The sequence below is a fragment of the Plectropomus leopardus genome, chromosome 18 (assembly GCF_008729295.1).
Source record: "Plectropomus leopardus isolate mb chromosome 18, YSFRI_Pleo_2.0, whole genome shotgun sequence".
In the NCBI taxonomy this organism is placed as follows: Eukaryota; Metazoa; Chordata; class Actinopteri; order Perciformes; family Serranidae; genus Plectropomus; species Plectropomus leopardus.
Genome location: NC_056480.1, coordinates 10,310,630 through 10,430,579, shown reverse-complemented (window position 1 = coordinate 10,430,579; position 119,950 = coordinate 10,310,630). Strand labels below are relative to the sequence as shown.

The 119,950-nt window shown below is 39.3% G+C and overlaps 6 protein-coding genes and 2 long non-coding RNA genes across 12 annotated transcripts; 1 reads left to right on the top strand and 7 right to left on the bottom strand.

Moving 5' to 3' along the window:
- Window positions 1–4,988: 4,988 nt before the first annotated feature.
- Window positions 4,989–39,206, bottom strand: LOC121957564. The gene is made up of 6 exons (XR_006106792.1): window positions 39,138–39,206; window positions 38,468–38,543; window positions 31,475–31,523; window positions 17,547–17,626; window positions 5,864–5,946; window positions 4,989–5,138 (listed from the first exon to the last, which is right to left on the bottom strand). It is a non-coding gene; the product is annotated as an uncharacterized LOC121957564 (long non-coding RNA).
- On the top strand, window positions 38,841–45,949 carry LOC121957562 (40S ribosomal protein S19). The gene is made up of 6 exons (XM_042506192.1): window positions 38,841–38,946; window positions 39,163–39,233; window positions 42,735–42,835; window positions 44,135–44,318; window positions 44,410–44,464; window positions 45,565–45,949. The coding sequence occupies exons 2-6, from the start codon at window positions 39,163–39,165 to the stop codon at window positions 45,610–45,612; spliced, it is 459 nt and encodes a 152-aa protein (XP_042362126.1). The 5' UTR covers window positions 38,841–38,946; the 3' UTR covers window positions 45,613–45,949.
- On the bottom strand, window positions 44,221–44,992 carry LOC121957563. Of its 2 annotated transcripts, none has more exons than XR_006106791.1 (3): window positions 44,722–44,992; window positions 44,425–44,487; window positions 44,221–44,280 (listed from the first exon to the last, which is right to left on the bottom strand). It is a non-coding gene; the product is annotated as an uncharacterized LOC121957563 (long non-coding RNA). The 2 variants fall into 2 exon arrangements; XR_006106790.1 differs by having other exon boundaries at window positions 44,273–44,344.
- Window positions 45,950–46,023: 74 nt separating the features above from the next.
- LOC121957561 (trypsin-3-like) lies at window positions 46,024–50,265 on the bottom strand. Its single transcript, XM_042506191.1, has 5 exons — window positions 50,226–50,265; window positions 49,929–50,079; window positions 48,404–48,657; window positions 47,412–47,548; window positions 46,024–46,262 (listed from the first exon to the last, which is right to left on the bottom strand). Exons 1-5 carry the CDS (start codon window positions 50,263–50,265, stop codon window positions 46,113–46,115), a joined length of 732 nt encoding a protein of 243 aa, XP_042362125.1. The 3' UTR covers window positions 46,024–46,112.
- Window positions 50,266–53,335: 3,070 nt separating this feature from the next.
- Window positions 53,336–88,890, bottom strand: kmt2ba (lysine (K)-specific methyltransferase 2Ba). Of its 3 annotated transcripts, none has more exons than XM_042505979.1 (36): window positions 88,533–88,890; window positions 82,861–84,292; window positions 82,236–82,402; window positions 80,886–80,975; window positions 80,308–80,464; window positions 77,677–77,959; window positions 76,770–76,831; window positions 76,444–76,686; window positions 76,037–76,146; window positions 72,040–72,144; window positions 71,668–71,781; window positions 71,365–71,511; window positions 70,505–70,597; window positions 70,151–70,268; window positions 69,040–69,153; window positions 68,618–68,808; window positions 68,314–68,415; window positions 67,747–67,857; window positions 67,436–67,512; window positions 66,857–67,038; window positions 65,694–65,773; window positions 65,146–65,280; window positions 64,178–64,336; window positions 63,933–64,050; window positions 63,718–63,796; window positions 62,142–62,302; window positions 61,685–61,846; window positions 58,501–60,874; window positions 57,250–57,384; window positions 56,774–56,892; window positions 56,378–56,503; window positions 55,928–56,180; window positions 55,701–55,811; window positions 55,472–55,555; window positions 55,257–55,386; window positions 53,336–54,703 (listed from the first exon to the last, which is right to left on the bottom strand). In XM_042505979.1, exons 1-36 carry the CDS (start codon window positions 88,833–88,835, stop codon window positions 54,428–54,430), a joined length of 8,703 nt encoding a protein of 2,900 aa, XP_042361913.1. In that variant the 5' UTR covers window positions 88,836–88,890; the 3' UTR covers window positions 53,336–54,427. The 3 variants fall into 3 exon arrangements, with proteins under 3 accessions (XP_042361913.1, XP_042361914.1, XP_042361915.1); XM_042505980.1 differs by having other exon boundaries at window positions 57,250–57,381; XM_042505981.1 differs by having other exon boundaries at window positions 76,037–76,140.
- A 1,813-nt stretch (window positions 88,891–90,703) lies between these two features.
- LOC121957998 (zinc finger protein 34-like) lies at window positions 90,704–94,189 on the bottom strand. 2 transcript variants are annotated; one of them, XM_042506837.1, is made up of 5 exons: window positions 94,139–94,189; window positions 93,526–93,659; window positions 93,238–93,353; window positions 91,996–92,139; window positions 90,704–91,907 (listed from the first exon to the last, which is right to left on the bottom strand). In XM_042506837.1, exons 2-5 carry the CDS (start codon window positions 93,623–93,625, stop codon window positions 91,245–91,247), a joined length of 1,023 nt encoding a protein of 340 aa, XP_042362771.1. In that variant the 5' UTR covers window positions 93,626–93,659; window positions 94,139–94,189; the 3' UTR covers window positions 90,704–91,244. The 2 variants fall into 2 exon arrangements, with proteins under 2 accessions (XP_042362771.1, XP_042362770.1); XM_042506836.1 differs by having other exon boundaries at window positions 93,840–94,147.
- Window positions 94,190–95,007: 818 nt separating this feature from the next.
- Window positions 95,008–103,036, bottom strand: LOC121957783 (NADH dehydrogenase [ubiquinone] flavoprotein 1, mitochondrial-like). The gene is given in 12 exon segments (XM_042506561.1): window positions 95,008–95,260; window positions 95,762–95,907; window positions 97,491–97,572; window positions 97,662–97,828; window positions 98,495–98,707; window positions 98,893–99,082; window positions 99,296–99,479; window positions 100,505–100,554; window positions 100,556–100,676; window positions 100,800–100,882; window positions 100,971–101,077; window positions 102,985–103,036. Coding segments are annotated over 11 exon segments (1,413 nt in total). The 5' UTR covers window positions 101,073–101,077; window positions 102,985–103,036; the 3' UTR covers window positions 95,008–95,185.
- Window positions 103,037–105,108: 2,072 nt separating this feature from the next.
- Window positions 105,109–118,931, bottom strand: LOC121958088 (potassium/sodium hyperpolarization-activated cyclic nucleotide-gated channel 2-like). Its single transcript, XM_042506955.1, has 8 exons — window positions 118,903–118,931; window positions 117,369–117,906; window positions 109,844–110,273; window positions 109,588–109,749; window positions 108,061–108,279; window positions 107,363–107,509; window positions 106,324–106,564; window positions 105,109–105,447 (listed from the first exon to the last, which is right to left on the bottom strand). Exons 2-8 carry the CDS (start codon window positions 117,830–117,832, stop codon window positions 105,245–105,247), a joined length of 1,866 nt encoding a protein of 621 aa, XP_042362889.1. The 5' UTR covers window positions 117,833–117,906; window positions 118,903–118,931; the 3' UTR covers window positions 105,109–105,244.
- Between the last annotated feature and the right edge of the window lie 1,019 nt (window positions 118,932–119,950).

Below are 119,950 nucleotides of genomic sequence, written 5' to 3'. Positions count from 1 at the left end.
TAAATAATGTTTAGACTGAAGATGGAAAAACAGTTCAATGTGGCTACATATTCATGTTAAGATTGGTGGAATCTAACTAAGTACAATTATTCAAGTACAATCTGCTGATTTTTTTTTTTTTTACGCTCAATCAATTAATCATTTTGTCTATAAAATGTCAAAAAATTGTGAAAATTATCATTACAGTTTCCCAGAGCCCAAAGTGACATCTTCAGATGAATTCTTTTGTTTTTCCAACAGTCCGAAATCCGAAGACTTTCCAGAAAAGCAGAAAAAAATTGAACATTTAAGAAGCTGGAACCGATATTTTTGATGACACCGTTAAGAAAAAGAAAATACAGGACTATCTGCAGTAAGACTAAAATTAAGGAGAATGGACAATTTCACTACGAAAGTTCTGATTTTGTGGCAAAAAATATCTAATTTCTTTAATACTTGCTCAGTTAAAGTATTTTTGTGTCAAATACTGTTGCACCATGCTTCATGTTGGTGTTTGTTAAAATAAAAATATTTTAAATGTCCATGTAATCAACATTTGACAGAGTACATCACATTTTATATGCCGTGTTGTTACTAACCGAGGATGTAAAATAGTTCTCTATTCTTTTTAGTCCTTTTCCTGAATTACAGCATGTTGAATCCTCTCAAATGTGTAAAAGATAGATGTTTACAACATATTTTGACAAATCTATCACAACTAAGCGTGTGCTCCTCTACGCTCATTGTGAGCTTTCACTGTGAAATAACTGTAAAACAGTGCATTTTCACACTCAGCATCTAAGCAGAGACAAAGAAATTATTAACACACTGAAAGTATTTCAATGCTGATGTTCCGAAAACTCTCACAACATATTGTTTTGGAAGCAAACTCAATCCAAAAACAATATCTGTATTTGAAATGTACATGGACACTAGAGTGAGTATCGCACAGTGTATATACTCAGATTAAGTAATTAAAATATATTTATTATTTATAGTGTTGTTCAGTAAAGTTCAGTGTTTGACATCAGTGTTAGTGCTGCCACCTCAACCTACTGGACTGCAGCTCAGCACTGCCCCCTACAGACTTACATGCTCTGTGCAAATATTTATTAGACAGTAAAAATATGATTATACACGGTGTACTTATTGTCAAAACACAACAATGGAGCAAAGAAACAAAACTTCAGAAATACAGTGATTGAACTCTATAGACACCCTCCATGTTTAAAAATTTAAAAATACTACACTTAAGAATACCTATTTACATACATAATTATTTAGGTTAGGTATTGTAATAATAAAATAACAGAAAATATAATATAAGGGAAGATGGTCTGTTGAACTTTTGAACAAACCCTAAATATTACACTTATTGTTTTTTCGGAACACATAAATACAAATTAAATGAAGTCATAAGAAATGTCTGTGTAGTAGAAACTTATATCGGCTTATATTAAAACACACACACGCATGCACACATGCACAGCCAAGGGACTTTCAAAAGATAAAACGTAAACATACAAAATCACCAGAACTCACATGAAAAATAGTTTAAAACCTTATATAAAGAAAAATGCGACTGATACTCACATCAAAGTGCAGAAGTATCATAGCTATAAAAAAAAGTTAACTTAAACAGAAACAAAAGCTTGTTGGAGGTGTAATTTCAGCAAAACTGAAGACAAAGTATGTTTTAAGTTTAATTGCTCATTATGTGATCATTTAGAGATTTATTTTTCAGAAAAACAAAAGCATAAAACACTTGATATAATGCACCCTGGTTAATTTTCTTTGCATGTGTGTCTTTCGTGATGTAAATGTCTTTAATTTTGTAAAAATATAAATCCTCCTACTTTCAAGTAAATGCACAAGATCTAAATAATCCCATCTTCACCTACGCAACAAGTCATAGTGATAGCAGCTCAGCAGGAGTTCCCTAGTTACACTTCAAGTGTAAAAAAAACAAGTTTTATTGTATATGCAAAACAATTTAATTGCAATTAAATCAATGCCACAAAGGACATTTTAAGCTGCTGTCTTCACTCTGAAAATGGTTTGAGGTGTGAATGTGCCTCTTGAGTGGGCTTTACCTGGCCTCACCTGTGAACAGCCCTTTCTGCATATTCAGTAAAAAGGAGTTCCCCTCCCACTGACAACTCTTTGTCCCAAAACAATAGGACAAATATTTTTAGATAGCTATTTAATTACCCAAATCACTGAAGCAGATGAGTTTCATACATTCCTAAGACCCTTTGTAACCTGGAACAACATCACTTTTCTTGTGCTGCTTTCAGACGACTTTCACACGTATTCAAACCTTTGAAACCTCAGCACATTAGGCCGATTTTTTTCAAATAACATGGGAAAAACTTCAGTGACCAGCTTGGTTGTTCCCAATATTTCAAAATTTTAAGCACATTTTTAACTCCTTTTTCTTTCTTTGGTCTTTTTTGCAAAATCTCATCTCAGGTAATTTTCTTACTTTTTATAGACGTCTTGCTATTTTTTGGCCTCCCTCCTTGCTGATTGCCTTTGTCACATGTTTTTCAGAAAAATCAAGTCAATTTTCAGCTTCTCTCACATTTAAAATACTCAAAGTATATTAAGGACTAAGTGAAAACACATGCAGTGGCCATCTTCAGTGGTGGAAGAAGTATTTGGATCCTTTACTTAAGTATAAGTACTAATACAATACTTTGAAAATATTCTGTTACCAGTAAAAGACCTGCATTGAAAATGTTACTTAAGTAAAACTAAGTATGAACAGGAAAATTTACAGAGACAGAAAACAGTACAAAACACAAATAAACTTAAAATTATATATATAAATAGGATGAAGCATAAAAAAGAAAATTATTGAGAAAAAAATCCCCAAAACTCAAAATTATGCAAAAAAAAAAAAAAAACAAAAAAAAAAAACCCACAAGGAAACACACCCCCAAAACCTAATGACAACAATAATAATAATATTTGTTATTATTATTATTAATAGAAAAGGCTTTAAATGCTTATGTAACTAGTTGACAATTCATTTTCTATTTATTGATCTGATTTGTCAACTAATCATTGCAGTTTTACTTATATAAACGGTTGTTTGATAAATTAATTAAATAAAATTAAATGCATTTAATTTATTACAAAACATCATATTTTATAAACTCCTCTTATGTACGTTTTTCATGCAAACATCTCAACTTGTAAAGTAACTTAAGCATTCAGATACATGTCATGAAGTCAAAAGTACAATATTTCTCTCTGAGATGTAGTGGAGTAGAAGTGTAAAGTGGCAGGAAAAGAAAATACTCAAGTTAAGTACAAGTATGTCCAATTCATACGTAAGTACAGTACTTGAGTAAATGTTCTTGGTTGAATTGCACCTGTGGTTATCTAAGATGCCCTTAATAAGAATATCAAAATACTCACAAAACATTCACAGATTTATAAGGTAAGATACACTTTGTGGATTGCACACGGGGAAAAGAGTCACAGCAGCATAAATACAACATAAATGACTATCTTTGGAAAACTAGAATTGGCCTACCATTTTATATGTATTATCCTTTATATATATACACATCATATTACGGTTGTGTAAAGCTCATTTGTCCTCCCTCAGTGTCAGTTTTAACTGAATTTATTCCACATTGTTTTAGCTCCCTCTCTTGTCTTTGCTGTGCCTCTCCACAGAGGGGAACCATATTGACAACGAAAGAAAGAAACATCGAGGGGAAAACGCTAGAAAAAAAGAAGGCAAATTAGAGAGAGGCAGATTATGTTGCACAGGGCCGTTGGATAAGGGGGTGGAGTATGAGGTAAGGGCAGACTGATGAGGTCAGCGTCAATAAGAATGCAAGAAAAGAGAAAGAAAAATGCAAATTGTGTTTATATGAGGAGAAGAGAGGAGAGGAGAGAGAGAGAGAGGCTGTCAGTTCAAAAGAGGGAGAGAGAGACTGAGAGAAAATGACAGACGTGGCCGGAGGAAAGGAAAGGAGCGTTTGAGAAAGACAACCCCTGAGAGACTGCACGCTGAACCCGCTGCCCCGTCTCAACCCTCCTCCTTCCCCTCCCTCCCCCCGTGTGCTTTGCCATGGTTACCAGACAGGGCTCCCAATGCAGCCAGTTAATGTGTTTTTCAGCGGCAGGAGCGAGCTGGGTACTAATGTGTCTCAGTCTGTCTCCTGCACAATCAATGTCAACTGTCCTGGGATGCACAAACACATGGAGGGGCTGAGAGCCAGGGAACACTGAGCCACCCTGGCTGAACGTCAGGGCGAGAGTCTGAAAGAGGACCACGTCACTCTCATTTATTCACCTGAAAATGCAGACTCGGGTGCTTTGTTAAGTAGTCAGAAAAATGTGAGTTTTATTTATGTTCTCTGCAGGAGCCCGATATCACATGCTGATCATTACTACATTCATCTAGAATGTTTATCTCACATTAAATCTCCGATTGGGCGTTAAAAAATGTATCCTGTGCTGCTTACATGCCACAAAACACAAGCAAGGCCAATAAGAGAAAACAGCTGATGACGTTTTTAAAAACTCCTTCTCAGTGCCTTTTTCAGTATTTATTAGATCTACATAGTATTTGACAAAAAACACACACATTTTCAACCTTTATTACATTTTTATTGTCACATTTTCACCTAGTAAAAAAGAAAAATCCGGAACAAGGTGCAAATCATTAATCCATAAAAATTATGAAAACATGGAGCTGCAACAAACAGTTGATTAATCACTTGGTCGAGTGACGGAGAATACATCTGCGATCGTTTTTGCTGAATAATTTGGTTATTTTTAAAACCTTCTGAGCTTTTATTTTCTTTATCTGATAGTAAACTAAATATATTTAAGTTTTGGATCGTTAGTTGCACAAAACAATTTATGAATATGTCACTTTTAGCTCTGATAAATTGTGATTTTTCACTATTTTTTGACATTTTATGGAGTAAATGATTAATCAATTAAGAAAATTATAAGCAGATTAAAAAATAGTTAGTTGCAGCCCTATGATAATGCACATCTTTTTCATAAAAATTAATACTTTCAGTTGCTGCGAGGAGCTTTGAAATGTCTAGAAATGAATCAGCACGGAGGGGATGACAGTATCAAACTGTCCCTCGACGACAGGTCTTGTATTTTGTCATTTTCAGTCTCTGTGAACACATTCAAAAATCCTGTGTGAATCACACATTGGGGTCACGAACCTTGGCTGTCTTTTTATTGAACCGTGTTAAGTGTTCAGCGCACAAAGCCGGCCAAAAGGCACTGCCCCCTCCAGAGCACCACGCTGTCTCTTCTTGGCTTTCCATGATGTCTGGAAAGTTCGGTGAATTTTCTCCAGATGAGTTCATGCAGTCAAAACTACTCTGCAGATTTATTCCGATCTGTGATTCATTTCTGATAATCTCGTGATTAAAAAAGGTGCATAACAAGTTTTAATGAAAGGAAATGTCGTGGCCTCCAGATGCAGCTGCATGTAACTTTGTTCCCAAGGACCTCACCTGTGACCTTTCATATCATCACAGGTTAAGGGTCTCAGGGACAATGAAGCACACCGACAGACACTGCTGGTCTGAAGAGGCAGCAGCAGACAATCAGCTGTTACATCAGCCTCGTCCGCAGGTAAAAGCCAACACGACGCATTACTATGATATTAGTGTCGGCCTTAAAAATCAACATAAAATAATATTCTTGTGACGTATGTGCATGTGCAAAGTATGTTTCATTATGAATAATTGTTTTTTTAAACTCAGTTTATATTAACTTTTGTCATTAAATCTTCATTCTAACTACTCACACACAAATAGCATTTCATTTTCTTACAACAATAGACTCTAAAATGAGAAAATCAGTTTATACGTCATATATGGATGGTTACCGTTGTTTTTTATCGATGCCGATGCAGTCCGACATGAAACGTTTCGTCTTGACACGTCTGCACAAAATGGACCGGATCACACCCTGCAAGAAAGACAAAGATTTAGTTAAAGAACATTGTAAAACATGTAAAAATCAATTCTCGTTATTTTTCCGTTTCATTTTCGAGGCCCTTCTACTGTCTGTCCTCCTGACATAGCCAGCGCCTGTTATTCAATGCAGGTCTGTGCAGTAAGACGTTCAAACAAAATGCCCCCTGCTGGCAGACAGATAGACAAAGACACACGCGCAGAGGAAAATCCTCAAATTTAATGTATAAATCGGGATTTGCATACGGGATGAGCATACGGCCTGTATGAACGTTAAGCTCCGACAGAGCGGTCATACAGTTCATAGACACACACTCGACTCTTTGCTTGTGCACATGCATGAAACATCCACAGACAGCTGTGCCTGGAGCCGCAGACAACACTGTCGTCTTATATTTCCTACAGGCCTTGTGATCTCACAGGATTATGCAATCACTCCCCCATGACAAAGATGTTCAGCCTTGAGGGAGTAACACTGATTTACTCTTCCCCAGACAAAATAAATGTCACACAAGCCTGACACTGCAGATGCCACATGAAGGATACGAGCCGGGGTCCAGACGACCGGTGCACGGCTGAGAAGCTCGGTTTACATCACATGTGCAGACGGCAGCCTCGTCGTCTGCCAACAATCCCGACTGACTTACTAAAATCTGTCTGTGGCCAGGTGCACACACATGCAGACAAACATACGACTCCACAAAGGCACACAGAAGCTGCCAGTGTGAGAAATTACACTGCCTCTCTCTGTTTCCTCTTTGTCTCTGTGCTGTGAGATGTTTTCCTCTGTCCCAGTTTCATGAGCTCCTCTGCTGCTCTCGAAAAGCACGAGAGACAAAGACCGGAGGATGAAAACCAAAAAGCTAGAGGGAGAATGAAGAGAAATATTCTCATGTAAAAAATGTCTGTATGAAAATAATGCATGACGGTGGACATAAATGAAGGAAAGATGGCGGGTGGACGTGGTCAGTCGAATTGCTTGTCTCCATTTGTTAGCCGGCCGGTTTAAGTCATTCTGAACTCACCATTTGCCCTTTCCTCGTGTTCCTTACATGAACACACACATTTGTACTCATGTCCAAGTGCACATGCATACAACAAGTGCATATACATCAAACGTTACACACACACACACACACATACACATAAAACACTCTTACGATGAGTTATTGATCCGTTTTCCCCATGAGAGGAAAGAAAAAGCAACAATTAATCCAGTGGTAAAGAAAATAACGCTTGATAAAACCTATCCTGCCCCATCTTCAGTCTTCCTTTTTCTCTTAGCGCTGTACGCAGCGGCGAACAGAAAAGCTATTCCCCTCTCGCTACCCCTCCATCTCTCGCTCTCCTCTTTTTGTCTCTCCTCTTCTTCTATCCCTCTCTCAGGCGCTGTCCCTGGCTCTGTTTTGTGCCTGTTTCCCTCTGCCAAGTCACATCACTAATTCTCCAGGCGATTAGAGTCCGAGCAGGCAATGTCTATGAGGCAGGTACGCTACACACACACACACACACACACACACAAACACGCACACGCACACACACACAGAGTAAAACACACACAGACAATTGCATTGATTCCATTATCTGGTGCTGTACCAACACCCCCACTTCCCCCAACCCCCAACAACCACCAACAGCGCCTCCATCTATGACCTCTCCTTTCATAAATCTGTGTCACCTACATACATCACACACAAACACATGCATGCACACACACACACACACACTCAGACACTTATGCAAGCATGCAGTATCTCCAGTTATCGCTCTTTCTTCTTCTCTTGCCTGAACACTCTCTATCACTCTGTCCCCGCCTCCCCCCGCTGTCTCAGCCCTTCCCCTCATTTTCATCCTCCCCTCCTCGTCTCCCCATCTCTCTCTCTCTCTCTCTCTCCCACTCTAACCCCTTACATTTTTTCCAGGCGTGACGTCCCTTCTTGCCCATCTTGCAGTCTACGTTCACACGATGCCGTGTCTTTGAACGGGTGTCTGTTACACTGTGTTTGTTTGTGTGTGTTTGAACGAAGAGAGAGAGTCAATGTGATCGGAGGGAGGTGCAAGTGTGTGTGAAGTGCGTGCGTGCATGTCCTTGTGCACCGCTGTGCACCTATGCATCTGTGTGAGAGGGAGTGTGTGTGTGTGTGAGGAAGGGAGGGAACGCAGGGGGGAGAGGAGGAGGTGGAGGGAGCTCACAGACGGAGGCTGTGGATTTTACACAGCATGAGGATCAAAGCCACAGCAAGCCCAAAGGTGATTAACCTCCCAGCCATTCTGACCACAACACTGCTGCTCTTCTTCCATATTTCATTAACACAACAGGCTGCTTTCTGCACGACTCATCGCATATCAATCTATCCGACGTTGTTGCAAAAAATCTCAAATATCCTGTCACATGGTAAGCGATAAGCGAGCTGTCAGAAATTGTGAAATCACAAGCTGAACTTTTGCATATTTGACAGAAAAACTCCTCAAATCACACTTAAGGTGTGTTAGAATAGAATGCGTGAGAGTAAATAAAAAATTAGATGTGATAAATTTAAATTAAAATAAAGAAAGAAATATTTTAAATTTCATGCAGGCGTGAGGTGACGAAAGAGAATTTAATAAAATAAGCTTACGAGAATTTACAAAAAAAAAGAGGTGCTAATAAAGAAAAAATAATAGTCAATGTCATTTATCAAATGTCAGTATTAAATGTTAAAAAACAAATGCAGGAACTGGACAAGTTTTATAAAATAGCAAGTGGCAAGTGGCTCTATTGTGACTGTTGTATTTCCTCTTGAGTTGGAACATGCCGGGGAGTCGTTTCTTTGTGTGCGTACAGAAAAGAGCAGCGCTCGGCAGAGATTGCTGATATATGCTCTTTTTTCCCCTCCTAGCTGGAGCACTGCAACGCAATGCGGATACTGAGTGTCTGAGCCACTAGCCAGACACACTGGGGGACAGAGAGGGGTGGGGTGGGGGTGGTGGGGAGCGAGGAGAGGAGGAGGGGGGGGGGGGGTGTTGGGGCGCAGGGAGGAGAAGGAGGAAAAGGAGGCGGAGGCGGTAAGCAAGTTCACATACAGCCTCGTGCTTCAGGACACACTGATACTAACGTCTGGGCACACTGTCATTATCTACCATGACTACAGAGATGTGAGCGTGTACAGATAGTTAACTCTGGAGTCAACTTAACCCACACAGAGGATTACTTCAAAATTAAACAAAAACTAGAAACCTACAGAACATTTGTGTAATATGTAATTAAACTATTAAAAGTCCAATTGAGTTCTCTTAATGCTTTTTCCCTTGTTTTGCTGGTTTTAAGGTTCCTGATCACATTCCGGCGTAGTGTCGCCTGAAGAGATGTTCAGTGTTTTTGTGCACGGCATGCTAAGAAAGCACAGAGGCAAACAGCTATTGATAGTTGGCTCTATACCCCATTGGACTGCACCAAATAACAAATCAAAGAGCACTGCAGAGCAAGGTGGGTATATTGATGTCTGGATTAGCTGGATCTCAACAGCAAAACCTGGTTAGTATTTTCAGACGTTTTAGATTTAAAGTCAGAGTAGGAACAGATTTGTAGCCTGTTTTCATGTTGCTATAATTAAAGGCTTGAAATCAAATTTGTTGGAGGAGAAATGTTGAATTATGGTAGTGCATCTCATTTGTGCCTCACTGCAAAAGACCAGAGCTTTAGTGAAACAGACCTTGAAAAAGCAAAAGGTAAAAAAAAAAAAATACTGTATCAAACCTAAATAAAATTGTATTACTGAGCTACAGCCCTAAAAACTATTTGGCATGATTAATATGGATTGTACTTGTCAAAAATGATTTCATTTCACTTCATTTCATTCACAAAAAAGCAGTCAGTTTTACAACTTTCTATCCTTTTCCAGGTCAGTCTTCGTACTTACCACTTCAGGAGGCATAAAGGGTAATGTCCGTGTGACGTCTGGGTGACACCGCAGGGAAAGCTAGAAGGTTGTACAGTTATCTCCAGGCTGTTTATGATGCGAAACCATACAACCAACTACCTCACACTGCAGAGCACCGGAGCAGGGTCAGCGCCGGAGTCTCTTCTTCTCATGCAGACACTTCTCGTCTTTGTCTGTTTCTGTCATCTGTCCCTGCCTTATCGTGTAATTCCTAATCTCATATGTTTATGATGAATCTATGATCCCGATTAACATGTTATTAAAAAAATAAAACTTGGCCTGTGGCTACAACATAAAGTTTAATATTGTGCTACTGTTGGAATTGAGAGGAATAATAGCTGAGACTGGCTAACTAACTGCACTTTTGTGGACTTGTCTCCCTCTTGTGGGTAGACGCAGTACACAGCCCACCCCCACCCCCCACCAGAGGCCAAGGCAGACCTTCGCTGTCTCTGAATACAAAGACAAGCACTTAACCTGCAGTTGCTTACTGTAGGCGTCTGCCTGACCTACTTCTGCAAGTGGAGCTGGTGGAATCTTCCTTATTCTCAAAGACTCGATTCAGCACAACTGAGAACACTTCATTGTCATTCTGAGGTTAAAGTCGAATACTCCTCTTCTGTTTTCATTTCACTGAACCGAGAGTTAGATTCCAGTCCTGTCATTGCGCCTGAAGAGGGCTGTTATCTGATACCACACCTTCAGCTGCTTGAAGAAACCTTTTTTTTGTTGTGTGGATTCTTTACTGGTCTAACCAAAAATGTCTGACCACAAATATTCTTACGATTCGATGACACATTAATGCTGCAGTTCCTTTCTCATTATCTCAAGGTTAAATCTTCAAACTGTTTTTTCGTACGACTGGCACCAACTCTCAAAAACCCAAAGACATTTAGTTTGCTATCATATTATATCTATAAACAGACACCTGCATATCTATACACAATCCATAAGCAATGGGACATGGTTTTGGTATTGGAAGTGTTCTGGTCTGAGTAGTATTGGCCAATCACATTTGAGTGACAGGTAAATAGTCCATGTGGAGAGGCAGATCACCTTGGCTGAAATGTGATCTTTGAATCCATCCATAAAAATTAATCCCAATGTGAATTAATTGATTTTCATTGTGAATTAGAAAACGGGCGGTCGGCCACACAGCTTTCTATCGCAGATGGGCCATAAGATAACCGTCACTGGACTAATCCATCGTTTCAGCTCTGAATATCATACGTTTATGCTTGCTACAACTTATCTTGAACATAATTGATCCATTTTGATGGTCCATAGTATCCAATAAAAAAGATTGAAGTTTAAAGGATATTAACTTTTCTGTTTTCCACTGCCCTTTAAATTATATGTGATTTGAAAAAAAAATGTTTTTTTTTTCTGCAATTCAACTGCAATATGTTTTTTTTTTGTTAGAATTTTGTGCTTTGTGATTTTTATATGTGTCCATCTATAGCACCTTGTGTTGCTTTTATATCTTGTCTAAGCGCATTTTTATGTCTTACAGAGGGCACTTTTAATTGCCATGTTGTTTAAATGTGCTATACAAATAAATATGCCCGTCCTTGCCTCTGCTTCAAATTAAGCAATGGTCGAAGTGTCTGAAACACAATTTCTGTTGCATCAAAAATATTTTAATTGTCATTTTCCAATCCTACAATCCAGTCATCAGAACTATGTGTCCTTGTATGCAGAGTTATAAATGTAAATTAAACTTCTCTCTAAAGCCTTTTTATTCAATCTTTACGTGTAACTGAGAAAAACACATGGATGACTTCCAGAAGAGAAGGACCCAAGGGGTTCTTCATTATCCCCATTTGTACAGTTGTGGTACCTCACCGGGGGTGGTCATTTGGATCAGGTATAAACACTTAAGTATGTCATACGACTTTGGGCCTATTACACCAAATCTACAACCAGTAATCTGCAATTTAAACAAGAAATAACTTTTTTCAGGTTCCTCTGAATTACTCGGAGGCCTTTACCTTGAACCCTTTGTGCATGTTCTCTCCCTCGCTGCCTCTCTTCACTGAGTGTGACGATCTCACACAAAGGTAAATAGACATAAATAGGCCAAAAATAAGTGAGTGCATGAATACTTGGAAGAATAAATGAATGTGACACAATTTCTGCACTTGAAACTTTGTATTTTCTAACTGTAAATATAAATACCATAAAACTTAAGTCCCCTTTACTAGCAGGTTAAGGCTACAAATTTTGACAAATAAACATAAGTCGCAATTAGATGCCAGGTTTGTTTGCCATTGAGGCAACGAAGCAGTAAATTTGTACAGAAGTTTGGATGTATACAACCTTTAAAGCCAAGCAGGTTATTGGCTGACCTCTTGAGCCACTTCTGAGTCAGAGTTAAGATCGTGCAAACAAATATAAAGGTTTAAACTTTTGTCAATATGGAAATGCGACATACCATTAGCTTGGTTAGATTATCAGCAAATCAATCATTTGGTTCATTTTACTGAACAGGAGAAACAAATTTAATTCATTAGGATTCACTGATGTGCGGGATGTTTGTCAGAGTTAGATCGAATGATTCCTGATTTATATGTTATTCAATAACCTAACCTCTCTAGTATCTTTTTTATATTACTGTGAAAACAACCATATTTATTCAAATTTCTCATAACAAATTAATTTTACAAGATAACATTTAAATCATAATATGGTTTTAATATACCTTTGCCCCATACCTATGTTTTCTTAAGAGGTTTTTAACGCATCATATTGTATCTCAATGCCATCTCCGCATTGAAATTGAGTTTCCTGCACCATTTCGCCCTAAAGTTTTCTTGGTGAAGATCTTTTTCTGTCTCAAAGACATCTTCTATTGTCCCTGAGACTTTGGGACATTTTGAGGCCTGCATTTTTACCTGCATAAAATCGATTTGACCCAACAGAAAAACATCGTCCACTGCCAGTGGGGAACATCATCTTATTTGCAGAGAGGCCGATGGCAGTTACCAAGGCACATATCAGCCGATATGTTCGGCCAATAAATCGGTGCATCCTGAGGTATTTTACCCAGATTGTGTCCAATTACTGTTTGCAGGTGTGTTTATCTGCTTTTGCACTCATCTGAATCTCAGGATTGGTGTCAGACATCTTGACACATTAAAACATTATAATCTGATTTGCACTGTTTATTTAACGAGGTACGTTCTGGGTAATGTGTAAATTGGTGCATTGTAGAGCAGTTTTCAGTATAACAAATAGGATCTAATGGGTGAGTAATTGGATGACAATTTGGAGCAACAGCACTATCCAGTCAATCTCTCTCATACTCCATAAATAATGAGGCGCACCCACACATTCGACATCTAGCTGAGGTGATCTCCTGCAAAAAGCAGCAAATTGGCTGTTGTTAGCAGTCAATGGCTGTGTTTTGACACTCCTCCTGTGTGCCTCAAGGACTCATTGATTACTTGATAGCGGCTGTGCAGCAGAGTTGCTTGGCCTCCTATTCAGCTTGGTCTATGCACCAAAAATACAACCTTGAAGTCTTGGACGACGGGGGCCTCACTCACAAAGCTGGATTCAAACACAAAAGTGGTAGTTCCTTTATTCCTCAAAAGGTAACTCACTCTATTGCCTGCCACGGTGATAACTACATTTTGATATGCATTGTATAGCACTGGACCTGTGTATAAGATGATAAATGGCTTTGTTGGGTCTCGTTCAATTACATTACGGGATAAGAGCTATTTGTAATCAGTATCAATGTGTTTAAGTGCTAAAGATTCAACATTTAACAATAATTAAAGGAAAAATTAGCCAACTAACGGTGAACCTCAAAAGGTAAGGCAGTGCCATATGCTTAATAGAGTCATAGACTGTTTTTTTTTATTGGCCAGTTTCCAAACACAAACCCATTCACCTCGCCTCTCACCACTGCCCTCTGCCATGCTAAAAGCCCACCCTCCGCCTACCCTTCATTTTCTTTCTTTGGCCGTCCTCCCGCCTCTGTAAGTGCCTCTTATTTGTCCTCCATCACCGTACATTTCAGGCTTTAAAATCTTTTACAACTTTTTTTCTCAGACAATCTCTCTGTTCATACCAACTAATTCTCCCCCCTTGATCCCCTTGATTCTGCTCCTCCCCATTTTAAACCTCTCTCACCGTCTCATTCGCAGTCGGATCACGCATGAATGCGGCATGGTTGTGCCAATGCCAGCTCTTTGCCAATCTGCCTGGGTGTGTTTGTGTGCCAGTGTGAGTCTGGTGGGAAGCCCCTGCACTGGAGGCCAGGCTGGTGCATTAAGCCCGAACCCCGGCTGGTGTTGGGTCAGGTGAAGCTTTGTGGCGATTACAGTTCGGCCTCTTGAGAGCGCAAAAACAAAAAATGTTGAGCCAAAAGTAAATTCTGAGGTACGCCTAAATCACCAAAATATTAATGAACCTGAAAAATGCAAGACACATATTGTGCTACTGGTGCACTACTATAACCACGAAAAATACTTAAACAAAGACATTATTTTAACCAAAATCTAACAGAAGTAAGCATTCATTAGCAATTCAGTATTATCTAATGTAATCACCCATGCCAAAACTGTATTAGTGTACAAAGTTTTGACAACATAAAACTTTGGAATAATAGCATTCCAGAACTAACTGGCAAATAACAACATGGCCATGGTAGAGTAAGAGAATACTGAAGAGGCATTTGATGCTTTGCAGAACTACATATCAGTCAAAACTAAATTTAAATATCTAATTTAATTACAGACAGTTTTTACAACAGGATTTAAACGAAGATTTATCTCTCATTTCAAGTTGTTGTTATCTCTTCCACTGACTCTGGGGATCTGGATTATCACGCACATGATCATCATGTTTTCATCATGCATAACAACAGCTGAGGCAATACGGAGCTATAAAACATTGTTTGTCAGTCATTGCTGCTAAAATAATTAAACACTTATGTTGATGGAATATCCACTGCATACGTTTTAGGTTGTGTATGAAAACAGGCAGCGAGGCCTTTTAATTGAGATGGAAACATGTACAAATCTTCAGGTTGTATGCTTCTTGCATAAGAAGATTTAAGATTTTGATTAATTTATTGAACAGTTACAGCACATAATTTATAGAAATAGTTAATTTCTTTGTTGAATATAAGCAGAATTTTTTTAAATTTATTTTTTTACATAGTGGCAATTCTTCAAAAATACTACACATTATTAGTCAGAAAAATAACTAATAATGAGGTGAGAAGTAAAAATTTCTGAAATCTGAATACATGTAAAATGTACTGCTATGCTGAATAACTTTTTTACAAAATTAACCTCAAGATTTGGATAGAATTTGTGACATTGAAACAATAACTATTCTGTGCTTCAATCTTCAAAACAGTCTCAGAGAGAAAAGCCCCGAAAGGCAACAACCTCATGGTATTTCACGAAAAACGTGACCAAAAAAAACCCACTGTCTAACTGGAGAGATAATAAATGAGAGAAGATGAAATCAAGCGCACATCTGCCTGGCAACAGGACATTCCTGTTAATTAAAAGAAAAAACAACACAAAAAAACGTTTAAGCTCTGCAGTCAAAGACAAAACAAAGACTTCAGGTGACTCTCCACCACTCATCGTCTTTGAGAAGTGACGCACAAAGACTACGGCGCCACCCAAACAATGTAGGGGCACGGAGGAGCAAAATCTGCCCAGTGACAGCAAATAAACTGTTAACCGCAGCTATGAATCGCCTGGCAAGTAGCAGCTCAACAGGAATGCAGGCCTCAGACAACGGTTCTCAAACTCGGGGCGAAGGACCACTTCTGGCGTGCAAAAAGGCACGCAATCGTTTCTCAATTATTGGAGGAAAAATAAGGAAAATATATGTAAAACGAACTTAAACTTATGGAAAAAAACATATTGATATACAAAGAATAAAATCACAAATGAATTTCTAAATGACAAATTCTCAGAAAACTTCACCAGAGCTGACAGAGTGTGATCATTACTTTCCAAATTATATTTTTAAGAAAAGTCATTTAAAAATCAGAGAGGAAGACTAAGATAACATGCTTCTCTCCTGTCCCCCTAAAAACTAGATCTGACTCTGTGCAGCTAGGACTCAGACCTGAGATCCCCGTCGATGCTAAATGCACCTCTTCAGTCAGACGACAGCTTGGTGCAGGGCCAGCATAAGTATCCGCTACTCACAAACCATAAATTATTAGTTCTCTCAAGACAGAATGAGATGCTGCGGTGCAATTTCTCCCAAACCCCCCTATTTCGCTCTCCTCGTACCTTATTTACAAAGGCAGAAAACGTTGCCATGGGAACACACTACCAGGCAACCTCAGCGGCTTGGCATGATGCCCAGTGGTTGCTAGGGCACTGTTGTCAATGGCTATTGGGTAGTGTTGGCCAGTATGTGTGTGTACGTGCGTGCATATCCTGGATATGTATGAGCGGACGAGGATGGAGTGTGTGTGCGTATTTGTGTGTTCACAAATGTGCAAAATTCACACAGCAAGCTTTAAAAAAAGTACGCTAACAATTTAATGTTCTTATTCCATAATGAGGGCTTTTATATGCGTAGAGCATATAATTATTTTAAATAATGTGTACCACTTTGAATTGGTTTCCTTATTGCTAGTTTGACTCTGTGGGTGACAAATGATTGGAGGCAGCGTTTGCTGGCATACACACGGTAATATAATATTTTTTCTCCTGGTAGTGTGTGCTTGTCAAAGAGAGAAAAAGAGAGAGAGAAAAAGAGAGGGCACTGCTAATTATGCAAGCAGTTATGTGAGGTCCCATATGCAATTGCGTTGAATAACATATATGATGTCTCTCTGATTTTGTCGTCTTTCAATAGGTTTAATTATGTAATAGCTAACAGTTGGGAAGTAGTTTGTTTACAGAGGCGGGGATATAACTAGGGCTGTTCTCAACTCAGAATTTAGTAAGTTGAATCGGATTTGTCTGTTTGATACAAATAGTAGACTATTTGTTCCCTTTTTTTCATATAGAGTTTGAACAGCTTTCGGCTGGACGTTCAAGATGACAGCAGTGTTCATGTAATACAGTGAAACAAGCCAAGTTAGCCCAAGCTAATGCCAACACTAGATATTAAACAAAAGCAAGAGACAGTTTTGTTTTAAGTTGCTGTTAGTTGTGAATTCACCACTTCTAAGCAGAAGTCAGAAAATAAAGACATTTTTCAAAGCAGTTAGCAGCAGTTAGCAGCAATTTAAAATGAAAACAGCATCCGAAAATGTCCACAAATTGGGAAAACAATAAAGTGCGTGATGAGATCAGCTGACATATAAGAGTTGTGTAATACGTTACGCCTCTTGCGTCTAAGATGCTGTCTAAAATCACACAGAGGAGCAGCCTCTGATTCAATTCTTCAGCTTTCAGGGGGAGCCCTAGATATATCAATTTTACTTTTATATGGGTTGTCAATTAGAAGAATATTGTGTTCTATGAGAATGAAAATTAAAGCGACAGAAAGAGACAGAAAGAGGCTGTCAGAGAAGAAAAAGAACATTGAAATGTTATCGTCTCTCTGTATACTTGGAGCTGACGGTCTCCATCACTAGCTGTGATCTCTCAAGAGCTTTGCTGTCGCTTTCATTTCAGTCAAATTCAAAGGGTCTTTGTTGGTATAAACGGGAAGAAATAGATGTTGCCAAAGCTTTTACCTCACAACCAGGGTCTAGTTTGAGGCTTTTCCCATGGCTCTCTTCTCACTGGGGAGCTTCTATGGTTGACCGGGGCATTCCTGAAATCAGCAGAGCATCATGCAGATTATTAGCATACCACAGGATAGGAAGGGGAACATCAATAAACACTTAGAGCCATGAAGTTGGGATAAGTAAATAAATAAAGTCAGCCACCCAGACACGACCATATCTGGGCTTTTATCGAGGCCACACAGTCTCAAAGTGCCGTTTTCAGCAAAAAAAAACAAAACACCCTGGACTCAATCATGAAAGAATACTCAGAGATAATTAAATCATAATGGACCAATCCCTGATTAGAGATGAAGCGCTCGGCAGCTCAGAGAATAGAAACGCGAGCATTTATGACGGGGGAAGCATCAAACGTCGTCTGCAGAGTATGAAATGGATTAACAAAGTGGGAGATAATGGTGAGAATGAATACGGTGCCATCAACAAAGCATGAATGAGATGGTGGTACAAAAATACATGTATAGCAGAGACGGTTAAAGTCAATGGTGATGAATAATACATTAATAATGTTGGAAAAGACAATCAGACATTATAAATTAAACAGCAGTGAACCAAACAAATGCAATAATTATGATGCTGCAACACAAAGACAACAGAGATGGAGATGTGCGGCTTTTGTGTCAGTACACACTCAATAATTCCCACATGTGTACGTATATATGCATGCACTTAGGGAGAGCGAGTATAGCCTGCGGTGGATCTTATCTAATATTATCGAGAGGAAGCACAGACTCTCCCCCTTGCCTCCTTTCCCCCCGGGCCCTTTGAACTCAAGCCGCTGCTGGAGATGCAGACTGACTGAGCACAGCATGTCCTGAAACGAGGTCAGAGGGCAGGAAAAACAGTCTGGTGTCATGGCAACTTGATGCCACCGACTAAAAATTTGGAGTGGCTGGTGGGGCCGCAGAAAGGCTGGTCAACCTGTCACAGCTTACTGAAGGCAGAAGCTGGTGACACTCTTTATTTTATCAATAAATTCTTATGAAGAAAGCAGACGAAAAACAACTATAAACTAAACCTCATGACTATAAGCAGTAGATGATTTGAGCAGAGACGTGGGGAAACCTTTCCCCTTTTTAGCAAAATGACAGAAACTCGTCACCCTTGTTAGCCTATCATCTTTCTCCATGCCCTGGGTCTGGGCCCCAGACAACGTGCTATCCGCACCCATAGAACCGATAAATTAATGGGAAAGACCACGTTTTGATAGATTGCTTCTAACCAGTGCAGCATTTACAGCACTGATTTAAAAACCAGGAAACTCACAGAGCAATTGCATGCACTAAATCATCTCACATGATGCTACTCGGCCAGTCAAGTCTAGGCATACCGATAAGCATTGCAACCAAAGTGAGATGCGCACATGGGCATAGGTAGTTTCAGGGAGGGTGAGGGAACACACCCCTGTCAATATTAGAACATGTGCATTTGTCTCCGCCAATAAAATCATTTCAGCAGTATTGGACTTTTATTTTGACAGGCAAGAAAATAAATTGAAAAGGAACAAATTGGTGCAGGAAAATTCACCTTTCGTACAGTGTTTTTTAATCAAGAATGGACAGACTTTTACAAGTTCATTCTTTCCACAGGCAGGTCAAAATCAGTATGTCTCATCATATATATATCAATACCCTGGCAATTATTAAAGTAGAAAACACTGCCACTGGCAATGTCACTTATTTAATATGGGCAAAAAGGAAAAGACATGGATGTGTTTCAACTAAAGGTCACACTGATGATGGCTCATGTGCTGAAATGCATCTGTGTCTACTCATTTTTGGCCATATTAAATAAGTGAAATTTCCTCTGAGTGCAAGTGTTTGTTTTGTAATTTTTTCCACAACCATGCACCTTTTATACATTTTTGGACATCTGCACACTGCTGTTTTCAACCATATTCAAAGCAGCAATTTGAAGCACCACTACAAGAAGAAAACAGTGTCCGAAATTAAATTTCTGAGTCAGCAGCCAAGGGAACTGATGAAAAGATCCAGCAGTTGAGCATATTATAGACAAAAAGATACTAGATACTAAGGTATTATGTTGAATACAAACTTAAAGAGGGTGGAGCAAAGTTTGAAGCATTTTTTTTTAACTATATTGAGTATTTGCAATTAAATACACTTATACATCATCATCAATCATTTTAATCAACTTAAACCTCCACATGAGACCTCTCACTCTCTTCCATAATCACTTTCTTCTTCGCAGACTGCTGGCAAGTGATAAATTAGCAGAATAGCTGCTGTCTCGCTTCGTAACCAGTGCCAAGAAACTACAGGAGCACTAGAGATGGTCAGTTTTGTGGCACTGTTTAGACGTATGCATGCATGTGTTAAACTCTGACACTTTACGGCAGAGGACAGAAGCAGTGCGCCCACAAACAACACTGAAACTGTTTTTTCCTGCATGAAAATTTAGGTACCTGCCAGTGTGGGGGATAGCCTTCTGCGATTTACTCGTCAAACGGAAAATCTACCTGCCTTTGGCACTTGGTTGGTGCTCATTTTGGACCCCGAAAAAGCACCAAGCATCTTCAGAGCAAACAATTGAAATTCTGAACTGAGGACACAGAAAGGTAACATTTCAGTGAAATGGCACTGAATCACTCAATGATAACGCAAATTAGACATCAGACGCCTGCTGACTATAATTATTTTTGTTTTAGCATAAGTCTGATAGATTTAATTCTTCTGTGTCACAGAGCTTGACTGTGGTCCCAAAACTATTAATACACACCAATGAGCCAGGCAGTTGCACTTTGTGATAATGTTCCTTCATTACCATGAACATGACCACTGTGGTTCATTATGAGTTATCCGCACATACAGCGTCATGGTGGCGCAAATACTTAATAGCAATTTTCAGGTATATTTCTTCCTTTTTTTTTTTTTTTTTTTTTTTGCTAATTTTTAGGTCATTTCTCTCAAAGTCGCTCCTTGCCTTCTTTCCATGTTTTTGTAAGAAATCAAGCCAAGGGGTTAAACACATGCTCATATATTACATTTTAGTTATGAATAACTGAATTTTTTACATTTTGCCCTGGGCTTTTAAGACACTACATCCCATTCTTACTTTCTTCTTTATTTCTTATGAAGCAGTTTTGGGAAAGCCCATCAATGAATACAACGCAGCCTTAAACATGATTGACTTATTTGCATTTTTTTTCTGAAGACTATGAAGGGTTTTCAAGAAACACACAATTACTGCCACAAATGACAGCTCGCACACCTCCCTGAACAATTGCCACCGAGCTGAATTCATTTCATCTGTTGAACTAATGACTCTGAGTATGATTCAAAAAAACCTGAGAAATGAACTGCAGCCGAAATTGCACCGCCCGGCGGTGCCAGCCTTGGACTGCCTGTGTTTTCATCTCACTCCTGAGGTGTTGGATCAATATGGAATCCAGATTCCTTTGTATGTCATTAGCTTGTCTGATGCTCGAGCTGAGACCTCTCCAAACCTTCGTGTTTTCAGCCTCTGAAATCTCTCAGACAAAGAGTGTGCTATTGCGGGTTTGTCAGTATGCAGTGTGTTTGTGTGCATATTAACCTTCAAGTCAGTTCACGTACAACAGGTTAGTAAATGAGCATTTTCAGCCTTTTTTTTCTTTGCGTATACGTGTGTGCGCATGAGTAAGGTTAGTAAGAGACGCACATGAGCTGCATCGGCACGGTTGCGTGTATGAGGCTTGTGTGCGCATGGTGTGTGTCCTTGTGTTTGTTCAATGCGGCAGAGGGTGGAGTGGCAGATCAATAGGAAACAAATGAATTCAGATCAATATTAAGCCAGGGAGTGAAGGAGAGAGAAGGAGACTGAAAGCGAGTGAGTGGGGTGATGCACCGCAGGAGGAGGAGGAGAAGGAGGAGGGTTGGATGGGTGATGTGTTACCAGCAGCACAGCGACTAACTGTACACTTGGGAAAGACCACTCATTTCTACAACCCAAACCTCAGTGATTTGAGGTCATTGACGGTTAAAATGGATGGTTAAGCGAGGTAGAGAGGAAACAGAGAGAGAGAGAGAGGCAGGAGAGCGGCGGTGCATCAGAGATACGCCTCACTGGTGGTGCTCTGGTTTAGTCCACACGTACATTTTTTTTTTTAAATGTAGTTTTGCTATCCCTTTTGGCCTTCCGTCCACACACGAATTGCCTTTTAGGTCGATGAAAATGCATGAAAACTTCTTCCAGGATGAAGATGTTCAGAGTTTTTGGCTCATAATGTTAAAGTGTGCGCCATTATCTCCTTCGTGAGGCATCACAAATGAGGCGACATTTTGTGCAATTGCAGACGTGACCAAAATAGTGCTGGTTTCAACCTCGATAACTTTAGTTTTTACATGTTAACACATAAATGTACAGCTACTCTCCCACTACACTCAGGCATCAAAATGCGCTACTGAGGTCACTGCTACATAATCTAACACTACCACGGCACAGATCCCGCAGCCAGTTTCGGTTTCTGATTAGCTAACACCTTCTTCTTCAGGGGATTTCACATCACGGACCCAGGCACAGATATGAGTACACTTCACCCCAAAGCCCAGTTTGTTTCTCTACTGTGAACACTGTGTAATGTACCTGGGCATGGTACGCCTATCGGTGCCCACATCCAATTGAGAAGGCGGTTTCGAGCATGGTTCATGTGCACATACCGAGCAAGGCCTCGCCTCGCTGCTCCGCCGATCCCTGTTGATGACGGCCATTGGAGCAGCAGTTTCTGTTTGCAGCGGCCTTTTCTACACTGTAGCATAACAAAAATGTCATGTAGATAATAACACCACTGTACCCGCATACAGAACAACATTACTAATGTGAAAGCTGAGTGTTGGGGGTGGTGGAGGGGGCGGCCAATCAGACTCGGGCACGGTGCAAATCAATTGCACCTAATGTGAAAAAGCACTTCCTCTTGCATGATTGCCAGTTGTTGGTTTGGTATGCCATGACAGTGCTTCTATTCTGCATTTTGGAATTTATTTTTCAATAGTGCTTCTGTGGACAGGATTTAAAAAAAAAAATCTAAATCCTATTTTCAAAAAAAAATACCTATGTGCGTGTGGAATAGGTTATAGCGAACAGTATAAGTGAGATGAGACTGCCAGTGCTTCTTTTTCCATCATATCTCTACAGACTCTATCCTGATTCAATACAATATTACATATTTGTCCTCTTTATTCACTTTGTTGATTTTTTTTTTACTGAAAGCCTTTAAGAAACGCTCTAACGCTTATTTTCTTTTTTCAATCCTCTCTTACAAATATTTTTCATTGGTAATGTACTATGTAGCTGGCAATATTCAACTTTTTTTTTCTCGAAATATCAGAATACATAAATATTTCACACTGTTAAGACGCCGATCTGCTGATGACTGAGGTGAGAGGATCATGGCTGTGAATAAAAAAAACCTTGATCTCATATCTTACAACAGCAACATCTGCTCTTTGAGCCTTTTATTTCTATTTCATGCCTAGATGATACATTCATTTCACAATGGGTTTCTACACATTTCCATTTCAAAATTCCATTCTTTTCCAGACTCAAATTTCCAGACTCTTGGGTAGATTTTTCAGACCATATTAGACATCTGAGTACAAATACCAAGGTTTTTAATATGTCAGTAGATAGCTTTAAAAGACGACTGTGAGGATCCATGTTTATATTCTGACAATTTATGCTATTATGTTGCCAAAAAGTTGCCAGACAATTGTAGCTAGGTAATGAAGCTAATGCAAATCAATAAACAACATATTGAACAAACAATATTATAATATTGTTATCCAACATATTATGTAGTCTCTTTTAAAATCAAGGACTAAAAATGTGTCAGAAATATCAATAATCAATAATTACATTTTCTGGTTTATTTTTGCTGTGCTCACTCACACAGTGTTTAACATTTGGCTGCGCTGGCTACCTGAGACAAACACCATGAAAAACACTCTGCGTGTGTGATCAATTTATTTCTAAAAATTCAGAATTTGATACTTGAAAATATGTCTTGAAAAAAAGTTTCCATATTTTATTTTATTTTTTCCATACTTATCAGGACCTCCATGCCATACTCCAATTCAATACTCCATATTGCGCTAGAATCCTGTTATCACCAAAGATGATGAGATTAAAAATCTTGCAAGGATTTAAGTATGACCTTTCCACTCAAACTCCCTGTTGGAGCATGACATTTACAGCTAAAACCTGTAGGGAGCATTCAGATAGAAGTGGACTGAACCTCTCATTGTTTTACTGCAAGAAGGTTTGAAAAATACGACAAACACGACAAATTAACGGTTATTTTCATTGTGGATTAATTTGCAGATTATTTTTTCCATGGGTAGATTTTTTTTTTTTTTTTTTTTTATAAAATGTCAGAAAATAGCACTTAAAAGTAAAAGAAATACCACTTAAAATTTCCGTGAGCTGACTTTTAATAACTTTTTTGATAGATTCAGTTTATAATTATATGATACAGTGAAAAGCCTAAAATCGTCACATCTTGAATGTGTGGAATTTCGAAAATGACTGAAATGATTAATCGATTATCATAGGTGCAAATAGTTGCATTCGATCAATTAACTTGTAAATCAAGTAATAGCTTCAGCTATAAATGTTAGAGGTTTTAGTCTGAGTTCTTGTCTTGAGTCTGCTCACAAAAAAAACTTCAATAACTGGATTCGGCCAAAGACTTCTGGTCTGAAATGCCTGATTAAAGCCGTATTCTTGTCTGACAGCATGTGTAAGGTCTTTTGCTGAAATATGATATACCGGTCGACTATATTCGTCTAGACTGTGATAGAGAAATCACCAGGGATTTGATTGAGTATCATATTTCTACTTTTGAGAATATTATTTTGAGCTGAGCAATACACAAGCGATGGATGCAGCCGTATCCATGTCATCCTCTTCAAAATCATAAGTGTCAGAAAGTATGTGTTTATATTTATACCATTTACATGAATTTACAATTTTTACTGCATTTACTGTTTTACTTTTCATTCATTTGCTGCATTTACTGTTTTACTTTTCATTTATTTCCTCAGTTACATGTATCAAAATGTGTGAATTGGTGATATATACCATACCAGAGCTATGATTTCCACCTATACAGAAAAACATATTTGAGATTCTTTTGCCTCTGAGTGTCTCCTTGAAATTACAAACAGGATTGCTCGCCTTTGAGTATCTGCTCATCTCAGCAATGAGATCAAAGAATCAAGAGCCATTTGGGAGTCGGAACTGAATGAGACTTTGAAGTGATAGTGGCGAAAACAAACACATGGGTGCTGAGTGCTTGTAAATGGGCACTCTCCACTTCCAGCTCAAGGTTCCTTGGCTCTTGAGATGAAATTCAATGATAAATACCTCTGTTAGCTTTAAGTGCAGTAGCTCAGTTGCCGTAGAGAAAACACTGTACGCCGTAAGCGATATTGTATAATTGAGAGGATAGCTATAGCAATCCCTTGACAGAGAAGCATGGATGGCCGTGGGAGAACTGAATACTATCACTACATTGTAAAGTGACAGTTAATGTTACTTGTACAATGTATATATTTGGAGAGAATCAGGTTAAATATAACCGCCACCTTCATTTCACCCAAGCAGCAACCTCGAGGGTTAAACATCATAGACCCTCCGAGTTAAAATGTCCAACTTTACAGCAGAAATACACAAGTTTACAGCCTGGTACAAAGAACAATTTTGGTCTCTCTAGCTAATTTGAACATTTCTGACAACTGTACGTGGGATGAATTTCATATACCTAAACCATTTACATTTTATTAAAAACGGGAGGCCACAAGCAAATAGATGATGTCACAGTAGTGAAGTCCATTATATATTTTTACAGTCTATGATTTCACCCTGTAAACGACTATTTGATTTGGTTTTATTTAATGGATTACGGTATGATTGGCTGTGCACAGTTGTTATTTTTAACATTAGGGTTGAAACTTTGGACGCACTGATCTACGTATGCTGTAAAATAACACAAAAACCATATGAGAGATGGCTGAAGGTAAATTATGATGGTGGAAATTTAACTCTCACAACTAAAACCCCCTTGAATATTGGCATTATAACACATAAAACACTGACTGTATTCACATTATGTCTATGTTCTCTTATTACAAATGCATGAACGTTGACATAAGTTGCAATTATTATAATCATCAGGGTTTTATCTGTGATTAGTTTAACTACTGTAGGGCTGCAACTAATGGTTGTTTTCATTGTGAATTAGTCGTTTGGTCCTGGAAATGTCAGAAAATAGTGAGAATTGCTGATTGCAATTTCCCAAAACGCAAGATGATGATTTGAAATAGCCTGTTTTTTCCTAGTGGTTCAAAATTCTGGAGTTATTTAATTTACTCATAGGGGACCAAGAAAACCCATTTGAGGAGCAGGACACAGTGATTTCTTCGCATTTTTCATTAAAAATGACAAACATTAGAATAAATTTCTTTCGCCTGACTAAACAACTAGTTGTGTGAGCTAAAAAGTATAACACCAAGTATAATACCATCTATAACTATACAATGTGGATTTTGTCTGTAGCCATGACTGTATCAAATACCGTAAATTTCTCACTTCATATGCATCAAGGCAACAATTTCTGTATCAGCCAGGTTTTAGACTGTACATCATATTTTCTTTCAATATGTTTCTCTGTGCTACATAAATGCATCTATCACTTCATATGAATCATCATGAATTGCATATTTTGTGGCACCCAATGGACCCACTGGAGCAAAGGAGAGACTCGGTGAGAGGAGTTGCAGCCAGCGACAGCTGCCTTTTGAAGCAATCTATCAGATGTCTAAAGAAGCCAGCCCAGCAGTCTTTCAACTACATCAATGTCGCTCATTTCATCCTTGTTGAACTCACTTGAAAATTTTCACCTTTTGCACCGTGAGTCAAGTTGAGAGACAGTGACCGTGAATACAAAGAAGAAAGATGCTGAAGATAAAATGTGAAATGTGTGCGTCTTTTATCCAAAAGCAGGAAGACATTAGAGAGACAAGGAATAGATTATATGTAGGACTGCAGTTAATTTTGATTGTTGACAACTCGGTTATCTTTTTTGAAGATTCACTCATTTGTTTAGTCTGTAATTCGTCAGAAAATAGTTGACAAATGCCCATCACAAGCTCAAGCTGACATCTTCAAATATCTTGTTTTGTCCGACCAACTGTGCAAATCTAGAGATTCCAGTGACAATGATATCAGAAACAGAGAAGCTGAGATTCCTCGCGTCTGATAAGCTGAAGCCAGAAAATGGTTGGCATTTTTTCTTGATAAATGACTTCAAAATTGTTGTCTATTTGTTTTCTAACCGTCTATCAGGGTTCTTTTTTCTTTTCGTGCAAAGACTCATTTTGTTTGATAGAGGAAGCAAAGCCGACAGAGAGACAGACAGGGAGAGACAGTGAGAGATACCTGAGGCAATGATGTAGAACATCAACTCCAACCAGACAGTCTGCTAAAAAAAAGCATGGAGAGGCAAACATCGCCATGTCTCTCAGCTTTTCTTCCTGCCCCCCTTCTTTAATCTGCCAGCCCCCCCCCCCTTCTCTCTCTTTCTATCTCTCTCTGTCTCTCTTTGTCTCTCTGTCTCTCTCTCTGTCCCCCTGAGCTGTGTTCTGTGTGCTCCATCCCCGCCTCTCTCCATCTCCCTGCCTCTAATGTGCTTTGGCGTGTGTTACCCACGGGTGCTTGCGCGCTGCTGCCGCCATCCTAAAGCCGGGTCAGGGGGGCAGCTGAAGCGGCGCAATGCTGTCTGTGACATCATCAGTCACTGCTATTACTCACGTCTCACCTCCCCTCACTGTCTGAAACTGCCAGGGCTTTAGGTGCTGGGTGGCGGGCCTGAGCCGACACACACACACGAACAGACACGCATGCAGAGTTACACACGTTTTGAGATGATTAAAATAGCATTTATAGAGATGTATCCCAAAATTCTCTGTGAGTCCAATTTGGAGATTTTTGTTACCTAACTTAGTTCGGCCTCACATATAGTTGAGAATGAAATCAATTTAGTGTAGCATGTGTAAATATTAATGCTTCATTACAAGCTACTTTGTCATAGTTTCCCTAATACTGAATATCTTTCATGGAATTACACTCTTCACTTAATAATTTAGTTTGAACCAAAATGGGATACAAGACTGGCATGACATTACAGTTAATAATTGAACACAATAGTTACTATGGTACGCTGTCAATCACAGTGTTTAAAACTTTTTTTTGTATACATGTGTCTATTAGGGTTGCAACTTGCAATCATTTTCATTACTGACTAATTTGTCTTTTTAAATAAATTTACAATTCAGCCATTCAAAAAAAAGAAATGGTGGAAAAAAACATATTTTTTTCCCACAGCCCAATTGAGTTGCAACGATTGGACAATTAATCTGTAAGTTGTTAACTATTAATTCAATTGATAACTTATTTTGATTAATTTTCTTAAATTATAAAACAAAAGGCAAAATTATCTGATTCCAACTTCTTGGCTAAATATTTAAATAAAGTAAATATGTTCTTGTTTCTTCACTTCCTCTATGACAGTAATCTGAATAACAAGACACTTAAAAATGTCATATTGGCCTCTGGGAAACACTTAAACATTTTTTTTTACCATTTTCTGATACTTTAAAGACCAAACTATGAACGGTGAATTGATAAAATAATTGACATTGGTTTTAACCTAAATGTACTACAAGATGGGGACGACAGAGCAGTCAATAATACAGCGTGAAAGAATTGTTCACATAGGAAAAGGAAATAGTTCAGATGTTGAGGCGTGTTGTCAATCACAGAAAAATGTTCTAAAATACTTTTTAATACTGTTTTTTAAACTTCTAACAATTGTTATGTTAATGTGGCAAACCACTTCACCAAAATAAAATGAAACAATGAATCATGAAACATTTACGCCAGGTATTTCACAAGTAATTCACATGTTTCCGGATGTAGAGCACGCAAGAACAAGAGAATCTCCTGGTGTGGCTGCAGATATCCCTCTGCATGAGGTCTACGACTGTGCACAGCCTACATCTGTGTAAAAAGAGAAACGTGTTTCCATTCAGAGAGCATGTGTGCGAGGTTCAGACTGTGTCAAATCGCCACATCTGCCATCAGCGGAAACACTCCGGTACCTGGGGGTCTGTCTGTCACCCCCGCTGTCAGCCAATGAAAAGGTGAGACTCTTCAAACTTCTTCACTCAGGAATACAGATAGCTGGTATGAAAGCCCTCGGCCTGTGAACGCACCGTATAAATCATATACGACCAGCACCACCAGGCACCATATGTATCCTACAGCACTGCATTAATAACGAGCACGCCAGTGTCATTTCACAAGCATAGAGAATGTATATGTCTATGTGTTTTGTCTCACTCCCCTGCACTCCCGCTGTGTCCTCTTGAAAGCACCTGCAGCACTGAGCTCAGTAGAGTGCTGCATTAATGAGTCCTAAAGCCTGGAAATGAGTTAGCATTTTTGCTGTGCTGGATTCCTCGTCTCTAAGTCAGAGGTTTTTGAATGACTTTTTGATTAGATGAGTGAAATAAGGTCAGTGGTTAACACAAGCTAAAGATATTTTCTCCTGTTGTTCTATGGCATAAAATACATCAGTAAATAGTTCATTTTCAATCTTTTAAGTGTCTTAAAAAAAGGCAGTTGCAAACAACTGGCTAAACTAGACTAGACAACAGAGGTTGTTGGCAATATTATACATCATCAAATGCCGAACATGGTTACAAGTTGGAAACTTTGTGGGGATGATGTTGACATGATGCAACATCAAGTTTAACTGCACCATTGTCATAGTTTAACTTTCCACTAACTGCAAAATAACTTCTGTTTACAGGAAGCTTCAACTTCACAGCAAAAATATCAACACCTCCGGCCTGAGACGAGCCGAGAAAAATAAAAGCACCATGTGGATCTGCTTTGATTTATTTTATTGTAACAATAATTTTTTTAACTCTAATATAACAGTGCTTAATTTGATTTTATATGACAGTAGCTACTTTATTTAATTTTATTGTAACTCTAGTTTATTTCATTATTTTGTATTTTAGTAGTCTACAGTAGTTTAGAGGAGATTTAAGAATATCAAGAAATATATCATGCATCGCTTTTTTTTTAAAAATCATAGTGGTGTTAATCTGTGAGATTATCTCATAAACTTTTATTTGCCAGTGAGTTTATTTCCTGCAGTTGTCCAAAATCCAATGGAAAATCCTATTGGCTTTTTGTCGAGGGAACCAGAGTGAAGCTAACTTCTGGGCTGGCCTACAAATAAAAATGTCCTCCCTGCAGCACTCTGTGTGCCCAGAAAAAGGACAGAGAGGGAGAGACAGACTTGATACAAAAAAGAAAGAAGGAATGGTTGGAATGGATAAACCAGATGACAATGACAAAATAATGACGCTGGAGTAGAAACACCTTGAGGCATGAATATATGAAGACGAAAAACACCAGCAAAAAGTGCATGGGGACAAATACGAGACAGAATGAAGAGTGGAAAAAAACATGAGGCAAACTAGGACAGCAAAATAGACGGCGTGACTGAAAGACAGACTGACAGATTAACTAAAAGAGACACAAGAAAGAGACGGGGACAAACAAAGAGCGAGCAAGAAGAACAAAGGATGAAATGATGTAAAGGAAGAGAGTGGAAGGGGAGAAACAAGGACAGACTTGGTGCCAGACAGAGGAGAACGAGGGGAGAGGGAGAGAAAGACAGGGAGGCAGAATTAGAAAAAGATAGAGGAAGGCAGTGCGCATGCTAAAATAGGTGGCAGACTCTCGTCAGTGCAGTGACCTAGTCGCGCAAGACTGAGGAATTCTCCCTGTCGACCCGAACACATTCCTCCGGTCCTCAGACATTAACCCATGCCACACCACCGTACTGTACTGCAGTGGCTCACATGGCGTCTCTGTCACTGACCCACGAAAAACATCACTAACAGTCTCAAATACACACATGCTGCTGAGTCACCATTTATGAAGCAGCATTAACATTTCCCACTTTGAGTAGGTGCTGCGAATTAATCTGGAAATCGAATAAATGACCTGCAGTGTATTTACAAAGCTCGTGCTGACAGTGGAGGCAAACTGCTTCAAATCTCTGAGCAAACAACTTCGACAAGAATGGAAATATCAGGTAAAGTGCACAGCTCAACTAGCTCTGAATCAACGGTCTTTGTGTGCAAAGGGCCCTGCAAAAACACATTGTGAAAATATCAGGGCAAGAAGGGCTCTATTGTGTCGCAGAGGCAGAATGTAGCTCTTATTCTCCTGCTGCTGGACCGGGGGCACAGGGGTGACATCAGCACAAAGACAAAAATGTAATGTGAGGCATCTCCAAAGCTAGCTTCTAGGCGAGACCACAGGCCGCTCTTTATCCCCGCACTCTCTCACTTTTCAGCAACATCTGATAATCGGGACGTGACCAACAGATGACCCTTCCACTTGTTGCTTACTAAGATAAGTCACAGCCAACAGTGTTACACCAAACTGACTCAAAAAGGCGTGTCAGTGAAATGAGAGATTGCCTGCGAGCTGCTTTAACAACGGCCAAGTTAGCAAATATCTGTGAGGTTGATCACGACAGAATGACTCAGGGAAGAGTAATTCAATTATTCTGATGGTGCATTGACGTTTCGATCGGGCCATAGACTAAAATGGCTGACCAAGTGTTCCTGAGTGCTGAGTGCCATTAAACAAAACTCTACTCAGTAAAGCACTTGATTTTAAACAAACCTATACATACGCTCAGTCTAAACATAGATGTACACAAGCGTTAAGGATTTGTTGTTCATTCTGGACTCTTTTTGAGTTAAATAAATGTACAATAAAACTGTCCTTACCTTAGAAAAATCTTCGGTTAAAAAGTTTGGGTTGTCTCAGAGGCTGAACCTGAAAAACAGACATAAATATACATTATTTGCATCGTAATTAGTCCGGGGATTTTAGGTATTCTGTAAAACATGATGTCCTTGATATTATTTATGAGCTAATTCTGTATTATCTGTCTTTTATTTGTCTGTAAGCAAGCCTGAATCCAGCCCCATTCTTCACTTAAAGTCATGTCACCCTTGTGGTATTTAATTTATGATATATCAAGATCTTTTTAATGCTCCATTTTATACAACACTTCTAAATGTTGCAGGCATTTTATTGTACTAGTTGTATTTCACACCAGGCCTGCTAGGCTGTTGTACTAGCACTTGTCAGTTTCCAGCTGGGAAAACACAAATTCAGCAGCACAAATTCAAACCTGCTACACACAATGGCAGCTTGCATGGGAATTCCTGAGGTCTGTTCGATCCATTAATGTATGCTGCGGTTGAATGTCATCAATTATGAATGAGAAACACATGAGATTCACAGAGAACTGGTGGAGAATCATGCATCACGACTGCGAACTGTGGTACCTCGAATATTATGGGAAAATATGCCGTAGTTTTGGGCAGGCTATCTTTAGAAGTTTGCTCATTTTTTAAGCAAAGACATGAAATTCAATCAGAGTAAATGGTTTAAAGTTAATTAAGGACATAGAAGTCTTAAGTTTAAACAGGACGAGGTCTGTCGAATTTCACAGAAACGTAAAGACAGCCTGCAGCAAACTGTTCCTACTATAGGTGAGGTTATTCTGTTTCCTCAGCCTTTAGGTGTCAGGCACTTACGTCCATATGTGTGAATACTGCAGTATCTTTATGCAGCCGGGGCCTCTTCCCCTTTAAGGCCCAGAGTGTGTTGACCCTGCCAGTGAGTTCATACCATAAGCAGACCCATATAGCTTCTCCTCCAGAGCCTCTGATCACGACCCTGCTGAGCTGCCGCCTCAGTTATGTAAGATTACATAACGCCAGGTCTGTCTGAGTAATATTTCATAACCTGGGGGTCCCACTACACTGACATTACCATCAAATCCCCTCAGGAGTGGAATCAAAGTTGCTAGGCAGGTTTGCTGAAAGTCAAATTTGAAAACAAAAAAGCACGAGCTGGTGGTTCTGGAGGGGGGATTTGTCTCTGTTAACCATCTTGTATCTTAGCTGAAAAAAAAAAGGTAGGACGTTTAGGTCCTGCAAAATTTTGACATCAAATAATTTCCCTTCATTTTATTGAGAGCTACAGTGGAGGTCACAGAAAGGTCGAGCCCGGGACGCCACTACACAAAAGCGTCCTCCCTGCTTGGTTCATCACAGAATGCAGTGATTCCTTTCGGCCCATAAATGTTGTATTATTGTGTATTAATCAAGTCACTGCATATGAATTAATTTAGCACACATGTAGACGCTGAATATTATTACAAAACTAGGCCAATAGCTGTTATCTAACAGCCTCGGCTATGCAATTAGCTTCTGTTTTTCCCCATATGTATTTTTTAAAAGGTCTGAGCTATTTTTAATCCAAACTTTTTTTTTTTGACGATGTCCTCACATAACTTTAATAAGCGTGCTTCACACGCAAACAGGTGATACACAAAGACAAAACACAAACGACCAGCGCAAACAATCAAAGGGTTTTTGAGCTCTTATAGAAACACACATGTAAACACACACACACACACACACACACACACACACACTCCCCTCAGAACGATACCAGTGGACAATCTTGGATTCAGATAACAACTGTGACAAGTAATCGAGAAAATGCGGACAGAGATAACAGGAGGCTATGTAAATATAAAACACAGAGCAGACGGATATATAACACAGGAGAGGAAAAAAGGGAAGGGAAAGAGATGCCAGGAGATATCTGAGGCTGATACCACGGGAGAAAAAGGTATACTCGATGGAGGTTACAGCAGATGGACTGCAAATGGACGAACATTTTATGCCTCTTTTCAGGCCCATTGTACTTACAGTACAATAACGCGTTCATGTAAGCCACTATTGTCGACATCTTTACATAGCAGACATGCAATAATTTGCATCAAAGCCTCCGTCTTTACCTGCAACTTCACCGCATCAAACAAAAGTAATCTCGTCCAAATGTGCACGCTATTGAAAAGAAAAAAACTTGCTGACTCCAGTTTATTACTTAGCTTACGCCCTGAATCCACCTTTATCTTTGGCTGATACCGAACCACATCTTGGACCGTGGGTTTTGTCTTTACAGGCGGACCAACAGATAGATTGGGGATACCCGGATGAACGGATGGAAGATGGGATAGAAAAAGGGGGAGAAGCATGGGAGGAGTGAAATATGCAATGAGAGAAGAAGAAGAAATCTCGCAGTACTTACAGCATTTTCAACTCTCTGTTTCGGCTAGGTCCGACGTCTCGCCTTTCATTTTTTGCTTATTTCATTACTAACAACATCACACAATCATTTTATGGATATGAAACATGAAACGTGATTGTGCGACTCCGCGCATGCGTGAGCAGGAGTGACCATCCACCACTGCCGGCTCCGTTAACTCTAAATCACACCCCGACATACTAACACACACATGCACGGACACACGGATACACATGACTAACACAGATAGATACACACAGAAAATGCACACACCCTGCCTCCTTCATATGCTAGCCTCCCATGCATGGGCCCCCCGAAACCGGGTGACTCCTCAGTGATCCCTTTCCAAAGCCCTCATCTAAATGTGAGCAGAGGTAATCCTTCAAGGAGAGGCAAAGAGAACAGCGATAACCCGCGATAAAGAGGAGCTGAAGGAGGAAAGAGAGAAAGACAGTGAAAGAGGGGAGAGAGGTGGAGCGCGAGATGGGATAGACGAACAGGATGGGGGGATTAGCAACCAAGGGAACACATTTCTCAAACAAGGAAAAAAAAAAGAAGTTGAAAAATGAAGTGAAGGCGAGGCGGGGGAGAGGAGAATGCTTTAAAGGAAAAAAAGGAAAGGCAGAGAGGATGCATGTATGGGAAAGGAAAAGGACGTACAGTATACTCACAGATGAATGAGAGGGTGACCCGAGAAGTGATGAAAAAATATGGCAAAAAGCAAAAATCAAAGGCGACCACGGAGCGCGAGCCTGAGTTTTCTCGAGAAGTCCAGTTTCTTCTCATTCTGGAGTTTTGTTTTTTCTCCTTTTTCCCGCGATTTTTGCCAATTCCTGACCGGCCGTCCCTCCTTCCTAAGTCTATCCCCTACTGGTCCCCCTTCTCTTCTCTTCCCCCTCCTGTTTTTCTTGCCAGTGCCGGTACTCTTTCTCCTACCTCTCTCTTTCTCTTTCTCCCGCAGACCATGCTCTCCATTTTCCCCTCATTCTTTGCCTCTGTCCCCTTCATCTATCCTTTCATCAGACACTCTTTTCCTTTTCTTCCACCCTCAGCTCCCGCTTCAGAATACAGATACGATCTCTAAACTGAGGTCGAGTTCTTATAAAACTTGTTTAAAAAATACTGCAGAGGAGTAGAAAAAGCTGTTAACAGGAGAGGACAAGCGATTTGTGGCATTCAGTCTAACGTAGGCACAATCCACGGCCTGAGTTTTTCAGGGGCGCCACGCATAGGAGGGGTGACGGTGCGTCCGTACATGAGGGCTTAACTAAAAGCAAAGAATGACAAGCAAAAACATTTTTTTTTAAATGAAGAAGTAAAACAGAGCTCGTTGTGGTCGGTCTCCAGTGAAAGTGGATAGTAAGCGCGCGTGAGGGGAAGGAGTGGGAAGGACTCCGGGGTGTGTGTGTGTGTGTGTGTGTGTGTGTGAAGAGGTGGGAGGAGAGAGAAAGGAGAGCCAGCGAGAAGACAGAGAGAGAGAGAGAGAGAGAGAGAGACTGGGGGTTCATGGAGAAATATCCAAGAGGGAGGGATGGAGGAGGAGTTGGTTTGTGGGGAGAGAAAAGAGGAGGGGGCAGGAATAGGAATACATTTTTTTGGTCTTTTTTTTTTTTTACGCTCACGGTATTTGAATTTTGTCCTTTTCAGATTTTGTCCCCCCCTATTTCACGACTAATACCTCATCTTTCCTTGAGAAGGAAATAGAGAGGAAGAAAGAAGAAGAGAAAACGCTACTGTGTGCTTTGTCTCCCGCCCCTGCCGTTCCTTTCCTGGTTTCCTTTTTGCTCCGACTCTCCTCTATTCAGCCTATTTTCTGCACGTGCACTTGAACTCTAAATCCTGTTTGCTTTCCCCTCCCTCTCGCTCTCTCGCTCTCTCTCTCTCTCTCTCTCTAACTGCGCATCTGTGTGTCTCTGCCTCTCTCTCTCTCTCTCTCTCTCTCCTCGGCAGAGGCTTGAAATAGTGCTAGCAGGCAGGAGAGAGCGAGCGGGAGGGAAAAGGAGAGGGCGAGGGGGACAAAAAGGGGAGAGAGATGTTGAGAGGGGGGAGGGGAAGAAGCTTAGACGGGCTGACATAGAGAGCACAGGGCTGCTGTGAGTGTGTGTGTGTGTGTGTGTGTGTGTGTGTGTGCGTATGAACATGTCTGCACATTTGTAAACTCACATTCATCTACCTCGGCTTTAGATGCAGTGTTTCAACACACTGCTGGTAATCTGCATATCGTGTTAGCCTACATAGCAGAGAAGAAATACATGATTTTTTGGGGTTCAGAGAAAGAAATAATTAAAATGGTAAGATTTTCTGTATTTTCTGCAGTTTTAAGTGTCAAACTACACCTATAACAAACGCCTGAAAATTACGCAATGCTTTGGAGACAATATAATTAAAGCTGCAAGGGATGACTGGATGTTCATTATTAATTAATCCAACTATTATTATTTCCTTGGTTAATCATTCAGTCACAAAATGTGACAAATAATGAAAAAAATCTTATCTCAAGCTACCAGAGCCAAGAAGTGATGCCTTCAACCTGCGTATGTGTTTGAACTGACAATCAAAACCCTGAAGGGATTCTTGCTACAATGAAATGAGACAGAGAAAAGCAGAAAATAATCATATTTAAGAAGCTCTTATCAAAGGTTTCAAATAAAACAATAAAAAAGACTTTTTTTTTTGTCTACTGACTAATCAGTTAAACAACTCGACACATGTTTCTGTGATATTTATTTTAGACTTCAGTGCTAGCCTGCAATCATGACATGCACACATCAGACTTGGCTCAGACTGTATTTGTAAATGATTGTTGGTATTTTCCCAAATAAAATGTTGATTAATTGATAAGTGCATCCACTTAAAATAAAACATTACAATTCTGATTTTAAAAAAGAATCATCTCATTCAATTATTGAATGTATTGATTTAAAAATGTTTGCTTTTTGTGTTTCACATCACTATAGAAAGACTACTCTCCGGGTTAATTGGCTATATGACAGAATACGCATCTGATTATTGGCATTTGACGTTATTTTTACACATTATACACAAAATAATTAACTACTTTCAAGTTTTTTGAAACTACAGCTCCTGTAAAAACTTTTTTTTTCTGCAGTTGTGCTGAATTTAAACTCAGTTCACAGGTCACCTGCAGATACTGTTGCAGGTCAACAGTGGGTGGCTTGAATAATTACTTTTAATATGATTTCAGGAATTAAGGCAAAGACTGGAGAACGGGGAAGGATGGCAGATCACTGGAGGTCAAAAGAGGAATTTGCTACAAAGCTAGTCACCTTGATTAGGAAGCTTTCTTGCTTTGCTGAGTTTAGACATTATTGCATAGGTGCCATGAATGAGTGATTTTATTAATTAAATACTGACAGTAGTCATGGTCACCTTGGAGGCCTGGCACTGACCTGAATCTAAAAAGATGGCATGTCATTCCAGCTATGCATCAGTGATGAAAAAGCTATTATATTCAATGAAAAGTGTGGTCATCTCATGGTCATCCTTTAAAGCATATCATAATTTACATGAATTTCTGAATTCATTTTGATCCATAAGCTTATTTTATACATGTACTGTGTCAGTCTAAGTCAAGGGCCTGATACAGGTTATTTAAAAAATCATATACAAATGACACAAACACAACATTTTAATCTTTAAGTGTAAAGACTATTCAACTTTCCACCATTCCTGAAACAGGCAGCCCTCAATGCACTGTAAAAAAAATTCCCGTAAAATTACATTACACTACTGGCAGCTGTAATTGCCAGCATACTACCATAATTTTACAGTGTCACTACTGTAAATTACATCAACAGTATATTGCAGTAACAATTATTACAGTATTTTCCAGTAGATTTTGAGGTTTGCAGTGCAATATTGGCTCCAAATGGCATCAACATTTACAAAGTTTGACTGGACTCTATTATGGGTAATCTGTGTAGAGTTTGGTCGTATTAACAGCAGTTTTCACAGTAACAATTTTCCCATAAAATTACTGGCAGCTGTAGTTTCTTGCATGCTACCGTTATTTTACAGTGTCACTGTGAAATAACTATTTCAACATAATATTAACATTAAATCTATTACAATATTCTACAGTAGAATGTAAAGTTTGAAGTGTAATACTGGCTGCAAAAAGCATTACAATTTACAATGTTTTACTATATTTTTCCACACACTGGACATTACTGTAAGAATTTTGCTGTAGTTTTACAGCAATTTGTTACAGTGTGTCCACTTTATGCCTCTTTTCTAGCCATATGTGCTACCTTGCAGAAAATATCTAGTGTTAGGTAACCGGTTGTTTGCTTATTTGCCGTCTGTTTATGAGAAAACATCACCTGCATGGCTCCTTCTTAATGCATGTCTACAAACAGTATGATAGCCCTGCCATTGTGTGAAATGAAAATAAATGCAAAGTGATCTTGCTTGATTAACCAATAATGTGTTAATCATGCAGTATATTTTGAAAGGCAAGTCGAGGGCTTAAAATCAGTCTGAGGGCCACAACTTTGTGCAGCATCAAAGAGACAAGCAACATGAATAACGATATCTGCAGGCAGCAAAAGCTTTTTGCTGATAAAAACAACAACTATGAGGTTACTAACCATCCACTGATGGTGTCTTCTGGTTGCTCTCTCCTCCTCGCCTGCTGACTGCAGCACACTTCTTGAAAAGCCTTTGCTGAAACAGAGAAATGACCAGACATGTTTCACAGCACCACCCTCTGCTGGGATTCAAGAGGAACAGCTCACATCGAGCATCACAGTGAAAAGGCTCATTTTAACATTGTTTAGCCATTAATTTGATACACACACCAAGCATACGGTATGTTAAAATATTAAAAGTGAATATTATCGTCACTGTTAGAGTTAATGTGGTTTAAGGGCTGGGGTATGGAGGAATTTAGAGCTGCTGGTGAGGTTAATTCAGGCTACTGTATCATCCTTTCCAAATGAGGGCAGCCTCCCCCTCCATCACTCCTCAGCATCCTTCCCTCAGCCGCATTAGCTAACATCGGCTAAACTTCATCCCAAACGGGACCTGCCACCTGGCTGTCGGCTTTACACGTTAGGATATACAAAAAGTAAGATATTTGCTATCACTGTTTAGTTTATAACTAGAGCTTTATGTGTGGGTAACTGTCAGAGACGTGATGAGTGCTGTCAGGGTTTAGCTAGCTAGTTAGCAGCTAATGTTAGCAAAGAGTTCAAACGGCGTTTTTGGCAGCTAAATAAAGCCATTATGTGAAGATTTAGCGTTTAGTTTTCAGCTCACCCTGGTCTCCGTTTTGCTTTTTCAGATGCCCAGCGTCACGGTGAAAGATGTCAACCAGCAGGACTTTGTGAGGGCTCTGTCAGCTTTCCTCAAAAAGTAAGTAAATCTCGCAAACCAGCCTACACGACATGACTGGCTGATATCCAGCTGTCAGTCAAGCAGGCTGATTGTGAATGTAAATGAGGAACAACGGCTCAAAAATAGCAGCTGACCTTAATGTAGTGAGAAAATATGTTTTGTTTGTATTTATTTAAAGCCGGAGTTAATGATTTCAAGTGTCAATTTAATAAAATAATGTCATTAATTGTTTATTTATTGAAACAAGATGGGAGGGTTCTTTAGAAATGCACCTTGGGCCCACTGATTGATTTAGTTACACTGTAAAAAAAAAAAATAATAATAATAATAATAATAATAGTAATAATAATAATAAATAAAAAAAGAAAGAAATCTGTTGTTTTTATTGGAAAAACTGGTTGCCAGAATAATTATGTAAAAAGAAAATACAGTGACGATGTAAACAACTTTACAGAAATACTTGAAAATGTAGTTTAAAACTCTGTAATTACAACATTTTTAAACTGTAAAATTTACACCATCTATTTGGAAGAAAAAATAAAAATGTCTGCAATTCCATCACTAGTCACCTTATGTGTAAAAATCTTCAAATCAAATTAATTGAAAATCTACACGTTAGAAAACCATCATTTCTTTTTCTTTTTGTCAGTGTTCTTATATTCATGCTAAACACATTTTGTTATTTATCTTTTTAGAATGAACATCAAAAGGGAAATTCAAGTTTTAAGGAATATTCAAATATAACACTCAAATTTTTTAAAATCCATTGTAAAATCCATTTATACACAGTTAAATCTGTAAAACATAACATATGAATTTGTAAAATGTAACATGGTTTCTCATTGTAAAGAAAAAAAATGTACCTGTAAATTCTACTGAGAAATATAATTATATCAGGATATTCCTACCTTAAAATTAAGTTTTATTTGGTTCAGTGCTTTACAAAAAAAACACTGAATTTTTTTCCATTTACAGTTTTATGATGTCATGATTTGACGGCTCTCAGTATTTGGCCAAAAAAATATATGAATTATGATACACACAGAACAAACATTAGGACCAAAGAAACAACCGATCTCTTTTTTTGTGAAATAAAACATATTGAGAAAAATGGCCTGTTTAAAAAACAGACCTTACATCCTTAGTAACTTGTAAAAGCACATGACATATGCAGTGTCAGATGTTACTTCAGTGCATTTTCAAGTATGTTTTTATTAAAGAAAAGAGTGTTGACCACAAACACACTCATCCAATGATGAATGATGATAATATCTATGCAAATTGCGTAGTAAAATAAAATGAACACATAGATACAATAAAATTAAATAAAACATGTACATTTCCATAAACTGTACTCACACATCAGCAGTTATGCAATGGAGACGTTTTCAACAGAAACCAAGCCAAATCCTATATTGTGCTGATTAGTCTTGTAGTGCAACAGCAGTATAAAGTTTAAAAATACTTTCTTAGTGCAAATATTGAGGATATGTGATCCACAAAAATTTGGCTGTGAAATTGTCCATTTTTCTCATTCCTTTTTTTCTTTAAACGTGTGAGCATAGGACCAAATCGAGCATTGACTGATCACGATTATCTTTCATGAGTTTTAGTCATATTTTTAGTTACATTTTTCTTTTAGTAAGGGCGTCATCCTCCTCGATGTAGCCCAGACCTGCACATAATGTTTGCAGGTATGATTTGCAGCATTGTATCAAATTACTTAAACCTGCAATTGAGATCACACAGGCATGCTCCTAATTCAGATTTAATTTTAAGGACTATATTTGGTTCACTATCTTTTAACATAAGTGTCAAATCGATCTCCTTTTTATGCTTCTAGAAATGAGAAGTTAAACTTAATTGATAATACGCAGGGGAATAGACTGTCACAGCAGCAGAAGTACAGAATCCAAACGTACAGCATAGAGACAGTATATGTATCTCATTAAAATTACTATAAACAAAAGGAAAGGTACTAATTACACCAAGATAAATAACTTTAAAGTACTGATAAAAATAACAACAATGTGAGGAAACAAGGACTTTGCAATGAAATATACAAAAATTGTACTTGGGGAAATGAAATTGGATGAAGTGTAAAGTATCTTGGGTCTGCAGTCAGCAGTGTGAAATGATTAAAGAAGTGAATGTGGGTATAAATATTGTATGTGGGCTACAGTGTATGTGATAAATCACAGTAACAGCCTGGGAGTCAGCGGGGATGCTGAAGCAGAACTGAAACTCAGTGCCGCAGTTTCCTTCAGAGCCTCCTAAACATCACAGACGGCAAGCTGCAGTGAGACAGACCTGACTGCAGACAAGATGGCAGACGTCAGCCACGATGGTCATTCCTATACAGGATATATATGTAAGAGGAGGAAGAAGAAGACAGTGCCAGCGTCTTTAACAATAACAAGATTTTTTTTTTTTTAAACAAGAACAGGTTAATTATCTTCAACTTTTAATAACTGAAAGTAGGTTTTAAAACTATCATTCTCTGTTGCTGTATTTAATCATATTAAAAAAAATGAACCAAAGATGATGATCAGTATCTATACCAGTGGTACTCAAGTTACGGCTCGCAGGCCAAATCTGGCCCTTGATAGGGTGCTAGGTGGCACCTGAACCTTTTTCTAATTCACAGTAAAATAAAGTAATTTATACTGGGACATGTTTTGTACTTTTAGTATACATATGGTGCCAGAGTACATAAAACGGCATCAAAATAAAGCTTAATTATCATAAATGTGTAAGTGGAGGATCCCCTGCAACCCCCGATAGAGGTCCTCGCTAATCCCCTAATGTTCTAAAATCCTGGCTCCGTCCTTGCTGCGTGTCATTCCCCCTCTCTCTGCCACATTTCCTGTTATTCTACAGCTATCTTATCCATAAAGGGAAAAAAAATCCCCATAAAAATAATCTTAAAGAAAAAAAGAAATGTCCTAAAATCCTAGAAACGTCCCAAAATCCTAGAAACGTCCCAAAATCCTAGAAATGTCCCAAAATTTCAGTAACATGTATGTGGCTGCTGCGACAGACCCCTGGCCTCCTGTCATTTTGCCCCTAAGTGCCCCCTAAGCAAAGCAAGTTGAGTATCCCTGATCTATAATTTTTATCTGTTGTTGTACTTTCTCTAGTGTGACAGTTTTCCTTAAATAAATACAGTTTATCTTATCATGAAGATCAGTCACAACCTCTTTAAAAAAGAATTATGCCTGTGGGTATATTGATATTATTTTCACGGAAGTTTCCAACACTTATGCAGGCCTCCTTTATGAAAAAGACAAACAGTAATGCTAACTGTGAAACAGCATGGCTATGTCTATGTACTGGCACTCCCCCACAGACACACACTGGGAGAGCTGCAATATAATTACTCTCACAGTAATAAATACAAATTAGTACATAAGACATACTGTATGTGCTGAAAGAATCCCATTCTCCCGTACCTTATGTTGTTTGAGAAAACAGCCCAGTCAGTTGATTCATCACGTCCACTGATAATTGATTTTTCAGGTCTGGCAAACTGAAGGTCCCAGAATGGGTTGACACTGTGAAGCTTGCCAGGCACAAAGAGCTGGCTCCCTGCGATGACAACTGGTTTTACACCAGAGCAGGTTGGTTATACTGGAAATGTTTCCCCATACGTCAATTCATCTGCAACGGCTAAAATGACTAATCGATTCTTTTTTCTCTTTTTAAGTATTTTACAAAATATAAATACCAAAAATCTGATCTGTGGGTGTTTTAACTGTTGCTGATACACAATTAGGAATTAAATGGTAACAGCTTGGGCTCCGGGCATGTGTCTTTTCTTGCATTTTATTGGCTAAACAAAACAAATAATTGCTTTATTTAAAAAAATGAGAATACCGCTATTCATTACTTAAAGCCTTAGTTAAATGAATATAATGTTTATGAGCATTTCCATTGTGTCAGTTATAATATAAGATATGTTGTGCTCGGTACCACTGGTTGTTAAATCTTCACATGTCAAAGATTGTATGTAGATCTCTTCTATAAAATTTGGTTTCAGGAAGCCCCATCTAATTTTGTTTTTGTTTTTAAAGGAACACTTAACTTCTCAAATGGTCACTTTTATATCAATTACTCATGAAGAAAACATTGTTTTCGTCACATGCCACCGCAGTGAACAAAGAGCCCAAAAACTGGAAACTTCTTGATGAAATTAAATTAGGAGATCACGTTTAACAACAGCAAAACTATATCAACACATTTGTTTACAAACTCACACAGCTTGTGCAGTATAATCCAGGTCTCGTTCATCGAGTCGTATGCTCAGTCATGTGCATTATTGCAAAAAATGTTAGTATTTTAAGTAAATTTGCATGAGCAGTCTTTTGCCAGGACAAGTGCTGTGCTGTTTACACAGGAGCGTTTTAAAGGTTATGATGCAACATTCAAAGTAATAAAGCAGCAAACAACTATTCACTATGCCAATTGTTCCTTTAAGTATGACTTCACTGTACATTAAACAGTCCTGTATTGTGAAATTAACAGTAACGTTGACTTAACCAACATCAAAGCAATGAAATACTTAAAAAGAGAAATACATAAAATGATCTATATTTTCCTGGACACAGTCTCTGGAGCCTGGATCCCATTTTAGGTTACAGCTGTGTAATATTTGTCAGTTATATCATGTGTAGATTTTCTATTACTTGTGCAATCTATACAATGCAAGCATATGCACACAATCCTCTCACAGCTGCTGTGTGTGTTATCTATGTGATATATTGGGCCCACATAACATATGAGTCTGCAGGGAAAAAATGTCACACATTGGATAAGCTGGAATGTTTGATTTCATGTCTTTCGGCTGAACAAGTACGAGTGTTTCAGGTGATAAAATGAGGATACATTGCAACATATATACTGTTTGCACTTCTCACCAGCATCCACAGCTCGTCACCTGTACCTGCGAGGAGGGGTCGGCGTGGGCTCCATGATCAAGATCTACGGAGGGCGTCAGAGGAACGGTGTGTGCCCCGCCCACTTCAGCGTGGGCTCCAGGAACGTGGCGAGGAAGGTCCTCCAGGCTCTGGAGGGCCTCAAGATGGTGGAGAAGGACCCAAATGGGTGAGAGAGACAGAGAGAAAGGAAAGCTGTGTTAAAAAAGATATTGTGGTGATTTAAACATGTGACGTGTTATTTTGACATGTGATTACAGTGGACGGAGACTTACCCCTCAGGGCCAGAGAGATCTGGACAGGATTGCTGGTCAGGTGGGCTGCTGAAATTTTATTACCTACATGAGACAAATACTGTATAACTCCAGATAAGTTATTAGAATTTTTTTTTTGTTTGTTTGTTGGTTTTTTGGCAAATTTTCTGGTAATTTTCTTGTACTTTTCACAAACAAACCGAAATGTAAGGCAGAAGACTTAACCACTGGACTATGACACAAAATATATAATAAACAGCATATACATAGACAAATATACATTTAAACTGAACACAAAACACAACAATAATTTCATACCTGAAAAATTAGTCTTGGCAGAAAACCTTTTACAAGTATGAGACATCAGTTTGTCCTTTTGCAGGCAGAGAGGGATCATCACCGAGCAGGTGAAAAATGAGTTGAATTGTCCCGTCTCATTTCCGATTACTGCAGTTAAAGATGGTACAATATCTACATGTTGCAGGACAACCACAGCTCTCCCTGGCTTAGTCTTGGCAAGGTGCTGGAAACGTTCATAAGTCCAAACTTGCAGCAAAGACTTCAGCACACTCTGCAGTCGCTTTATTCTGCGCTGTCAGTCAATCAGATCTGACATACACACACACACACACACACACATGAATTAACAGGTAAAAGTCACCAATCCCAGTCTAATCACTGGCAGCATGCAGCACATCTGTGCCCAGTCCTGGTGGTAGAAGCTCCACCTCTTGGGAATTGTAGTTTTTAAGTACTGAATGGAGTACTGTGATGCATACGAATGGAAGCCATACTTAATTTAATTACCAAAATACAAAAAAGTGATAGGACACAGTGAATACAGAAACATATACAATTAGGAAGCACCTCATAATAGTACCAAACATTTTCATTACATAGTAAATGGGGTTTTGAGAAGGATCGGGCTGAAGCCATCAATTATCAGACATATGTTGCATACTGCCAGTGATTAGACTGGGATTGGTTACTTTCACCTGCCTGTCCATCCTTGTCCCTTTTTACAATTACCCGTGGTCTCTCCTATTTATTGTCACAACATCCGTAAATCATTTTTATGACCAGTTGCACGCATTTCCCTCTTTAATATGGCTGCATCTTTATCCCCCTGCTCTCTCTCTGTCTTTTCCTCTGTATGTTTAGGTTGCCTCAGCAAACAAGAAACAGCGAAGTTTACAAAGCGCCATCTGAGCCATCTGAGGGATGCATGTAAAGAATCCAGACACATAATGCAGTTATGCCTCACTGCTTATTTACTCGAGTTTGCTTGTCTCCCACATCGCTCCAGTGACGTCCAGAGTACAAAAGGCATTTCATAGAGATGCATGTGTCTGTAGTACAATAAATTAAATATTACACATGGATGTTTTGCACAAGTTTTAGGGTTGTCTTTGTTTGAATTTCAAGACAGCAGTGGCCTTGTGACAGCACAGAATGAATACAGAATATTACCAAGCAAGAGCATGCTAATATTGTTTTAAAACTGTGAAACTTATTGTAGAAAAAAAACAAAGTCAGTGGATGCTGATGTATATTTTATTAATTTATCCTCTGAGTATTATGTCTAAATATGTTATTTATGAAATGTATATGACTGAATACATGGGGTGTTCCAAATAAACTGAGGATGAACACTGAGTATGATTTTGAAATGCCAGCGTGCACATGGGGATGTATGGGTGTGTGTGTGTTTAGTTGTTGCGCATGGTGTTGCTGATCCAGCTGTTGAAGCGGCACACGCGGGCGTAGACGCTGGGGTGTCCCTTCATGGCGCAGTCGTAACCCCAGGACACGACTCCCTGCAGCTGACCGTTACACACCAGAGGACCACCAGAGTCTCCCTGCAAACACACACGGAGGAAGAATAACCAGTTTAAATGTTACCGTAAGCGGTCATAATAAATACATAAACACATACACACTCTGTCATCATGGTGAAGAGCAATAGGTAACAGTCACAGTTTGCATTAAAGAATAACTTAACACCAGTGTTTTGCTGCCCTCTCTGTCTGAAAGTTTTAACCCTGTTTCACCTTTGGGTGTGGTTAGAAGAGTGTAAAAATCTATATCAGCGCTTTAGTGATCCCCGGGGGGAAATGAAGACACACAACAGTTGCTCTTATGATGTATATAGACACAGAGAAATTGTAATAATAGAGAGAAATGAATGTATTATGCTACAATATATAACACAATATAATATAAATATAATATAACAAAGACATATGTTGTAAGAAAGAGAAATATAGGAAAACGTACAAATATGTGCAAACGACACATGCACAAAAATGTGCACAAGAAATATAAGAAATATGTACAAATCTGTGCATTGTACTACAAGTGTGCTAAATATAAATGCAACAGTAGAATAGGTAAGAAATATGACAGTATTTTAGAGTTGAAATATTGCATAGTGTTACAAATAAAATCTATTATAATTATTGCCATTTTTTAAAACATTTTTCTAATTGTTTTTTGATCAGTGTTGGGAAATTGTGTGTACTGATCGATGGTTTTTCCTGCATGTCTCTCTTTTGTTTAAAAAAAAATGGCATTTTTTGTCATTTTTCAAAATCAAATACACTCAAATCAAGTTTTTTTTAAGGACAATTCTATATAGTGTATGTTTAAGATGAATTAAAATTGCATCAATCACAGACATGAAAGAACACAAGAGGAGGAAGCATGTTCAGAGGGTTAAGATGTGTCTCTTGCAATACTGTTTCATCATCTTCCTGCAGTCAGTGATACAGACACAGCAGTGGCTGTGGTGTAATCTAAAAAGTGGGTGCCCTTAAAATGTATTATTCTGTTAAATTAATATGTATTAAAGTGGATATGTGCATCATTTGCATTTCGGGAGAAAAGTGTCAGTGAAAAAATAACTGCTGTGGTGTGAACTTCTGTGTGCTGTTTATGCTGCTGGAAGAGATGCACACTCATGCACCACCTGACTCCCCATGTGTTCACAGTGGTTCAGTCCAACTCACTTGGCAGCTGCTGGCACCCCCATGCATGAATCCGGAGCAGACCATGTTCTCGGTGAAGAGGTGGGGGTAGGCGTTCCTGCAGATCCTGTCATCGATGATGGGCTGCCTCAGACACTGCAGCCTGTCTGGGAAGTTGTCTGCGGAGAAAGAAGGCAAGTCTCAGTTACTGCACCTACCACTCTGTATGACACGGAAATAATGGGGTTTTTAGGAGTATAAATCGACTTCTATTTTCAGATTAATTCTTTGAAAAATGCTAAATGTTTGGTGGTAGCCACCTTTCCAGTGGTAAGATATGTAGCTTTTCCCGTTTTCATATCATTGAAAACTGAATACCATAAAACTTCAATTAATAACCTGGCTATTATTTGCTTAAATCATTGAATTATATATGGGACAGGCTTTTAGTTCCTTTCACACAAAACTGTTGCTCGGCAAAGATGGAAAATACAATCAATTTTTTTTTAACACTTTGAAACTTGGGCAAATTTTATTAATCTATTAATTTATTTTTTTATAAATTCCAAAAAAATAGGTAAAGAAGGTAATGAGCAACAAAAGAGGAAACAACAGAAGAGCAAAAAGAAAATTATCTGAAAATCTACAATAAATAAATAAAAAGATAGTAAAAAAAAAAATTAACTGAATGATTGAATTTTGGAGAACCTTCCCAAGCTCACACTGTGTGGCATGTTCATATTGACAAAAGCTTAAACATATATACATTTTTGTGTGAGTGAACATTTTCTCTAGCTGGTAGCCAACAAACCAGTTTTATACATCCAAAGAATTTCTTTAAAAATGAACTGCATAATAACCAGACCGAGCCTCTAATTGAGAAAGAGGCTATTTAAATGACATCTTATCACAATTTTCACTATTATCTGACCTTTATAACAAATAAAGTCTGGTTGCAGCTGTTTATATTCCTTTGACTGAGTAATTATTACACTATGAGTCAGCCTACATCATCACTTCTTCTCCACACTCACTTCCATTGGCGGAGGTGTTGCCCCACCCGGACACCAGGCAGTTCTCGTCAGCCTGTGGGCAGCGAGAGGGCAGAGCCACGGTCTGGACGTAGTTGTTGAGGGCTGCAGGGCGGCTCAGTTTGATCAGCATGATGTCGTTGTCGAGGTTGTGGCTGTTGTACTGTGGGTGCTTGATCATCCTGACGCCATCGATCCACTGCTCGGTGCCCTCATTCACAGCAATGTTGTGCTCGCCAAGACGGACCTGGATACGACTGAGAGAGGAATGAAAGTTAGGACAGCTCAAAGGTCTGTATTCTTAAAAATGATCTCTGCATGCTGTGTAAGTTCCTGTTATGATGCAACATTTCAGCCTCATAACCTTTTTTTTATAAGAGGGAATTATCATGTTTTGTATTATGTTGTAATACCATATTTAACTGTTGGGAAAACATATTGACCAGGTACACAAATATTAATGCATATGGGTGAATTGGTTTACATTGGTCTATAGACCTAACAGGGTTGAACATTTTGAGCTAAGTTTGCAACAGAACATTTATAACTTTATCAAATAGTTAGTAGTTTACATCCCATAGACCAACTTTCTTCCTAATTTAGGCTGAGTGGAACTTTAAGTGTGTGATTAATACCATGAAACCTGAGAAAAAGGGCATGGATCAAAGCTCAGGCTCACCTTACTTTCCTTTGAGTTCTCTCCAAAAAATGATGTTGCAACAGCTAATGTGTCTCTTTTTTAGATTTTGTGTTTGTGTTTACTTTATTAACTCAGGGTTCCTTCAGCTTAAAGAAAAATGGATTTCAGACTTTTTTAAGACCTTTTAAATGCCAACTGTAATGAAGTTGAAGAACAATTTTACAGGAGCCATAATTGAAGGAAGAGAAATCATGAACTGACATTAATTACTTTAATTTAATTTTGCCTAAAATCTATTGTGACATAATACATGACATTTTGGTAGTTTTAATGCAGGAGGCATTCTGTAAATTCTTTTTATTTTTATTTTTTTCAAAGTTATCAATTATTTTAAGCTTTTACAATGCATAATCAGAAAAACAATTCCTAAAGCACATTTAAGACTTTTGAAAGCTTGATTTAAGACATTTTAATTCAATTTAAGGCTTTATTTCTAGATAAATAAATGCAATGCCTTTTAAGACTTTTAAAGGTCTTAAGGTTTCATTGGTGAATCTTATGTTGTTTCTTCATTTGAGTTCATGATACTGCACTAACTTGTTTCACTTAAACTCGTTTAACGTTTAAGGTATGTCAACTTTATCACAATTCTACAATTACAGTAAAAACTTAAAAGTTTATCTCTTGTTCTCAACTTAAACTGACGTGTTCATGTTGGTGTATGGCTGTATGACTACAGAGGGCAAAAGACCAATAAAACCCTGGTGCTGATGCACGATCACTATTTATCTTTGCTTTGCTTGCTTTGATATTCAGAAATGTCCCATGTATTAAAGTCAAAACCTTCAATAAAACTTGCAGGGCTCCCAAAAAGAAATTGTGACTCACGACTTGTAGCAGTGAGCAGCAGACAGCACCCACTGGCTGGAGATGAGGGATCCACCGCAGAAATGGTATCCAGCGTTCAGAGACACCTGGTAGGGAACAGAGTGTCTGGGACACTCGTACCCACCAACAATCTTATCATCAGCTGCAGCATCTGAAATGTGACATACATAATATGAAATACGGCCCAAAAACACAACCATTGCCATGAATAACACAAATATGCAAAATCCATAAACATTTTAGCAGTTAAAACCATTTCAAAGACAAAAAATAATAATAATTTGGTTGTTCTCTTACATGCCGCTCCAAGCAAAGCCAGGAAAATCAGGGCCTTCATGGTGACGATCCTCTGAGTGTAAGAGAAAGTTCACACTGTAACTCTTTATATACACCTGTCTCGCCCTTACGTTCACAAATTTCTCAAGGCCGCAAAGGCATAACGTAAAACTCTGGGAAAGAGCCATGTGGCTGATTTCAACAAGAAGTCCTTGAATAACATTAAACCTAAAGGATAAAACTCCCACGCCCCTCTGATTGAACTCTGATTGATCAGTGCTCTTGTTATGTAATCAGAAATTATATAACTTCAAATCTGTCTGGATGCATTACATTAACAGACATCTGTGGGACTACATCTCTGCACCGCTCACACATTCAATTTATATTTCATACTGTGAACTTCTGCAATTTTTTTGACAAATTTGCACATTTTTACACTTAAGGCCTCTAAAAACTGCAACGCTCTTGTACATATTTTTGTAGGTTTTTTTTACAAATATATTTTAATGCGTTTTTCTTCTCCATTTTCTATTTTTCTTAGCTGTTTTCTTTACATTATGTACTAATCATCCAAATCCAATTCCTCAAATGTTACAATCTACTTGGCAGTAAACTGGATTCTGATTCTTATTATTTTATCAAACTCCTGTTAAGTGGAGGAGCAGTCTAATTTTAGACGGTGCTGTGTCATGGAAGAAGTGTCACATTTCAAAAAGTATGAATATTTGCCCAGAAATACAGCAGCTTACTTAGTCTGTCCATATGCATGATGCCAGTTTGCAGGTGTTGCTGGTCTCAACTCAGCAGTGCGGGGACATTCACTAAGTTTCTCAGTAATCCATAGAAACCTGATAAGACTGTTTCAAAAATTGCAACACGAACACTGCAGCAAAAGACAAGGTAATGGAAACAGCACTGTGTATATCTGAAGTTACCCAAACAATAGGCACCAGGCCAGATCCAGAATTTCTCAATGATATAGAAAAGACAAAGTAGAGAGAGAGAAAAAAGTATAGATCTGCTTCTGGCCCTTTTACACTCTTTATTTTTCTCTACTAGCTTTGACAACATCGTGCCGGCTGCTATTGTTTTCACCTTGTGAGTCTCTGTGTCATCACGGTAAAATGTGATCCTAATGACACCAAATGAGCAGCAGGAAATACCAGATTAGCTGTTTTGAGTATTCTGCCGGGTGTTAATTTGTCTGTGGATGGATTTTGTCAACGCAATAATGTCACAACAGTGCAAGATGTAGTCACAAAACTGCACACGTGTGCAGTTGAGATCAAAATAAAGACCAAGTTCAAAGATGGATGCGATCCGCACAAGAGGGCCGGAAATCCGAGTAAAGGATGTCGTGTCGGCCCCCCCGCTATATGCTGCTGGCTCAGGAAACTTTACAGGTGAGTAGTGCTGGACGGTATGGACTGAAAATTCGATTGTGATATTTTTGGGCTCTATGTCAATATACAATATATATATTGATATTTTTAAATCTCCTTCGTTAATGCTAGAACTGGGAGACAGAATTTTTTAATCAAATTCCCTCTTGGATGTGACATTACTGTAGTAATGGCTATTAATACTATGAGAAAATATGAACACACTACCATTTTTGATCAATAATCCTTAGTAATGTGGACATAATGACTGAGTGGGTAAAGGCAATTATTAAAACAAATACAATCATCTGATAAGTTGAGAATAGCACATTTAAAATCAGGAAAAAACACACCATTTATTCCATTGCACGATACATCAATATCCAATATCTAAGACGACAAATTGTTTCATATCTTGATAAAACATAATATTCTTTATTATATTGCCCAGACCTGCAGGTGAGCGGTGGGTTGCAGGTAAAGTTTAACCAGTAGACCCTTTTTTTATTTGCCAATTTCTCAGAGGACTCTGGCTAACCAGCTAACCTGGCTGAAGTTTTCAAATGGAAACATCGAGGAAAAGTGTGATGTGTGTGCAGAAACGTGAGGTGCTTCCGGTCCAGCTGTGGATAACTGCCACGATGTTTCACCAAGCGAAGCTGACTGCAAAGTGGCGCTGCAGAGTTCAGGAATAGTGACCTACGATCACGCATGACGGTCATATCCTGTTAGGGCTGTGTGTGGCCAAAACACGTTGGCTTAATTTTATATGTTTAACCACGAAATAGCTTTAAATTTGAAGCTTTTCATCCTAAGAAGTGACGGCATGGTTTAGTCCTTTTTTTCAACTATTTTTACATTTTTTTAACCAAAGAGCACCTTGTTGCTTTGTTGCTTCACCTGCCTTGAAAACACTAAAAGCCTCCTTCTTTGTCTCAATTTGACTCTTTATGTGTGAAAACCATGTTTAACAGGATTTTATTCATAGAAGAGCATTTTTACATACTTTAAAATATATCAAAAGTATTTTTTACATACTTCAAAATGTATCATATAAGTGATATACTGAATTCAGTCATTTAATATTTACTCATTGTTAAAAACACTCGCAAATACATGGCAAATTTTGAACATTTCAAATGTTTATTGAACATAAATTAAAAAAAAATTGTAGGTAAAAAAATATTTAACAGGTTTAGAAATTCTTTATACAACTATGTACAGGGAAAAATCCATCCATAATGAGCTGAGAAAGTAACAAAGCGTTGCGTGTCAATTATTAATCCTAAAAAACAAAACTTACTTGCACAGCATTCAGCCTTTAACCTAAACTGTAGAACCCTATCTACATCCATCAGCTGGGTGAGGCTGCACACAGGGGGCTACCTGTTATTTCAAAATAATGGCAGGCATAATATCAATTCAGTGTTTTTAAAGTATTGATGTTTTTTGTTTACATATTATTAGGAAGTAATGATTAGAAAGATTGAACAATGAGGAAATGAGGAAGCTGTTTTTCAGTGTCTAATTAATTTAAATCATGCTTCATAATAACACAGTTGAGGTAGTACACCTGTGAAAGACAAGAAACAAGAGGAGGAGGGTGCAAAACAGCTGCAACAAAACAGAAAAAAAAGGTCAAACTTAGATTAACTTATTACTACTCTGCAACAGCTGCAGTTCTGTTAGTCAGCCTTCACTTACAAATAGAAAGTTAAAAGCTCAAACACATTTATTTCCATCCGCTTGTTGAATATACATTTATTGTTCAAATATACAAAAATACAAAAAGATTTATAAGGGAGTGTGCAGAGCAAGATCACTATATTCAGTATGTTTGAACCCTGCACCACAGAAATTCCCTCATATACCTTAAAATACAGAAAACTGCACAAATTAACAAATAAAGAACAGACTGTAATTGTGGGATAAAAGATCACAGCATCTCTGCCGTCACAAATAAAAACAGGAAATTTGAACTGACTGAATGAGGGGGGGTGGGGGGTGGGAAGAAGGTTTGGGTGACTATATATTAAAACTACCTTTTGGGGTAAACGTCACCAGCACCTAAAATATTGGAGTCCCAGCTCGTAGTATCCAGAGTGAGGTTAAAATGTAGCTGCACTACAATGTGCACGAGGACTCAAATGTGTTTATTTTGAAATTTGTCCCGTCTGCTGTGACAGCAGTGCAGCCACAGAAGGCTGCGTCAAAGTAAGGTGCTGAATAAATTCTCCTCATTCTTCTCTGTGACCTTGTATTTACAAAAAAAACACAGTCATCAGCAATATAATAGATCCCGTTTTTACATCGTAATAGCTGCAATCAGGATATGTTATTTTGCCATGTTTGTAGCTGGTTGTATTTGTGTGGCAGCTGTTGTCTGGCCCGAGTTCCAGCAGAGGCTACTGACGAATTCAAAAAAAAAACTGAAAAAGTGTGAAAAGTGTGTGTGCATATGAGATGGTGAAACAGTACACAAATCCCCAAAAATGTACAGTTTCCCTAGTTAAACTGCACTTCCTAACGGACCAATGATCCAGCGGTCTGAAATCATATAAATAGCTTTCACCCCAAGCTTCGACATATGGCTCTAATCTGGTTTGTGACTGTTGACAGCAGTTCAGAGGACAGAAATGAACACACGCCGTCCATCATCAAACTCACAAAGCATTCAGCAGACGCAGGTGTGCATCAGCGACCTCACACTCATGGCTACGTCACAACAGTCGCCTTCATCAGTTCATCGAAATCCTCCTGACTTCAAGTGCATTAAACAAGATGGCTATTGGTACGCTGTGTGTGTGTGAGTGTGTGTGTGTGTGTGTGGGGTTGGTACTAGTTCAGGAAGCGGCGACAGCGTCTCATCCCGCAGTTGCAGCGCAGCTTGCTGTTCTCGTCCTCGATGGGGAACTTGTAGTCGTAGGTCAGCTCCTCGCCCCGGTAGATCTTCCTCAGGGCGAAGATGACGATGTGCTTGCGGCCGTCCACGTTGATGACACGAGAGTAGCAGTTGGGCTCGCACGAGTGGTTGATGAAACGGGCGGCGTTGCCTTGCATCGTCGCGTCCACCACGTCAAAGTCGTCGATGCGGAACATGTAGCAGCCGATGCCCTGATGGAGGGAGGTTTAACAGCCGAGTTTGTGATTGTTTTTTTACATTCAGAAGAATCTAAAAGCTTAAAGCTGAGGTATGGCCTTTCAGGAGAAAAAAAACCTTTATTTAACCGGAAAGGTCCCATTGAGTTTAATAGACATACAGTATCTTTATAAATGAAAAGTGTGTGTGGTTTTTCCATTATTTCTTCTGTTTGTAGTATTTTTTTTTATCATATTTAGCACTTTATTTCTATTGCTCCCAACTCTAGAGTTGCTGTACTATGTGAATTTCTCTTATGTGGGATTAATAATTCTTATTTTAAGAATTTCTTTTTCAAGGGAGACCTGGGCAAGGGAAGCAGCAGCATAAATAAAAACACAATTACAGACAGAAAACACAAAATAGACGTTATAGAGTATAACCAAGCAAAAGAGTCTCACAACTCAAAAGAAAAAAAATGAAAGAGTAGAAGAGAAATCTCCTTCTAATTCGTCCTTTGAAAAGCATTTAATGAGATCAAATTTTAAATCACTCTGCAACACTGTCTGTGCTGAAAGGTTTACTTACCTTACTGTCATAATATTTCTCCCGTTTATCAGTCAGGACAGAGCGAATGACGGTGCCGGCATATTCAACCACCATCTCGCCAGCCTCGATGTTTCTTTTGCAGAAAAGGCCACGACCGTGAATATCAGATCTACGAGAATAACAAAACAGGAAGCAATTAAATACACTGGACATTATAAAATATCATTTCTTTCAGCTGATTTTGTTGCCATCACCTGTAAACCCCTACTGCTTCTTTGGAGATCTTTTCCAGGTGTCTGAATCTCATCGCCATGGGAAGCTCACTGCTGGTGGCTCGCCTGTCAGTGAGACGCAGAGAAGGTGCCGTCAACATGAGCATCTGCTGAGCTGTCTTTTAACAAACATAAATCCTGCACTGCGGCTCGCAGTGGGTTTAAAGCTAAAAGATCAAGTTTAGGATCAGAAAAGCGGCACAAATTTAACCTGGAAGATTTCAGTGGGAATTCATCCTCCTCTTCGTCAAAGGGGCCTACGATCTCTGGGAGCTTTCTGTGCTGCGATGCCAGGAAGTTGAACATATCAAAAGTGGCTTTCCTAATTAAAGAGAAAAAGTCAGGAAACACAATTAATCAGAAAAGTGTTTAAAAAACAAGAAACAAAAATGAGAAACCCACAAAACCAGTTATGACAAACAGTAACGTTGTCTGTACCGCGAGTAGACTTCAGTGCGAGCACAGCCGCTCGGATTGAGGGGAAGCTCTTCCTCGATGTCCTCACAGCGGTGGAAGCGGAAGCGGTGGCGGTGGCAGTTTGCAGCTCCCTCCAGTTGCTCCAGCAGGAAGATGACGGCATCGTGGACGATGCCGAGCACCCGCGGCCCGCTCATCCCGCCCAGAGGCAGCTGCTTCAGGTGGAAGCCCGCTCGAGCTTCCAGGACGCCTTCGATCACCGCTCGCCAGGCAACTAAGGAGAGAGACGAAGAAGGTGTGAGAGCGCTGCAAGGCTGCAAAAATGCTGACAATATTCTCAAAGCAGAACAACGTTTATTCCTCCGTTAGCAAAGACTTCTCTAATCTGGTGCACAGGTGGTTTGACTGAGATGAAACTTTTACAGATTTCAAATTTGTCACAAAAAATAAAACGTAACAGGCAGCTCTTACCCTCTATGCTGTTAGCTTTCACACTGAATCCATCATCACTGGTGATTTCAAAACGCAGGTGGGGCTGATTCATGTACGTCCTCTTTCTCTGATTGGGAGCAGGTGCTTCTTCTTCCGAGCTAAAACCTGCTGAATGAATTGTGTCTTAATTGCAATTCTATATGTTATATAGAATAATAATACCAATAACAGAACAAAAATCACCTCAATATGTCAAAATATAAATGGTTATTCTCTGAATGCCTTTTGAAAATGAGAAAAGACCGTGTTTTAAGAATAAGATTCAGACGGAAAAATAAACGATTTTAATGAAGAGTAGCTGTTTTGCTGGTGTTGAATTATGAAGATCCAAAAAAAAAAAAAACCCAAAACAAAACATAATGTTTGGTTACAAACCTGAATAAGGGCCCCATTCGCAGAGGTCTCCATGGCGAGCGCTGACCCACGTGTGTGTTTTACCCAGAATGTGACTGTTTGTTTGTGCGTGTGATGTCGGACTGTCAACCCGAGGATGCCTGAGCAGAAAGTAAAGATCAGATAAATAAAAGTATAACCAAAAAATGTGAGCAACACAACAGGAAAAAAAATCAAACACATTTTAATAATTTATGGGCATGTTCAGAAAATGTCTCCAAATAAAGCCCGTTTTGGCAAGAAAAACGACTCGTTTGAGGAACTATATTGTAAAAAAAAATGTACTTAAATCAATGTCTATGCAGAATTTTCTTGTTTTAAATTAAGTTGCATTTGTATCTCTCAAACATGGAGGTAGGAAAAAATTATCTTTAAATTTATGTAACCTGAAAATAACTATTTGCCTCTTTGTTACTTTAGGTAATGATTGAATGAAGACACCGATGAGATGAACTAACCTGGAGGGTGTGGGAGGTGGCGGAGCAGTTATTCTCAACGGCTCGGCGTCGGGCTCAGGCTCGTACTTATTCTCCTGGTCCATATCAAGGATGTCCTTCATCGTTGGAGCTTTCATTCTCACACCACTCGGTCTGCTGGAGCAAAACAAGAAACCTTTTGGTAAATCATTAAAGTGATTCCTGAGACAAAACATGTCACAGTGAGCGCAGCGCTGCTGCTGCTGCTGACTTCATTGGGGTTGTCAAAATGTACTCGCTAATGCACTGCGACGATAAACAGGCTTGCTGAATGAACCTACCAGGAATATTACAGATGACACAGCATGAAAATAATATAGGTGAAGTTCCTCTTTTAAAGGGACAGTTCACCCCAAAAACAAAAATACATATTTCTCCTCTTACCTGTGATGCCATTTATGGAGCTAGACTGAGTTGTGAGTGTTGGAGATATCGGCCTTCTCTTCAATATAACAGAACTAGACGGCACTCGGCTTGTTGTGCCCAAAACACCAAAATAATAAGTCAAAAATCTCAACAGCGATGTCTCTCAACAGAAATCATGACCGGGTTACTCAAGATAATCAACAAACCTTTTTTTGAGCAGTTTCATGTAGGAACTATTTTCTGTCTACCGCACTACACCCCCAGCCGTATCACAGTGCAGAAGGAAGCGTGCATTCATTCATGGACGAGTTGCTCGTGTCATGAGACGTTAAAATTATCGGCGTCCTCCTCGGTTAAGCTGTGACATTAGCTAGCTCAGTGGTGCTACGTAAGCTGGCAGTGGGTGCACACGCTGCTCACGACGAGGCCTGTGGATTCCCTTGATTACCTGAGTCAAGTTTTTAGGAAAGAGACATCGCTGTCGAGTTTTTCACATGTACTTGGAGCACCACAAGCCCAGTGCCATCTAGATATATAACACTACAGGGAAGAGGAAAATATATGTACTTCTGATTTGGAGTTTAATTGTCCCTTAAAAATTTTAAATTATGCAAAAGAAAGATAATGGTCATGCAGCAAATATACCTTCAGTTTATCATTTTAGAACCAATCAAACAATGAAAATAGAAACTAGCTGCAGCTCTAATAACAGTTTATACTTAGTGGAAATGTAAACATGTATTGCAGCGCTGTTAGTTTTTGGACAACATGTAATAAACCTGCAGTCCATTAATTATAATAGCTTATTATAATCTTATACACTTGTTCACTGCAGTGAAGGAAACTGGAAATAAAATCTTTGAATACCTGGCTTCATTCATGTCCTCCTGCTCACTTGTGGGATCCCTTAAAAAGTCCATCTTGGATTTCTTCCTGGACGGCCGTTCAGTCACCGACGACACTCTCTTGACTCTCACCTGGGGGCGTGCTGACGCAGGTGTTGGCTGCAGGCTGAAATCTGTTTCATTGCTGGGCAACTCTGAAGGTGCAGCTGGTGACCGATATGAAACCGTTGCGTCCTCAATCACGGCCGATCTCCGATGTTTTACCTTCTGCCGCCGAGCATTACGGAGGATGTTAGGTTGTGTGTTTGGCTCGCTGCGGTGTGTAGCCATGGCTCTGTCAATTATGGCCTGGGCTGTGCTTCCCGTGTTGGCGAAACCTGCTTCAGGGACAGTCTGGACAACGACGGGAGCTGTGGGAGCACTGGGAGCTGTGGGAGCACTGGGAGCTGTGGGTGCCGGTGTCCCGATGGTTTTCACAGGCACCATTCTGACAATGAATTTTCTCTCGGTTGCTGCTGTTGTGTGATTACTGGGAGGAGGGACGCTTGTGGCGGCGACGCTTGAACGAGGCCTTATGATGACACGCGGGACTGATCGCTGCAAGGTGTTACCGCTGTGGAGAATCTTGGCAATCTGGCTTATTCTATTGTAGGTAGGAGAGTTTGTACTGAGCGACTGATACGTGTTTGATCTCGGGTCTTTGATCAGAATCTGACCTTGTCTGTTGACCAGGAGGACCTGAGGGGTCGGAGCCAGGATTGATGGTGCGCTAGCGGATTCAGCTTGACTCTGAATCCCGACTTGCTGCTGACTTCCTGGCCTCGAGTTGTCCAAGCGGATGGCGATGGCTCTGCCCCTTGAAGCGCTGGGCTGAATGGGTACGTTTAAGCCGTTGATCACGATGGGGGAGGTGACTGCGCGTGGAACGGAACAAACAGAGGCAGGGGGGGAACCTGACGCATTATTTACTATCTGTGCAGGTCGAGGTGGCAGCAACAGTTTGAGTCTGCGCTGCTGTGGAAGACACGGTTTTGGCGACAAACGTTTGAAGTTCGATGGCGGACGTTTTGCCTTTACAAACAGGTTTTTCATCTGCGCTGTGGGAGATCTTTTTGTTTTACGCTCTGGACCCTGCTCACGCTCTGGAGAGTAGTCAGGGTCGTTCAAATCGTCTTTAAATCCTTCAATGGAGTCGGCCGACGAGCTACTCTCATCTTTATCATCGGCTTGGATGTTATTTGGGCAAACTATGGTCCCGTCTTCACTAGAAACTAAATGTCCTGTAGTTGAATCCAAGTACACATCATTTTGAGATGTTTCAGAGCTCATCGGGACTTCCTCCTCGTGAACGGACATGTCGTCGTTTGCATAACTTGCTCCAAGAACGTCAGATGGTTGAGGATGTTCCTGAAACTCTGGGTCAGCTGTCGACTGCGACACGGTGTAGATGGACTCCAGCCTCTTTAGAGCGACCGTCAGCTGTTTAGTCGGTGTATTATGATTGGTGTGAATGTCACTCTCTCCATCTTCTCCTTCTGTGTCCTGAGCTTCATCATCCCCCGTCTCACTCTCATCACTCTCTGACCCGCCGTCCGCGCCGTCCAACTGTGAGATAGACTGAGTTGAAGTGACCTGACCTGAGGCGTCTGAGCTGCTAGCTGCGTCGCACACCACTGTGCGTGAAAATTTAAAGTAATGGCTTGAATCCTCAACTTCTGAGTCCAAATTATCTACTTGCATTTCCCCGTCTTGCACGATGCCTTCCACCTCTCCTCTCCCACCCTGTGCACCGCAGTGAAGCGTCACATTCTCAGTGAGCAACGCCTCGTCAAACTCAAGCTTTGCATTCAGCATGGAGGCCACCGCTACCTCGGTGTCGGTGTCAAACACAGTGTACGGCAGCTCCTGGGACATCAGGTGGGCGACCTCCTCCTCCAGGTTCTCCGGGGCGAGTGAGATCCCGTTAGTCGTGGCCACTGCTGCATCTTCTGCCTCAGACGATGCCAGGAAGTCTTGGGGAACCTCTGCAGAAACTGGAGTAGTGATTTTAAAGTTTTGTCTCCCTCTGGGCGAGTGAGTGATGGCTCCTTGTCGAGGTGACAGCCCCGCAGAGATGCTGGAGTTGGATCGAGGCGGGGAGCTCCAGACTGGTGATGCTGAGTTTTGTCGCGACAAAGGAGGCGAGGCTGCTCCCAAGTTTGAGGACCTCGGAGGGGAGCTGAATAGGGAACATCTGGAGTGAACAGTGCCGCCAGAGCGGAGGGTCATCGGTACAGATGGGTCGCTCTCTGTTGGCGAGGAACTGCAGCGGCTTCTTGATGAGAGCCTGCGAGGCCGACGGGTGTCCTCCAGGTCCCTCAGTGTCAGGATGTGATGTGATTTGGGAGGAGCGGACCCTGAGAGCATCAAATAACAAAGAGTGAGGAGGAGGTTGTACATGTGTAGCCAGCTGGGCAAGCTGGTAAACATCACTAGAGGTCGACAGATCATCAGTCTCGCCGGTTATCAGGGCCGATATTTGGCATTTTGCAGATTATCCGTATCTGCCTTTCATTTTAATGGTCGCCAATAAAATGAGTATTACACTCAACTACCATCACAGGAGGAACTTCAGGAACCTCAGGAAGCTATTTTTATTCACTTGTTTTTTATTTAAATTTTCACAGAACTTTATTAAAAAAAAGTTGCCGTATATGCTGTTGACACTTTCAGTTTTGATTAAGCATTTGCTAAAAGCATTTAAACAAAGCTTGTGTTGAGTTTGTTGTATTCCAAACTTTAAATATTGACAAAAAGATTTTCATTTACTCAGTTCCAAATATTTGGTTATCGGTTTTATTAAGTACTAATAATCGGTCTCAGCCCTGAAGGACCAATATCGGTCGACCCCTAAACATCATTATTTCAATGGATTATCAAAAACACTACAAAAACAAATGGTAAATCCTACTAACAATACATACAAAATTAACTGTGGAAAGTAAAGTCACAGACTGGAAGATGAAAAATAACACAATGAAGCAAAGGCAACATTATTGAAGAGCTGACAGGAAGTGAAAAGAGGTGAAGTTTTTCAAATGGACGCACGTCACTCTGTGAGTAACATGTTCCACTTTTCACACCCAAAACGCAGAGAAAATGTGTTTACAAAAAGAAAAAGTCAAAATATATAAATCATTTTTCATCATTTCATCTTAACTAGTTACCCGGGGAGGGAAGAGGTCGAGATGATCCTCCTGCTGGTCTCCTGGTCTGTGTGTAACCAGGACTTTTGGATCCGGGTGTGTTGTGCTGTTTAGAGTTTGGCGATGGGGTAGTGGACTTTATCGGGCTGGATGGGCAGCTTACACGATCCGGAGACTCGGCTTCTGTCAAAGAAAAAAAAAAAGGCGTTGTGGAAAATGGCCCGACAGCAGTGCAAATAGTCATAAAATATGACAACATTTAATATTTTTGTTGCAAAAGAAACATTTCAGACAGCAGAAAAGAACAGCTGAATCTGTTTCATTGACCCAATCATTTTATTTGCTTGGTACCTTTTTTAAATTTACACATTAGCTCCGTATCTTCAGCAAAAACATTTCTGTTACTGTCAGATTACGTGAATAACTGTAAGCCAGGGTTTCGATGGTAATTTTAAAAAATAAATACGTTTCTGCTGACCTCTGCGGTGGTTGGGGCTGTGGACTATCGTGTGATTCTCCTCTTTGTCCCACCTTGGATCTTGTTCCTCACCAGGGAGAGGAGTACTCGCTTCTGTCACCTTACACGTGTACTTGCAGCGTCTGCGAGGGTCCACGGTGCTCCAATACAACCGAGAACATCTGGAGAAGGAGGAGAGGAAGAATGCCTTCATGCAGATAAACATATTTCATACCCAACCTTAAGAAACATTGAGAGCAATCATGATGATGCAGTCAGCAAGTTCCCAAATCACAGAGTTTTCAGTAAAAACTATCAGTTAGATTTGGGTACTGTTCACGTTTGAACTAGTTCGGTGACTAATATTCAGTACCAGTACCATATTGTACCTTTATTTGGCTTTTTCTCTTTAATAACAAATATGTAATTCCAGTTGTAAAAAAACAAAACTCACAATTTCAACACTGTTGTTTGTTTAGAATATCTCACCCACCACAGAAAATAAAAACGCTCCCTCTCCACTCCTTAACCCGTCCCTACGCCCTCGAGCCTGTCACAGTCCATCTGCAGCTTGTTTAAGTCACAATCACTGACATAAACTGCAGGGGTGACGTAGTCTCACTCGCACTCGTGTCAGGATCACAAGTGAATCACATTTGTTTTCACTCACGTCACGCAACAGATATGCTCCCATTTTCATTATGCAGCTGTCTACCGCAGCTCCGAAATACTTCCAAATAACAGATTTTGATGGTTTATGAACTGGTGATTTTCGTTTTGCTCGTCTGTAGTTTCGACAGACAGGAACATTTTTCACAGGCTGCAGCTGCAGGGTGCACACGTGGCGGCATGAGGGCTCCTCGTAAATGGAGGCTGGCTCTTCGTTTAGGTTGGATTTGACATGCACAGGGCTCCTGCAGCTTAAGGCAAGGTGGCCTTAAGACTTTTAAAGACTTTTTTTTTTACTGCCACTCAGAATAAGGTTTAAGACCAATTTTCTCATTTAATTTCATTTCATTTCATTTTGCCCAAATGTTTATTGTAACATAAAACACGACTTTGTTTTGTCCAGTGAAAAACAAAACAACCATTTTTAGAGTGGAACACATGAAGGACAATGAACATTAAATATATATGTGTTATCATAAAGGTATCTATTAGGTTTAACAAAAGATGTGTGAAATATTTGGCATTTCTGGACGGTTTTCTGAGCAATTTTGTGTTTCTCACTCTGCATGTGAATTTATACTGCTTAGATGCCCATCATGACAATTGTAAGAAAAGGAATTTATTGAATAATTTGACAAAAATGGCCCATGTCTGAGAATTTTAAGACTTTGAAAGATTTTTTTTTAGATTCAATTTAATACTAATTATCAATCCGTTTACATAAATGAATTCAATGACTTTTAAGACTTGCATACAGCAGAGCTTTCTAGTGGAGCAAGAATTTAAAATGTCAATATCGCAGATGATCATGTTCATTTAATCATGGGACACCAAAATCTTGATTGTGATTCATTGATTAATTGTGATCTGAGTACCCTTGAAAGTCCTGCGTTCTGTACGCAGCTGTATAAAGACAATGATCACTTACTGATAGCCGACAGGAAACAGCATCCTCCCAGATGACGACAACTCTGACAACACACCAAGTTTCTGAATCTGCAGAGAGCCTGGAGAAGTGAGAAAGCAAAGACAGTATGTTTCAATACACTAAAGAATATCCGTCTAATGTATTTGATCCTTTTATGGAGACAAATACTCTGTACAGGATTTAAGAGGCTCAAACCAGCAGACAGAGATTCTTACCTATAGTCATGTTTATGGATTCTGGCTCCAGGCCTGTGAGGAACTTCCTTCTGAGATTGATCCCCTCAAAGTCCACGTATATCCGCCGAGTCACTTCAAACCCTTTCCCAGACACCACCTGGACAAGGTCAGTAAAAAATAAATCAATACAATGTAGACAAAAATCACAGGGTGTAAAGTGTTTACTGGCAACTGTAATGAAATTAAAAATGAGACAGCAGCTTGGGAAAAAACTGTGTCCATACCTTCTCACTGACAAGATCTCTGTGTTTGAAACAGAACATCTTCCTGTCCAGCTGAAACACACAGTTCTGGGCGCGAGCACACATGAAGTGGAAATTACTCTGGCAGGTGGAGAGACAGCAGCCCACAGTGGCTCCAGACTGCCCACAACGATCACAACGCTGCCGAACGAGAAACAAAAAATCACGTTAATGTTTTTGTTTAAAGTGTGGCGGGATGAAGCTGCACATTGACGATTACTAGCTGTGATCAGTTTTGGTTTTATTTTATTTTATTTATTTTTTAGCATTTGTAAAGGTTTTATTCAGCCTTTTTTTTTTTATCAATTTTGAATCCATCGATTTTTGCTTTTTTTATTGCAGTATACAAATATATATCTCATGATCTGTGCTTACATTTAAATCATTAATATATAAACGAATTGGCAATTTCTCTGCTAATCATATAGCTCCTCATCATATATTCCCTGGATTCTCCTGGTTTTATTCAGTCTTATCATAATTTGTCCACAGCAGTGTCTGAAATGATCTTAATGACTTGTTGACCAAAGTTTGTTGAAATACAAGTTAAATGCCAACTTGTCATTGATTTTCTTTAAATTTACAACATCCTTTGTGTTCTGTGCTGTTCATTTATATTCATTTATTTTACATTTGTTCCCTTGATTTGCTTCATTTCTATGTATTCAATTATTTATTTATTCTTATTTCTCATGGGCTTGTATATTGATGTTATATATTTTTTTATGTTTCCCGATAATGTAATAAATTGAGTGTAAAACAAGATAACCATTTAAGTGTGTCATTTATTTTTCTTATTTTATTTCTATGCAAGACATAATTTCCAGTCCATGTCATAATTTTGCTTCATCAGAGTTATGCAACTTTTGCCAATCCAACAACGCTTAAAGCCAGAGACAAGTAAACATCTAGCTACCAAAACAAGAGTTTATTTCCTGCTAATATCTTACCAGGTGGCGCCCTCTTGAGACAGCACTGTGCACTTGCAAAAGAGCGCTTTTCTCCTCGTACACTTCTGCAGACCAAAGGCAGCAGTTAATGTGGGCCCACTCGTTCTGTCCCAAATACAACAGCCGTCCTGCATCCTGTCAGGGGAAAACACAATCATTTCCCTAAGAATGCAGTAGAGAGTCGCCAGTTTGTAACGTAAGATGACATGCAAGGAAACACATAATGCATCCTGCTTCTGTGTTCAAGTATTTTACTTTTCATGTGAATTACAGTGAGTGGAGTCGCAACAACTGCTCAATTAATCTGCTACTATTTCAAAAAATGACAACTTATGTTTAGCATTAAGCGTATTTATCTTAAGGTTTACTAAAACTGCTGAATATATCTGGGTGTTAGACTGCTGAAAATAATGTATTTGTTACTATATACACAATGTGTACAGACCAAATGATTAATGTAGAAAATAATCTCAAGATTTATCAATGAGGGAAGCATTAAATTAGTTGCAGGCCTTGCAGTAGAAACACAGCAGGACAGCCTAACTCACCCTGGGAGCGCAGTCTCCATAATGCTGGCACAGGGCACACTGCCTCATATCTTCAGTCTTGGTTGTTTCATTCTTTACGCCTGTGAGGAAGAACAGGACTAAATGAACACATACTATAACAATGGAAGCACTCAGAAGCACTTTTTTTGTCCTTGGGGGGGAAATTGTTGTTTGCTCTATATGATAACAGATAATACTACTGCAATAAATGCAAAAATTCCCCAGATTTCATTGCTAAAGGTTGACAGATGTCACTATGCGTCCTAAATGTAACCCTTAAAGACTCCAACCACCTGCTACACCAGCTTCCATTCTCAAATGTATCATGTTAAAGTTTCTTTAAAGTTTGCTTAAATACCTATTAGTTACTTCTCTTAATATTTATGAGCTCACAATTTACATGAACCACTCTTCAATTCAGCAATAATGAGGTGCGACGCATAGAAATGATTTAATAATGACTTTTTTAAAGAAAATGAATCACTTTTAAAGCTGGTTGGCCTATTACTACATTATTCCCTTTAAAAATTAGGACAAAATAGCACCAGAGATCTGTTTTAACCAATTTTTTTCTGGTCTAGCTCTGCTGAAAATACAAAAACACCAAAATCCTTCACTGCCAGGCCTGTTTGTCACAGGTAGTCTACAGACGTGATCTTGTTCATCTTTTTTTATCAATTTTTAACTGACTTCAACTGCAGTCTGCATAACAGACAAACTAATCATACACACTTGCCTCATTCATAGACTCACAGAGATGCACTGAAGTTCATGAATGTAGAAACTCTAGTATTGATATCGTATCATTATTGCTCTTATAACAAAGGGAAAGTTACTGTTATTTTGCCTGCCAGGGGCTCCAAAAAGCCTCGCAACCTCTCAGGCTTGTTGAGTTAAAGAAACCCTGAACACCAGTATTTAGAGAACCTTAACCCTCCCTGGAATAAATAACACATTTATTTTTATTAAACTTGTTATCACCTTAATTTATTTTCTCAATATGTAGACCAGAGTACTACGAAACACCACGTTCTTCACAAATGTGAAATCTGTAAAGATTCGATTCCTCCTCTACAAACTGACAGCAGTCAGATGTCAGAAGGTTCGGACAAAAATCACATTCCTCAGCAATCAACAGTTACGGGCTACAGCAGTTTCCATACCACGTGAAGACAGAGGGAGGCCGTGCGTTACACCAGACTGCTGTGTGGAGACTGAGTTCAGCACAAAGTCAGTTTTCCCCGCCTGTGGGCCCCTGGACTCTCTTGGCTGGTATGTCCTCTCCAGCCACTGTGCATAACTGTGCTCCTTAGATGGTGGGAGGACCGCCTCAGGGAGCATACCACTACAGAGACAAGGAGGACAGAAGGGAGGGTCGGACTTTTACTCTCAGTAACACTCACCTGAAGCTTTAACTGAACCATAAAGCTTAAACATGCACACAGTGACATAAGAATGAACAGAATAGACACCTTTCAATACATTTCTTTAAAAAAAAGAAAAAACGGAGTGCATATATTAAGTCCAAAATCCCATTTTTTCTGTTTTTATTTTAAAGATAATTTTTTGCCTTTTCCATTTATAAATTAAATTATATTGCTGCTGTTTACACATTTTTTCATTCCAATATATCTTTACTCACTGCACTTGCTTTTTCTCAAAGCTCCTTTGAATTCAAATAATGAATAATGAAAGTGTAGATATTGAGGGAATAACTACATTGACTATACTTTATTAATTACCTTGGTAATTCCTCAGAGAGAGAGTTCCACTTCTTCAGATGGCTTGCTGGAAACCAGCTAAAAACCTGCTCAATCACCTGCAAAAAACAAGTAAGGTCAAAGGTTAGAATATGGTGAAGGACAGTGTCTATTTTTGGATATTCGTATATATATATCGTATTTTAATAGTCTATAAGTTTAATGACTCAGCTCCACATTCCAGAAGAAATCACCATGAAAACAGAAACTGAGCAAAAAGTAGATTTTCACTAGAAATCAGTGAGTGTCTAAAAATAATTTAAAACCGTGGGAGAGTTGAGAGGGAGGCTTACTTTGACATAGCGTGCCCTGGCCTGACTGGTTGGTCTCTGATCCTCAGGGAGAAGCTCCTCTTCCTTCAACCACTTCCTCATCACAGAGACGACACCCACATGAAACGCTTTCTGAGGGAGCGAGAAGGAAAAGAAAAACGTTAGGGCTTCAATCATGAGCATCGCACAACAGAGGGTGTCAGAAAAAGAAACGCAACTGATTTTTGTGCCATTATTATTCATTTTTTCGAAGCTGAATTTGAAAATATACGGCACCTGTCTTGTGCAGCTGAGAGGGCACCATCCTGGACGCACCAATTTTCCTTCTCATTTGCATTTTTGTTTGATTTGTTTTGTCTTTCTCTATTTAATTTCAATCACTTTTATCTATTCTTAGCGATTCAGTTTTACATTGTTTTTTTGTGTGTGTTGAATGTTCACTGTGGTTGGAATCATTCTCATAAAGTATAAGTCATTAAAAAAGACATGGCACTTGTTTTATTCTATTTATCACTGACTTACAAACATCTAAAGCACAAAGAGCTGTGCTGATTTCTATAGTCAGATTATCAGGAAGAATATACTCACTATTGAGGTGTAACCCCCCTCTTTAAACTTCTTCTCCACGGCTTGTAGATCACACACCGGTTGCTGTTCCCTGACAAGCTGTGTGTTGTTTGTTTCCCGACACTGAAACACAAAAACAACAGTTAAAATAAGAGGACTAATTCTGCAACCTGTTACAGACGATCATAAACAATAGTACACTTACAATTTAAGATAAAACATGAGGGAGATTTTAAGCAAAAGCTTAAAAACATGCATTTTTTTTAATTATTATTGCCGTAAGTCAAATGTGCTGCTTTAGGGACATCTGTGCAAGTCCTCTTACCATTTTACAGACAAGGAGGTGCTGTGTGGCGTCGCTGGAGAGCAGGTCAACGAGCACCTCCTCCAGCCCGGCCATCAGCCTGCTCTGCAGAGCCGCCTTTAAACTGCGGACCTCAGTTTGCTGCTGGCTGCAGGATGAGCAGGTGAAACACACTTCCTCTGTTTGACTTGACAGCAACCCAAACAGCTCATCTGTAAAGACAGACAGAGATTTAGAGGATATAATGTTGATTAAGATAAGATGATGAACGATATTATGCGCAGCATAATATTATATGTTCATGTTCTATAAATCATGCACTGACACTGTAATCTAATTTTTTCACTCATCTTACTAAAAACTAAGCCCGGTTTTCCTCAGTGTTTTGTTGTCTGGATGAGTTTGACATTTCATTAATGAATAAACAGAGTGTTATTCCTCACCCGAAAGTCCTTCACATGTGTAGTGAATCCAGTGGCTGCACTTTAAACACTGAATCATCTGTGTGTGTTGGTTGCTGTCGTCGTAGCACTTGTGGCAGATCGTGCAGAAATTACCTGATGAAGATACAGATTACATATCAGTTGCATTATCCATCTCTAGAGCCAAACAATTTAACTCCAAACACACACACAATACATACAAGTCCAGGTCATCCTGAATAACATTAAGGCCTTTATACACTGGGGGCGTGACGAATAAATGTCACTAAAATCACAACTACTCATACTGATAACAATACAAAATTGCAATAGCTGCAATACTTTTCTGATTAAAGACACACTCTTACGAGAGTCTCACTTTCTTTAACCTGCGCAGCCACACTACATCAAGTAACTTGTCTTAAAGGGGCAGACTTGACTGGTATTAGCCCTGTAAAATGAGAACTCGGTGAAACGTCCTTTAGTATCAAGCAGCAAATAAGCTGTTTGAGTTCATTTGCCTTATTTGCAGGTCCTTCAATGTGACTTTTGCACACCGCAATGCTGAAATGATATTATATATTATTATATTGTGCAGCCCTTATCGACATATATTAGAGCTACATTACATCAGCAGCTAACTTATAGAAAGTAAATTTGTGTTTGTGTTACATTACCCGGAAGGTTATCGCCATAAGATTACTGTAACAATTAATTTAATTACACAGAACAAAAAGTTCTCCAAAAGTTTTAATGATTTTTTTTAATCACATGATTTCCAAGGCCTGGAAAATGAGATGACTGTGGGAACCCTGAATAAAGATTGCACTCTTGGTTCAGACTCCGGAGCGATTGTGTTGTTGTTTTGCACAACGTGATTGATTAATGCCTTCAGTAAAGATGCTGACGCTCAGAAAAATATGGGTCTTTTTTCATGCATAATATTATTTGTGTTTTGTGTGGCAGAACCTACAACAAAAACAAAAACAAGAATTCCCACTAGAAATGTGCGCCCAGTGTGTAAAGAACCATCTATTTACTGAGCATTTACAAATATGGCTGCAAGGATATAGATGCAAGTAACTGACTGACTGAGCCATTAGAAAAAGCTGTTGAGTTGACTGATCGTTACCTTTTTTGTGGAGAGAAGTGCAGTCGGGACAGAGATCCTGCTCGTGGTTCCAGGCTAAATCCCAGGTCTTTCCAGGAGTCACACCGCAGCTTTTACACCGAATGCACGTCATGCACACCTACAAAAACACATCAGTGTCACAAAATAGAAAGTATGAGGCCCTTGGTGAGTTTACAATGCAAACAAAACTCATTAATTGTCAATGACGTACAGTGTGAGGGCAATCTTGACACTTCTGAGGATTATATTCAATTTTAGGCAGATTCTTTAAAGCCCCTCTGAAAAAATATTTTCCATTTTATGATGATCTAGGATTTCTTTTCTGATATCAACTAAGACAGGGCAAGCAGTTACCCAGGGCATGGAGCAGTTCAGAGGCTTAGGGTACGTTGGTCCCAAGCAGGAAGGGTGGTACGAGGTTTGGCATCTTCTGCACTGCAAAACAGGCTGAGGGGAAAAAAACAGAAGGATACATTTATTATGAGTTAATTACTGGTCATGGTCATCACTTTCTCAAATTCACAAGTATGGAAATAAAACAAAACCTTAATAAAGAAATATGATCCTTATTATTATCATGTTCATATTCCACAATGAGTCTGAAAAATGTAGTATTCAGGATTTTAAATCCTGATTTTAAATTAAATTCAGGATTTTATAAATTAATAAAAAGAATTCAAATTAGGTATGAAGGTGAAAACTGAAAATGAAAAACAATTGAAACATGTCTCAGTGTCCAAAAAATAAATAAATAAAAATCATGTACCACAAAGACACTTTCCATCTATCTATTCCTCAAAAAAAATGGTGTATGTATCATTTGCAACTAAATGAAGTGTTTTGTATTCATATTTGTGGTGTGGTCGTGAATATAACAGCAGGCAAACATCTTTTGAATGTGTTCATTATCTGCAATAATTGTCACAATCAATCAATGATTTGCCTTTGAAACTTTTCCTTGAATTGGAGTAGAAAATAACTGCTTCTCTGTTACTTGAAGTTATATTTTATTTCACACACAACAAGGACTGTGGATTTGGTCTCCAATCAGCCACATTGGGGATGGAAGAACAATCACAGCAAGTAAATGTTTCAATGTTTCAACTCTCATATCAGTGAACAACCATTGTTTGAGGACACATAGTAAACCTAACCTTTAACCCATTAAGGAGACTTTTTTCACTTTACATAAAAAGCGATTCTGGATTTCATACCTTGGTGCTCTTGCTTCGACGGCCACACACGTGACAGAATTTGCAGCGCCTGCAGCACCAATTCTCCTTGTTCTCCTTCTGGGGGCGCTCCTCTGATGAGAGGCAGAAACTGTGGAAAGGCTCACAGCAGATCTGGCAGAATATCATCTGAAGTGGGAAACAAAAGGTATTACTGACGGCACTACAGAGCACCAAAACACAAAATCTTGCAACATAAGCTTGGAGATATGACGTGCACAATGTTAACTTAAGAAACTGCAGTGCTTCTCAGAATCACACAATTTAGGTTAGAGTAAAAATTACCTCATGTCGTCCTTTACTTGCACAGAGGAGGCAGACAGGTTGTGGTGTGGTGGGGACAGACGTGAGGACGCTGAGGCCACCCATGAGCCACACATTCTGGACAGCACAGTCCTCCTGGTGGACACAAGAAAAAGACAGCAAAAGCAAAATAACCAGTTTTTTCTTGGTTTTCTGAGGATGCATCAGGTCATTAACATTAATCAAACCTATTAAAATAAAAAAAAAAAACAGCTACATGATTCTATAACATGGCTGGTTCTCAGAAAGTCATAAAAATAAAAATGCAATTTGCTCAAGTCTTGTGTATTTCTAAGAACCGAGATGAATTCATATGATTCATACAAATTACACCCAACACGAGCAAAAACTCACCTTGAAGTCCACACGAATCTTGTACTTGTCCTGCAATACGCCCTTTTGGGGAAATCCATTAGATAACCCAGTCAGGGTGTTCACTGACGCACACTCTGCAGGATTCTGGGAACGAAGGACATAGTGTTTGTCAGTTGCTGGACAGTTTTGCGGCACCGTCTCTTTTACAGAAGCGGCCTCCTCCTCTTCGGGGCGATCCTCTTGTCTGTCCTCCCGCTCCTCCTCTTGCGTGCGCTCCTGTAAGTCTGTGTGTGGATCGACAGTCTGAGGCAGCACTTGCTCAGTTTTATCTTTGTTAGCTGTGTGTGTCTCAGCCAAAACGTCTGGGTGCTGCACCTCAGACTCTGGACGTCCCTGTGAACACAACTTTGATGAGACGTTTGTCAGAGCTGAGTCCTGTATGGACCGGGACTGCTGCTGAGATGATGATGATGTACATTTGTGTGAATACAAGGCCGACGGCACCACAGTCTGGGGCAAACGGTGCAAACATACCAGCATCATTTTCTGTTTGCAGTCTTTTATGGGACTCGGTGAAGGTGGAGAAGCGGGATGCGTTACAGGCTGGGACAGCTCCAGAGGAGACTGTGTTGTGGGATGTGATGAATGTGAACTAGCAGGCTGTGTTACAAGCTGGGACAACAATGGAGGCGACTGTGCAACAGACTGATCCAGACACAGCTTTGGCAAAGACAGAGCAGACTGCAGGACAGAATCAGGTAGACGGTGTAAGTGTATTTGTAGCTGCCGCTTCAGCACTGGGCTTCTGGGTGGGCTGGTGTCTGGTAAACTTTCTCGGGGCTCCGTCTCCGCGGTGTTCTCCTGTTCCTGTGGAGGAGGGGACTGCCTAAGCCAACCAGCACGACAGGTTCCAAAGTGACACGAATACTAGTGACATGCAGAGGCGGCGACCGGCAGCAGCCAAAGTGACGGAGAAGGAGAGGAGTGCTATGACTTTGAGAATATGTGTCAGGAATAAGTAGTAAGAAAAGGTACAGAAGAGTTAGCAAATGCATTCAGCAGCAGTGCAGATACACACAGGTGCAGCTTAGAGTAGATTTGCACATCACTAAAGTGAGCATGAATCCAATTCAAAAACAGCTACATAACCACAAAAACAAGCAATTGTTAAAAGGGTTCAACTGCCACTACACTAAAACACTAATACATGCTAATCGCATATTTAGTAGGGCTGTAATGGTTTGTGCATTGGTGCTAAGCCATCATAGTACGGGGTTCGCAGTTTGGTGCACGCAAAATACATGATATCTAGGTTTATGCATGTAATGTAGAACCAAAGTTCATAAGCACAAGTACCACCTAGAAACTTTAAGCCATACCGTGTTAGCAACATAGGTTAAGGTTACAAGCGGACTGCAGTGCACGCCAGTCACACTATGGTGAGCGTGAATGAAACTGCAGAGCTGGAGGACCTGCTTGTGACTTCTCTATCAGCTACAACAGCCCTGTGTTTTAAAGTCTTAAACACTCTGAAACATGTTTAAGTGTTTAGAAATGTTCCTTATTTTTATTATGAAAATAGCTGCTGCCAATATGCAAACTGTTACATCTGCCCCCCGCAGGAGGATTGCATCACTTGCGCAACTCCTTGCACGTGCTCAGTCTTGCCTTTCCCCAGAGCTAATGGTGCATGTCAGTAACAATGCACAGCAGCCAGTCTCCTCCTCATTTTGTTATTCTCATTCAGACAGGAGACAGTACGAGGCGTTCATTACTGATTATTCAATGAATGCATTCACTCAAAAAAGGTCTGCAGACCATTTATCTTAATTGCCAGTTATTTATTTATATTGTGATTCAGTGAAATAAGGACACCAGTGAATGATCTGCCACAGTTATTATACTGGAGCAAGGGACCTGTAATTGTGCCCCCTTTTCTGTTCACTGAATCAAGATTTGATTTTGAATTGAACACTAAAAAAAACCTTCAATCAAATTGAATTATGATGTTCCCAAAGTCTCCCGCCCCCTAAAATCCACAAATCCATGACAAAACCAGGAAAAGCTGCTTATTAATAAGTCACATGTACAGATCACATCGCTTGTTTCCTCTTTATTCTCATATTCAAAATATGACAGCTGTCTTTGGTGCTGCTGTGTTTTGAAAGGGGGAGAAAGATGGAGCACACTCCCACTGTAAACTCTGCAATTTACATTTTTTTTTGGGTGTATGCAAGTGTATGTGACAATTTTACAAAACCTGCAGTATCAATATGCAGCCAACAAACACAGATGGAGATACATTCAGCACTTGGAGGCAGCAGTGCAGATTAAATAAAGCAGAAATATGAGCGTTGGCACTAACAAACAATTCTTTCATGGCAGAGCTATGAGATTCCACAGATGACGAGCAAATCATTCCTACTTCACGAGTTTGCTTCATTAAATCGGTGGCGTGCAATTTTAAGTCTAATGTACATGCCAGTCAGAACAAGCAGAAGCAAACACTCAGGCAGCACAGCCAAAATTTATGCTTAATTTTAGCTCAAGCTGTGACGCAGTGCGACAGCCCTTTTAACATTAAAATTAGGGGTGTTAAAAAAGCGATGTTGGATTTTACAGTTATACTGATCATCAGGGTTGAAAATTAGCACCAGTCAAATGATGGTAAAATATGAAAGTGGTTATTAGATTTGCTTCACACACTAGCGAAAAAACGTATTTTATTGAGCGTGCTTGCAGATTTTGAAATGCACCTGCCACGGTGGCATTTGGACAGAAAGTTAATTTCCAGTCCTGCTGATGATCAATGTTTTCACAAAATACGTGTGTTACAAGCTTAAACTATTATCATTAGTTAGGATTTTAAATTACTGTAATGCATGATTGGACCTCACTTGAAATAAAACTTAACACATGATCACCAAATTTTTTTGTGTGTTTATTGTCACCAATTTTAATTTCATTTTTTAAGTGTCTAGTTATTGTGGTTGTTATTGTGCTTATTAAATGCTCACACATGGGCTGGGAGGTCATTTTTTTTAACACGCTGAACCCTGAATGTAAACCATGTGTGCATGATGCTGTACTGTAAATGTATTATCACAGAGGAAAATAAAAACTAGTGTGGGCAAGATGTGCGGCGCATAAATATCTGTTTTAAATGACGCAAGGTTTTCATTCTAGTTAAAGGGCCTGGGCTCTAATTTTTTTTTTTTTTTAATTTAAGTTTTTATTAGAGTCAAATTAATACACATCATATAGCACAGCATACTGACATTTTATGTATTTTTTTTGGTTTTGTTTTGGACAACAAAATTCATTTTAAGGTCTTTAAGGGCTTAGAAAAAAAACAATACCAAGTCTATGTTGCAAAATCATTTGGACCCTATTTTCAGCAATGCAAACTTGCCCTGAATGGTTAAATTACAGCTTGTTTTGTGGCTGCCAGCTGCAGCACTCTCGCTCAATACTGCACCAACAAAAAAATGTTGTCCCAGTTAGTCACTAAAGCACTAAAACATGGGATAATAGGGTCCAGGTTGGAAAACACCAAACTAAAACCTTGAGTCTTGGTTAAATATTAGGCTGCATTTTATTATGAGCACAGCTTAACTCATCTAGAATTTATAAAATAGGAGGTTAAGCACATGCAAGGTGTTTAATATGAAGGGGAAATTTAAAGTCAGAAACAAGAAGATTAGCAGGGCTGCATTAGAAAGATTCCTCATTCATCCCAAAACAGATTATTAAATTCAAAATAGAAAAAAAAACTGAAAATGAGATGCAGACCTGGGCAAAGCGTAACGTGGAAATATTTCTTTGTTGTCTAAATCTGGAGTATTCAGACTTTCAGTTAATCACTTGATTAAAATGCCTAATTTGTCTAAGAAATGCTTGATTTTACCAGTGATTTGGTATAATTCATTTAAAGCAGACTAACAGAATCAAAAAATATTTTCCAAAAATACAGTTTGCCAGGTTTGATCAGGTGGAACACTGCAGGTGAGGAAAGAAATCTGCTGGATGTTTTTACCTTGTAAGCTCTGGGTCTGTTCCCAGCTCCTCTGGAGAACGGCCGGCGAGACCTCACCGCTTCAGTTGGAGGGTCATCCGGCAGCGATCCGCCTTCTTGAGAAGCTAAATCTCCAAAGGAAGATAAACAGATCTAAGATTCAATTCTGACTCTCCTGGAGGGTTTCAGAAAGAAGAACTACTTTGATGGGAACAATGGTGAACTAACTGGACACTAACGAGACTAACTGAGACGGTTTGGGTGAGGTTTTTTTGTTTCTGTGAAGTTTAAGTGCGTTGTGTTTTCGGATGAGTTAACAAGGCAAAAAACAGATACCGCCAAAGTCAACTTCAAACCACTATCTGCAAAAGCAATACGGTGATAAGTGAAGACAACCTGAGATTTGAGTCAAACAAAGCCTTAGTTACCTTGATTACTGGCAGCAGGAACTGTCGCCTTCACTTGCGATTTGTCTGTTTTTTTCTCTTCTTCCTCCTCTTCATCCTCAGATTCAGACTTCAGCAGGCTGCTGTAGGAGCGCGGCGTGATGTTACGCAGGGACTGTTTCCTGACTCCAGGCACCATCGAGGACGATCCCTCGTCTGCATTTTCAAACCCCCAGTTTGCATCGTCACTGCTTGACACGGAGCCCGCCGGCCTCCTCGCCTGGACTGAGAGAAAAGAGCCCAGTGATTCATTTTGTAGATATACTTAATATTTGCGTATGTTGCTCATCATCTGATTAGAGACATACGTTTCAATGGTCTGACGAAGCGTTCGCTCCTCGCTCTCTCAATCCGCTCGCACTTCTTATATCTGCAGGCAAAAGAAACAGTCAAATGACATTACATATCCAATGTTAAGCGTGTTAAGCATCTATGAATGAGATTAACAATTAAAGCCGACTTGCCCTTTTTCAACTAAAATTATCGGGATAGAAAGTGAAAGACTCGTTTCCCATTGCCAGTACACTAATCTGCAACGGATGAGTATGCTTTCTTGCGTCCGTGTGCGTGTGTGTGTGTGTGTGTATTTTTATTGGTATGTCACATTTGATGTCACTGACGGGCTGGAAAAGTGAAGTGAAGTGAAAATTTCATGGTGGTTACTTCTTTTTTTTTTTAATCTCGTACTTATTGTATACTTAAACTCTGTGATAACTAATTTGGAAAAACATTCGAGTACCGCTTATTTTCTGGCTGCATTGCGCCAGTGTTGTATTAAAATGTGTTCACCCATCAAATGGTGTTTCTTCCCTGTTTATGTGTAGCGCCCTCCTCGATGGTTAGAGTTTGGGAAACACGTCAACCAAAAAAAAAAAACAGTCTTCAACACCCTCTTCACAAACCTCCTGGTGCTGGGTTGCTCACATGGCACATCATCAAAACAACACACCTGTCCCGCCTTGCTGGCTCACACTTTTTACAGACATCGATTTGACGCCGTTACTACCTTACTGCCGGCTTAAAGGAGGGACAACTCTGCCCCCCATTCTGTGTCTGTACCTTTTAGAAAAAATCTTGGAAGACACCGACACAGAGACGAAATAACAGCGCAACATTCCTGCGTTGAACAGGCTTTACAAAAAACGACTGCAGAAATCCTGCACTGTAAAATTAGCCTTGATCCACAAACGCAATCATTTAGTTAGTTTAACTTACATGCAACACTGCCGCTTTGTGTTGGGCCCCCCGAACTTGGGCTTATCGAGGCAGTTGCCGCACTTCGCGCAGTCCTCCTCTACCAAACAGCCTGGGCAGCGTCCACAACGCCGAGATCGGACTCCCCCGGGTATATACTGACTCAGGGGCTTCCTTTTCCTGAACTTGATGCCCTTCTCCCTCCCCCTCCTCCTCCGACGGATTTGCTCCTGAGAGACAACCCACTGAGTCCTTCCCTGATCAGAAACGTCATCGTCGTCATCATCATCATCATCTGCCACATCTGCAAGCGGGAGACAGACAGGATGAGTTAAAGAGCCACAATATGCACTTTAAATATTATTAGGTACATGTGATGGATGTGGGGGGCGACATCTTTGGATGCCAAAAACTTATAATCCAGTCTGCAGGAGACGTTACAGGTCTGACTGCTGTGCCTGGAGGTGCTTATATGATCATTTACTCGTATTTTGTTCTGTTTCTAAAGCTACATGTCACTGCTGGCTGCCTCAAGTGTTGGAAATCTGAAAGTCACTCCAGAATAAAGGTGACTGAACGAACACATCAAGAGTCTCTCCTCCTACCTGTGCTTTTTAGATTTGATCAATATTAGAAATATATTAGAGACTAACTCCTTTGGAAGCTCTGGCATCCCCCAGTGGTCGTATTTTAATAGCAACTTCAGACAGAAAGAAATTACTGTCAGAATTTTAAATGAATAAATGTAGCTGGAGTAACATTGTGTAAGGATCATGTTTCCCAATAAAACTAAATGTGTTCATTAGGAGACAAAATTCAGAGCTACTTGTCAAACGGCACTTCCTCACCTCATACTGAGTGATGCTCACTTGACCAGTGTTGGGTAAAGCTTTCCAACAGCGGTGGCTAATCTGTGTGTGACAAAAGATATTTTTGCTGGAAAATATCTTAGTTACAACTACATTGAGCTAACAAAGCATTTTTTTTTTAAATTTTGCGCTCAGCAGGTTTGCCAAAAACTATCAAAATTGTGCTCTTTTACATTTTATTTAGGTTGTGTGTTAATAAGTGCAGAAGCTTGAAAGAATATTTTAGCTGGTGAATATTTTCATTATAATACAATATTAGCAGAGCAGCTTTGCCAAACAGAAACTGGAAGAAATGCATTTAAGTTTGGACAATTTTGGAGAAACTGGATTGAAAAGTAGTTAACCTACCTGAGAGAATGGCTATAAACAAGTCGATCTACATTTTACAAACAGTCTGTGAACGATGCCTGTAATCCTGACTATTCCGAGGCTGTAGTAACTCCAACTACGCTGTTGCAACAACTGATGCTTCACACCGTGAAATATGCAGCGGGGACGTTAAGCTCCTGAACTTGTCTGTGAGGAGTTCAGCAACTCTGACGAGCAACATCAGCCTCAGGCCTGAACGTTACTCCACCCACTGTATAATTTTGACAAAATGCTGAAAAGTGGACAAGAGGCTGCAAAGTGAGGCGGGGCGGGTGGACGTGTGAGGCGGGAGCTGATTAGAGGGTGGAACAGTCTTAAATTTCAGGACATAGATAAGTCCCAACTGGTGGACTCTGTCAGCTTTGGCCACTCTACCCATGACATGCAGATTTTATCAATAAATTTTCAATTAGAAATGTAAATATAAACACCTGCTAAGACTCCTCTGCTCTGACATTCATTTGCAGTAAAGCCATTAGAAGCGCTACGAGGCAATACAGTAGAGATTTTTTTTTAAAACAGATAAACACAGTCAGTGCTGTGTGAATATAGTGACAGTTTCAGCAAATATGACACAGTTTTTGGGTTTTTTTTAAAAAATAAAAGTTACCAACTATACAGCTTTGATAAGAAGTATGTTACAAAAACAATGCGGGACAATATGGCCTTGAAAGCTTTGTTTTTAATTATCTTAAAGCATTATATAAAAATATTTTCTACTTATATAATGAATGAAATTAATGTGACCTGTATTTAGGCGGGCTACATAAAATGGATGGATGGATTAAACACTGAAAAACAAAAAAATTTCATTACGTTTTTGCTAACATCAGAAAATGCTCATTATGAGTTGATGAGCTGCTGTAGCTTCGGTCTGATGGTGCTGACTGAAACCAAAAAGGACTCCTGCGTGCAACGTCTACTATTGCAAAAATCTTACACAGTTTGCAATCTGATACAAAACCATCGTATAACTAACATTACTGTCTACAGCAGGCAACAAGTATTTAAGACTTTTTTATACTTTCTACAGCTGCTGTTTTGTGAGGAAACTGAATTAATTGCTTTTGAAGGTTTTTTTGAGTACCAAAGTACCTGAACTAAACTGAGTAATTAAGTCTTCCTACTTCAGTCTTCCTACTACTTCCTACTTCAGAGTGTCAGTTCTTGACTTTTCAACCAGATCTTCTTAATCAGGAAGAATGACTTTAACCCTGTTGAGCCTCCCATCATTATAAACCACGACAGCAGCGATGTAAAACGTCAGCTCATTGTTGATGAACCTCAGTTCAAATCACTGCACACAGACAGTGCAATGCAAAATGCACTGATATGTTCACTTTTTTCTGGTAAAGCCAAATTGAAGTTAATAACTGCATTTTGCCTAAAAACAACACATGTCGATGGACTGTACCTTCTGCTGCAGGAGAGAAGGTGATGCCCTCTCTCTCATGAAGTGGCAGGGCGCTGAGTCTGGGGATATCATCTGGCACCATGGCACGGGGCTGCCCTAAAGCCACTGCTGCTGCCCGACACACATGTTTGATCCTCGGACCACCCAGCGGCTGCTCCTGCACACACACAAAAAAACAAAGTAAACTGTGAAATGTAGAAAAATTTGGTTCCAAATGAATTATGGTAACATCAGCTGTGACGTAATTAAACCTCACAATGAAATGTATCCTCACATCACACCAACAGTGCCAGACATTGCCCGTTTTTAATTGCAAAGGACAAAAACAGATTTTTAAATAATGAGAAAACAAACAGACAATTTAAATATTTCATGCATAATTTGCCTCCACCACTGAGGTGCTGTTACTGTCTTGTATCTTTCTTTAATGACTATTGTGGGGATCATCTCCAGCACGTGATCAAGATGAGAACCAAATCACAGGTGATTGCAAAACAAAACAAATGCAGTTGACTGATGTTGCTTAATTCAAATCCAAACAACATAAAAATGCACATTTTTAAGTTTTAAAGTATTACCTGAGGACCAATATCTTTGGGAGATACGCCAGCTCTCCTCCTCCTCCGCCTCCTTCCACTCACTGGCACTCGAGATTCTCTGGAGCCGAGCTGTCGGACCAGACAACGAAGGAAACAAGGTTTTATGTAATAGATGCTATAACATCATTATGCTACCATACCTTCCTAAACAGATAGCAAAGTTACCTGCAATATGACTCGTATGGTTCAGACTTAAATAAGATTACACATCAAATGTTTCATGTACAATTCTCATTTGTTTTCTGGATGCCATTATTGAAGGTGGTCCCCTGGCCCGATTATATTTTTCACAATTCCCAAGAGCCTGGTTGACGATATTTAATGACTTGTTTAGTCTGATTAACAGTTTAAGACAAAACATTTTTAACTCAAAGATATATTAAACACACGCGAGCAGTAAATTCTCATTTTAAGAGACTGAAAATAGCAAATCTCAAAAGTTGGGTTTCCATCCAAATGAAACACAATTTGAAGGGATTTTCCAGAAAATCGGCACAAAGGATGCAAATTTATGCTCTCCTCTGTCCGCTACTGTTGTGTGAATATTGGGAGTTGATTAATAAGCAGCAGGTGGTACTAATTTTCCAGTCAGGTGACCTCACACCACTGCAGAATGAAGAGCCATTTAAAACATCAATCGCATTAAAACAATGAGTGTATAATAACAGAGAGCACACTGCACAATTGAAATAAATGATTTTGAATGACTAACATCACGGCTCTGTGCTCTTGGAAGAGTTCTGGTAACAGCGCTGAGTGCATCAGCGTGTTAAAAACATCTAAACATGATGTTAAGAGCTTTCAGTGGCCTTTACAATAATGGTACGTTTTTTTTTTAAAGGTATGTTTTTTGGCTTTTGCCTTTATTAGAGATAGGACAGCTGTGGTACAGGCCGTGGCCGGAATCGAACCCACGGCCGCTGCAGTGAGGACACAGCCTCTGTACATGGGGTGCCAGCTCTACCAACTGAACCACTGGGCGACCCACGTCAACATTAATTTGCTGAATTTGTTTGCATTGTGCTTAGTTTCATTGACTTTTTATCTGTACTCCAATTTTTCCACCTCCCTAAAGCATAAACACTTTTTTGAATATTTTCTGATTTTTTTCAAATCTTGGGCAATGCCATTTATTTATGTGCAAATTCAAAATTGACAAAAAAAGAAGTAGATGGAAACGCAAATATTGAGTGGAACCATCTACACTCGTATACCCGGCTGAAGAACACTGATTTAATTGCCCTTTATTTCTTTTCAATATTTTTTTCTATTTTTAAGATCAAAAAGCTTCTTTTCTACGTCTGCACAGATTTGATCTTCGACTCTCACCTGTGACAACTTAAGCTGCTTCTGCTGATCAATCTTGATGAGCTGAACTTTGGCTTTCTTCAGCAGGTGAAGCATCGTCTTATTAGCTCCACTGAGACCGATTCGATGGCTGGGCCCGCTGACCTCCAACGCCTCATGACTGTCCCCGGCCACGCCTCCTGCTTCATCTGTACCAAAGAGCGTGAATAAAGCAACTCTGGTTAGAAGATGTACAACCAGACACCTCGTAAGTATTCAGAAAACACCTCTGAAGTGAGCAGCGCAGCAATAACTCTAACTTGTTTAATTATCTCTTTGCAAATCCTAAAATAATAAAAAGTTGTTTGATTGATGCTTTAAGGCCAAAAGGTTTGTTGCATTCTCCTGAAAATCTTACTTATCTTTTTCTAATTGGCACTAAAACAACAAATGACACTAAAACATCTTTATAATTGCATTTTTCTGTTCAACTATGAAGTCATATCAAGATTACAAACATATCACAATTCCAGTAGAAATTTGGTACAGGAAGCCACACAACAACAGAGATTTGTAAAAAAAAATAAATAAATAAAAATAAATACAGCTACAATTAGATATCAAGACCTTCATAAACAATAACATAAAAAGAAGAAAGGATTCTTACTATTGTTGTCTTTATCTCCTGAAGCCAAATGTGAGGGCGCTTCAGCGTTCACCACCACGGCTAGTTTCCTCACAACACCCGGAGAGTCCATCTCCTCCATCGTGAGCTGTGACCGCCGCCTCTTCTTCAAACCGTCGCCATGTTGCGTATAATCCCCCTCAGTGTTGGAGTGGCTTTTCTTTTTCTCTGCCAGCTTCAAGGTCAGTTTTTTGAGGTTCTTGTAGATCTCCAGGTGGCTCGTGCCCGGACTGGGTTTTGATGAGAACTTTGTCACCGCAGACGGACTCTCGGCCACAGATACACAGTCCGTGTCTGACTGCAGCGAGTTGCCGTCATAGCTTGACTTGTGACTTGATGAACTTGGTTTTCCCTCCTCTCTCTGTTGACTTTTCCGCCGAGAACCCGTTGGAAAAGGAATCATTTCCTCATCCAAGAACCTCTTTGGAGTTTTAATGACTCGGGAGGACCGTGCGCTCATCACGGGAGCGGAGGAGTTGTTTGAGGTCTGCTGGCCGTGTTCGGGAAGCGAGCTCGGCGCTCCCTCAGGTGGATTCTGACTTGGCAGCTGCTGTTTGTTCCCGCCTGGCGTCTGTGTGGCCGGAAGGGGCTCTGGTACATAGGTGTAAAAAACATGCCTAATGCGATTATGACTTATTTTTGGACTACTGATGGCTGGAGTGGTGTTTGGTCGCTTTCGCCTGCACCCAAACACAGACTTTCTCCTGTGTGGTTTTTTTTCAGGGGTATCTGTGGCTTTACACTCCAGGGGCATCGCTGCCTCCTCTCCACTCTGGGCGCCGGCCTCGGCTCCGGCCTCCGGAGACGCACCCATACTCTTAGCCATTCTCTTCTTCCGCCGTTTGTGAAATGATGTGAACGATGGAGAGATTGCTGTAGATGTGCGTCCGGTGTGCCCAATTCGAAACCCCCTCATGCGCTTCATAGGTCTCTGCGGCTGGGATTGGTCCGTGTCTGAGTCCTCCGACACCTCGCCTCGTTCTTTGACCTTGTCAGCTTTCTTGGCGCCACCAGCTGAGGTATCGGCTGTTTGGTTTTGCGTCCTGCCTGAAACTGCTGATTGTCCTGCTTTCCTGATAAAGACAGCTGATCTTGTACTGCTCTGTGGACCAGAGGCCTCCTCGTCTGCATGTTTGGCTTTTGCAGTGAGAGCTACCTGTTTGCTGTGCAGTTTAATTACCACCTTGGGAATTTCTTTGTCTTTTTCTGGGCTGTCTTCGACGTCCTGGTCTTCTTTAGGGAACCTCGGTACAATTTTCCCAATTAGAGAGTGTTTTGGGGTCTTGGGTATAATCTTTCCAATGATAGGCTTTGTTCCCAGGTCTGAAGCTTGGGGAGGTTTTTCTTGGCTTCGTAATGACGACTGAGGGGCTTTCTGAACTGTTGTGGTCCCAAATCCAGTGAAAATTTCCTCCTGAGGAAAAACATAGAAAGAAAACAAGCTTTAAGTGGCTATAATATCTTTGAACATGTTCAAATTAAAACAGGTTTGCTGTTCACCACTCTGCTGCAGGCAAAAAACAGAAATCATCATCATAATATAGCTTAAAGCTGACAATTATCAAGGTGCTCCTACTAGAGTAGGTTTGAATATGAGCGCAAAATAATAACAAACATAAGAATATCTCCAGCATCTAGAATTCCTGTAACATAGAGAGCTGATGTGAAAGTGGTAGTGAAGATGGCGAAACAATTACTTCTTTGTTGGTACAGTATTGTGATAAAAAAAGATGACGATGACTGGGTTCAACAGGTGCTCAGTTTTCTGTGTCTGTGTGTGTGTGACAGAGTTTCTCGCACATTCATTTATTTACATCGGCCCAGCGTGATCAAAACATCTGCAGTCACCGTTCATTGGATGCACGGCTGAAATACATATATCAGTTCGGTTGTTCTTTGCACCAGTTTCGGAGCACAGGCGCACACACGCACACACAGACACTAAAAAAAGGAACGTTTGTGGAAGATTAAAAATCTGTGTTAATGCCTTTTTCTTTTTTGACATTTTAAAGTTTAAGGGCAAAAAAAACCCCAAAATTTGCATTAAACAGGAGGGAAACACAGTCACTCCAAAAGTGTGTAACAAATGTGAAAAATGAATTGGAATTGCATTAAAAAACCCTTATTGTAGTGGCTAAATCATAAAAAAGCTGACCTGTTTCGACGACTACCGGTCTTTGTCGGGGCTTCAAATACATTTTTTTCACATTTGTCACACTTTTGGTGTGCTTGGATTTCCCTCCTGTTAATTCCTGTTGGTTCCAATTTTCCATGAGCACCTGATACAAGTTTGTGACCTAAATTTGACTGCTACAGAGCAACCAGTCACCGCTCTCTTTTTCCCCAAAATTTTTCACATTTATTTATTTTGTACCAAAAGTACTGAATCTGTGGATAACTTCATTTGTCAGCTTTCCAATAATCAATGAATGTAATATTATTTTTGAAGAATATATCTGAGTCTGTAGGAGTGGTGGTGGTTGATGTCTCCTGAATGGCCCGTCATTCTGGTTAATCAAAGCTCGTGCTGACACTCATATAGGTTAAAATGTTGGGAAAATGTCTTTAAATTGAAAAGGGTGGGGTCAGACATTGACTGATTTTTAACTAAATGCCTGTCTAATAATTTTTCACACACTTCTGAGTTCGGCGTTTGATTATCAGGTATCAGCCCTGCAGAAGATATTGCTCAGCAGCATCTGCGCTGCTCTCCCGTCTTACTCCAGAGTTGCATCAGTGCACTGCTGAGGCACCAAATGAAGCAGCTTTTGCTTTCAGTCTGTGAGTCAACTATAAGAAATAACTCAGCAGATTCTCTGCCTGTGCACCATCTCTCTGCACGTGTGTAGTTATTAATAAAATATGTGGCAATAATTTTTCTAATAAATCAGGTATAGCACTTTAGCTGCTGTAGATTAAAAAAAAACATTTAATTCTACCCTAAATTAGATATTTTAACATAGCTGAGTTCTGGAAATTTACAAACTCCATCTTTAAAAAGTTTAAATGCATCCTTTGGTATGCAGCTGGCAGCCTGCAGCATCCTCTCATTCAGGCACCTGTCTTCTTCACATTCGAAGATGACAAACTACATCAGATCAAAAGCACACTTTAACTCAACTTCCAATTACTCACATCCATCCTTATGTGCAAAATTACGACTCCACAGATGTGTCAGTGCTGAAACCCCCTGCTGATGTCTATCCAAACCACTGCAGAGCACACGAGTGTGTGGCACTACGTGACGTGTGGTACTCCAGTTGAGCAGCACCCAAAAGCTTTAGCAGGAGCCATGTGATGCTGTTACAGTCCACTCTAAAGGGATTGCATCAGTGAAGTCCGTGTGATGTCAGACACTAAAGCCCTCGGTGTGGAGATTAAACAATATGATTAGATCCAATTTGGCATTATATCATTATCACCGTCCTATTCGGATGGAGCTACGAGGAGAGCACCTTTAAATAAATGACCTGCTTCTATTGACACTGAAAATACAAGCACAGTGTGCAAGACTCAAGTCCCCTCTTGTTTGTCTTACAATATTTGTGTCTTGTTATGAATGACTCCAGCTCAGTGAGGAAGCAAAGCCGTGCAAAGAGCATCCTCACTTCTGTTTTTCTGATGAGTGTGTTTACATGAACATCATTAACCCGTTTATGATAGGATGGGTTTTTCCAAGTATCTCGTTTATGTGTTTAGGTATGTAAAACACTGTAATCCCTTCACGAGAAACCCAAATATGCAAGCTGGAGTGCTGTAAAATAACGTGGGATGTATATGGGTAATTTGCATAACCTGATTTCTCTACGCTCATGTAAACACCTGAATATGATCACAGCTGCGATAAGCCTCAAAAATAGGTTATTCATGTCCATTTAATTGGACTCAATGCATGTGAAAAATACATTTAATACTGTAGGCCAACCCACAATACCATTTTTGTCGATGTTAAATATGCAACTGAAAGTGAAATAAATAATTAAATTGCTAAATTATACAACTGACTGCTAGACTTCTTTCCTTCACCAGCCAAAAACACGACTGTAATCTTATCTAGTTATTGACTAGAAGATTTTCAAGTTGATCAGCCACAGTGGCAGGTGGACAAAAAAGTTAATTCCCAACCCCGACTACAGAGCATCATAGCTTGCCACCTCTGACTATATCTCTGCAACAGCGATAAGATTTTATACACGTGGATCACCAAGACTTGATTTCAGCATTTGGAAAAACATGCAGTACGTCATTATTTGTGTCAAAGCCTATATAACGTGATCATGCCTCGGTTGCTGCATGCAGACTATTAACAGAGCCGGTGCTCTTACATATTATACCATAAAAAGATGTGACAGGGAGGGGGGTTGTATTGAGAATTTAAATTTAAAAAACAATGTGTTCATACAACTAAAAAGATTATGTGTATGTCAGTGTATGGGGTGGACTTATGGAATGGGTTGAAACAAAGCACAAACATAAATCAGCTTTACAAAAAGACATTTTTGGCAGGTATATGAATGAGGAAAGGTTGTGTTGGGGGTGTTTCTATTCATTTCGTAACATATTTGGATAGTAAATAAACTTGGGAGAGGTATTTATTTATTCATTTGGGTGGTAAGTACACTGGGGATGGTTGTTTGTACACTAGTTGGGAATTTGTTGACATAATGTATGAGTTAAATAAGAAAGTAAGAAAGGGGTAGGGATATATATGTTTTACTTCTACCTACTCCTTTTTCAGACACTGTTATTTTGTTTTGTTTGCTTGTTATTTGCTTGTAATATGTTTTTGGTTTGAAATGAAGACATTCATTCATGCCTTATCCATCTTAAAACCTTGGGAAAAGCTTTTGACACCTCGTTGATTTCCCCTTAACATCAAACACAATAATGAAAGGGAGGGATGCACGGTGGGTGTGATGAGTTTTTGTAAACACAGACCATGAAAATGTAGGTTCATGAGACGCAGAGTGCAAAATTTATCATTGTTTGGCCTAGATTCAGCTTTTGGAAAATTATAAACGTAAAGGTAGCGTTTCTGTTTTCTTCCCCGGTGCATCACAGAGAGCAATCAGCTGACAGCTCCAACGTGGAGATAGTGATCCCCACGTTAGCAGCACCGACGTTTTAACAGCGACACTTTTAGCATCCTTTGTGTGTCAGCACAGTGAGGGAAGTTCAACTCAACCAAAGGTACTAGGGGGTGAATAAACAAAGAGATCGACCGGTTTCCACAACAAAACGCGTCCACGATCGCTATCGTACCGCCAAAGTTTCCGCCTAATGGTCATGCAAACAAACTCAGCTGGAGGGACGCTGGTCTCTGTGTGAGTTTGTAGCTGAAAGCATTGCTATGGCATTTTCAAAACAGACAATGAACTATTGATGAATGCAGAAGCAATCATACAAAACTGCCTTTTGTATGATAAATCTAATAAATCTTATGCACACCCTGCAGGAAAACGGTTAGCTACAATGCCTATTTGGGGTTAGTGTTTTCAAGCTATGGCTAACTAGCATCAGGTTAGCTTGAATAGTTTTTGTAAGTAACAAACAAATTCATTAAAATGTCGTTACTTTTTAACAAACTGGCGTTATGTGATCTATTAGGCGTCTTATTCACTATCTAGCTGACATGCTACAGTTAGCTTATTCACCTCTTCGCTGTTGCTGGAGTCGAAGCCCGCATCTCGCTGCCTCCTGTGCTTCTCCGCCACCCCCAGCAGGCGCAGCAGCGACGGGTCCTCGCTCAACGCCAGGCCGATGTTGACGGGCCTCGGCCCTTCGGCAGCCAGATCCCCGTCGCCCGAGCCCAACCTTCCGCGTTTGGTGCGTTTCTCCGACCGCAGCCTGCTGCGAGCCGTGCACGGCCGACCCGGGAAGCGAGCCCGGGCCGGCAGTTGGGCGCTCAAGCCCGCCACGGTAGCGGGAGGTGATAATCCGCCTCCCGATGCCGCCATTATTTACTACAACAACACGGACAGCGCGTGAGGCTGACAGCAGCGATGTGAGAGGCAAGATGGACTGCGCGAGGCAAAGGCGCGAGATAGAAAGGAAACACCGGTGCATCATGGGAAAACGACTTTCTCCGGCCGAGGTCGACCCCTGTTCGACACACCGGGCGAAGTGTCGACCAGTTTTCTTTAGGTAGCGTGGCGAAAGATGCATTAGGATGCTTGAATGAAAGTAACAGTATTACAGTTTAAAAATACTATGTAACAATTGTAGTTCAAAATGTTGCTTAGACCTAAACAAAATATTCTTAAAATACCTAAATATTTATGTTTATGTGTGTATGTATATATGTAATAATAATAATTGACATGGTTTCATGAACAGATATGTTTAAATGTAAATTCTTAAACTGTATAACTGTAAATAATAACTAAAATAAATTTAGTGGAGTAAATAATACATTTCCCTCAGAATGAAAATGTGTTGGACATATAAAGCAGACTAATATGGAAATACTCAAGTAAAGCAGTATCTGAGAATTGTCATTCTTGAGTAAATGTACATTATTATTTTTTACCAATGGATAGTACAGACAAAAATAACTTAATGTTTTCTCAATAATAAAAATAGCCAGACCTTGAGTTTTTGTGTGCAAGTATAAATGTAGCTTTGGAAGCAAAAATTCACATCAATCTTATAATTATTTTTTGTAATAGTATCAAAAGAAATGCAGGTTAAAATCTATACAATATTCTAATGATGTAATCTACAAAACCATTTCAATCTAGCATATTTGGTAATTTAAAATCAAATAATGTTGAATCTACAGTATATTTATTCATTAGAGGACAAAAACATCAATAAAATAATAGATTAAAAATGTAAACATCCTCGAATTGCTAGTCCTGCTCACTGCTACTATTTTCCTCATGGTGAGTTCCTCTAAATCATAGGAATGACGTACTTAAAGGCCTAAATATATACAGCAGTGATCTTGTCACAGAAGCAGGATGCTACTTCATGCATCTTATAGTTATTCCATAACTATAGTAGTGTTATTGTCACTTTGTCATAATTGTTTTCAGTGCAAAAGTTTCCCAAAATTTTAAGCGCAGAATCTCATTTGATGATTACAGGAAGGAACACGTGTCAGAAATAGGTCTAAAAAATAATTTATTTGTAACATCCACAGTTAACACAAAAATTGGAAACTACTCCTCGACCAGGGTTCCTATAGTTTAAGGTGAATTGAATTTAATACTTTTTAAGACTTTTTTAATGCCACTCGGGATGAAATTTAGACAGAAAATCCCATGAAAAATGAACCAGTACTTTTTACGTAGATTTAGGGACAATTTGCCCAAATATTTATTGTAACATAAAACATTTTTGGTGCAGTAAAAAAAGTTAGATCTGGTTAGAATTGTGAAATACTAAGCATTTATTGGTGAGTTTTACTGTTTTTTTCTCACTCTGCGTGTTTGATTCCACTGCTTTAATTGGCATCATGAAGAGTTTAAGAAAATAGATTCAGTTTTGTTTTTTTTTAATCTACGAATTATTTTGAGATTCCACAATGCAATGCCAGGAAAAAAAAATCCAACTTTTCACATCTGCATTTTCAAGACTTTTGAAAGGTTGGTTTAAGACAATTTAATAACAATTAAGCCTTTATTTTTAGATTAATGAATTATGTGCCTTTTAAGGAACTCTGCTTTAGACTCCATCCATCAACAGGTAAACATGAATATACTGCACCTCATTAGGGCTTTACATTTGGCCTCTCATTCTCACACACACACACACACACACACACACACACACACACACACACTGATCACAGAGACGTAAGTCTTGTTTAATGCAGCAATTATTAACTTTAGGAAAAAGAGGAATAAGACCCGCAGATTACTTTATTGCAGTCCCTTAATACAGAATCCTATACAGTGGCCCATTTATCAGATGTTTGATTTTATCATATTTAGGACTTACATTCATCCTTTTATTTTCCTGAAAACAGTACAGCTCAGTAGAAAACATCCCCACACTTGAGTGAGAATGAGCTAGTCAGTCTGCATGATTAAAAAACATTTCAGGTACAATAGAGGTAACACGGACAGCAAAAATGGGCCTCGTGACATGAGCTTACAGTGGACATAAATCATAATTATGTACAGATCGGTACAGAGTTTTATTCACAGGTGTAGGATGTCTTTCTAAAAGCAATCGAAAAACGGCATTCCAGATATAACCTCCATAATTCGTGTGTTGCGTAACCTTGCTTCAAAAACTCTCGACCTAAAATATTCACATAGAAATCTTCTACCTACACGACACAGAGTTATGGTGGGAAACACTCTGACAATCATTTAACTGAAGGATGTAGGATGAAGTTACAGTCTTTTCCCCGTGTATTATCTTTTCTCTGCTGCCTCCTCTCCCTCTGTGTGGGTGTTCTGGTGACTCTTTAGGGTGCTTTCTCGTGCAAAGCACTTTCCACAGGTGGGGCAGAGGTATCCAGAGCTGTGCACCTTGGCCATGTGTTCTTTGAGCTGTTCGAGCCGGCCGTAGCTCTCTTCACACTCTGTGCATGCGTGACCTTTGTGAGCCGAAGGCCCGTGTTTCTCCCTCTTGTGTGCTCGCAGCGCTGCGACAGAGGGGAATATGAGGTCACAATCTGCTTCAGAACAAGGAATCTGGAGCTCCCGTTCCTGCTTATCGGAGGGGTTTGCCTTTGAGTCATTGTATTCCCCTGCGTCCTCCTCTTGTTTGATCTTCTTGTTCTCAACTTGTGCTGCGTGTTTGGGTTTGCGGCCTCGTTTTTTGCCCTGCGGCTTAACGTCACAGTTTACAGCATTGGCAAATTTCTCCTGGTGCTCCAGGAGCTCCTCTTCAGTCTGGAAACCACGACTACATTTGCAGCACTGGTAGGTGTTGACGTCTTCAGCCACGATGGGGCGCTGGGGGTGCGCTGAGATGCGATGGCGGCGAAGGCGGGAGGGACTGGGGAACAGGGCGCCACAGTCCCTGCAGGGACACCGTCGCTCTACGCATTCGTGTCGTCTGTGTTTGTTCAGCTGCAAGACATTTAACATTCATCACTGACAAGAAATTATTTTCAGATCCCAACAAAACAGGTTCTCGTGTAGCGTGTGGCGTTCTCACCTCAGTGAAGGTGAAAAAGTTTTTCCGGCAGTAAAGACAGTGGAAGGGCTTCTCTTCTGTGCTGTGGGAGGCCTGGTGCTGGCTGAGCTCATCAGAGAATGAGAAGCTCTTATCGCACTTGTAGCAAATGAAGAGCGTATCATTCTGCAAAATGATGAGCAGAAAAATGGTTAAAAATAGAAGATGATCATCCACTCGATCTACGAAGATACACCTAGAACATAATTTCCACCAAGTTTACATTGAACTACTCATGTTTTAACTGTCCATTGTTTTTTTTTTGTTATTCTATTGTTCTTTTTTTCTTAGGAGTACTTTTATGCAGCCACACCTTCTGGCAAAAGGCTATGTCCTTACCGCAGGGTCCGAGGGTTCGATTCCAACCCACAGCCCTTTGCTGTATGTGTCCTATCTCTCTCTCCCCCTTTCATGCTGAAACTGTCCAATCCAATAAAGGCAAAAGCCAAGAAATAATTTCATAAAAAAATTTCAAATTTATAAGCCGACTATAATAATATAATAGTATAATTCCTTATCAATTTCCAAATATTCATTCATCTGAACCATAAAACTCCAGTAAAAGAACAAATATAATCCAGCATCACACTTACTGTAATAGCAATTTACAGAAAGTTATAACGAGAGTTTAGACGACTTGTCGATTAATTTAGTCAATCAACAAAAGAAAAATGATTTACTGCTGTTGTCTATGATGTTTGGACTGTTGGTCAGACAAAGCAAGCTAGTGCATATGTCAGTCTGCTTTATAGGAAAGTGTAACAATTATTCTCACAATTTTCTCATAGACCAAAAGCTAAATGCACAAAACAATTTATTTCTCCTGCACGTCTCCTCACTTTTTGTTTTAAATTTTTTTGTTTTGTTACATCTATATACAGTAGAAATACCACACACATACACATACACAAAACAAAATGTTCTTGCTCTTTTTATTTATGCAATGATTTTTTTTATCCAATGGATTGCTGTTGATTTGAATATGATTAAATATTATTAAATTATTGCTTTTTAAAAAAAAAATCTTGCATTTATTTATATAAATATTTAATTGTTTCTGAGGCTTTGGCAATATTTTTTTTACAATCATTCATGCCAATAAAGCAAACTGAATTGAAGTAAGTGCCTTTAAGACTCTTTAAAGATCAGCAGGAACCCTGGATTTACTATCTCTTCTTGAATCCTGGCTGGGTATTTTTTTATTTTCAGTCAACTTTTTCCTACCTGCTGCAGCTGCTGCGTGTACTGCTCCCGATGACTCTTCCTCATGTGTCTCTCCTTGGCTTTGGAGTTACAGAAGGTGATGAAGCACTGAAAACACTGCAGACTCTCGTGCTGATCTGCATCACAATGAGATGGGAAGTTGTTGATGATCAGTTACAACGCAATAATAGGAATATATACATATAACAACATGCTATACAGTGATTATTATGAAAAGGGACTCTGGGAGACAGAAACAGGTTAACAGCATCACATCTACTTGCACTATGCATATAAATGTGATCTTACAGGGCTGCAGAGGAGCGACCCCGGGCTCGGTCTTGATCTCCGCTGTAGTGGATCTCCGCTCACTCCCAACAACAACCTGCTCTATCTTCATCATTTCCATGCTGATGCTTCAGACACCACTCAGCTACATGGAGCTGTAACACACGAGCACACTGCTGCAGACACATTGAATATGCATTATGTATTTTATTGTAGCGGACAAAGCTAAACCGACTGCAGCTCAGGACTGCAGAGGCAACGTAGAGCTAACGGTAAGATAATGAGAAAACCTGCGCAGGAGCGTCGGGAGGAAAATATCCAAAATAAATACATACCTGATGGTGAAATGTGTTTCTCTATTGACTTTAGGGGCACTAGTAATTGAAAATAGACGAAATAAAACAGCTAACTTTGGGTTAAGCTAACAGTTGCTAAGGATGGAGGAGCGCGCGGGCACTGGTCAAGCGCAGCTACAGCAGAAAGCGACACGCTCGTGCACATGTATTTCCACATTTTACATCGTGTTGTCGTGTTCTCACTTTCTTCTGCGTTTTGGGTGAATATGTTTCAGAAAGCACGACTAATTTTGACTCGGGTCACTGTAAACAATTCAAAAAGGGCATCCATTTCTTACCGTACGAAACGTCCACCGAAATGGGGTGAATATTCTGCCCACGTCACGTGACAGGGGAAAGACTGCGGACCACGGCGCTATCGCGAGATTAATGAATTTGGGTTATTTTCTGGAGGGGAATGAAGTGGTTTTTTTATATTAACATTAACCCTTCAAAACCTGAGCACATTAGCTTGATTTCTGTCAAAAAAAAGCACGAGAAGAAGGTACAAGTTAAAAGAAAATTATCTGACATTTAGTATCACAAAAAAAGAAGAAAGGTATTATTATTATTATTATTATTATTATTATTATTATTATTATTATTTCTACTACAAGATTATTGAGGCCAAAAGAGTTTACAATTACAATAATATCACAGTATGCTTAGAAATTTAGGGAAAGAAATGTATTAGTAAAACTGCCAAAAAATTAGTAAAATACATCTTAACCATTTATTGTGGCTCTTGTTTGCACATTAATTATACTCAAAATACGAGTGTAGGGAGGCAAACAGTCTGTAATCATGACCGTCCAAAGGTATTAAAAAAAAAACACAACACTTCATGGATAGTAAAAAGACTGGAAAAAGGGAAATTTATGCATTTGTATTATATGTGTATTATTAAAATGATATGAAATGTTTAATTTTTTAAACCTTATGGTTATCATCGATAGCTTATTGTCGCAACACCTCGTCAGAAATCTGCATAATTATATAATTTTTTTTCATTAATACATTTTTTCCCCAATGCTGACCCCTGGGAGCAGTGTTCTTTCTGCTTGTTAATATCTACTGCGCAGTATTAAATTGCTAAACATTGTACAATTAAAAAAGGGGGGGGAAGTCATTATTGTTGGATATTTCTTTCCAAACAAAAACAAAAGTATTAGGTTCATAGAATTTTATTGGTTCTTTAATCAGACAAGGCAGGCACATCAATGTAAAACTTGATGATGAGGTGATAAGACGGCACATTATCGCTTTAAATAATTTGTCAATGACATAAGCACAAGGTTAAGGTAAAATGAGGCAAAAGAACAAGTTCAAGGAGTCAGAGGAGCCGTTTAAGCCCTGGCCTGCTGCTGCTGGTGTTCAGCAATTCGACTTTCCATCACAGGCCTGAAGTGCCTGATCAGTCCCTGAGAACACAGAAAAAACATTGGGTGCATTAATTAAGTAGAAAAAGAACAAAGGCTTTACTACAAAACAGTATGACAGTATATTTTACACAAAAAACAAGGAAGATGTTAATATCTGGAAGTGGTTATGGTTTAAAGTTCAGATTATGAATGAAAGATGTGGGAGAGAAGATCTTCAGTATTTTTTGATGTTTTAGTTTGTGGTTGGAAATGTAATCTTCATTCAAACACCAATCTAGCAATCTAATACAACAGCCCTGATTTTCTTTCTTCTTCTTTGTGAACCTTATTTCATTCAGTTTTTGTTACTCGGCTGGAGCACTTCTGATACAATTCTACAATAATCTTTGTGCACAAAATATTGGAAACTTCTTTAAATGTTATGCTATACGATATAACAGCACCACAAACTGCAGCCTGTAAAATGACTTATAACTCGTTCATTTCTCATTCATTCTTTTATCATCCTGTTAATATGTAAGTGAATAAACGTGTGTTTACCTGCACTGGCCATGCTGCACCGTCTCCCAGGGCACAGATAGTGTGTCCCTCAATCTGCTTACTGAGCTCCCAGATCATGTCGATCTCCGATGGCCGTGCATCGCCTTTCACAAAACGCCACATCATCTTATTCATCCAGTCCACTCCTGCAGAAACAGACAAAAGGGAAATTCAACTGTTAGAAGCATTAGAAGAAACCGAAATACCTGATTCGTGAGGTGTTGAATGAATACTTTATCTGCAAAATTACCATTTTTATATCATTTAATGTGACTTAACTTGAATTTAAGAACAAAACTGCCTCAGAGGTGATCAGAGAATCCAAAAAACGCGAACACATGATTGCGTTTAACAACAGCAAAACTATATTGAAACATCTTTTTACAAACTCTCACACAATTTGTGCGGTATAATCCTAGTCTCATTTATCAAGTCGTATGCTCAGTATCTCCCACATGCATGCATTTTCACTAAAACATTAGGAATTTAAAACATGTCAGTAAACTGTCTCATGCAGGGTTGAGTGGGGCGCCTGGGCATGCACATGCATTTTTATCTCTGCTCAGGCAGAGCTCATACACTCGAGCACGCTCTGAGAAAAAGCACTGAGCATTCGACTGGATAAACGAGACTTGGATTATACTGCAGGATTTGTGTGAGAGCCTGTAAACCGATGGTTTGATATAGTTTTGCTGCTGTTAGATGAATTCAGTGCAACACATGGTGAGTAATTCATGGACAAACGGTCCTTTTGCAGGTGAAGAATTATTTTAAGGTCAGCGCAGTTGACAATAATAAAAACAATAACGATCACAATAATAATACATTTTATTTGTAGAGTGCTTTTCAAGAAACTCAGATACTTTGCAGAAGTCACAAAAAAAATCATTAAAAAAGACTACATTAAAATACATAATAAAGTACACACAGCCTTACAATTCTTATGACATTAATTGTATTTAAGAAGTATTTCACCAATATGAAGAGCCTCACATAAAACTAGCCCATCTATGCAGTAGAAAGACACAAACACTTTTGAAGTTCGTGCTACATGACTAGATTAAAAAAAAAAAAAAGACTTTGGTGTTCGATTTTTCCCAAAAGGTAGAAAACCTACAACTACCAGAATGCATTGGACCAAAAAAATGCTCCTGCTGGTTGGTAGAATCATATGTGCCACTCAGTAAAAGTATCTTGGTTTATATTCAATCTTCGATGCTTAAATTAACTGTTTGATCTCTGTTTTTTCAGCATCAATTTTTCACTTTGCAGGAATCAGTGTGGCGCCCACTTCCTGTTTACTAATTCTCGCCATCACGGTGAAACGGGCCATTAAAATCATGTCTGAAAACATTTTAGGTGAGAAATGGGCAGTGCAGTGCCATTATCTTGATTTATATTTGATCAGCGCTGCCGAGTTTCACAGCTTGATCCAATTTCTTTCTTTGTTTGAGAGACAGAGCGAGGGGGTGTGTCTCTTGATCAGCTGTAAACTATTTGTATCTGTGGTGCGGTGGCATGGGTGGTGGGTAATACCAAAATGCAGAGGTACAGCCTGTAGTTTGAGCAACAGCCCCGAGAGCCAGTGAAACTCCGCCAAATGATGCAATTTATGTCATTTGTAGGAGTTTCGCCAGCTGCAAAGGGATATCTAGGCACTGGTTAGACGGAGGAAAGTTTACCACAGTTCATCTATACGTACTATCCACAGTGCTAAAGTAGCACTCACCTTCTCTGCAGGGCGTGCACTGGCCGCAGCTCTCATGTTTGTAGAACTCGATCAGGCGGGCGATGGCTCTAATAATGTCAGTCTGCAAGACACAAAGCATCAACAAATGAACCAGGTGCTTGATGAATTCTTCATGCGTGACGAATTATGCAGAAGAGTTGACAAACTTACAGATTTGTCCATGACGATGAGTGCAGCTGTGCCGAGGCCAGTCTGAGCCTGGATGAGGCCGTCAAAGTCCATCAGCACTTCCTCACATACATGTTTGGGGATGAGGGGTGTCGAGGAGCCACCGGGGATTACAGCCAGCAGGTTATCCCAACCGCCACGCACTCCACCTACCAGACGCATGTTTGTTTGAATTAAGTAAAAAAAAAAAAACGGCATCACTTAGTGTGTGCTTATGTTAAGCCATCTTCATCTTTTCTGTCCGTGCCCCCCGCCCCAACTTTTTCACGGCTTTATTAATTTACAAGAAAAGGGACTCTTGATACATATATTTTTAAAAGTCCCCTAAATCATGCCATAAAATAATCACAAACAGATAACTCTTTCCTTCACCTTAAGACCCAGTTTTTTATTAACTCAAAAACATTATCTTAATGATATGAGCGAAGCAGGATGTACATTTTGCTACACCAGGGTGATCCTTAAAAAACTGTAAGAGACATTAAATTAATTCATCTTCAAAAAAAGGTCTTATTGGTATTAAAATGTCTTAAATCAACCTTTCAAATGTCTTCTCAAACTTCATGATGGGAATTAAAGCAGTGGAATCCTACTTTTCACCGGACCAAAAATATCATATTTTATGTTACAATAAACATTTGGGCAAATTTACGTAAAAAAAAATGTTGGTTCATTGTTCAATTTTTTTTCCAGTTTTGGTTATTGCAAAATAGGTCTTAAATTTCATCCTGAGTGGCTTTAAAAAGTCTTAAAAGTATTCATTTAATTTGCCTTAAACTGTAGGAACCCTGTACACGTCTTGGCGTGATGCGTACCTGCGTGCCTCTCGATCAGGTCTTTCAGGGGGATAGACATCTCCTCCTCCACAGTGCAGGGGTGATTAACATGGCCCGAGATGTTGAAGAGCTTCGTGCCGGAGTTTCTCTCTCTGCCGAAGCCCAGGAACCACGAGCCGCCACGACGACAGATGGTGGGCGCCACGGATACGGTCTCCACATTAGCAACAGTTGTCGGGCAACCAAACACTCCTATAGGACAACATGAATGATCTTATATCCATATTCCATTTTTTATATGACAAAGTTACCCTTTGATTTTGATGTTTATTTTTGCAGGGACAGCGTATAATAAAGTAAAAATAAGTTGTTTTTTTTTTTTTAAAATCATCCCGTTAATCCAATCATGTAATCCCCCTCTGTACGCCAGAACTCACCCACATCAGCTGGAAATGGGGGCTTCAGGCGGGGCTTCCCCTGCTTCCCCTCCAGCGACTCGATAAGAGCAGTCTCCTCTCCACAGATGTACGCTCCAGCACCACGCATCACGAACACATCAAAGTCATAACCGGATCCACAGGCGTTCCTTCCGATGAGCCCAGCAGCGTAGGCCTCATTAATAGCCACCTGAGAGCAGATATTGGAAATATGTTGCTTTAACAAGATGAATTATTACATAGTCGTGTACAACGATGCCTTGTATTGTACTTAAAATACAACGTTAAACTCATGAGTGGCCTGCGCTATCCCAAAAATAACAAATTTAAGACAACACAGCAAATGAGAAGTAAACAATCATCAAAAAGTGTGCATGTCAGGTTTCATTCTGTCCGTTTTCACCTGCAGGTTGGACGACTCGTTGTAGAACTCTCCTCTGATATAAATATAAGCAGCGCGCGCCCCCATGGCCCTCCCAGCAACCAGGCAGCCCTCCACCAGCTTGTGGGGGTCGTTCCTCATGATCTCCCTGTCCTTACAGGTGCCGGGCTCTCCCTCGTCTGCGTTCACCACCAGATACTTTGGCCTGAAGCAAGAAAGAAGAACTGTGTTACATAAGGTCGAGTAAATGTCTTCACATTAATCAAAATATAGATATATAATGGTGCAAAATGGATACATAAAGAGGTTACAAGAACACTGATCTAATTTAAACTTTGCAGAGTGCAAGATTTGTTACTTTTTTAATAATCAATATACTGACTATGAAAAAGGGATCGACAGATTATTGGCCTAACCAATTATTGGGACTGATATTTGGCTTATCTGTATCTGTGTTTTATTTTAATAATTACTGATAAATTAATTATTTAAAAAGTGCAAAGTGTCAGCATGGGAGGAACTTTCACTTTGTAAAACCTCAGGTAGCTATTTTAGTTTATTCCTTTTTTATTAAAATTTTCACTTTTCACTTCATGTTAAACGTTTCAGTTTTGATAAAATATTGCAAAAGGCTTTTAAACAAAGTTTTGTGTTGGAGTTGGTTATATTTCAAATTCTAAATATTGAGAGAAAGATTTACATTTTTAATGTAAATGCATATCAGTTCCAAATATGTTGTTGGTCTCATCGACTACTTATAATCATTATTGGCCCTGAAAAACCAATATTGGTAGACCCCTAAAAATAAGTGCCATTTACATCTATAAATACTTAATTTTGGATTTATTACTTCCACTGTGCTAAGATTTCTCAAATAATTATTTAAAGCACCAAAAATTATTTTGAGAAACCAATGCAAATGCTTAGATAAATTAAAGAAGATGGGCATTGTACGCTGTTGGTTTTGACTGTTTACAACATATTTGTCTATTCATAAAAGTCTGTTAAAGGACATACAAGGTAGATTTTTTAAATGAGTTTAAAAAAATAAAATTACAGTTTGTTCTTGATCCTGCTACATCTTTAGAGTTGAAGGATGAGTTGATTAAAATGATCAGCTACTATGAAAATATCATCCGGTTACTCGGGCATGTTGCTGCTGAATGGCATCGTGTAATGCCTGCAGGGCAAGACTCGTGTGTGTACGTGTGTGTCTCCTCACTCACTGACCTGCCATCGCTGGGCTTGTTCATGAAGCTCCACTTCATGCCTGTAGGGAAAACCAGCGCCGCCCCGACCACGCAGGCCAGACACCTTGATCTCATTGAGGATCCAGTCGACTCCCTTCAAAAGGATCTCCTTAGTTTTGTACCAGTCGCCGCGCTTCAACGCCCCCTTCAGCCTGAAACACAAAACAGGTCTCTTTTATTTTACCGCTCAGCGCTTTAACTTGTACGGTGTTAGAGATTCAATCATATCAATTTATGTTTTTGATTTGGCATTAGAATAAAATCAGGGGTGTTACCTCCACTCATGACGGCCATAAAGGTTTGTGAAAATTCTGTCCTCATCTGCCAGAGGCCCAAATGTTGTTTTCTTAGGAGCACTCTGGGAAAAAAAAAAGATAAATACATAAGATGTTAAGGTCATGATTTTTTTTTTTTAAGTTTGTTTTAATAAAATAGAGGTCAGGTACCTGTGTGCTGTTAAATCGGGTGATAGCAGTCACTCCACCCTGACTGACAGCAGCTGGAGCGCGGGCCACGCCACACACCACTGCTCGGGACAGGGACAGCATCCTTCCTGCACAGAGGAGAGACCACAACAGGACAAATGAGACGGATAGTATGATTTTTTTTAGTCTAACAAGAAATGAAGGACAATCACAATTAGAGCTGCAACTAACATAATGTTATTGCAACTATTTAAAAAAAATTAAAATCCATTATTGCTGTTTTGTTAATCAATTGTTCAATAAAATATCTACAAAAAAAGTCCAAGGGGACATCTTCAAATGTTTTGCTTTGTCCAATCGACAGCCTGAATATTAATGTAAACAAAGAAAAGAAGCAACTCCTCACATTCAAAAGGCTGTAACAGGAGAATGTTTGGCATTGCTGCCTTAACATTATGAATGATTAACTGATATCAAAAAAGCCGAAAAAATAGCCTATGAAGTCAGCAATTACTCCACAAATTGTTGCAGCTCTAGCCTCAGTTTACGTTTCAACAACAGCATAGTAGTAGTAGTAGTAGTAATTATTAAAAACAGATTTCTCAGAGAGAGAGATGAGGACAAGGTACTGAACCTCAGCACTTAAAAAAAAATCCTTATCAATGCACATTGCAAGCTGTTGAATACAGAAAGCTGATATCAAATTGTATTGGCTAATTATTACTTTTTTTTAAAAAATTCTTTTATCAGAAAGTTCCTGATTGAAGTTAAAATGTGACTCATTTTAGGCTATATTTTTTGCAGGCATAAGTTTCATACTGTTTTTTATAGATCTGTGTACTATTTATTGCTTGCACTGTACGGCACCTTGTAACTCTGGTTTTAAAAAGCATTTTATAAATGCAGTTTATTTACTTACTCAAAAAAAAAATCAGAATAACTTTATTTATATCGCACCTTTAAAAACAGCATTGACACACAAAGCACAACAGAGACAAGAAACCCCAGAGACCATGTTAGGACAATACAATGGCAAAATAAAGGCAATAAACATTAATAATAAAAAAACAACAACAAAAAAAAGCAGAATTGAGACAGAGTAAAAAAGTTAAAGGGAAAAATTAAAAGACAAATAAAAACAAAGACAAATTAAAAAGAGACGACAATACTTAAAACGAAGTGATTTCAAAGAAGTCTCTGATTCTGCCAGCCTCCTCCTCAGGCAGTACTTACACAACTGCTTATGTATAGACAGATTTTACTGGATACTTTTTAAGTTACATCGCTTTTAAACACATGTTTAGAACATGTTCATATTTGTTGAATAAGGCGTGAGAAAAAATACGAGTCAAGTTGGTATGTATGTATATATACATGCATATAAATTATCCTATAAAGTAACAAAAATGATTCAGAAGTTGTACTATTTGAGGTAAAAACAAACGTTTATATCTCATGCAGCTGCATCAAAACAAAAGCAATAAAAAGTGAAATCAGACTGGTTCTAACACTATAAACGTACCACACATCACATTAACTGTCATGTTTTTTGGTGGCGGCTATTAATTACTTTAATGAAATATTGTACACAGAGATCTTGTGTAACTCGTTATGTGATGTTGTTTGTTATGTCAGGGCTGCTGTGAGTTAGCTAACGAAGGTGAGGGCGACTGAAAGCAGTGCTATCAACCCCTTTATTCACTTTCAGCTGTAATGTTTTAGGTCAACAAACCTGCAAAGAAAGAGAATAATAATTTACAGATATAAACTCCTTTTGACTCTCTTCGGTGTCATGTAAAGAGGACTCACTGACCCCCATGCTCACGTAGCTAGCTGCTGTTAGCCTGGCGCTAAGCTAAGTTAGCTCGCGGTTAACCTTGCAATGTCAGAATAAAAGCAGCGGATTCACGACGTTACGTCCAAATCTCGACATGTGAATGAATTAATTATTGTGCGCTGTAATAACAGTTGCATTAACATTAACCGCATGATTAATAGTTTCGATGTAAGTTAGCAAACAGTCAGTCCTTCTTACCTTCTTTTCGTCCCGAGTTTATGAAACCTGTCCGGAAGTGGAACTGCAAACAGCCGGAAGCTGTCATCAAAAACAGCTGCAGCAGCGCCGTGGAGGAGAATTTAAATGTTTTGGTTGCACAACATGCTGATTAAAAATGTTTCATAACAACAGTCTGTCCTCACTTAAGGACAATGTGTGCGTGTTTGGAGGTACTTTTAAACTGTACCTGCGTGTTTGCATGTTGTGCCAAACAAAAAGTGTAAGGTTACGAGATTTCTGAGAAAGAATTTGTTTGTTTTTTCTTCAGCTATAATTACTACTTTTTGTGCTGAAACAAGATTTTAAAGATGCAAAATATGTGATCACATTCAAATGCATGTAATAAAATATAATGCTTTGTTATGTAGATCATACTCAAGTTAAAACCATACTTGTACAATAGTTAAAATTAGCTCCCCCTCAACCAGCTTTAATATTAAATTATCACTGCACCAACAATAATATAATATAATGTAATGTGATATAATATAATATAATATAATAAAGCCACATACTGACAACTTCTGCTTACAGACATTCATATGATATTGGTAACACATGAATGTCTGTACTTTTACTTAAAGTAATAATCTCAAAAATTTTCTTTTAAATTAATTTCTTTCTTTCTTCTTAATCACAAGTGTTGCATAGTCACTAATAACTTGCCCTTACACACACACACACACACACACACACACACACACACACACACACACAGCCACCCTGCTGTCTTTAGTCAAACTCACTGCAATTTTGTAACACTTATCGTAAGGAACGAAATGGAGATCTTCAATGCTGTAATTTTAATATAGAAACAATTAATAATATTTTATTAATTGTTATTATCTTCTCTCTTGGAAGTAAAAGAGGGTATTTTTTACATTGTGGTATTCCTTTTATCTGAGTGTGTCTGTCATCAGTGGTGTGTGTGTGTGTGTGTGTGTGTGTGTATGTGTGCACACTAATCAGCAGTTATAAATGACATATTTGAAACACGCCATAGGCAAAAATACATTTTTATATTCATTTTAAAGGGTAGAAATATTTGTATTTACATGACATCATCAGTTGAAGGATTGTTCGTCAGAGAGTTGAAGTAAAAAGGACAGGCTAAACACTGTAGTAAATATTAAACAAATTCAGATGATAATATAATACTTACTGTATTATATGTATATCAATATATTTACATACTGGACAATGGATTATATTTAATAATTTCGGACTTTTTTCTATGCATCATTTTACCTGATACACTTTATCAATCAATAAAGATGTAATAAGTCAGATACATGAGAATATTGTGTCATTTGCCAATAATCAGTTCAAATGAATCATAGTTGTGTTTTGTTTTTTTTTACATATTAAAATACTACACTAATATCAGCTTATTAACCTACCTTATCTACATTAACCTTTTTTTTAAAATGCCAAATGATGTTTGCAAATTAATTGCCCTCAGAAAATGAAAACCAATTAAGGTGAAATTTAAAAAGAAAGCGAGTAATTTAATACATTTGTGGGGGAAAAAAACACAGCTTATAATATTTGATATAAAACTGCACAGATGCAAAAATGGATTTTTCAGATTATCTCGTCAAATGTGAATATTGTGAAATGTGGCAATTTAAAAAGTGATGTATAACTGTGTACAATCATATCCTGTACGGTTATTACATCACAGCAGCTTATCCGCAGTGAACATTGGTATTAAAACGTGATATGATGCGACCTACAGAACTGAGGGGTCATTAGATACATACAGCTGTGTGACGCCCAGCTGATGATCTTATGAGCTGCTGATATCTCGTATGAAACTGCAGACAGAGAAATCAAACTAATAATGATTATTTACATTTGGAAAAGATAGTGTTGCCATCGGTAAAACGCACATGTATCGCCAAAAACTGTAATTTGCTGAAGAAACAAAATAATAGTTATTATTTGCTCATCAATTTGTAAATTACACGATGGATTTAACATAAAATGCGTACAAAGATCTAACACAAATGTGATCATAAAGCTTACTGAAATCCAAAATGAAATGATTTTTTTTTTCCAACAAAGTCCAGCAAGTTAATAAATAAAAAGGAGGGTCTCCATCAGGCTGATCACTGAGCACTAAAGTGAACAGCAATTACTAAAATTTACTCTGTTTGTGTTTTCAAGTTCCGTCGAAGTGTGACAAATGTCCTCCACGTCTCTGGCAGGAGTCTCTTTCTGATGTTCACTGAGGACGTCACTCAGCTGCAGGAGGCTGATAACTGGGTCTGCGAGCGACGCGGCCCAGTCTGTCCACAGCCACACTCTCAAACGCCCTCCTCATCAAAGGATGCTCCTCCAGGACCTCGTTGAAACTGTCCACACTCAGGGAGTAAAGGCGACAGTAGGTGTCCGCTCTCACAGTGGCTGTGCGTCGTCCCTGGGTTAACAGGCAGATCTCTGAACCAAAAAGGAGAGAGTCAGTTTAATCCTTCGAGCAACAAGGATTTGTTTGTGTATACCGGAAAATTTCAAGTAATTGCTATTTTTTGCTTAAATCGCTGAAGTCAGCGGGCTTACATTTAGGACAGGCTTTTAATTCCTTTCACACAAAACTGTTTCTCAGCAAAGAGGGATATTCAATCAAATTATTTATTCAACCCTTTGCAACATAGTGAAATTACTTTTTTTTTTTCAAAACATGGGAAGAAGGTAATGAGCAACAAAAGAAGAAATGACCCAGAAGTTAGCAAAAAATATGTGAAAAGTACAAGAAAATTAACTGAACATTTGCCAAGAAAAAAAAAACGCTCGTATGAGGTGGTATTTCAGACGATTCAAAAAAGCCATATTTCTGAAAACTGCAATGAAAACATTTGTTTCACATGATGCTATGGCTATGTGCTTGTCAGTAGAAACTGTATCCCTCGGGCATGATGCAGAAGGTGCTACAAGAGGTGTTACTGCATCGCATAACTCTTCAAAAGTTGAGCTGTGAAATCGTGGACTATCACCTCCCAGAAACCCCTCATATATCGCAGCTATGAGGGCCTTGCCTTTGTATTATTGCTCACATACAAACATCACCTTCGACTGGACTGACAGGTGGTGCGGTGGTTGCAATAGAAATATACCTGCTGAGGTTCTGAACATCCATCACCATTATCGTGAGAGGAGAAGTCGCATTACATTATTCAATGGAAACGCAGTCATCCCGCGATTGTGTTAAATCGAAAATATTGCTTAATTCTTGCACCAATCTGTGATGGAAACCCGCCTAGTGTCGCTCATAAATTTGACTGGAAACATTTTGAGGGTTCAACTCAAATGTTTTACCTCCAAAATATGCTCCATCGTTGAGCGTAATCTCCTTGCTGCCGCGCGGGATGACGGTGACAGTGCCATGCTGGATGAAGTACATTTTGCGTCCCAGCGTCCCCTCTCGTATAATGAAGTCTGAAGGTTGGAAGACTTCGAAGCGCAGTTTGGTCAGGATCACCGTCACAAAATGAGGGTCAGTGTTGGCGAACAGGGGCATGTTGGCTACGAGCCCTCGGCAGTTATAACTGACAATCTCCTGCAGGGTTGGGAGAGAGAGAAGAGAGAGGACATTAAGAAATTGTTTTGGAGCTCATAGATTTTGTAGACCTGAAATATTTAGTTTATCAACTAGTCGAACAGAAAATTAATTAGCAACTTTTTTTGACAATTTATTATTTGTAATGATTAAAAAATGTCAAATATCTTGGTTTAACTTGTCAGTTGTGAGGATTAGCCTTGACCAATTGCATTACTCTTTCGGGTTGTCCATATGTCTGCCTGTACATTGGTCCCATCTATACTGATATCTAAAAAACACCTCGAGGGAATTTCTTTCTTTCACTTGGACTCAGCAATGAACAGATTTTATATTGGTGGTCAAAGGTCAAGGTCATTGTGACCGTGCATCAATTATAATAAAACTCTTCTCTGGCAGTTTCTAAACTTTATAACTCAGGAACAGAGGGGGAGACGATTATTCAGATACTGAACTGGTGACACTAATCTTGAAATGATTGTTGATTGTACTGAACTTCTGAGGAAGATGTGTATGAAGCATCCATGTTTTCACAGAAATGTATGTAAAACTGATTTATGGAGGCATACAGCTGCACGGTGGTAATTCTACTTTCAGTATTTTGATTTTTCATAGACTAAACAATTGATTGAAATCAATTAATCCAAAAAAACAACCAGCAGATTGCTTGACAAGTCGACTTAAAACTTATTTTTCAGGCTTAAATTTGCATCTGTGTAGGCCTGTTTCAATAAAAGATAGAAATAAAGCGAAAGCCTGAAACAGGAAGTCAGATGGATGGTTTAATGATGAACACACCTCCTTCAGTGGATCACTGAGCTCTCCGAGGATGCTGTCCTCATCGAACATCTTGCCTTGGAATCGCTGCTCGTAATAATCATGGATCCTCTGTCTCACGTCCGCCGGCAGTTTGTGGAACGACATGTACTGCTCCACTTGCTTATACTGAAAACATTTGCACAAACCACATGGAGATTTGACCTTCATGAGGATACAATTGAAATTCCACAGAGCTCATGTCAGATGTCACAGTCAGTCACATTTTCCACCATGTGTTGGCTGAATTATTCCAAAGTACAATAATTACACATTTATTCTATTTGTATTGCAGTTTTTCCCCCCAGTTTTAAGTGGATTACAAACTCATTTATAATGGGCATTAGCTAACAGTGATCCAAAACAAAGGTGACGCCATTTGTCTATCATGCGAGCTGCTTTATCTTGCGAAAATCCCCTGGAAAGGGTCACAGTAAGGCCACAAAATCCATTAGATAATACACATATTCTCTAGGCATTTGGCACAATTTCCACGAATAAAGTACGAGTAGTAAGCAAGCCCGTGATTTAAAACATGGCTGTGATATTAAACCTTGCAGCCAGAATCACATTAGCATCCACGTGAAGCTCCAGGGGCATATTGTGCACAAAGCAACTGAAGCTGTAGGTCAAAATGTTTCGGTCTGTTAATCTTTTCCAGTCAGTGCAGAAGTGATTACCTTCTCCTGATACTGGCGATGTGATGCATCCAGCGACTGCACCAGGTTAGTTGCGTGACCGAGGAACATGGCGTAGCAGGTGGCGCCCACGACCATACTGATCATGGTGAGCCAAACGTCGCTCATGCCTTCTGGAGGGTGGGCACCGTAGCCTATACACAACATGTGACTCATGGCCATAAACAGGGCGTAGGAGTACTGAAGGTGCCAGGTGGAATTCTGGGAAAGATAGAGTATAAACAAAAGGAGTGCTGACATGAGAAAATATAATTTACAGGCTATTATCATGACTACAATGGCTGAGAGAGGCCAAATGAATGCAGCATAAGGAGAAGAAGGTAGAAGGTAGATTTATCTGTCATTTTGTCTTAAACGTAGCTTGAAAAAAAGAAAGAAATTATAGTTAGTCCCTAAATCCTGCTGAGGCAGAGTTTTTGAAAATAATGTAATTTATAATAAATTATAGGTAAAATAAAAAACAGTTGGTGCACTTGCAATTAAAGAAGCACTTTTTGGAAATACAATTATTCCCTAGATTGTGAAGAGATTAGGGATGGGACAATAAACAACTTTATGGGAGATCGCAACAAAGTACAAAAAGGATTTTGCAACTTGGCACTGTCTGAATGTCTGTCTGTCTTTCTATCTATCTGTCCATCTAATGCAAAAGATCTTAATCAAACATTAGCAGATATTAAAAATTTCAAAAGAGATGAAGACATTTCAAATAGTTAAAAGGCTGCCTTTTTAGGATGATTTGATTATTTGTTTTTCCACAAAAAGTATGTTAACTTAAAAAAAAACATGTGCCCTATCTGTGACGTAAAAAAAAAAGTTCTTAAAGACATTCAATGCAGAATTTTCCAAATGTCTATACAGACCCATACAGAATGGATTCCTCTTAATTATCACTTATGACACACTAGAAGTGTGTGGAGCAAATTCTGCAGAGACTCTGCGCTCCGACCTTCTCTCTTATTTCCTCGTTATTTTCTGTGTTCTGGATGTTTATGGGTGTATATTCTCACAGCACGCAGGAGAGGTTGTAAAAATGTAAAATGTAAGTTAAAGTGATTCCAGTATCTTTCAGGCCATTTTAAGAGTTTAAGCATATTTTGATAATTATTGGGATAATATTGTGAATTGCAATTATTTTGGCAAGGATGTCCATGATATGGAATTTTAATACAGTGTTAAACCTACAAGAGTTACAGGAGTAAGATTTGAAAGTGGACTCAATCTTGTCATTTAACTCTTGGCAAGAAAGCAAAGAGTCGTATTTCCAAAAATCATTAACTCAAATGGACTGCCAATGTAACCTAAAGAGTCTTTTGGTTGTAACTGTAAAATGCGGGTAAACAATTCAACATGTAGTTTACTAAGCATAAAGTCTTAGATTTTGATGAAGTAATGAATGAATATTTACTTTAAAATAAAAATGTCCCTATTATTATGATTTTTTTCTTGGTTTTCATGTTAATATGTATCATAAATCATGCACGTATGAATTAATGAACATGTGCTTACCACCATGTTGTTTTTGGACACCCAGCAGTCCGGGGGGAACTCTTGCAGCATCGGCACCATGAAGGTGAGGCAGCCGTCCCAGTGGCACAACAGCAGCATCATGCCGATCAAGTTGACGATGCGCACCACAGCGCTGGCCAGGTCATAGGTCATGTGGAAAATCTGAGTGAAAGAAAATTTTATGGAGGACAGAGACATTTAAATGGACAAGTGTTGATTTCCGATGTTCTGTTTGCCATGTGTATCCTTCCTTTACCTCCTCCCACTGGTGAATGTAGCGGATGAGGCGAGACAGTCTGAGAAGACGCAGCAGACTGAGGATCTTCGTGAAGCGCACGATGCGGAGGGCGCGGGCCGTGCGGTACACGTCTGACGACTCGTGCCGGGACTCCAGGTCCACGATGAGGAAGATGTAGTCGACGGGGATGGAGGAGACGAAGTCCACCATGAACCAGGTGCGCAGGTAATGCATGCGGATCTCTTTGGGGTCCAGGATGATGTGGCTGTCCTCTCCCGGGATGCCCGTCCGGAAATTGAAAACCAGGTCCATGAGGAAGAGAGTGTCAGAGAGGACGTTGAAGGTGATCCACGGCATGGTGTTCTGGTCTTCAAAGAAGGTGATTCCCCACGGCAAAATGACCAGATTACTCATCATCAACAGCAGCATCACGATGTCCCAGTAAAACCTGGACAGAACAGGAGAGGCCGAAGGTTGAGGTTGTGCGGATGTAAAGCTGTGAGCTTTTTGATTTGATTTATTTCAAACATGTAAAAAAGGAAAAAGAGAAATTATTATACGAAAACAGACAAACAAAAAAAGTAATAGTTGCAGACAATAAAAAAATATAAAGCAAAAGACATGGTCACGCATGATGACTTGGTTTACATATTCGAAAAGGAGTGAGAAGAAGTAAAAATGTATTTAATCCCATTACTCAAGATCAAAATATTTACAATTTTTCATAATTACTTACGCAAAAAAGACGAATATAAACTAGGAAAAAAAGAAATGACCCCTGTAAACACCTGGTGACTGTCAAACCACCTCTTCATCCCTGTACCTTGTGAAAATCATGTTTTTATACATTATTTTAAAATGGTTTTTCTCTGGACATTATTTTAGCTTCACATTAAAACTGTTCCATAGTTTAACCCCACATATTAATAAACAAAATCCTTTTCTGGTGGTCCAATCAACATACGTTTTGAAATTTAATTTTCCCCTTAAATTGTAACCACCCTCTCGACCACTGAACTATTTTTAGGTTTTAACTTATTTTAAGTTTTGACTGTAAGAATAATGAGTTCGTGTGATCCAAATATTCGACACTGTGAATGATCCAAATTGCTCTTTTTTGGAAAATAGAAACTGAATGTAATGAACTTTTGTAGTTTTTGCCCCAAATCACAGGACAGTAATCTAACTATGGGAAAACTACTGAACAGTAGAGAATGTGGAGTGGTTTCTGATCCAGGACCTGTTTTGCTTTGTTTAACACTGGAATGCATCTTGACAGTTTATTTTATTTATTTTATGTACAACTAAACCTTTTTCGACTGTTGCTACACAGAGATCCATAATCTGTGCTGCTGACTGGACAGAATATAACACCAGAGATGAGGTCTCTCCAGTGCTCAAACAACAACTCTTTGCTGAAGACTTTGGATAAACGTGCACTTCTGAGAAATGAGCGAATCCTGGTAATGAAGCTGGTTGCCAAGTTAATCGTGTGATTTGAACTTCTTTGGGTTTAGACTTCAGGAAGCGGCCCTGGGAGCTTTGCCGAGGTTAAAGGTCTTATCCCAGCTGGCAGCATAAGGCTTATAGTGAGGATCTACTCACATAATGAATGAATGAATGAATTATTATGGTGTTTATTGTTTTTACGGCAACCGCTCCAGTGCACCTCTAGTATATATCATACAACAGTGACACTCAACTTGGGTCAAATGTGGCCCCACTGTACGTTCTGGGTGGCCCACGAATTATTTTGTAATTCACAATGAATATAAATTGACTTATGGCAAGAATTCTTTTTTTTGTAATGTGAATTTAAATAGGTGCCAGTGTGCATAGAATTAAAAAAAAGACATATCGACAGAGGTTCAGGCTATCGTTTATATATTAATTATTAATGCTTATTAATTTACTGACCCTGGCATCCTGTAATTTTGTAAAAGTGGGCGCCCAGGCAAAGCAAGTAGAGTGTTCCTGTCATACAGTATTTACTAGATCAGAGTTAGAGGCCATGTTTTTTGCATATAAAAGGAATTTGGCAATTTTTAATTTCTTTTTTTTTTTGCTCTCAGTGTACATGCACAGAATATTAGAATATATCAGAATGGAAATAACCCACAACAGCAAGGAGTCCCTAATGCAGGAGAAGACAGTGTTCATCTGTGAAAGTGAAAGCAAGCTTTTGTTGTTGTTTTTGCGGTGTACACTGTTGTTGGCAGCACAAGTAGTGACTGACAGTTGCATTAGAGACTCCTCCTAGCTCTGATTGGTTGTTTTCTTTCAGGAGATGTGGATTCTTGCAAAAGCCAGAGGAGCCTAATTTTTTTTTCAGTTTATCTGTTTCCTGTGCTACTGTCAGTATAGAGTGACAGTTTTAGTAAATATGACTGAGAGCTAACTTAATAAAAGTTATCTACTGTAGCTTTAAAGGTCCAGTGTGTGATTAAGGGGCATCTATTGTCAGAAACTATGTATAACATTCATGACTATTCATTCATGACAAGTTTATAATCATCTGAAAATAATAATTGTGTTTCTGTTTCCTCAGAATGAGCCATCTATATCTCTTCAACTTTGCCTTTACAGTAGCCCAGAGCAGACTTATGAAACACGGGCTTTACATAGGTCCATTTGCATTTTCTTGTTTTTGCGTCAGCCACCATAGTTGTCTTACATGCTTGGCGCATGGGACAAGTTTCAGTTTGTGCAGGGCCCAGGACAGGAAGGCTCTACATCGGGTGATAAAAACTGCCCAGGACATCACTGGTACCCATCTGCAGAGCATCAGTGACCTCAGTGAAGTGAGGTGTCTGCACAGAGCCCAAAGGTACTGAAAGACAGCAGCCAGCCCAGCCACAGTCTGTTCACCCTGCTGCCATCTGGGAAAAGATACAGACGTATCTGCTGCTGAACCACCAGACTACAGAGCAGCTTCTTTCCCCAGCCTGTGAGACTCCTAAACTCCTCCTCCAACTCCAAAAGATGTAGCAGGATCAAGGACAAATTTTAATTTCATTTTTTAAACTATGTTTAAATAATGACTGATAAATCTACCTTGTACCTTGTAACAAATCTACATTCTGCAACCTCACCACTAGATGCTACTTCACATTAGATCTTTTAATGTGTCCACTTTTACTTCAATTCATCAATTTCCTCATTTTTGTCTGCAAAATATTCCTGTAAGTTACACAATGTGAAACAGCCATCGAGGTCAGGTGAAGTCATCCAGTCAGGGGGACAGCGTGTCATCCAGAGAGTGACCCATTTCAGGGTGACCCGTACTCTCATAACGAGCTCCTGTCACAGGAAGAACCCCCTCTCATTAAAAATAAATGCTGTTTATCTCATCAGACTCAATATGAGGACAATGAGGAAAAAGACAAACGTGACTATTGCTTCAAATGATTGACAGTTTGCTGCTTTCAGGATGCTGAAGCCCAGACGTCTGCGCCGCACTCGTCACTGTCTGCCTCATGTCATACAAGTTTCCTATAAGTCTCCAGTGTCTCGCTATACACCACGGGTACACGGGTTGAGTTTCCTTACAGATTGTTTCCATCAAGTGTCAATCACTTTGTGTCTCTTTCTCTCTCAGTCTTTTTCTTACCGAGTCGCAGTAACAGAATATGAACCAGTTTATTTTTGATTACCGTCAACCTTCAGTGACCGCAACATGACCCCTGTGAGAAAACAACCGTCTTCTTAAGCCAGTCAGAGAAGAGATACAGGAACAGTTAGATTAGTTCCTCGTTCTCTTTCACGTTTATCCCTCCATCAATCACTCGCGCACATGTCATCTGTGTCTACATGCTGTTTTACATGAAGACTTATCATCTCCTCTCATGTCGCAGCAGATTAGTGGTTGCTTCCTGCTAATAACTCCATTAAAGACTCTGGACGCCATTATGGCTGTTTACATGAAGTGTGTGTGTGTGTGTGTGTGTGTGTGTGTGTGTGTGTGTGTGTGTGTGTGTGTGTGTGTGTGTGTGTGTGTGTGTGTGTGTGTGTGTTGAGAAGCAGAGTTAATTCTACTGAATGAAAACCTTTCAGACATTTTAGCTATTAGTAACAGCCGGAGTGGAATAAGAAAATGAGGGTGGTTTTATAACATTTTATGTTGAATCTGAATCCGGGATTGAATACGCTTATGACGTTCGTTTAGTTCGTCTTTTAAAGCAACAAAAGTTATAAATAGTTTCCTGTATGTGCCGTTAGGATTAACGACAATCTGTCTGACCTTTTCAGCCATGCTATTGGCAATGATGGTACAGATTGAAATATCGTATCTTAACAACTAAAATGTCGACTGCCATGAAAATATTGACAGATATTTATGTTCCTCAGAGAATAAATCCTAAAGACTTTCATGATATTCTGGATGGGGGCGAAGTGCGCTGTGGCTTCTGAGGCTCCAGCCAGGATGTTTTCTCAAATCTGTAGAAATCTAATATTCACTGAACAAAACTTCTCCTTGGTGTATCAAGATGCTGAAAAGAGTAAGTGCTCTACAACATGGATTTTAACAAATTTGCGAGCAAAATTTGAAAGAAATACTATAGTACTATCTATTGAATACTTTAAAAAGTCACAGATCATAAACTTAAACCTGTCAAAAATGGGAGCAAAAACAAATGTGTTAATTAAAATGTTTGTTCCTTAATACTGAGTAAAACTTCTGTTGGCTTAATATTCAGTTCAGAGTATTAAAGACCACATTTACTTTGCATCGTTGGGGATATTTGACGATACCATCATAGTGCAGCAAAACTAGGTGCCACCATCAGTTCCCCAACACTTTGATTTATGAGCAAAAACCAAGCGGCAACCACCAGCGCTGACTAATGCAGCCAATGTGTATGTGCCAAAAACCGCAGAAGCAAACCTGCAAAAGCAACTCAGTCATTGTAGACCCCCATGTTAAAATATCCAGCTTTAAAGCAGAAATAAACATGTTTACAGCCTGATCCAAAAAACAAACAAAATGGTTTTGGTCTCTATAACTAATTTATCCCTACTGTACATGACAACTGTACAGGCGGGTATTTTTTTTATTAAGGCTTAAATTTATACATAATTAAGGATGGGGCTGCTCTGGGAGACAAACTGTCTGCCAACAGTGTCCTCAGGCCCTCAGTCAGATCCACCACTCGCTCCTCCACAGCTCACTTCTTAATCCAAAAAACTAAGGTGGTGGCCAGATTGCCAAACTTGACACTTAAAAACTAGGCCCCCTGGAAGTGCGCCTGACTTTGAAGCCAATTTAACACAGTGGCAAAACACAGTAACTACAACTTCCAGGTCCACCATGTGATGCCATGTGGCCCCATTAGACTTTTCCATAGATTATTTTTATCATCTTTTACTGCATTTATTCTTAGTTTTTCTGAAATGTTATTAATTTAGTACTTGAACTGCCTTTTGAAATCTGGCTGCTTTATTGCTTTTATTCCTTTTATTTGCTGTATTCGCGTTGACCTTTTGTATACGCATTCTGTTCTTACCTTTTCGTTAGACTTTTTACTCTGTGTGGCATGTTTTTTAATGTTTATTTTATTATTCCCTGAGTTCCTGCCTTGTCTGTCTCTTCGTAGCACTTTCTTATCAGTTATTTTTAAAGGTGCTATATAAATAAAGTTTTTATTATTTTTATTATATTGTTCTCAAAACAATTGAAGTTTGAACATCTGCAGCTTTGTGAAAACTGAACAAATTCTGCTGCTGAAAATGTTGAGACACTGTCGACACCTTCAGAGCCAGCGTGTAAATTAACATTATTGTGTTGACAACTTAAAATTTGGATATTAATCTTCACTAAATCCAAGTGGTGAAAACCTCTACCATAGAAGCCTTATGTGATTGCAACGCCCCCTATTGGATTCCTGTGAGGAACTTTTTTTGCATCTCATTTTCCCCTCTTTCTCCTGTCATTTTGTGTGACTTTTCTGTCATCCACCTCTGAATAAAAGCCAAAAAATGCCGCCCCCCCCCCCTCTTTCCAAACAGAAGTTAGACAAGATGTTGATTTGACTCTGAGATTAACAAATGTGCTTTTCTGCCAATTTTAAATTAGATTCAAAATGCTAAACAAAACCAGCTATCCAACCTTAACCACTACACAGGACAGCTGAGTACCCAAAACATGCTATTCCAACTCATCCAGTTTAAAGGGAAAGTTGGAGCATAAGGTTTAAGGAGAGCAGGCCTCCGGTAATCCCCCTCTCAGCTGTCTGTGTATTATTGCATAATAGAGCAAGATTGGAATTATAGGGATTCTTCTGGGCAATAATCCCTCTGCATGGGGTTATCCTCTCTGTCTGGCATAGGCCTGATGTTTAAAAATTGTTTAAATTTGATGGCAGCTATTATTAGTCACCACACGGACAGATTGCTTGGCGCATCACTGCTAAGACGTTGCTCAGCCCCAAAAGCTGAATGATCTGATAAATCCATTAAAAAGTGAGGCCAAACTGGCACAAAAAAATATTTTTTTTATACATTTGATGACTTAAATTAACAGGATCAATGAATGGAGTTCACCCTCCTCCTGAACAGGGAGAGAGGGAGTCACCAGTGCTATTATTAATCCAGATGATCTTGTCCTATATACTGTATTACTAATCAAATCCCTTCATCGCCTTATCATGTGCGAGGGACCATGACATCAGCTGCTGCGCTGAAGTCTGCCCTTGGAAAAATCGGATCTGAGCACCGTCACCGGCTGTTTCATTGGATGAAAACTGGATGCTTTCAAGGGAAGTTTATGAAATATCATTGATGACTTAAAGAATCGTGTGTTGGGTGATGGTTAGTGACTTGTGTTTAAACAATTCAACATAAAATAATGCGGACAAACTTCCCCATAATCAGCACTGACATTAAAAAAAAAAATTCTCTCCTGGAAAGATCATCTTTTCATAAACTTGGGCCGTCTATGCAGCAGAGAGATGCAAATACTTTTTAGTACTACATGACCAAAAAAAAACAAAAAACAAAAACAAAACAGTGGACAGAGGTTGTGACATTCACCTTTGCTCAAGAGCTGGAAAACCTACAACAACCAGAATGCACAGCACTACACCAATAAACGCTCCTGCCCGTGGGTGATGTAATGCAGCTTGGCTGTTTTGACCATAGACTGTGTATAATAATGGACATAGCTGCCGTGATGTCACCCAATGGTTTGTGGACTCCCATTGTGATGCCTCAAGTTTGGCATTTTGACCATCACCATCTTGTTTCTTTGGAGCCAGAAGAGACTATTATTGGATTAGAGGTTGGAGATGTGTTGCAGCGACGGGAGGATCTGAGAAAATTCTTAAGAGACTTTGGTGACGCCTCGTGGACAGCCTGTCACTCAAGCAGCCCTGCCCTTAAATATGCATAACTTTAAGCCTTAATAAAATGTAAACAGATGAGTTGTATAAAAACTGTCCACTTGTTAAAAAAAATACTATTTCATTTCTGACAATATATTCCCCTAAATCGTACACATTGGAACTTTAAGAGGAGGTTATGAAACAGAGGAGGACCTCATTGTTACCTGAAGTCACTGTAAGGGTGGATGATCCACACGCCAAAGCTCTTCACTCTGGCCTGCTCAGCAGCAACACCCTTGTGGCTGCCAAACATGCGCAAGGAGAACTTGTTGACCCCGGGCTGCAGCATGGACACAAACTGCTTCTGTAAGTAGGTGGACTGCTCCGGTGGGGGTCCTGCGTCCTCGCAGCTTCCCTCCTCATTGGTGTCCAGCAGGCCATCGGGATCTGCTGTGTAGTCGTCATTGTGAGTCTGGACCAAGGAGAAAAGCGTCTTGGTCAAATCGGCCCTCTTCTCTGGCCTTGGGGACGGAGTGGCAGGGGGGGTCGTCCTCTGGGAGCTACTTCTCCATCTTGAGAAACGGAGGCTGCTCCAGCTGCGGTACCTGGATGTCTCCGGTTTGTGAGACGGGCTCTCACCAACGCCAACGCCTCTCTGGTCATCTATGCTCCTGGAGAGGCTGGACATTTTCACACTTTGCACTTAAAACTGGAATAAAGGAGAGGGGGCTCTGTTGTCCTTGTGATTTGGTTTGTAGGTGCCTGAGTGTAAAATTCACTTATTAATAAAGTTTATTGCAGCAGCCATTTCCATTTGTTGCATTATTTTAGTGTTAACTTCCTTATAAAAAAATCTAAGTGCTGAAACACTGTTTAATAGTATGTCAGTTTTAAATAAAAAATAAAATAAAAAAAAGTAAACTAACTCTCTGACTAAATAAATTAGCTGAAATGCGTTTAAGAAGCATGCAAGATAAAATATCATGCAAAAATTAAAAACTGCTAAATAGGGTGTGAAGAAATGCAAAGACTAACTAGCTAAAACAATAAATAAATATCCTAAAACACTTTTTAGCAGGATGAAAAAATAAAATGTCATGCAAAATGTAACTATCCTAAAATACTTCTATATACGATGTAAAAAAAAGCAAAATGCAACAACCAACAAACTAACTAAATAAAAAAAATATCCTGAAGAACTTTAAATCAGGTTGCAAAAACAGAATGCAAAAAAACGTTCTAAAAATATTTTTAAATAGGATGTAAAAAAACACTTATTAATTAACCTGAAACACTTTGAAGCAAGATGCAAAAAACAAATACCGTGCAAAATATAACTAATTATCCTGAAACACTTTTATGCAGAAAGCAAAAATGAAATACCATTTAAAAAAAACAAAACATGCAGCTGCTGTGTGTTTAAAAATATAAACACACAGCAACTAAAAAACAATAAGTGCCAGAGGTCACTCTCAGCTCTCTGCAGAGTAACACATGCACAGGTCTCAAAGTCTTATATAATAGAAATAATAGCTTTGCCAACGCGAGTTCTCACAATGTAAATCCATAAAAAGTTGCAGCGTCCATTAAAAAAAGTACCTTCCTCTATGAATGAAGCCTCCGCGTCAAAAATAAAAACTTTCCCCTCAGATGTATTGTATCCGCCTTTGTTTGAACATGAGAGGACGGACGCAAATTGACAGAGAGGGCTCAGTAGCCTTCAATAATCGGCTTGTTGGCATAACTGCGTCCACTCACCTCTCGCCTCCTCCTCCTCCTCCTCCTCCTCCCTGCGGTGGACGCGCCCTCCCTCCTCATGGCTGAGTCCCGGGGCGGTGATGCGGCTGCAGGTCTTGTTGCGCAGACAGGACGGGGACCTTCAGGTCAGCAGGGAACAAAATACAATGAATTACTCATCACCGCTCAACCCCGTTTTAAAGTGGAGGAAAACCTCCATATATGCTTCACGTTTAGCCTCCGCTCTTCATTTAATATAACACAAACTGTAAATACTCTTATTTTTTAAAATAAGACTAATAACTAAGAAGCATTGTAAACTATTTTTTTAATCATTTTTTTTATTTGACAATTTTGGAAATCAAACAAATTTTTATTTTCATATAGCATTGTACTGTCAAGATTGTCTAACCAACAACATCACAGTAGGCCTAGACATCTGCAGCTTTTTTGCCAAAAAAAGATGATTTTGTGTAAATGGAGAGACAGCGGTGCTCCACACATTCAAGACTGGACTGATGCAATGTTGAAAATAGCTACACTTGAAAAAATAATTTATATGAATATAAGGCTCAGTAGATGAGATAGCTCAATATGATCATACTTCTTAGCAAGCATGTACCAAAAACAACAGATGGAACAGTTAACACATTACACTTTACATTAATAAAGTATGCAGTTAGACTCATGCACATAAACAATTAAACAATAAAAATTAGGGGGAAAAAATAGACTTTCTGATATGAATTTCCTTAGTTTCAGAAGTCCCTTTTTATTTAGGAGACTTGTGGTCTTAAATAAATAATAAGGCTATTCTACAAAAATATTAACCTGCCTTCTTTCAGTTGGCACATTACTGTGCTTTGTTAAAGTTTCATTTTAAGGTGTTAACATCTGTACCATGCATTCACAAAAGGGACTGAATAAAACCTTCGTTTTTAGCTAACAGACTCCATAAATCGACCAATTAATAAATTCCTAGCCCAGAAAACAGTGAGTTGAAAACCTCCTGATATGAATAGACTGTGAACATATTCAATAAGATTAGCATTCACCTACTTAAAATCTA

What these genes read in the sequence shown, in the direction of transcription:
- LOC121957561 (XM_042506191.1), bottom strand. Translation starts at nt 50,265, where the DNA reads ATGAAGGCCCTGATTTTCCTGGCTTTGCTTGGAGCGGCAT. An exon ending in GGCTTTGCTTGGAGCGGCAT is followed by an intron (nt 50,080 to 50,225) that starts GTAAGAGAACAA and finishes GTCACATTTCAG; the next exon opens with ATGCTGCAGCTGATGATAAG. An exon ending in GCTGCTCACTGCTACAAGTC is followed by an intron (nt 48,658 to 49,928) that starts GTGAGTCACAAT and finishes TTCCTCTCTCAG; the next exon opens with TCGTATCCAGGTCCGTCTTG.
- LOC121957562 (XM_042506192.1), top strand. Translation starts at nt 39,163, where the DNA reads ATGCCCAGCGTCACGGTGAAAGATGTCAACCAGCAGGACTTTGTGAGG. An exon ending in GTGGAGAAGGACCCAAATGG is followed by an intron (nt 44,319 to 44,409) that starts GTGAGAGAGACA and finishes ATGTGATTACAG; the next exon opens with TGGACGGAGACTTACCCCTC. An exon ending in TGGACAGGATTGCTGGTCAG is followed by an intron (nt 44,465 to 45,564) that starts GTGGGCTGCTGA and finishes CTGTATGTTTAG; the next exon opens with GTTGCCTCAGCAAACAAGAA.
- LOC121958088 (XM_042506955.1), bottom strand. Translation starts at nt 117,832, where the DNA reads ATGTCCAGCCTCTCCAGGAGCATAGATGACCAGAGAGGCGTTGGCGTT. An exon ending in ATCGCCAGTATCAGGAGAAG is followed by an intron (nt 107,510 to 108,060) that starts GTAATCACTTCT and finishes AAATGTTTTCAG; the next exon opens with TATAAGCAAGTGGAGCAGTA. An exon ending in CGATGGAGCATATTTTGGAG is followed by an intron (nt 105,448 to 106,323) that starts GTAAAACATTTG and finishes TTTTTGGTTCAG; the next exon opens with AGATCTGCCTGTTAACCCAG.
- kmt2ba (XM_042505979.1), bottom strand. Translation starts at nt 88,835, where the DNA reads ATGGCGGCATCGGGAGGCGGATTATCACCTCCCGCTACCGTGGCGGGC. An exon ending in CCAAAGATATTGGTCCTCAG is followed by an intron (nt 80,465 to 80,885) that starts GTAATACTTTAA and finishes GTGTGTGTGCAG; the next exon opens with GAGCAGCCGCTGGGTGGTCC. An exon ending in CCAGGGCACGCTATGTCAAA is followed by an intron (nt 67,513 to 67,746) that starts GTAAGCCTCCCT and finishes TGTTTTTTGCAG; the next exon opens with GTGATTGAGCAGGTTTTTAG.
- LOC121957998 (XM_042506837.1), bottom strand. Translation starts at nt 93,625, where the DNA reads ATGGAAATGATGAAGATAGAGCAGGTTGTTGTTGGGAGTGAGCGGAGA. An exon ending in GGTCGCTCCTCTGCAGCCCT is followed by an intron (nt 93,354 to 93,525) that starts GTAAGATCACAT and finishes ATTGTGATGCAG; the next exon opens with ATCAGCACGAGAGTCTGCAG. An exon ending in ACACGCAGCAGCTGCAGCAG is followed by an intron (nt 92,140 to 93,237) that starts GTAGGAAAAAGT and finishes ATCATTTTGCAG; the next exon opens with AATGATACGCTCTTCATTTG.